The 142,099-nt window shown below is 53.7% G+C and overlaps 1 protein-coding gene across 2 annotated transcripts; it reads right to left on the bottom strand.

Annotated features, from left to right (window-relative positions):
- Positions 1-58,855: 58,855 nt before the first annotated feature.
- On the bottom strand, positions 58,856-114,419 carry rangrf (RAN guanine nucleotide release factor). Of its 2 annotated transcripts, XM_087983062.1 has the most exons (6): positions 114,263-114,417; positions 109,594-109,702; positions 66,846-66,962; positions 64,734-64,896; positions 63,818-63,912; positions 59,370-59,646 (listed from the first exon to the last, which is right to left on the bottom strand). In XM_087983062.1, exons 2-6 carry the CDS (start codon positions 109,668-109,670, stop codon positions 59,508-59,510), a joined length of 591 nt encoding a protein of 196 aa, XP_087839188.1. In that variant the 5' UTR covers positions 109,671-109,702; positions 114,263-114,417; the 3' UTR covers positions 59,370-59,507. The 2 variants fall into 2 exon arrangements, with proteins under 2 accessions (XP_087839187.1, XP_087839188.1); XM_087983061.1 differs by lacking the exon at positions 63,818-63,912 and having other exon boundaries at positions 58,856-59,646; positions 114,263-114,419.
- Between the last annotated feature and the right edge of the window lie 27,680 nt (positions 114,420-142,099).

Genomic DNA, 142,099 nt, shown 5'->3' on the forward strand with positions numbered 1-142,099 from the left:
GGTGAGGTGGGTGTGTGTGTGTGAGGTGATGTGGGGGTGTGGGGTGGAGTGTGTGTGTGGGGTGAGGTGTGTGTGTGTGGGGTGTGTGTGTGTGTGGGGTGTGTGTGTGTGGGGTGTGTGTGTGGGGTGAGGTTGGTGTGTGGGGTGAGGTGGATGTGTGTGGGGTGAGGTGTGTGTGTGGGATGAGGTGTGTGTGGGGTGAGGTTGGTGTGAGGGGTGAGGTGGATGTGTGTGGGGTGAGGTGTGTGTGTGGGGTGAGGTGTGTGTGGGGTGGTGTGTGTGTGTGGGGTGAGGTGTGTGTGGGGTGGTGTGTGTGTGTGGGGTGAGGTATGGGATGAGGTGTGTGTGTGTGTGGGGTGTGTGTGTGTGTGGGGTGTGTGTGTGTGGGGTGTGTGTGTGGGGTGAGGTGGGTGCATGTGTGTGGGGTGTGGATGGTGTGTGTGGGGTGAGGTGTGTGTGTGGGGTGGTGTGTGTGTGTGGGGTGGTGTGTGTGTGTGGGGTGGTGTGTGTGTGTGGGGTGAGGTATGGGGTGAGGTGTGTGTGTGTGGGGTGAGTGTGTGGGTTGAGGTGTGTGTGTGGGGTGTGTGTGTGTGGGGTGAGGTATGGGGTGAGGTGTGTGTGTGGGGTGAGTGTGTGGGTTGAGGTGTGTGTGTGGGGTGTGTGTGTGTGGGGTGAGGTTTGGGGTGAGGTGTGTGTGTGTGCGGTGAGGTGGGAGTGTGGGGTGAGGTGGATGTGTGTGAGGGGTGAGGTGGGTGTGTGGGATGAGGTGGCTGTGTGTGTGGGGGGGGTGCGGTGTGTGTGGGGTGCGGTGTGTGTAGGGGATGAGGTGCGTTTGTGTGTGGGGTGAGGTGGGTGTGTGGGGTGAGGTGTGTGTGTGTGTGGGGTGAGGTTGGTGTGTGGGGTGAGGTGTGTGTGTGTGTGGGGTGAGGTTGGTGTGTGGGGTGAGGTGTGTGTGTGGGGTGAGGTGTGTGTTTGGGGTGAGGTGGGTGTGTGTGTGGGGTGAGGTGTGTGTGTGGGGTGAGGTGTATGTGTGGGGTGATGTGTGTGTGTGTGGGGTGATGTGTGTGAGTATGTGGGGTGAGGTGGGTGTGGGGGGTGAGGTGGGTCTGTGTGTGTGGGGTGAGATGTGTGTGTGTGTGTGTGTGTGGCGTGAGGTGGGTGTGTGGGGTGAGGTGTGTGTGTGGGGTGAGGTGAGTGTGTGTGTGTGTGTGTGGGGTGAGGTGTGTGTGTGTGTGTGGGGGGTGAGGTGTGTGTGTGGGGGGTGAGGTGTGTGTGTGGGGGGGGTGAGGTGGGTGTGAGTGTGGGGGGGTGTGGTGTGTGTGGGGGGGGTGAGGTGGGTGTGAGTGTGGGGGGGTGTGGGGTGTGTGTGGGGGGTGAGGTGGGTGTGCGGGGTGAGGTGGGAGTGTGTGTGTGGGGGGGAGGTGGGTGTGTTGGGTGAGGTGGGTGTGTTGGGTGAGGTGTGTGTGGGGTGGGGTGAGGTGTGTGTGTGGGTGCGTTTGTGTGGGGGGTGAGGTGTGTGTGTGTGTGTGGGGTGAGGTGTGTGTGGGGAGGGTGAGGTGGGTGTGTGTGGGGTGAGGTGGGTGTGGGGGGTGAGGTGGGTCTGTGTGTGTGGGGTGAGATGTGTGTGTGTGTGTGTGTGGCGTGAGGTGGGTGTGGGGTGAGGTGTGTGTGTGGGGTGAGGTGAGTGTGTGTGAGTGTGGGGTGAGGTGTGTGTGTGTGTGTGTGTGTGGGGGGTGAGGTGTGTGTGTGGGGGGTGAGGTGTGTGTGTGGGGGGGGTGAGGTGGGTGTGAGTGTGGGGGGGTGAGGTGGGTGTGCGGGGTGAGGTGGGAGTGTGTGTGTGGGGGGGAGGTGGGTGTGTTGGGTGAGGTGGGTGTGTTGGGTGAGGTGTGTGTGGGGTGGGGTGAGGTGTGTGTGTGGGTGCGTTTGTGTGGGGGGTGAGGTGTGTGTGTGTGTGTGGGGTGAGGTGTGTGTGGGGAGGGTGAGGTGGGTGTGTGTGGGGTGAGGTGGGTATTTGTGTGGGGTGAGGTGAGAGTTGTGTGTGTGTGTGTGTGTGTGGGGGGGGGGTGAGGGATGTGTGTGTGTGGTGAGGTGTGTATGTGTGAGGTGAGGTGGTTATTTGTCTGGGGTGAGGTGGGTGGGTGTGTGTGGGGTGAGGTGTGTGTGGGGTGAGGTGGTTAGGTGTGTGTGGGGTGAGGTGTGTGTGTGTGGGGTGAGGGGTGTGTGTGTGGGGTGAGGGGTGTGTGTGTGGGGTGAGGTGTGTGTGTGTGTGGGGTGAGGGATGTGTGTGTGGGATGGGGGGTTGTGTTTGTGTGTGGTGAGGGGTGTGTCTGTGGGGTGAGGTGCGTGTGTGGGGTGAGGTGGGTATTTGTGTGGGGTGAGGTGGGTGTCTGTGTGGGGTTAGGTGGGTATGTGTGTGTGGGGTGAGGTGTGTGTGTGTGTGTGGGGTGATGTGGGTATGTGTGTGGGGTGAGGTGGATGTGTGGGGTGAGGTGGGTGTGTGTGTGGGGTGAGGTGTGTGTGTGTGGGGTGAGGTGTGTGTGTGGGGTGGGGTGAGATGTGTGTGTGGGGTAGGGTGAGGTGTGGGGTGAGGTGTGTGTGTGTGTGGGGTGAGGTGTGTGTGTGTGTGGGGTGAGGTGTGTGTGTGGTGAGGTGGGTGGGTGTGTGTGGGGTGAGGTGGGTGTGTGTGGGGGAGGGGTGAGATGGGTGTGAGTGTGGGGGGTGAGGGGTGTGTGTGGGGGGTGAGGTGGGTGTGTGGGGTGAGGTGGGTGTGGGGGGATGAGGTGTGTGTGTATGGGGGGGTGAGGTGGGTGTGTGTGTGTGTGGGGTGAGGTGGGTGTGTGTGTGTGTGTGGGGTGAGGTGGGTGTATGTGTGGGGTGAGGTGGGTGTGTGTGTGTGGGGTGAGGTGGGTGTGTGTGTGTGTGGGGTGAGGTGGATGTGTGTGGGGTGAGGTGGGTGGGTGTGTGTGGGGTGAGGTGTGTGTGTGGGGTGAGGTGTGTATGTGTGGGGTGAGGGGTATGTGTGGGGTGAGGTGTGTGTGTGTGGGGTGAGGTGTGTGTGTGGGGTGAGGTGTGTGTGTGTGGGATGAGGTGTGTGTGTGTGGTGAGGTGTGTGTGTGGGGTGAGGTGTGTGTGTGTGGGGTGAGGTGTGTGTGTGGGGTGAGGTGTGTGTGTGGGGTGAGGTGTGTGTGTGGGGTGAGGTGTGTGTGTGTGGGGTGAGGTGTGTGTGTGTGGGGTGAGGTGTGTGTGTGGGGTGAGGTGTGTGTGTGGGGTGAGGTGCGTGTTTGGGGTGAGGTGTGTGTTAGTGTGGGATGAGGGGTGTGTGTGTGTGTGTGGTGAGGGGTGCGTGTGGAGTGAGATGTGTGTGTGTGTGGGGTGAGGTGGGTGTGTGTGTGTGTGGGGTGAGGTGGGTGTGTGTGTGGGGTGAGGTGTGTGTGTGGGGGGGAGGGGTGAGATGGATGTGAGTGTGGGGGGTGAGGGGTGTGTGTGGGGGGTGAGGTGGGTGTGTGGGGTGAGGTGGGTGTGGGGGGATGAGGTGTGTGTGTGTGTGCAGGGGATGAGGTGGGTGTGTGTGTGTGTGGGGTGAGGTGGGTGTGTGGGGTGAGGTGCGTTTGTGTGTGGAGTGAGGTGCGTTTGTGTGTGGGGTGTGGTTGGTGTGTTTGAGGTGATGTGGGGGTGTGGGGTGGAGTGGGTGTGTGGGGTGAGGTTGGTGTGTGGGGTGAGGTTGGTGTGTGGGGTGAGGTGAGTTTGTGTGGGGTGAGATGTGTGTGTGGGGTGTGGTGTGTGTGTGGGGTGAAGTGTGTGTGTGTGGAGGGGGTGAGGTGTGTGTGTGTGGGGGGGTGAGGTGGGAGTGAGTGTGGAGGGGATGAGGTGGGTGGGTGTGTGTGGGGTGAGGTGGGTGGGTGTGTGTGGGGTGAGGTGTGTGTGTGGGGTGAGGGGTATGTGTGGGGTGAGGGGTGTGTCTGTGTGTGGGGTGAGGGGTGTGTGTGTGTGTGTGGGGTGAGGTGGGTGTGTGGGGTAAGGTGGGTGTGTGTGTGGGGTGAGGTGGGTGGGTGTGTGGGGTGAGGTGGGGGTGTGTGGGGTGAGGTGGGTGGGTGTGTGGGGTGAGGTGGGTGGTTGTGTGTGGTGTGAGGTGGGTGTGTGTGTGTGGGATGAGGTGTGTGTGTGGGGTGAGGTGTGTATGTGTGGGGTGAGGGGTATGTGTGGGGTGAGGGGTGTGTGTGTGTGGGGTGAGGTGGGTGTGTGTGGGGTGAAGTGGGTGTGTGTGGGGTGAGGTGGGTATGTGTGTGGGGTGAGGTGGGGGTGTGTGGGGTGAGGTGGGGGTGTGTGGGGTGAGGCGGGTGGGTGTGTGGGGTGAGTGGGGTAAGGGGTGTGTGGGGTGAGGTGGGTGGGTGTGTGTGGGATGAGGTGTGTGAGGTGAGGTGGGTGGGTGTGTGTGGGGTGAGGTGTGTGTGTGGGATGAGGTGTGTATGTGTGTGGGGTGAGGTGGGTGTGTGTGTGTAGGGTGAGGTGGGTGTGTGGGGTGAGGTGGGTGTGTGTGTGTAGGGTGAGGTGGGTGTGTGGGGTGAGGTGGGTGTGTGTGTGGGGTGAGGTGGGTGGGTGTGTGGGGTGAGGTGGGGGTGTGTGGGGTGAGGTGGGTGGTTGTGTGTGGTGTGAGGTGGGTGTGTGTGTGTGGGGTGAGGTGTGTGTGTGGGGTGAGGTGTGTATGTGTGGGGTGAGGGGTATGTGTGGGGTGAGGGGTGTGTGTGTGTGGGGTGAGGTGGGTGTGTGTGGGGTGAGGTGGGTGTGTGTGGGGTGAAGTGGGTGTGTGGGGTGAGGTGGGGGTGTGTGGGGTGAGGTGGGGGTGTGTGGGGTGAGGCGGGTGGGTGTGTGGGGTGAGGCGGGTGGGTGTGTGGGGTGAGTGGGGTAATGGGTGTGTGGGGTGAGGTGGGTGGATGTGTGTGGGATGAGGTGTGTGAGGTGAGGTGGGTGGGTGTGTGTGGGGTGAGGTGTGTGTGTGGGATGAGGTGTGTATGTGTGTGGGGTGAGGTGGGTGTGTGTGTGTAGGGTGAGGTGGGTGTGTGGGGTGAGATGGGTGTGTGTGTGTGGGGTGAGGTGGGTGTGTGTGGGGTGAGGTGTGTGTGTGTGTGGGGTGAGGTGGGTGTGTGTGTAGGGTGAGATGGGTGTGTGGGGTGAGATGGGTGTGTGGGGTGAGATGGGTGTGTGTGTGTGGGGTGAGGTGGGTGTGTGTGGGGTGGGGTGGGTGTGTCCGGGGTGAGGGGCGTGTGTGTGGGGTGAGGTGTGTGGGGTGAGGTGTGTATGTGTGGGGTGAGTGTGGTGAGGTGTGTGTGTGGGGTGAGGTGCGTGTGTGTGTGGGGTGAGGGGAGTGTGTGTGGGGTGAGGGGAGTGTGTGTGGGGTGAGGGGAGTGTGTGTGGGGTGAGGGGTGTGTGTGTGTGGTGAGGGGTGTGTGTATGGGGTGAGGTGTGTGTCTGGGGTGAGGTGGGTGGGTGTGTGTGGGGTGAGGTGTGTGTGGGATGAGGTGGTTGGGTGTGTGTGGGGTGAGGTGCGTGTGTGGGGGAGGGGTGTGTGGGTGCTGAGGTGTGTGTGTGTGGGGTGAGGTGTGTGTGTGTGGGGTGAGGTGTGTGTGTGTGGGGTGAGGGGTGTGTGTGTGGGGTGAGGCGGGTGTGTGTTTGTGTGTGGTGAGGCGTGTGTGTGTGGGGTGAGGGGTGTTTGTGTGTGGGGTGAGGGGTGTTTGTGTGTGGGGTGAGGTGGGTGTGTGTGTGGGGTGAGGTGGGTGTGTGGGGTGAGGTGGGTGTGTGTGTGGGGTGAGGTGGGTGGTTATGTGTGTTGTGAGGTGGGTGGTTGTGTGTGGGGTGATGTGGGTGGGTGTGTGTGGGGTGACGTGTGTGTGTGGGGTGAGGTGTGTATGTGTAGGGTGAGGGGTGTGTGTGTGTAGTGAGGTGTGTGTGTGGGGTGGGGTGGGTGTGTGTGTGGGGTGAGTGTGTGTGTGGCGGGGGTGAGGTGGGTGTGAGTGTGGGGGGGGTGGGGTGTGTGTGGGGGGTGAGGTGGGTGTGCGGGGTGAGGTGGGAGAGTGTGTGTGGGGGGGAGGTGGGTGTGTTGGGTGAGGTGGGTGTGTTGGGTGAGGTGCGTGTGGGGTGGGGTGAGGTGTGTGGGTGCGTTTGTGTGGGGGGTGAGGTGTGTGTGTGTGTGGGGTGAGGTGTGTGTGTGTGGGGTGAGGTGTGTGTGTGTGGGGAGGGTGAGGTGGGTGTGTGTGTGGGGGGGGGTGAGGTGTGTTTGTGAGTGGGGTGAGGTGTGTGTGTGTGGGGTTAGGTGGGTGTGTGTGTGGGGTGAAGTGTGTGTGTGGGGTGGTATGGGTGTGTGTGTGTGGGGTGGTGTGGGTGTGTTTGTGGGGTGGTGTGGGTGTGTTTGTGGGGTGAGGTGGGTGGGTGTGTGGGGTGAGGTGGGTGGGTGTGTGGGGTGAGGTGTGTGTGTGGGGTGAGGTGGGTGGGTGTGTGGGGTGAGGTGGGTGGGTGTATGGGGTGAGGGGTGTGTGTGTGGGGTGAGGTGTGTGTGTGGGGTGAGGTGGGTGGGTGTGTGGGGTGAGGTGGGTGGGTGTATGGGGTGAGGGGTGTGTGTGTGGGGTGAGGTGTGTGTGTGTGGGGCGAGGTGGGTGTGTGTGTGGGGTGAGGGGTGTGTGTGTGGGGTGAGGTGAGTGGTTGTGTGTGGTGTGAGGTGGGTGGTTGTGTGTGGGGTGAGGTGGGTGTGTGTGTGGGGTGAGAGGTGTGTGTGTGTGGGGTGAGGTGGGTGTGTGTGTGGGGTGACGTGGGTGGGTGTGTGGGGTGAGGTGGGTGTGTGTGTGGGGTGCGGTGTGTGTGGGGTGCGGTGTGTGTGAGGTGAGGTTGGTGTGTTTGAGGTGATGTGGGGGTGTGGGGTGGAGTGGGTGTGTAGGGTGAGGTTGGTGTGTGGGGTGAGGTGTGTGTGTGTGGGGTGAGATGTGTGCGTGTGTGTGTGGGGGGGGGTGAGGTGGGTGTGTGGGGTGAAGTGTGCGCGTGGCGTGAGGTGTGTGTGTGGGTGTGTGGGGTGAGGTGTGTGTGTGGGGTGAGGTGTGTGTGTGGGGTGAAGTGTGTGTGTGGGTGGCGGGGGTGAGGTGTGTGTGTGTGTGTGGGGGGGTGAGGTGGGAGTGAGTGTGGAGGGGGTGAGGGGTGTGTGTGTGGGGTGAGGTGGGTGGTTGTGTGTGGTGTGAGGTGGGTGGTTGTGTGTGGGGTGAGGTGGGTGGGTGTGTGTGGGGTGAGGTGGGTGGGTGTGTGTGGGGTGAGGTGTGTGTGTGGGGTGAGGTGTGTGTGTGGGGTGAGGTGTGTATGTGTGGGGTGAGGGGTATGTGTGGGGTGAGGGGTGTGTGTGTGTGGTGAGGTGTGTGTGTGGGGAGAGGTGGGTCTGTGTGTGGGGTGAGGGGTGTGTGTGTGCGTGGGGTGAGGTGGGTGTGTGGGGTGAGGTGGGTGTGTGTGTGGGGTGAGGTGGGTGGGTGTGTGGGGTGAGGTGGGTGGTTGTGTGTGGGGTGAGGTGTGTGTGTGGGGTGAGGTGTGTATGTGTGGAGTGAGGGGTATGTGTGGGGTGAGGGGTGTGTGTGTGTGGTGAGGTGTGTGTGTGGGGTGAGGTGGGTGTGTGTAGTCGGGTTAGGTGTGTGTGTGTGTGGGGTGAGGGGTGTGTGTGTGTGGGGTGAGGGTTGTGTGTGTGTGGGGTGAGGTGGGTGTGTGTGGGGTGAAGTGGGTGTGTGTGTGGGGTGAGGTGTGTGTGTGTGGGGTGAGGGATATGTGTGTGTGGGGTGAGGTGTGTGTGTGGGGAGAGGTGGGTTTGTGTGTGGGGTGAGGGGTGTGTGTGTGTGGGGTGAGGTGGGTGTGTGTGGGGTGAGGTGGGTGTGTGGGGTGAGGTGGGTGTGTGGGGTGAGGTGGGTGTGTGTGTGGGGTGAGGTGGGTGGGTGTGTGGGGTGAGGTGGGTGGGTGTGTGGGGTGAGGTGGGTGGTTGTGTGTGGGGTGAGGTGTGTGTGTGGGGTGAGGTGTGTATGTGTGGGGTGAGGGGTATGTGTGGGGTGAGGGGTGTGTATGGGGTGAGGTGGGTGTGTGTAGTGGGGTTAGGTGGGTGTGTGTGTGGGGTGAGGGGTATGTGTGTGGTGAGGTGTGTGTGTGTGGTGAGGTGTGTGTGTGTGGGGTGAGGTGGGTGTGTGTAGTGGGGTTAGGTGGGTGTGTGTGTGGGGTGAGGTGGGTGTGTGTGGGGTGAAGTGGGTGTGTGGGGTGACGTGGGTGTGTGTGTGGGGTGAGGTGTGTATGTGTGGGGTGAGGGGTGTGTGTGTGTGGTGAGGTGTGTGTGTGGAGTGAGGTGGGTGTCTGGGGTGAGGTGTGTGTGTGTGTGTGGGGTGAGGTGGGTGTGTGTGTAGGGTGAGGTGGGTGTGTGTAGGGTAAGGTGGGTGTGTGGGGTGAGATGGGTGTGTGTGTGTGGGGGGTGAGGTGGATGTGTGTGTGGGGTGAGGTGGGTGGGTGTGTGTGGGGTGAGGTGGGTGGGTGTGTGTGGGGTGAGGTGTGTGTGGGGTGAGGTGGGTGGGTGTGTGTGGGGTGAGGTGTGTGTGTGGGGTGAGGTGTGTATGTGTGGGGTGAGGGGTATGTGTGGGGTGAGGGGTGTGTGTGTGGTGAGTGGTGTGTGTGGATTGAGGTGGGTGTGTGCGGTGAGGTGGGTGTGTGTGTGGGGTGAGGTGGGTGTGTGTGTGGGGTGAGGTGGGTGTGTGGGGTGAGGTGGGTGTGTGTGTGGGGTGAGTGTGTGTGTGGCGGGGGTGAGGTGGGTGTGAGTGTGGGGGGGGTGGGGTGTGTGTGGGGGGTGAGGTGGGTGTGCGGGGTGAGGTGGGAGAGTGTGTGTGGGGGGGAGCTGGGTGTGTTGGGTGAGGTGGGTGTGTTGGGTGAGGTGCGTGTGGGGTGGGGTGAGGTGTGTGGGTGCGTTTGTGTGGGGGGTGAGGTGTGTGTGTGTGTGGGGTGAGGTGTGTGTGTGTGGGGTGAGGTGTGTGTGTGTGGGGAGGGTGAGGTGGGTGTGTGTGTGGGGGGGGGTGAGGTGTGTTTGTGAGTGGGGTGAGGTGTGTGTGTGTGGGGTTAGGTGGGTGTGTGTGTGGGGTGAAGTGTGTGTGTGGGGTGGTATGGGTGTGTGTGTGTGGGGTGGTGTGGGTGTGTTTGTGGGGTGGTGTGGGTGTGTTTGTGGGGTGAGGTGGGTGGGTGTGTGGGGTGAGGTGGGTGGGTGTGTGGGGTGAGGTGTGTGTGTGGGGTGAGGTGGGTGGGTGTGTGGGGTGAGGTGGGTGGGTGTATGGGGTGAGGGGTGTGTGTGTGGGGTGAGGTGTGTGTGTGGGGTGAGGTGGGTGGGTGTGTGGGGTGAGGTGGGTGGGTGTATGGGGTGAGGGGTGTGTGTGTGGGGTGAGGTGTGTGTGTGTGGGGCGAGGTGGGTGTGTGTGTGGGGTGAGGGGTGTGTGTGTGGGGTGAGGTGAGTGGTTGTGTGTGGTGTGAGGTGGGTGGTTGTGTGTGGGGTGAGGTGGGTGTGTGTGTGGGGTGAGAGGTGTGTGTGTGTGGGGTGAGGTGGGTGTGTGTGTGGGGTGACGTGGGTGGGTGTGTGGGGTGAGGTGGGTGTGTGTGTGGGGTGCGGTGTGTGTGGGGTGCGGTGTGTGTGAGGTGAGGTTGGTGTGTTTGAGGTGATGTGGGGGTGTGGGGTGGAGTGGGTGTGTAGGGTGAGGTTGGTGTGTGGGGTGAGGTGTGTGTGTGTGGGGTGAGATGTGTGCGTGTGTGTGTGGGGGGGGGTGAGGTGGGTGTGTGGGGTGAAGTGTGCGCGTGGCGTGAGGTGTGTGTGTGGGTGTGTGGGGTGAGGTGTGTGTGTGGGGTGAGGTGTGTGTGTGGGGTGAAGTGTGTGTGTGGGTGGCGGGGGTGAGGTGTGTGTGTGTGTGTGGGGGGGTGAGGTGGGAGTGAGTGTGGAGGGGGTGAGGGGTGTGTGTGTGGGGTGAGGTGGGTGGTTGTGTGTGGTGTGAGGTGGGTGGTTGTGTGTGGGGTGAGGTGGGTGGGTGTGTGTGGGGTGAGGTGGGTGGGTGTGTGTGGGGTGAGGTGTGTGTGTGGGGTGAGGTGTGTATGTGTGGGGTGAGGGGTATGTGTGGGGTGAGGGGTGTGTGTGTGTGGTGAGGTGTGTGTGTGGGGAGAGGTGGGTCTGTGTGTGGGGTGAGGGGTGTGTGTGTGCGTGGGGTGAGGTGGGTGTGTGGGGTGAGGTGGGTGTGTGTGTGGGGTGAGGTGGGTGGGTGTGTGGGGTGAGGTGGGTGGTTGTGTGTGGGGTGAGGTGTGTGTGTGGGGTGAGGTGTGTATGTGTGGAGTGAGGGGTATGTGTGGGGTGAGGGGTGTGTGTGTGTGGTGAGGTGTGTGTGTGGGGTGAGGTGGGTGTGTGTAGTCGGGTTAGGTGTGTGTGTGTGTGGGGTGAGGGGTGTGTGTGTGTGGGGTGAGGGTTGTGTGTGTGTGGGGTGAGGTGGGTGTGTGTGGGGTGAAGTGGGTGTGTGTGTGGGGTGAGGTGTGTGTGTGTGGGGTGAGGGATATGTGTGTGTGGGGTGAGGTGTGTGTGTGGGGAGAGGTGGGTTTGTGTGTGGGGTGAGGGGTGTGTGTGTGTGGGGTGAGGTGGGTGTGTGTGGGGTGAGGTGGGTGTGTGGGGTGAGGTGGGTGTGTGGGGTGAGGTGGGTGTGTGTGTGGGGTGAGGTGGGTGGGTGTGTGGGGTGAGGTGGGTGGGTGTGTGGGGTGAGGTGGGTGGTTGTGTGTGGGGTGAGGTGTGTGTGTGGGGTGAGGTGTGTATGTGTGGGGTGAGGGGTATGTGTGGGGTGAGGGGTGTGTATGGGGTGAGGTGGGTGTGTGTAGTGGGGTTAGGTGGGTGTGTGTGTGGGGTGAGGGGTATGTGTGTGGTGAGGTGTGTGTGTGTGGTGAGGTGTGTGTGTGGGGTGAGGTGGGTGTGTGTAGTGGGGTTAGGTGGGTGTGTGTGTGGGGTGAGGTGGGTGTGTGTGGGGTGAAGTGGGTGTGTGGGGTGACGTGGGTGTGTGTGTGGGGTGAGGTGTGTATGTGTGGGGTGAGGGGTGTGTGTGTGTGGTGAGGTGTGTGTGTGGAGTGAGGTGGGTGTCTGGGGTGAGGTGTGTGTGTGTGTGTGGGGTGAGGTGGGTGTGTGTGTAGGGTGAGGTGGGTGTGTGTGTAGGGTAAGGTGGGTGTGTGGGGTGAGATGGGTGTGTGTGTGTGGGGGGTGAGGTGGATGTGTGTGTGGGGTGAGGTGGGTGGGTGTGTGTGGGGTGAGGTGGGTGGGTGTGTGTGGGGTGAGGTGTGTGTGGGGTGAGGTGGGTGGGTGTGTGTGGGGTGAGGTGTGTGTGTGGGGTGAGGTGTGTATGTGTGGGGTGAGGGGTATGTGTGGGGTGAGGGGTGTGTGTGTGGTGAGTGGTGTGTGTGGATTGAGGTGGGTGTGTGCGGTGAGGTGGGTGTGTGTGTGGGGTGAGGTGGGTGTGTGTGTGGGGTGAGGTGGGTGTGTGGGGTGAGGTGGGTGTGTGGGTTGAGGTGGGTGTGTGTGGGGTGAGGTGGGTGGGTGTGTGGGGTGAGGTGGGTGTGTGTGTGTGTGTGTGTGTGTGTGTGGTGAGGGTGTGTGTGTGGGGTGAGGTGTGTATGTGTGGGGTGAGCGGTGTGTGTGGTGAGGTGGGTGTGTGGGGTGAGGTGTGTGTGTGGGGTGAGGTGTGTGTGTGGGGTGAGGTGTGTGTGTGGGGTGAGGTGCGTGTGTGTGTGGGGTGAGGGGTGTGTGTGTGGGGTGAGGGGTGTGTGTGTGTGGGGGGGGTGAGGGGTGTGTGTGAGGGGTGAGGGGTGTGTGTGTGTGTGTGGGGTGAGGTGGGTATTTGTGTGGGGTGAGGTGGGTGTCTGTGTGGGGTTAGGTGGGTATGTGTGTGTGGGGTGAGGTGTGTGTGTGTGTGTGGGGTGATGTGGGTATGTGTGTGGGGTGAGGTGGATGTGTGGGGTGAGGTGGGTGTGTGTGTGGGGTGAGGTGTGTGTGTGTGGGGTGAGGTGTGTGTGTGTGGGGTGAGGTGTGTGTGTGTGGGGTGAGGTGGGTGTGTGTGTGGGGTGAGGTGTGTGTGTGGGGTGAGGTGTGTGTGTGGGGTGGGGTGAGATGTGTGTGTGGGGTAGGGTGAGGTGTGGGGTGAGGTGTGTGTGTGTGTGGGGTGAGGTGTGTGTGTGTGTGGGGTGAGGTGTGTGTGTGGTGAGGTGGGTGGGTGTGTGTGGGGTGAGGTGGGTGTGTGTGGGGGAGGGGTGAGATGGGTGTGAGTGTGGGGGGTGAGGGGTGTGTGTGGGGGGTGAGGTGGGTGTGTGGGGTGAGGTGGGTGTGGGGGGATGAGGTGTGTGTGTATGGGGGGGTGAGGTGGGTGTGTGTGTGTGGGGGGTGAGGTGGGTGTGTGTGTGTGGGGTGAGGTGGGTGTGTGTGGGGTGAGGGGCGTGTGTGTGGGGTGAGGTGGGTGGGTGTGTGTGGGGTGGGGTGGGTGTGTCCGGGGTGAGGGGCGTGTGTGTGGGGTGAGGTGTGTGGGGTGAGGTGTGTATGTGTGGGGTGAGTGTGGTGAGGTGTGTGTGTGGGGTGAGGTGCGTGTGTGTGTGGGGTGAGGGGAGTGTGTGTGGGGTGAGGGGTGTGTGTGTGTGGTGAGGTGGGTGGGTGTGTGTGGGGTGAGGTGTGTGTGGGATGAGGTGGTTGGGTGTGTGTGGGGTGAGGTGCGTGTGTGGGGGAGGGGTGTGTGGGTGCTGAGGTGTGTGTGTGGGGTGAGGTGTGTGTGTGTGGGGTGAGGGGTGTGTGTGTGGGGTGAGGCGGGTGTGTGTTTGTGTGTGGTGAGGCGTGTGTGTGTGGGGTGAGGGGTGTGTGTGTGGGGTGAGGTGTGTGTGTGTGGGGTGAGTTGGGTATGTGTGTGGGGTTAGGTGGGTGTGTGGGGTGAGGTGGGTGTGTGTATGGGGTGAGGTGGGTGTGTGGGGTGAGGTGGGTGTGTGTGTGGGGTGAGGTGGGTGGGTGTGTGGGGTGAGGTGGGTGGTTATGTGTGTTGTGAGGTGGGTGGTTGTGTGTGGGGTGATGTGGGTGGGTGTGTGTGGGGTGACGTGTGTGTGTGGGGTGAGGTGTGTATGTGTAGGGTGAGGGGTGTGTGTGTGTAGTGAGGTGTGTGGGTGGGGTGGGTGTGTGTGTGGGGTGAGTGTGTGTGTGGCGGGGGTGAGGTGGGTGTGAGTGTGGGGGGGGTGGGGTGTGTGTGGGGGGTGAGTGTGGGGGGGGTGGGGTGTGTGTGGGGGGTGAGGTGGGTGTGCGGGGTGAGGTGCGTGTGGGGTGGGGTGAGGTGTGTGGGTGCGTTTGTGTGGGGGGTGAGGTGGGTGTGTGTGTGTGTGGGGTGAGGTGTGTGTGTGTGGGGAGGGTGAGGTGGGTGTGTGTGTGGGGGGGGGTGAGGTGTGTTTGTGAGTGGGGTGAGGTGTGTGTGTGTGGGGTGAGGTGGGTGTGTGTGGGGTGAAGTGTGTGTGTGGGGTGGTGTGGGTGTGTGTGTGTGGGGTGGTGTGGGTGTGTTTGTGGGGTGGTGTGGGTGTGTTTGTGGGGTGAGGTGGGTGGGTGTGTGGGGTGAGGTGGGTGGGTGTGTGGGGTGAGGTGTGTGTGTGGGGTGAGGTGGGTGGGTGTGTGGGGTGAGGTGGGTGGGTGTATGGGGTGAGGGGTGTGTGTGTGGGGTGAGGTGTGTGTGTGTGGGGCGAGGTGGGTGTGTGTGTGGGGTGAGGGGTGTGTGTGTGGGGTGAGGTGGGTGGTTGTGTGTGGTGTGAGGTGGGTGGTTGTGTGTGGGGTGAGGTGGGTGTGTGTGTGGGGTGCGGTGTGTGTGAGGTGAGGTTGGTGTGTTTGAGGTGATGTGGGGGTGTGGGGTGGAGTGGGTGTGTAGGGTGAGGTTGGTGTGTGGGGTGAGGTTGGTGTGTGGGGTGAGATGTGTGCGTGTGTGTGTGGGGGGGGTGAGGTGGGTGTGTGGGGTGAGGTGTGCGCGTGGCGTGAGGTGTGTGTGTGGGTGTGTGGGGTGAGGTGTGTGTGCGGGGCGAGGTGTGTGTGTGGGGTGAAGTGTGTGTGTGGGTGGCGGGGGTGAGGTGTGTGTGTGTGTGTGTGGGGGGGTGAGGTGGGAGTGAGTGTGGAGGGGGTGGGGTGTGTGTGGGGGGTGAGGTGGGTGTGTGTGTGGGGTGAGTGTGTGTGTGGCGGGGGTGAGGTGGGTGTGAGTGTGGGGGGGGTGGGGTGTGTGTGGGGGGTGAGGTGGGTGTGCGGGGTGAGGTGGGTGTGAGTGTGGGGGGGGTGGGGTGTGTGTGGGGGGTGAGGTGGGTGTGCGGGGTGAGGTGGGAGAGTGTGTGTGGGGGGGAGGTGGGTGTGTTGGGTGAGGTGGGTGTGTTGGGTGAGGTGCGTGTGGGGTGGGGTGAGGTGTGTGGGTGCGTTTGTGTGGGGGGTGAGGTGTGTGTGTGTGTGGGGTGAGGTGTGTGTGTGTGGGGTGAGGTGTGTGTGTGTGGGGAGGGTGAGGTGGGTGTGTGTGTGGGGGGGGGTGAGGTGTGTTTGTGAGTGGGGTGAGGTGTGTGTGTGTGGGGTGAGGTGGGTGTGTGTGGGGTGAAGTGTGTGTGTGGGGTGGTGTGGGTGTGTGTGTGTGGGGTGGTGTGGGTGTGTTTGTGGGGTGGTGTGGGTGTGTTTGTGGGGTGAGGTGGGTGGGTGTGTGGGGTGAGGTGTGTGTGTGGGGTGAGGTGGGTGGGTGTGTGGGGTGAGGTGGGTGGGTGTATGGGGTGAGGGGTGTGTGTGTGGGGTGAGGTGTGTGTGTGTGGGGCGAGGTGGGTGTGTGTGTGGGGTGAGGGGTGTGTGTGTGGGGTGAGGTGGGTGGTTGTGTGTGGTGTGAGGTGGGTGGTTGTGTGTGGGGTGAGGTGGGTGTGTGTGTGGGGTGCGGTGTGTGTGAGGTGAGGTTGGTGTGTTTGAGGTGATGTGGGGGTGTGGGGTGGAGTGGGTGTGTAGGGTGAGGTTGGTGTGTGGGGTGAGGTTGGTGTGTGGGGTGAGATGTGTGCGTGTGTGTGTGGGGGGGGTGAGGTGGGTGTGTGGGGTGAGGTGTGCGCGTGGCGTGAGGTGTGTGTGTGGGTGTGTGGGGTGAGGTGTGTGTGCGGGGCGAGGTGTGTGTGTGGGGTGAAGTGTGTGTGTGGGTGGCGGGGGTGAGGTGTGTGTGTGTGTGTGTGGGGGGGTGAGGTGGGAGTGAGTGTGGAGGGGGTGAGGGGTGTGTGTGTGGGGTGAGGTGGGTGGTTGTGTGTGGTGTGAGGTGGGTGGTTGTGTGTGGGGTGAGGTGGGTGGGTGTGTGTGGGGTGAGGTGGGTGGGTGTGTGTGGGGTGAGGTGTGTGTGTGGGGTGAGGTGTGTGTGTGGGGTGAGGTGTGTATGTGTGGGGTGAGGGGTGTGTGTGTGTGGTGAGGTGTGTGTGTGGGGAGAGGTGGGTCTGTGTGTGGGGTGAGGGGTGTGTGTGCGTGGGGTGAGGTGGGTGTGTGGGGTGAGGTGGGTGTGTGTGTGGGGTGAGGTGGGTGGGTGTGTGGGGTGAGGTGGGTGGTTGTGTGTGGGGTGAGGTGTGTGTGTGGGGTGAGGTGTGTATGTGTGGAGTGAGGGGTATGTGTGGGGTGAGGGGTGTGTGTGTGTGTGTGGGGTGAGGTGGGTGTGTGGGGTGAGGTGGGTGTGTGTGTGGGGTGAGGTGGGTGTGTGTGTGGGGTGAGGTGGGTGGGTGTGTGGGGTGAGGTGGGGGTGTGTGGGGTGAGGTGGGTGGGTGTGTGTGGTGAGGTGGGTGGTTGTGTGTGGTGTGAGGTGGGTGTGTGTGTGTGGGGTGAGGTGTGTATGTGTGGGGTGAGGGGTATGTGTGGGGTGAGGGGCGTGTGTGTGTGGGGTGAGGTGGGTGTGTGTGGGGTGAAGTGGGTGTGTGGGGTGAGGTGGGTATGTGTGTGGGGTGAGGTGGGGGTGTGTGGGGTGAGGTGGGGGTGTGTGGGGTGAGGCGGGTGGGTGTGTGGGGTGAGTGGGGTAAGGGGTGTGTGGGGTGAGGTGGGTGGGTGTGTGTGGGATGAGGTGTGTGAGGTGAGGTGGGTGGGTGTGTGTGGGGTGAGGTGTGTGTGTGGGATGAGGTGTGTATGTGTGTGGGGTGAGGTGGGTGTGTGTGTGTAGGGTGAGGTGGGTGTGTGGGGTGAGGTGGGTGTGTGTGTGGGGTGAGGTGGGTGGGTGTGTGGGGTGAGGTGGGGGTGTGTGGGGTGAGGTGGGTGGGTGTGTGGGGTGAGGTGGGTGGGTGTGTGGGGTGAGGTGGGTGGTTGTGTGTGGTGTGAGGTGGGTGTGTGTGTGTGGGGTGAGGTGTGTGTGCGGGGTGAGGTGTGTATGTGTGGGGTGAGGGGTATGTGTGGGGTGAGGGGTGTGTGTGTGTGGGGTGAGGTGGGTGTGTGTGGGGTGAGGTGGGTGTGTGTGGGGTGAAGTGGGTGTGTGGGGTGAGGTGGGGGTGTGTGGGGTGAGGCGGGTGGGTGTGTGGGGTGAGTGGGGTAAGGGGTGTGTGGGGTGACGTGTGTGTGTGGGGTGAGGTGTGTATGTGTAGGGTGAGGGGTGTGTGTGTGTAGTGAGGTGTGTGTGTGGGGTGGGGTGGGTGTGTGTGTGGGGTGAGTGTGTGTGTGGCGGGGGTGAGGTGGGTGTGAGTGTGGGGGGGGTGGGGTGTGTGTGGGGGGTGAGGTGGGTGTGCGGGGTGAGGTGCGTGTGGGGTGGGGTGAGGTGTGTGGGGTGAGGTGGGTGTGTGTGTGTGGGGTGAGGTGTGTGTGTGTGGGGAGGGTGAGGTGGGTGTGTGTGTGGGGGGGGTGAGGTGTGTTTGTGAGTGGGGTGAGGTGTGTGTGTGTGGGGTGAGGTGGGTGTGTGTGTGGGGTGAAGTGTGTGTGTGGGGTGGTGTGGGTGTGTGTGTGTGGGGTGGTGTGGGTGTGTTTGTGGGGTGGTGTGGGTGTGTTTGTGGGGTGAGGTGGGTGGGTGTGTGGGGTGAGGTGGGTGGGTGTGTGGGGTGAGGTGGGTGGGTGTATGGGGTGAGGGGTGTGTGTGTGGGGTGAGGTGTGTGTGTGTGGGGCGAGGTGGGTGTGTGTGTGGGGTGAGGGGTGTGTGTGTGGGGTGAGGTGGGTGGTTGTGTGTGGTGTGAGGTGGGTGGTTGTGTGTGGGGTGAGGTGGGTGGGTGTGTGGGGTGAGAGGTGTGTGTGTGTGGGGTGAGGTGGGTGTGTGTGTGGGGTGAGGTGGGTGGGTGTGTGGGGTGAGGTGGGTGTGTGTGTGGGGTGCGGTGTGTGTGGGGTGCGGTGTGTGTGAGGTGAGGTTGGTGTGTTTGAGGTGATGTGGGGGTGTGGGGTGGAGTGGGTGTGTAGGGTGAGGTTGGTGTGTGGGGTGAGGTTGGTGTGTGGGGTGAGGTGTGTGTGTGTGGGGTGAGATGTGTGCGTGTGTGTGTGGGGGGGGTGAGGTGGGTGTGTGGGGTGAGGTGTGCGCGTGGCGTGAGGTGTGTGTGTGGGTGTGTGGGGTGAGGTGGATGTGTGGGGTGAGGGGTATGTGTGGGGTGAGGGGTGTGTGTGTGGTGAGTGGTGTGTGTGGATTGAGGTGGGTGTGTGCGGTGAGGTGGGTGTGTGTGTGGGGTGAGGGGTGTGTGTATGGGGTGAGGTGTGTGTGTGGGGTGAGGTGGGTGGGTGTGTGTGGGGGGAGGTGGGTGGGTGTGTGTGGGGGGAGGTGGGTGGGTGTGTGTGGGGTGAGGTGTGTGTGTGGGGTGAGGTGTGTATGTGTGGGGTGAGGGGTATGTGTGGGGTGAGGGGTGTGTGTGTGGTGAGTTGTGTGTGTGGATTGAGGTGGGTGTGTGGGGTGAGGTGGGTGTGTGTGTGGGGTGAGGTCGGTGTGTGGGGTGAGGTGGGTGGGTGGGGTGAGGTGGGTGGGTGGGGTGGGGTGAGGTGGGTGGGTGGGGTGAGGTGGGTGGGTGGGTGGGGTGAGGGGGTGTGTGTGTGGGGTGAGGTGGGTGTGTGGGGTGAGGTGGGTGTGTGGGGTGAGGGGTGTGTGTGTGGGGTGAGGTGTGTATGTTTGGGGTGAGGGGTGTGTGTGGGGTGAGGGGTGTGTGTGTGGGGTCAGGTGTGTATGTGTGGGGTGAGGGGTGTGTGTGTGGGGTGAGGGGTGTGTGTGTGGGGTGAGGTGTGTATGTGTGGGGTGAGGTGTGTTAGTGTGGGATGAGGGGTGTGTGTGTGTGTGTGGGGTGAGGTGGGTGGGTGTGTGTGGGGTGAGGTGGGTGGGTGTGTGTGAGGTGAGGTGGGTGGGTGTGTGTGGGGTGAGGTGTGTGTGGGGTGAGGTGGGTGGGTGTGTGTGGGGTGAGGTGTGTATGTGTGGGGTGAGGGGTATGTGTGGGGTGAGGGGTGTGTGTGTGGTGAGTGGTGTGTGTGGATTGAGGTGGGTGTGTGCGGTGAGGTGGGTGTGTGCGGTGAGGTGGGTGTGTGTGTGGGGTGAGGTGGGTGTGTGTGTGGGGTGAGGTGGGTGTGTGGGGTGAGGTGGGTGTGTGGGTTGAGGTGGGTGTGTGTGGGGTGAGGTGGGTGGGTGTGTGGGGTGAGGTGGGTGTGTGTGTGTGTGTGTGTGTGTGTGTGTGGTGAGGGTGTGTGTGTGGGGTGAGGTGTGTATGTGTGGGGTGAGCGGTGTGTGTGGTGAGGTGGGTGTGTGGGGTGAGGTGTGTGTGTGGGGTGAGGTGTGTGTGTGGGGTGAGGTGCGTGCGTGTGTGGGGTGAGGGGTGTGTGTGTGTGGGGGGGGTGAGGGGTGTGTGTGAGGGGTGAGGGGTGTGTGTGTGTGTGTGTGTGGTGAGGTGTGTGTGTGTGAGGTGAGGTGGGTATTTGTGTGGGGTGAGGTGGGTGGGTGTGTGTGGGGTGAGGTGTGTGTGGGATGAGGTGGTTGGGTGTGTGTGGGGTGAGGTGTGTGTGTGTGGGGTGAGGGGTGTGTGTGTGGGGTGGGGTGTTGTGTTTGTGTGTGGTGAGGGGTGTGTCTGTGGGGTGAGGTGTGTGTGTGGGGTGAGGTGGGTATTTCTGTGGGGTGAGGTGGGTGTCTGTGTGGGGTTAGGTGGGTATGTGTGTGTGGGGTGAGGTGTGTGTGGGGTGATGTGGGTATGTGTGTGGGGTGAGGTGGATGTGTGGGGTGAGGTGGGTGTGTGTGTGGGGTGAGGTGTGTGTGTGTGGGGTGAGGTGTGTGTGTGTGGGGTGAGGTGGGTGTGTGTGTGGGGTGAGGTGGGTGGTTGTGTGTGGGGTGAGGTGGGTGGGTGTGTGGGGTGAGGTGGGTGTGTGGGGTGAGGTGGGTGGGTGTGTGGGGTGAGGTGGGTGGGTGTGTGGGGTGAGGTGGGGTGTGTGGGGTGAGGTGGGTGGGTGTGTGGGGTGAGGTGGGTGGTTGTGTTTGGTGTGAGGTGGGTGGGTGTGTGTGGGGTGAGGTGTGTGTGTGGGGTGAGGTGTGTGTGTGTGGGGTGAGGGGTATGTGTGGGGTGAGGTGGGTGTGTGTGAGGGGGTGAGGTGTGTGTGTGGGGTAAGGTGGGTGTGTGTGTGGGGTGAGGGGTGTGTGTGTGTGGGGTGAGGTGTGTGTTAGTGTGTGGGGTGAGGTGGGTGTGTGTGTGGGGTGAGGTGGGTGTGTGTGTGGGGTGAGGTGGGTGTGTGTGTGTGGGGTGAGGTGGGTGTGTGTGTGTGTGGGGTGAGGTGGGTGTGTGTGTGTGTGTGGGGTGAGGTGGGTGTGTGTGTGTGGGGTGAGGTGGGTGTGTGTGGGGAGAGGTGGGTGGGTGTGTGTGGGGTGGGGTGTGTGTGTCCGGGGTGAGGGGCGTGTGTGTGGGGTGAGGTGTGTATGTGTGGGGTGAGTGTGGTGAGGTGTGTGTGTGGGGTGAGGTGTATGTGTGGGGTGAGGTGCGTGTGTGTGTGGGGTGAGGGGTGTGTGTGTGGGGTGAGGGGTGTGTGTGTGGGGTGAGGGGTGTGTGTGTGTGATGAGGGGTGTGTGTGGGGTGAGTTGGGTGGGTGTGTGTGGGGTGAGGTGAGTGGGTGTGTGTGGGGTGAGGTGTGTGTGTGGGGTGAGGTGTGTATGTGTGGGGTGAGGGGTATGTGTGGGGTGAGGGGTGTGTGTGTGGGGTGAGGGGTGTGTGTGTGGGGTGAGGGGTGTATGTGTGGGGTGAGCGGTGTGTGTGGTGAGGTGGGTGTGTGGGGTGAGGTGTGTGTGTGGGGTGAGGTGTGTGTGTGGGGTGAGGTGCGTGTGTGTGTGGGGTGAGGTGTGTGTGTGGGGTGAGGTGCGTGTGTGTGTGGGGTGAGGGGTGTGTGTGTGGGGTGAGGGGTGAGGGGTGTGTTTGGGGTGAGGGGTGTGTGTGTGTGGGGGGGTGAGGGGTGTGTGTGAGGGGTTAGGGGTGTGTGTGTGTGTGGTGAGGTGTGTGTGTGTGAGGTGAGGTGGGTATTTGTGTGGGGTGAGGTGGGTGTGTGTGGGATGAGGTGTGTGTGGGGTGAGGTGGTTGGGTGTGTGTGGGGTGAGGTGTGTGTGTGGGGTGAGGGGTGTGTGTGTGGGGTGGGGGGTTGTGTTTGTGTGTGGTGAGGGGTGTGTCTGTGGGGTGAGGTGTGTGTGTGGGGTGAGGTGGGTATTTGTGTGGGGTGAGGTGGGTGTCTGTGTGGGGTTAGGTGGGTATGTGTGTGTGGGGTTAGGTGTGTGTGTGTGTGGGGTGATGTGGGTATGTGTGTTGGGTGAGGTGGATGTGTGGGGTGAGGTGGGTGTGTGTGTGTGGGGTGAGGTGTGTGTGTGTGGGGTGAGGTGTGTGTGTGGGGTGAGGTGTGTGTGTGTGGGGTGAGGTGGGTGTGTGTGTGGGGTGAGGTGGGTGGTTGTGTGTGGGGTGAGGTGGGTGGTTGTGTGTGGGGTGAGGTGGGTGGTTGTGTGTGGGGTGAGGTGGGTGGGTGTGTGGGGTGAGGTGGGTGTGTGGGGTGAGGTGGGTGGGTGTGTGGGGTGAGGTGGGTGGGTGTGTGGGGTGAGGTGGGGGTGTGTGGGGTGAGGTGGGTGGGTGTGTGGGGTGAGGTGGGTGGTTGTGTTTGGTGTGAGGTGGGTGGGTGTGTGTGGGGTGAGGTGTGTGTGGGGTGAGGTGTGTGTGGGGTGAGGTGTGTGTGGGGTGAGGGGTATGTGTGTGTGTGGGGTGAGGTGGGTATGTGTGTGGGGTGAGGTGGGTGTGTGTGTGGGGTGAGGTGGGTGTGAGTGTGTGTGTGGGGTGAAGTGGGTGTGTGTGGGAGGTGAGGTGGGTGTGGGGGGATGAGGTGTGTGTGTGTGTGGGGGGTGAAGTGGGTGTGTGTGTGTGTGGGGTGAGGTGGGTGGGTGTGTGTGGGGTGAGGTGGGTGGGTGTGTGTGGGGTGAGGTGGGTGGGTGTGTGTGGGGTGAGGTGTGTGTGGGGTGAGGTGGGTGGGTGTGTGTGGGGTGAGGTGTGTGTGTGGGGTGAGGTGTGTATGTGTGGGGTGAGGGGTATGTGTGGGGTGAGGGGTGTGTGTGTGGTGAGTGGTGTGTGTGGATTGAGGTGGGTGTGTGCGGTGAGGTGGGTGTGTGTGTGGGGTGAGGTGGGTGTGTGTGTGGGGTGAGGTGGGTGTGTGGGGTGAGGTGGGTGTGTGGGTTGAGGTGTGTGTGTGTGGGGTGAGGGGTATGTGTGTGTGGGGTGAGGTGTGTGTGTGGGGAGAGGTGGGTTTGTGTGTGGGGTGAGGGGTGTGTGTGTGTGGGGTGAGGTGCGTGTGTGTGTGTGGGGTGAGGTGGGTGTGTGTGTGGGGTGAGGTGGGTGTGTGGGGTGAGGTGGGTGTGTGGGGTGAGGTGGGTGTGTGTGTGGGGTGAGGTGGGTGGGTGTGTGGGGTGAGGTGGGTGTGTGTGTGGGGTGAGGTGGGTGGTTGTGTGTGGGGTGAGGTGTGTGTGTGGGGTGAGGTGTGTGTGTGTGGGGTGAGGGGTATGTGTGGGGTGAGGGGTGTGTGTGTGTGGTGAGGTGTGTGTGTGGGGTGAGGTGGGTGTGTGTAGTGGGGTTAGGTGGGTGTGTGTGTGGGGTGAGGGGTGTGTGTGTGTGGGGTGAGGGGTGTGTGTGTGTGTGGTGAGGTGTGTGTGTGGAGTGAGGTGGGTGTCTGGGGTGAGGTGGGTGTGTGTGTGGGGTGAGGTGTGTGTGTGTGTGGGGTGAGGTGGGTGTGTGTGTGGGGTGAGGTGGGTGTGTGTGTGGGGTGAGGTGGGTGTGTGTGTAGGGGGAGGTGGGTGTGTGTGTGGGGTGAGGTGTGTGTGTGTGGGGTGAGGTGGGTGTGTGGGGTGAGATGGGTGTGTGTGTGTGGGATGAGGTGGGTGTGTGTGGGGAGAGGTGGGTGGGTGTTTGTGGGGTGGGGTGTGTGTGTCCGGGGTGAGGGGCGTGTGTGTGGGGTGAGTTGTGTATGTGTGGGGTGAGTGTGGTGAGGTGTGTGTGTGGGGTGAGGGGTGTGTGTGTGGGGTGAGGGGTGTGTGTGTGGTGAGTTGTGTGTGTGGATTGAGGTGGGTGTGTGGGGTGAGGTGGGTGTGTGTGTGGGGTGAGGTGTGTGTGTGTGGGGTGAGGGGTATGTGTGGGGTGAGGGGTGTGTGTGTGGTGAGTTGTGTGTGTGGATTGAGGTGGGTGTGTGGGGTGAGGTGGGTGTGTGTGTGGGGTGAGGTCGGTGTGTGGGGTGAGCTGGGTGGGTGGGGTGAGGTGGGTGGGTGGGGTGAGGTGGGTGGGTGGGTGGGGTGAGGTGGGTGGGTGGGTGGGGTGAGGTGAGGTGGGTGGGTGGGGTGAGGTGAGGTGGGTGGGTGGGGTGAGGTGGGTGGGTGGGTGGGGTGAGGGGTGTGTGTGGGGTGAGGTGGGTGTGTGGGGTGAGGGGTGTGTGTGTGGGGTGAGGTGTGTGTTTGGGGTGAGGTGCGTGTGTGGGGTGAGGTGTGTGTTAGTGTGGGATGAGGGGTGTGTGTGTGTGTGTGTGTGTGTGGTGAGGTGGGTGTGTGTGTGGGGTGAGGTGGGTGTGAGTGTGTGTGTGGGGTGAAGTGGGTGTGTGTGGGAGGTGAGGTGGGTGTGGGGGGATGAGGTGTGTGTGTGTGTGGGGGGGTGAGGTGGGTGTGTGTGTGTGTGGGGTGAGGTGGATGTGTGTGTGGGGTGAGGTGGGTGGGTGTGTGTGGGGTGAGGTGGGTGTGTGTGTGTGGGGTGAGGTGTGTGTGGGGTGAGGTGGGTGGGTGTGTGTGGGGTGAGCGGTGTCTGTGGTAAGGTGGGTGTGTGGGGTGAGGTGTGTGTGTGGGGTGAGCTGCGTGTGTGTGTGGGGTGAGGGGTGTGTGTGTGGGGTGAGGGGGGTGTGTGTGGGGTGAGGGGGGTGTGTGTGTGGGGGGGGTGAGGGGTGTGTGTGAGGGGTGTGTGTGTGTGTGTGTGTGGTGAGGTGTGTGTGTGTGTGAGGTGAGATGGGTATTTGTGTGGGGTGAGGTGGGTGGGTGTGTGTGGGGTAAGGTGTGTGTGTGTGGGGTGAGGGGTGTGTGTGTGGGGTGGGGGGTTGTGTTTGTGTGTGGTGAGGGGTGTGTCTGTGGGGTGAGGTGTGTGTGTGGGGTGAGGTGGGTATTTGTGTGGGGTGAGGTGGGTGTCTGTGTGGGGTGAGGTCGGTGTGTGGGGTGAGGTCGGTGTGTGGGGTGAGGTCGGTGTGTGGGGTGAGGTGGGTGGGTGGGGTGAGGTGGGTGGGTGGGTGGGGTGAGGTGGGTGGGTGGGTGGGGTGAGGTGTGTGTGTGGGGTGAGGTGGGTGTGTGGGGTGAGGGGTGTGTGTGTGGGGTGAGGTGTGTGTTTGGGGTGAGGTGCGTGTGTGGGGTGAGGTGTGTGTTAGTGTGGGATGAGGGGTGTGTGTGTGTGTGTGTGTGTGTGGTGAGGTGGGTGTGTGTGTGGGGTGAGGTGGGTGTGAGTGTGTGTGTGGGGTGAAGTGGGTGTGTGTGGGAGGTGAGGTGGGTGTGGGGGGATGAGGTGTGTGTGTGTGGGGGGGGGTGAGGTGGGTGTGTGTGTGTGTGGGGTGAGGTGGATGTGTGTGTGGGGTGAGGTGGGTGGGTGTGTGTGGGGTGAGGTGGGTGTGTGTGTGTGGGGTGAGGTGTGTGTGGGGTGAGGTGGGTGGGTGTGTGTGGGGTGAGGTGTGTGTGTGGGGTGAGGTGTGTATGTGTGGGGTGAGGGGTATGTGTGGGGTGAGGGGTGTGTGTGGATTGAGGTGGGTGTGTGTGGTGAGGTGGGTGTGTGTTTGGGGTGAGGTGGGTGTGTGTGTGGGGTGAGGTGGGTGTGTGGGGTGAGGTGGGTGTGTGGGGTGAGGTGGGTGTGTGGGTTGAGGTGGGTGTGTGTGGCGTGAGGTGGGTGGGTGTGTGGGGTGAGGTGGGAGTGTGTGTGTGTGTGTGTGTGTGGTGAGGGTGTGTGTGTGGGGTGAGGTGTGTATGTGTGGGGTGAGCGGTGTCTGTGGTGAGGTGGGTGTGTGGGGTGAATTGGGTGTGTGGGGTGAGGTGCGTGTGTGTGTGGGGTGAGGGGTGTGTGTGTGGGGTGAGGGGGGTGTGTGTGGGGTGAGGGGGGTGTGTGTGTGGGGGGGGGTGAGGGGTGTGTGTGAGGGGTGTGTGTGTGTGTGGGTGGTGAGATGTGTGTGTGTGTGAGGTGAGGTGGGTGTGTGTGTGGGGTGAAGTGGGTGGGTGTGTGTGGGGTGAGGTGTGTGTGGGGTGAGGTGGTTGGGTGTGTGTGGGGTAAGGTGTGTGTGTGTGGGGTGAGGGGTGTGTGTGTGGGGTGGGGGGTTGTGTTTGTGTGTGGTGAGGGGTGTGTCTGTGGGGTGAGGTGTGTGTGTGGGGTGAGGTGGGTATTTGTGTAGGGTGAGGTGGGTGTCTGTGTGGGGTTAGGTGGGTATGTGTGTGTGGGGTGATGTGGGTATGTGTGTGGGGTGAGGTGGGGTGGGGTGGGGGGTTGTGTGTGGTGTGTGGTGAGGTGTGTGTGGGGTGGGGGGTTGTGTGTGGTGTGTGGTGAGGTGTGTGTGGGGTGGGGGGATGTGTTTGTGTGTGGTGAGGGGTGTGTCTGTGGGGTGAGGTGTGTGTGTGGGGTGAGGTGGGTATTTGTGTGGGGTGAGGTGGGTGTCTGTGTGGGGTTAGGTGGGTATGTGTGTGTGGGGTTAGGTGGGTATGTGTGTGGGGTGAGGTGGATGTGTGGGGTGAGGTGGGTGTGTGTGTGGGGTGAGGCGTGTGTGTGTGGGGTGAGGTGTGTGTGTGTGGGGTGAGGTGGGTGTGTGTGTGGGGTGAGGTGGGTGGTTGTGTGTGGGGTGAGGTGGGTGGGTGTGTGGGGTGAGGTGGGTGTGTGGGGTGAGGTGGGTGGGTGTGTGGGGTGAGGTGGGGGTGTGTGGGGTGAGGTGGGTGGGTGTGTGGGGTGAGGTGGGTGGTTGTGTTTGGTGTGAGGTGGGTGGGTGTGTGTGGGGTGAGGTGTGTGTGTGGGGTGAGGTGTGTATGTGTGGGGTGAGGGGTATGTGTGGGGTGAGGTGGGTGTGTGTGAGGGGGTGAGGTGGGTGTGTGGGGTAAGGTGGGTGTGTGTGTGGGGTGAGGGGTGTGTGTGTGTGGGGTGAGGGGTGTGTGTGTGTGGGGTGAGGTGGGTGTGTGTGTGTGGGGTGAGGTGGGTGTGTGTGTGGGGTGAGGTGGGTGTGTGTGGGGAGAGGTGGGTGGATGTGTGTGGGGTGGGGTGTGTGTGTCCGGGGTGAGGGGCGTGTGTGTGGGGTGAGGTGTGTGTGTGTGGGGTGAGGGGTGTGTGTGTGGGGTGAGGGGTGTGTGTGTGTGTGGTGAGGGGTGTGTGTATGGGGTGAGGTGTGTGTGTGGGGTGAGGTGGGTGGGTGTGTGTGGGGTGAGGTGTGTGTGTGGGGTGAGGTGTGTATGTGTGGGGTGAGGGGTATGTGTGGGGTGAGGGGTGTGTGTGTGGTGAGTGGTGTGTGTGGATTGAGGTGGGTGTGCGCGGTGAGGTGGGTGTGTGTGTGGGGTGAGGTGGGTGGGTGTGTGGGGTGAGGTGGGTGTGTGGGGTGAGGTGGGTGTGTGGGTTGAGGTGGGTGTGTGTGTGTGGTGAGGTGGGTGGGTGTGTGGGGTGAGGTGGGTGGGTGTGTGGGGTGAGGTGGGTGTGTGTGTGTGTGTGTGTGTGTGTGGTGAGGGTGTGTGTGTGGGGTGAGGTGTGTATGTGTGGGGTGAGCGGTGTGTGTGGTGAGGTGGGTGTGTGGTGAGGTGGGTGTGTGGGGTGAGGTGCGTGTGTGGGGTGAGGTGCGTGTGTGGGTTGAGGTGGGTGTGTGTGTGGGGTGAGGTGGGTGGGTGTGTGGGGTGAGGTGGGTGTGTGTGGTGAGGGTGTGTGTGTGGGGTGAGGTGTGTATGTGTGGGGTGAGCGGTGTGTGTGGTGAGGTGGGTGTGTGGGGTGAGGTGTGTGTGTGGGGTGAGGTGCGTGTGTGTGTGGGGTGAGGGGTGTGTGTGTGGGGTGAGGGGTGTGTGTGTGTGGGGGGGGGTGAGGGGTGTGTGTGAGGGGTGAGGGGTGTGTGTGTGTGTGTGTGGTGAGGTGTGTGTGTGTGAGGTGAGGTGGGTATTTGTGTGGGGTGAGGTGGGTGGGTGTGTGTGGGGTGAGGTGTGTGTGGGGTGAGGTGGTTGGGTGTGTGTGGGGTGAGGTGTGTGTGTGTGGGGTGAGGGGTGTGTGTGTGGGGTGGGGGGTTGTGTTTGTGTGTGGTGAGGGGTGTGTCTGTGGGGTGAGGTGTGTGTGTGGGGTGAGGTGGGTATTTGTGTGGGGTGAGGTGGGTGTCTGTGTGGGGTTAGGTGGGTGGTTGTGTGTGGGGTGAGGTGGGTGGGTGTGTGGGGTGAGGTGTGTGTGTGTGTGTGGGGTGATGTGGGTATGTGTGTGGGGTGAGGTGGGTGTGTGTGTGGGGTGAGGTGTGTGTGTGTGAGGTGAGGTGTGTGTGTGTGGGGTGAGGTGGGTGTGTGTGTGGGGTGAGGTGGGTGGTTGTGTGTGGGGTGAGGTGGGTGGGTGTGTGGGGTGAGGTGGGTGTGTGGGGTGAGGTGGGTGGGTGTGTGGGGTGAGGTGGGTGGGTGTGTGGGGTGAGGTGGGGGTGTGTGAGGTGAGGTGGGTGGGTGTGTGGGGTGAGGTGAGTGGTTGTGTTTGGTGTGAGGTGGGTGGGTGTGTGTGGGCTGAGGTGTGTGTGTGTGGGGTGAGGTGTGTATGTGTGGGGTGAGGGGTATGTGTGGGGTGAGGTGGGTGTGTGTGAGGGGGTGAGGTGGGTGTGTGTGTGGGGTGAGGGGTGTGTGTGTGTGGGGTGAGGGGTGTGTGTGTGTGGGTTGAGGTGGGTGTGTGTGTGGGGTGAGGTGGGTGTGTGGGGTGAGGTGGGTGTGTGTGTAGGGTGAGGTGGGTGGGTGTGTGGGGTGAGGTGGGTGTGTGTGTAGGGTGAGGTGGGTGAGTGTGTGGGGTGAGGTGGGTGTGTGTGTGGGGTGCGGTGTGTGTGGGGTGCGGTGTGTGTGAGGTGAGGGGTTTGTGTGTGGGGTGAGGGGTGTGTGTGTGTGTGTGGGGGGGTGATGGGGTGTGTGTGAGGGGTGAGGGGTGTGTGTGTGTGTGTGTGGTGAGGTGTGTGTGTGTGAGGTGAGGTGGGTATTTGTGTGGGGTGAGGTGGGTGGGTGTGTGTGGGGTGAGGTGTGTGTGTGGGGTGAGGTGGTTGGGTGTGTGTGGGGTGAGGTGTGTGTGTGTGGGGTGAGGTGTGTGTGTGTGGGGTGGGGGGTTGTGTTTGTGTGTGGTGAGGGGTGTGTCTGTGGGGTGAGGTGTGTGTGTGGGGTGAGGTGGGTATTTGTGTGGGGTGAGGTGGGTGTCTGTGTGGGGTTAGGTGGGTGTGTGTGTGTGTGGGGTGATGTGGGTATGTGTGTGGGGTGAGGTGGATGTGTGGGGTGAGGTGGATGTGTGGGGTGAGGTGGGTGTGTGTGTGGGGTGAGGTGTGTGTGTGAGGTGAGGTGTGTGTGTGTGGGGTGAGGTGGGTGTGTGTGAGGGGTGAGGTGTGTGTGTGGGGTGAGGTGTGTGTGTGGGGTGAGGTGTGTGTGTGGGGTGGGGTGAGATGTGTGTGGGGTAGGGTGAGGTGTGGGGTGAGGTGTGTGTGTGTGTGGGGTGAGGTGTGTGTGTGGGATGAGGTGGGTGGGTGTGTGTGGGATGAGGTGGGTGGGTGTGTGTGGGGTGAGGTGGGTGTGTGTGGGGGAGGGGTGAGATGGGTGTGAGTGTGGGGTGTGAGGGGTGTGTGTGGGGGGTGAGGTGGGTGTGTGGGGTGAGGTGGGTGTGGGGGGATGAGGTGTGTGTGTATGGGGGGGGTGAGGTGGGTGTGTGTGTGGTGAGGTGGGTGTGTGTGTGGGGTGAGGTGGGTGTGTGTGTGTGGGGTGAGGTGGGTGTGTATGTGTGTGGGGTGAGGTGGGTGTGTGTGTGGGGTGAGGTGTGTGGGTTTATGTGGGGTGAGGTGTGTGTGTGGGGTGAGGTGTGTATGTGTGGGGTGAGGGGTATGTGTGGGGTGAGGTGTGTGTGTGTGTGGGGTGAGGTGTGTGTGTGGGGTGAGGTGTGTGTTAGTGTGGGATGAGGGGTGTGTGTGTGTGTGTGTGTGTGGTGAGGGGTGCGCGTGGAGTGAGATGTGTGTGTGTGGGGTGAGGTGGGTGTGTGTGTGGGGTGAGGTGGGTGTGTGTGTGTGGGGTGAGGTGGGTGTGTGTGTGGGGTGAGGTGGGTGTGTGTGTGTGGGGTGAGGTGGGTGTGTGTGTGGGGTGAGGTGGGTGTGAGTGTGTGTGTGGGGTGAAGTGGGTGTGTGTGTGGGGTGAGGTGTGTGTGTGGGGGAGGGGTGAGATGGGTGTGAGTGTGGGGGGTTATGGGTGTGTGTCGGGGGTGAGGTGGGTGTGTGGGGTGAGGTGGGTGTGGGGGGATGAGGTGTGTGTGTGTGTGCGGGGGGTGAGGTGGGTGTGTGTGTGTGTGTGTGGGGTGAGGTGGGTGTGTGTGTGGGGTGAGGTGGGTGTGTGTGTGTGTGTGGGGTGAGGTGGGTGTGTGTGTGGGGTGAAGTGGGTGTGTGTGTGTGGGGTGAGGTGGGTGTGTGTGTGGGGTGAGGTGTGTGTGGGGTGAGGTGGGTGGGTGTGTGTGGGGTGAGGTGTGTGTGTGGGGTGAGGTGTGTATGTGTGGGGTGAGGGGTATGTGTGGGGTGAGGGGTGTGTGTGTGGGGTGAGGTGTGTGTGTGGGGTGAGGTGCGTGTGTGGGGTGAGGTGTGTGTTAGTGTGCGATGAGGGGTGTGTGTGTGTGTGTGTGTGGTGAGGGGTGCGTGTGGGGTGAGGTGGGTGTGTGTGTGTGGGGTGAGGTGGGTGTGTGTGTGGGGTGAGGTGGGTGTGAGTGTGTGTGTGGGGTGAAGTGGGTGTGAGTGTGTGTGTGGGGTGAAGTGGGTGTGTGTGTGGGGTGAGGTGTGTGTGTGGGGGAGGGGTGAGATGGGTGTGAGTGTGGGGGGTGAGGGGTGTGTGTGGGGGGTGAGGTGGGTGGGTGTGTGTGGGGTGAGGTGTGTGTGGGGTGAGGTGGGTGGGTGTGTGTGGGGTGAGGTGTGTGTGTGGGGTGAGGTGCGTTTGTGTGTGGGGTGTGGTTGGTGTGTTTGAGGTGATGTGGGGGTGTGGGGTGGAGTGGGTGTGTGGGGTGAGGTTGGTGTGTGGGGTGAGGTTGGTGTGTGGGGTGTGGTGTGTGTGTGGGGTGAAGTGTGTGTGTGTGGAGGGGGTGAGGTGTGTGTGTGTGGGGGGGTGAGGTGGGAGTGAGTGTGGAGGGGATGAGGTGGGTGGGTGTGTGTGGTGTGAGGTGGGTGGTTGTGTGTGGGGTGAGGTGGGTGGGTGTGTGTGGGGTGAGGTGTGTGTGTGGGGTGAGGTGTGTATGTGTGGGGTGAGGGGTATGTGTGGGGTGAGGGGTGTGTCTGTGTGTGGGGTGAGGGGTGTGTGTGTGTGTGTGGGGTGAGGTGGGTGTGTGGGGTGAGGTGGGTGTGTGTGTGGGGTGAGGTGGGTGGGTGTGTGGGGTGAGGTGGGGGTGTGTGAGGTGATGTGGGGGTGTGGGGTGGAGTGGGTGTGTGGGGTGAGGTTGGTGTGTGGGGTGAGGTTGGTGTGTGGGGTGAGGTGAGTTTGTGTGGGGTGAGGTGGGTGTGTGTGTGGGGTGAGATGTGTGTGTGTGGGGTGTGGTGTGTGTGTGGGGTGAAGTGTGTGTGTGTGGAGGGGGTGAGGTGTGTGTGTGTGGGGGGGTGAGGTGTGTGTGTGTGGGGGGGTGAGGTGGGTGGGTGTGTGTGGTGTGAGGTGGGTGGTTGTGTGTGGGGTGAGGTGGGTGGTTGTGTGTGGGGTGAGGTGGGGGAGTGTGTGGGGTGAGGTGGGTGGTTGTGTGTGGTGTGAGGTGGGTGGGTGTGTGTGGGGTGAGGTGTGTGTGTGGGGTGAGGTGTGTATGTGTGGGGTGAGGGGTATGTGTGGGGTGAGGGGTGTGTGTGGGGTGAGGTGGGTGTGTGTGTGGGGTGAGGTGGGTGTGTGTGTGGGGTGAGGTGGGTGTGTGTGTGGGGTGAGGTGGATGTGTGTGTGGGGTGAGGGGTGTGTGTGTGTGGGGTGAGGGGTGTGTGTGTGTGGGGTGAGGTGGGTGTGTGTGAAGGGTGAGGTGGGTGTGTGGGGTGAGATGGGTGTGTGTGGGGTGAGGTGGGTGGGTGTGTGTGGGGTGGGGTGGGTGTGTCCGGGGTGAGGGGCGTGTGTGTGGGGTGAGGTGTGTGGGGTGAGGTGTGTGTGTGGGGTGAGGTGCGTGTGTGTGTGGGGTGAGGGGAGTGTGTGTGGGGTGAGGTGTGTGTGTGTGTGGTGAGGGGTGTGTGTATGGGGTGAGGTGTGTGTGGGATGAGGTGGTTGGGTGTGTGTGGGGTGAGGTGCGTGTGTGGGGTGAGGGGTGTGTGGGTGCTGAGGTGTGTGTGGGGTGAGGTGTGTGTGTGTGGGGTGAGGGGTGTGTGTGTGGGGTGAGGTGGGTGTGGGTTTGTGTGTGGTGAGGCGTGTGTGTGTGGGGTGAGGGGTGTGTGTGTGGGGTGAGGTGTGTGTGTGTGTGTGGGGTGAGTTGGGTGTGTGTGTGTGTGTGGGGTGAGGTGGGTGTGTGGGGTGAGGTGAGATGTGTGTGTGTGGGGTGAGGGGAGTGTGTGTGGGGTGAGGGGTGTGTGTGTGTGGTGAGGGGTGTGTGTGTGGGGTGAGGTGGGTGTGTGTTTGTGTGTGGTGAGGCGTGTGTGTGTGGGGTGAGGGGTGTGTGTGTGGGGTGAGGTGTGTGCGTGTGTGTGGGGTGAGTTGGGTATGTGTGTGGGGTTAGGTGGGTGTGTGTGTGTGTGTGTGTGGGGTGAGGTGGGTGTGTGGGGTGAGGTGAGATGTGTGTGTGTGGGGTGAGGTGGGTGTGTGGGGGGGGTGTGTGGGGGGGGTGAGGTGGGTGTGAGTGTGGGGGGGGGTGGGATGTGTGTGGGGGGTGAGGTGGGTGTGCGGGGTGAGGTGGGAGTGTGTGTGTGGGGGGGAGGTGGGTGTGTTGGGTGAGGTGCGTGTGGGGTGAGGTGAGGTGTGAGTGTGGGTGCGTTTGTGTGGGGGGTGAGGTGGGTGTGTGTGTGTGGGGTGAGGTGTGTGTGTGTGGGGAGGGTGAGGTGGGTGTGTGTGTGGGGGGGGTGAGGTGTGTTTGTGAGTGGGGTGAGGTGTGTGTGTGTGGGGTTAGGTGGGTGTGTGTGTGGGGTGAAGTGTGTGTGTGGGGTGGTGTGGGTGTGTGTGTGGGGTGGTGTGGGTGTGTTTGTGGGGTGGTGTGGGTGTGTTTGTGGGGTGAGGTGGGTGGGTGTGTGGGGTGAGGTTGGTGGGTGTGTGGGGTGAGGTGGGTGTGTGGGGTGAGGTGGGTGTGTGTGTGGGGTGAGGGGTATGTGTGTGTGTGGTGAGGTGTGTGTGTGGGGAGAGGTGGGTTTGTGTGTGGGGTGAGGGGTGTGTGTGTGTGTGGTGAGGTGGGTGTGTGTGTGGGGTGAGGTGGGTGTGTGGGGTGAGGTGGTTGTGTGTGTGGGGTGAGGTGGGTGGGTGTGTGGGGTGAGGTGGGTGGTTGTGTGTGGGGTGAGGTTGGTGGGTGTGTGGGGTGAGGTGGGTGTGTGGGGTGAGGTGGGTGTGTGTGTGGGGTGAGGGGTATGTGTGTGTGTGGTGAGGTGTGTGTGTGGGGAGAGGTGGGTTTGTGTGTGGGGTGAGGGGTGTGTGTGTGTGTGGTGAGGTGGGTGTGTGTGTGGGGTGAGGTGGGTGTGTGGGGTGAGGTGGGTGTGTGTGTGGGGTGAGGTGGGTGGGTGTGTGGGGTGAGGTGGGTGGTTGTGTGTGGGGTGAGGTGTGTGTGTGGGGTGAGGCGTGTATGTGTGGGGTGAGGGGTATGTGTGGGGTGAGGGGTGTGTGTGTGTGGTGAGGTGTGGGTGTGGGGTGAGGTGGGTGTGTGTAGTGGGGTTAGGGGGGTGTGTGTGTGGGGTGAGGGGGGTGTGTGTGTGGGGTGAGGGGTGTGTGTGTGTGGGGTGAGGTGGGTGTGTGTGGGGTGAAGTGGGTGTGTGGGGTGAGGTGGGTGTGTGTGTGGGGTGAGGTGTGTATGTGTGGGGTGAGAGGTGTGTGTGTGTGGTGAGGTGTGTGTGTGGAGTGAGGTGGGTGTCTGGGGTGAGGTGGGTGTGTGTGTGGGGTGAGGTGGGTGTGTGTGTAGGGTGAGGTGGGTGTGTGGGGTGAGATGGGTGTGTGTGTGTGGGGGGTGAGGTGGGTCTGTGGGGTGAGATGGGTGTGTGTGTGTGGGGTGAGGTGGGTGTGTGTGGGGTGGGGTGTGTGTGTCCGGGGTGAGGGGCGTGTGTGTGGGGTGAGGTGTGTATGTGTGGGGTGAGGTGTGTGTGTGGGGTGAGGTGTGTATGTGTGGGGTGAGTGTGGTGAGGTGTGTGTTTGGGGTGAGGTGTATGTGTGGGGTGAGGTGTGTATGTGTGGGGTGAGTGTGGTGAGGTGTGTGTTTGGGGTGAGGTGTATGTGTGGGGTGAGGTGTGTATGTGTGGGGTGAGGGGTATGTGTGGGGTGAGGTGTGTGTGTGTGGGGTGAGGTGTGTGTGTGGGGTGAGGTGCGTGTGTGGGGTGAGGTGCGTGTGTGGGGTGAGGTGCGTGTTAGTGTGGGATGAGGGGTGTGTGTGTGTGTGTGTGGTGAGGGGTGCGTGTGGAGTGAGATGTGTGTGTGTGTGGGGTGAGGTGGGTGTGTGTGTGGGGTGAGGTGGGTGTGAGTGTGTGTGTGGGGTGAAGTGGGTGTGTGTGTGGGGTGAGGTGTGTGTGTGTGGGGGAGGGGTGAGATGGGTGTGAGTGTGGGGGGTTATGGGTGTGTGTGGGGTGAGGTGTGTGTGTGGGGGAGGGGTGAGATGGGTGTGAGTGTGTGGGGTGAGGTGTGTGTGGGGTGAGGTGGGTGGGTGTGTGTGGGGTGAGGTGTGTGTGTGGGGTGAGGTGCGTTTGTGTGTGGGGTGTGGTTGGTGTGTTTGAGGTGATGTGGGGGTGTGGGGTGGAGTGGGTGTGTGGGGTGAGGTTGGTGTGTGGGGTGAGGTTGGTGTGTGGGGTGAGGTGAGTTTGTGTGGGGTGAGGTGGGTGTGTGTGTGTGGGGTGAGATGTGTGTGTGGGGTGAAGTGTGTGTGTGTGGAGGGGGTGAGGTGTGTGTGTGTGGGGGGGTGAGGTGGGAGTGAGTGTGGAGGGGATGAGGTGGGTGGGTGTGTGTGGTGTGAGGTGGGTGGTTGTGTGTGGGGTGAGGTGGGTGGTTGTGTGTGGGGTGAGGTGGGTGGGTGTGTGTGGGGTGAGGTGGGTGGGTGTGTGTGGGGTGAGGTGTGTGTGTGGGGTGAGGTGTGTATGTGTGGGGTGAGGGGTATGTGTGGGGTGAGGGGTGTGTCTGTGTGTGGGGTGAGGGGTGTGTGTGTGTGTGGGGTGAGGTGGGTGTGTGGGGTGAGGTGGGTGTGTGTGTGGGGTGAGGTGGGTGGGTGTGTGGGGTGAGGTGGGGGTGTGTGGGGTGAGGTCGGTGGGTGTGTGGGGTGAGGTGGGTGGTTGTGTGTGGTGTGAGGTGGATGGGTGTGTGTGGGGTGAGGTGTGTGTGTGGGGTGAGGTGTGTATGTGTGGGGTGAGGGGTATGTGTGGGGTGAGGGGTATGTGTGGGGTGAGGGGGTGTGTGTGTGTGGTGAGGTGTGTGTGTGGGGTGAGGTGGGTGTGTGTGTGTGGGGTGAAGTGGGTGTGTGTGTGGGGTGAGGGGTGTGTCTGTGTGTGGGGTGAGGGGTGTGTGTGTGTGTGTGTGGGGTGAGGTGGGTGTGTGGGGTGAGGTGGGTGTGTGTGTGGGGTGAGGTGGGTGGGTGTGTGGGGTGAGGTGGGGGTGTGTGGGGTGAGGTCGGTGGGTGTGTGGGGTGAGGTGCGTGGTTGTGTGTGGTGTGAGGTGGGTGGGTGTGTGTGGGGTGAGGTGTGTGTGTGGGGTGAGGTGTGTATGTGTGGGGTGAGGGGTATGTGTGGGGTGAGGGGTGTGTGTGTGTGGTGAGGTGTGTGTGTGTGGTGAGGTGGGTGTGTGTGTGTGTGGGGTGAGGTGGGTGTGTGTGTGGGGTGAGGGGTGTGTGTGTGTGGGGTGAGGGGTGTGTGTGTGTGGGGTGAGGTGGGTGTGTGTGGGGTGAAGTGGGTGTGTGGGGTGAGGTGGGTGTGTGTGTGGGGTGAGGTGGGTGTGTGTGTGGGGTGAGGTGGGGGTGTGTGGGGTGAGGCGGGTGGGTGTGTGGGGTGAGTGGGGTAAGGGGTGTGTGGGGTGAGGTGGGTGGGTGTGTGTGGGATGAGGTGTGTGAGGTGAGGTGGGTGGGTGTGTGTGGGGTGAGGTGTGTGTGTGGGATAAGGTGTGTATGTGTGTGGGGTGAGGTGGGTGTGTGTGTAGGGTGAGGTGGGTGTGTGGGGTGAGATGGGTGTGTGTGTGTGGGGTGAGGTGGGTGTGTGTGGGGTGAGGTGTGTGTGTGTGTGGGGTGAGGTGGGTGTGTGTGTAGGGTGAGGTGGGTGTGTGGGGTGAGATGGGTGTGTGTGTGTGGGGTGAGGTGGGTGTGTGTGGGGTGAGGTGGGTGTGTGTGGGGTGAGGTGGGTGGGTGTGTGTGGGGTGGGGTGGGTGTGTCCGGGGTGAGGGGCGTGTGTGTGGGGTGAGGTGTGTATGTGTGGGGTGAGGGGTATGTGTGGGGTGAGGGGTGTGTGTGTGTGGTGAGGTGTGTGTGTGTGGTGAGGTGGGTGTGTGTGTGTGTGGGGTGAGGTGGGTGTGTGTGTGGGGTGAGGGGTGTGTGTGTGTGGGGTGAGGGGTGTGTGTGTGTGGGGTGAGGTGGGTGTGTGTGGGGTGAAGTGGGTGTGTGGGGTGAGGTGGGTGTGTGTGTGGGGTGAGGTGGGTGTGTGTGTGGGGTGAGGTGGGGGTGTGTGGGGTGAGGCGGGTGGGTGTGTGGGGTGAGTGGGGTAAGGGGTGTGTGGGGTGAGGTGGGTGGGTGTGTGTGGGATGAGGTGTGTGAGGTGAGGTGGGTGGGTGTGTGTGGGGTGAGGTGTGTGTGTGGGATGAGGTGTGTATGTGTGTGGGGTGAGGTGGGTGTGTGTGTAGGGTGAGGTGGGTGTGTGGGGTGAGATGGGTGTGTGTGTGTGGGGTGAGGTGGGTGTGTGTGGGGTGAGGTGTGTGTGTGTGTGGGGTGAGGTGGGTGTGTGTGTAGGGTGAGGTGGGTGTGTGGGGTGAGATGGGTGTGTGTGTGTGGGGTGAGGTGGGTGTGTGTGGGGTGAGGTGGGTGTGTGTGGGGTGAGGTGGGTGGGTGTGTGTGGGGTGGGGTGGGTGTGTCCGGGGTGAGGGGCGTGTGTGTGGGGTGAGGTGTGTATGTGTGGGGTGAGTGTGGTGAGGTGTGTGTGTGGGGTGAGGTGCGTGTGTGTGTGGGGTGAGGGGAGTGTGTGTGGGGTGAGGGGTGTGTGTGTGTGTGTGGTGAGGGGTGTGTGTATGGGGTGAGGTGGGTGTGTGTGTGGGGTGAGGTGGGTGTGTGTGTGGGGTGAGGTGGGTGTGTGTGTGGGGTGAGGTGGGTGTGTGGGGTGAGGTGGGTGGGTGTGTGTGGGGTGAGGTGTGTGTGGGATGAGGTGGTTGGGTGTGTGTGGGGTGAGGTGCGTGTGTGGGGTGAGGGGTATGTGGGTGCTGAGGTGTGTGTGGGGTGAGGTGGGTGGGTGTGTGTGGGGTGAGGTGTGTGTGGGATGAGGTGGTTGGGTGTGTGTGGGGTGAGGTGCGTGTGTGGGGTGAGGGGTATGTGGGTGCTGAGGTGTGTGTGGGGTGAGGTGTGTGTGTGTGGGGTGAGGGGTGTGTGTGTGGGGTGAGGGGTGTGTGTGTGGGGTGAGGCGGGTGTGTGTTTGTGTGTGGTGAGGCGTGTGTGTGTGGGGTGAGGGGTGTGTGTGTGGGGTGAGGTGTGTGTGTGTGTGTGGGGTGAGGGGTGTTTGTGTGTGGGGTGAGGTGGGTGTGTGTGTGGGGTGAGGTGGGTGTGTGTGTGGGGTGAGGTGGGTGTGTGTGTGGGGTGAGGTGGGTGGGTGTGTGGGGTGAGGTGTGGGTGTGTGGGGTGAGGTGGGTGATTGTGTGTGGGGTGAGGTGGGTGGGTGTGTGTGGGGTGAGGTGTGTAAGTGTAGGGTGAGGGGTGTGTGTGTGTAGTGAGGTGTGTGTGTGGGGTGAGGTGGGTGTGTGTGTGGGGTGAGGTGGGTGGGTGTGTGGGGTGAGGTGTGGGTGTGTGGGGTGAGGTGGGTGATTGTGTGTGGGGTGAGGTGGGTGGGTGTGTGTGGGGTGAGGTGTGTAAGTGTAGGGTGAGGGGTGTGTGTGTGTAGTGAGGTGTGTGTGTGGGGTGAGGTGGGTGTGTGTGTGGGGTGAGGTGGGTGGGTGTGTGGGGTGAGGTGTGGGTGTGTGGGGTGAGGTGGGTGATTGTGTGTGGGGTGAGGTGGGTGGGTGTGTGTGGGGTGAGGTGTGTAAGTGTAGGGTGAGGGGTGTGTGTGTGTAGTGAGGTGTGTGTGTGGGGTGAGGTGGGTGTGTGTGTGGGGTGAGTGTGTGTGTGGCGGGGGTGAGGTGGGTGTGTGGGGTGAGGTGGGTGTGTAGGGTGAGGTGAGATGTGTGTGTGTGGGGTGAGGTGGGTGTGTGGGGGGGGGGTGTGTGGGGGGGGTGAGGTGGGTGTGAGTGTGGGGGGGGTGGGGTGTATGTGGGGGGTGAGGTGGGTGTGCGGGGTGAGGTGGGAGTGTGTGTGTGGGGGGGAGGTGGGTGTGTTGGGTGAGGTGGGTGTGTTGGGTGAGGTGCGTGTGGGGTGGGGTGAGGTGTGTGTGTGGGTGCGTTTGTGTGGGGGGTGAGGTGTGTGTGTGTGTGTGGGGTGAGGTGTGTGTGTGTGGGGAGGGTGAGGTGGGTGTGTGTGTGGGGGGGGTGAGGTGTGTTTGTGAGTGGGGTGAGGTGTGTGTGTGTGGGGTTAGGTGGGTGTGTGTGTGGGGTGAAGTGTGTGTGTGGGGTGAAGTGTGTGTGTGGGGTGGTGTGGGTGTGTGTGTGGGGTGGTGTGGGTGTGTTTGTGGGGTGGTGTGGGTGTGTTTGTGGGGTGAGGTGGGTGGGTGTGTGGGGTGAGGTGGGTGTGTGGGGTGAGGTGGGTGTGTGTGTGGGGTGATGGGTATGTGTGTGTGGAGTGAGGTGGGTGTGTGTGTGTGGGGTGAGGTGGGTGTGTGTGTGGGGTGAGGTGGGTGTGTGGGGTGAGGTGGGTGTGTGTGTGGGGTGAGGTGTGTATGTGTGGGGTGAGAGGTGTGTGTGTGTGGTGAGGTGTGTGTGTGGGGTGAGGTGGGTGTGTGTGTGGGGTGAGGTGGGTGTGTGTGTGTGGGGTGATGTGGGTGTGTGTGTGGGGTGAGGTGGGTGTGTGTGTGTGGGGTGAGGTGGGTGTGTGTGTGTGGGGTGAGGTGGGTATGTGTGTGGGGTGAGGTGTGTGTGTGGGGCGAGGTGTGTATGTGTGGAGTGAGGGGTATGTGTGGGGTGAGGGGTGTGTATGTGTGGTGAGGTGTGTGTGTGGGGTGAGGTGGGTGTGTGTGTGGGGTGAGGGGTGTGTGTGTGTGGGGTGAGGTGGGTGTGTGTGTGGGGTGAGGGGTGTGTGTGTGTGGGGTGAGGTGGGTGTGTGGGGTGAGGTGGGTGTGTGTGTGGGGTGAGGTGTGTATGTGTGGGTGAGAGGTGTGTGTGTGTGGTGAGGTGTGTGTGTGGAGTGAGGTGGGTGTCTGGGGTGAGGTGGGTGTGTGTGTGGGGTGAGGTGGGTGTGTGTGTAGGGTGAGGTGGGTGTGTGGGGTGAGATGGGTGTGTGTGTGTGGGGTGAGGTGTGTGTGTGTGGGGTGAGGTGGGTGTGTGTGGGGAGAGGTGGGTGGGTGTGTGTGGGGTGGGGTGTGTGTGTCCGGGGTGAGGGGCGTGTGTGTGGGGTGAGGTGTGTATGTGTGGGGTGAGTGTGGTGAGGTGTGTGTGTGGGGTGAGGTGTGTATGTGTGGGGTGAGTGTGGTGAGGTGTGTGTTTGGGGTGAGGTGTATGTGTGGGGTGAGGTGTGTATGTGTGGGGTGAGGGGTATGTGTGGGGTGAGGTGTGTGTGTGTGGGGTGAGGTGTGTGTGTGGGGTGAGGTGCGTGTGTGGGGTGAGGTGCGTGTGTGGGGTGAGGTGCGTGTTAGTGTGGGATGAGGGGTGTGTGTGTGTGTGTGGTGAGGGGTGCGTGTGGAGTGAGATGTGTGTGTGTGTGGGGTGAGGTGGGTGTGTGTGTGGGGTGAGGTGGGTGTGAGTGTGTGTGTGGGGTGAAGTGGGTGTGTGTGTGGGGTGAGGTGTGTGTGTGTGGGGGAGGGGTGAGATGGGTGTGAGTGTGGGGGGTTATGGGTGTGTGTGGGGTGAGGTGTGTGTGTGGGGGAGGGGTGAGATGGGTGTGAGTGTGTGGGGTGAGGTGTGTGTGGGGTGAGGTGGGTGGGTGTGTGTGGGGTGAGGTGTGTGTGTGGGGTGAGGTGCGTTTGTGTGTGGGGTGTGGTTGGTGTGTGGTTGGTGTGTTTGAGGTGATGTGGGGGTGTGGGGTGGAGTGGGTGTGTGGGGTGAGGTTGGTGTGTGGGGTGAGGTTGGTGTGTGGGGTGAGGTTGGTGTGTGGGGTGAGGTGAGTTTGTGTGGGGTGAGGTGGGTGTGTGTGTGTGGGGTGAGATGTGTGTGTGGGGTGAAGTGTGTGTGTGTGGAGGGGGTGAGGTGTGTGTGTGTGGGGGGGTGAGGTGGGAGTGAGTGTGGAGGGGATGAGGTGGGTGGGTGTGTGTGGTGTGAGGTGGGTGGTTGTGTGTGGGGTGAGGTGGGTGGTTGTGTGTGGGGTGAGGTGGGTGGGTGTGTGTGGGGTGAGGTGGGTGGGTGTGTGTGGGGTGAGGTGTGTGTGTGGGGTGAGGTGTGTATGTGTGGGGTGAGGGGTATGTGTGGGGTGAGGGGTGTGTCTGTGTGTGGGGTGAGGGGTGTGTGTGTGTGTGGGGTGAGGTGGGTGTGTGTGTGGGGTGAGGTGGGTGGGTGTGTGGGGTGAGGTGGGGGTGTGTGGGGTGAGGTCGGTGGGTGTGTGGGGTGAGGTGGGTGGGTGTGTGGGGTGAGGTGGGTGGTTGTGTGTGGTGTGAGGTGGATGGGTGTGTGTGGGGTGAGGTGTGTGTGTGGGGTGAGGTGTGTATGTGTGGGGTGAGGGGTATGTGTGGGGTGAGGGGTATGTGTGGGGTCAGGGGTGTGTGTGTGTGGTGAGGTGTGTGTGTGGGGTGAGGTGGGTGTGTGTGTGTGGGGTGAGGTGGGTGTGTGTGTGGGGTGAGGGGTGTGTCTGTGTGTGGGGTGAGGGGTGTGTGTGTGTGTGTGGGGTGAGGTGGGTGTGTGGGGTGAGGTGGGTGTGTGTGTGGGGTGAGGTGGGTGTGTGTGGGGTGAGGTGGGTGGGTGTGTGGGGTGAGGTGGGGGTGTGTGGGGTGAGGACGGTGGGTGTGTGGGGTGAGGTGGGTGGTTGTGTGTGGTGTGAGGTGGGTGGGTGTGTGTGGGGTGAGGTGTGTGTGTGGGGTGAGGTGTGTGTGTGTGGTGAGGTGTGTGTGTGGGGTGAGGTGGGTGTGTGTGTGTGTGGGGTGAGGTGGGTGTGTGTGTGTGTGGGGTGAGGGGTGTGTGTGTGTGGGGTGAGGGGTGTGTGTGTGTGGGGTGAGGTGGGTGTGTGTGGGGTGAAGTGGGTGTGTGGGGTGAGGTGGGTGTGTGTGTGGGGTGAGGTGGGTGTGTGTGTGGGGTGAGGTGGGGGTGTGTGGGGTGAGGTGGGGGTGTGTGGGGTGAGGCGGGTGGGTGTGTGGGCTGAGTGGGGTAAGGGGTGTGTGGGGTGAGGTGGGTGGGTGTGTGTGGGATGAGGTGTGTGAGGTGAGGTGGGTGGGTGTGTGTGGGGTGAGGTGTGTGTGTGGGATGAGGTGTGTATGTGCGTGGGGTGAGGTGGGTGTGTGTGTAGGGTGAGGTGGGTGTGTGGGGTGAGATGGGTGTGTGTGTGTGGGGTGAGGTGGGTGTGTGTGGGGTGAGGTGTGTGTGTGTGTGGGGTGAGGTGGGTGTGTGTGTAGGGTGAGGTGGGTGTGTGGGGTGAGATGGGTGTGTGTGTGTGGGGTGAGGTGGGTGTGTGTGGGGTGAGGTGGGTGTGTGGGGTGAGATGGGTGTGTGTGTGTGGGGTGAGGTGTGTATGTGTGGGGTGAGTGTGGTGAGGTGTGTGTGTGGGGTGAGGTGCGTGTGTGTGTGGGGTGAGGGGAGTGTGTGTGGGGTGAGGGGTGTGTGTGTGTGGTGAGGGGTGTGTGTATGGGGTGAGGTGTGTGTGTGGGGTGAGGTGGGTGGGTGTGTGTGGGGTGAGGTGTGTGTGGGATGAGGTGGTTGGGTGTGTGTGGGATGAGGTGCGTGTGTGGGGTGAGGGGTATGTGGGTGCTGAGGTGTGTGTGGGGTGAGGTGTGTGTGTGTGGGGTGAGGGGTGTGTGTGTGGGGTGAGGCGGGTGTGTGTTTGTGTGTGGTGAGGCGTGTGTGTGTGGGGTGAGGGGTGTGTGTGTGGGGTGAGGTGTGTGTGTGTGTGTGGGGTGAGGGGTGTTTGTGTGTGGGGTGAGGTGGGTGTGTGTGTGGGGTGAGGTGGGTGTGTGTGTGGGGTGAGGTGGGTGTGTGGGGTGAGGTGGGTGTGTGTGTGGGATGAGGTGGGTGGGTGTGTGGGGTGAGGTGTGGGTGTGTGGGGTGAGGTGGGTGATTGTGTGTGGGGTGAGGTGGGTGGGTGTGTGTGGGGTGAGGTGTGTGTGTGGGGTGAGGTGTGTATGTGTAGGGTGAGGGGTGTGTGTGTGTAGTGAGGTGTGTGTGTGGGGTGAGGTGGGTGTGTGTGTGGGGTGAGTGTGTGTGTGGGGTGAGGTGGGTGTGTGTGTGGGGTGAGGTGGGTGGGTGTGTGGGGTGAGGTGGGTGCTTGTGTGTGGGGTGAGGTGTGTGTGTGGGGAGAGGTGGGTTTGTGTGTGGGGTGAGGGGTGTGTGTGTGTGGGGTGAGGTGGGTGTGTGTGTGTGGGGTGAGGTGGGTGTGTGTGTGGGGTGAGGTGGGTGTGTGGGGTGAGGTGGGTGTGTGTGTGGGGTGAGGTGGGTGGGTGTGTGGGGTGAGGTGGGTGGTTGTGTGTGGGGTGAGGTGTGTGTGTGGGGTGAGGGGTATGTGTGGGGTGAGGGGTGTGTGTGTGTGTGGTGAGGTGTGTGTGTGGGGTGAGGTGGGTGTGTGTAGTGGGGTTAGGTGGGTGTGTGTGTGGGGTGAGGGGGGTGTGTGTGTGGGGTGAGGGGTGTGTGTGTGTGGGGTGAGGTGGGTGTGTGTGGGGTAAGGGGTGTGTGGGGTGAGGTGTGTGTGAGGTGAGGTGGGTGGGTGTGTGTGGGGGGGTGAGGTGGGTGTGAGTGTGGGGGGGGTGGGGTGTGTGTGGGGGGTGAGGTGGGTGTGCGGGGTGAGGTGGGAGTGTGTGTGTGGGGGGGAGGTGGGTGTGTTGGGTGAGGTGGGTGTGTTGGGTGAGGTGCGTGTGGGGTGGGGTGAGGTGTGTGTGTGGGTGCGTTTGTGTGGGGGGTGAGGTGTGTGTGTGTGTGTGGGGTGAGGTGTGTGTGTGGGGTGAGGTGTGTGTGTGTGTGGGGAGGGTGAGGTGGGTGTGTGTGTGGGGGGGGGTGAGGTGTGTTTGTGAGTGGGGTGAGGTGTGTGTGTGTGGGGTTAGGTGGGTGTGTGTGTGGGGTGAAGTGTGTGTGTGGGGTGGTGTGGGTGTGTGTGTGGGGTGGTGTGTTTGTGGGGTGAGGTGGGTGGGTGTGTGGGGTGAGGTGGGTGGGTGTGTGGGGTGATGGGTATGTGTGTGTGTGGTGAGGTGTGTGTGTGGGGAGAGGTGGGTTTGTGTGTGGGGTGAGGGGTGTGTGTGTTTGGGGTGAGGTGGGTGTGTGTGTGTGGGGTGAGGTGGGTGTGTGTGTGGGGTGAGGTGGGTGTGTGGGGTGAGGGGTATGTGTGGGGTGAGGGGTGTGTGTGTGGGGTGAGGTGGGTGTGTGTAGTGGGGTTAGGTGGGTGTATGTGTGGGGTGAGGGGGGTGTGTGTGTGGGGTGAGGGGTGTGTGTGTGTGGGGTGAGGTGGGTGTGTGTGGGGTAAGGGGTGTGTGGGGTGAGGTGTGTGTGAGGTGAGGTGGGTGGGTGTGTGTGGGGTGAGGTGTGTGTGTGGGGTGAGGTGTGTATGTGTGGGGTGAGGGGTGTGTGTGGGGTGAGGGGTGTGTGTGTGGTGAGGTGAGTGTGTGTGTGGTGTGAGGTGCGTGTGTGTGTGGGGTGAGGGGTGTGTATGGGGTGAGGTGGGTGGGTGTGTGTGGGGTGAGGTGGGTGGGTGTGTGGGGTAGGGGTGTGTGTGTGTGGGGTGAGGTGTGTGTGTGTGGGGTGAGGGGTGTGTATGGGGTGAGGTGGGTGGGTGTGTGTGGGGTGAGGTGGGTGGGTGTGTGGGGTGAGGGGTGTGTGTGTGTGGGGTGAGGTGTGTATGTGTGGGGTGAGTGTGGTGAGGTGTGTGTGTGGGGTGAGGTGTATGTGTGGGGTGAGGTGAGTGTGTGTGTGGGGTGAGGTGCGTGTGTGTGGGGTGAGAGGTGTGTGTGTGTGTGGTGAGGGGTGTGTGTGGGGTGAGGGGTGTGTGTGTGGGGTGAGGGGTGTGTGTATGGGGTGAGGTGGGTGGGTGTGTGTGGGGTGAGGTGTGTGTGGGATGAGGTGGTTGGGTGTGTGTGGGGTGAGGGGTGTGTGTGTGGGGTGAGGGGTGTGTGTGGGGTGAGGTGTGTATGTGTGGGGTGAGTGTGGTGAGGTGTGTGTGTGGGGTGAGGTGTATGTGTGGGGTGAGGTGAGTGTGTGTGTGGGGTGAGGTGCGTGTGTGTGGGGTGAGAGGTGTGTGTGTGTGTGGTGAGGGGTGTGTGTGTGTATGGGGTGAGGTGTGTGTATGGGGTGAGGTGGGTGGGTGTGTGTGGGGTGAGGTGTGTGTGGGATGAGGTGGTTGGGTGTGTGTGGGGTGAGGGGTGTGTGTGTGGGGTGAGGGGTGTGTGTGGGGTGAGGTGGGTGTGTGGGGTGAGGTGTGTGTGTGTGGGGTGAGGTCTGTGTGTGTGGGGTGAGGTGGGTGTGTGTGGGGTGAGGTGGGTGTGTGTGTGGGGTGAGGTATGTGTGTGGGGTGGGGTGAGATGTGTGTGTGGGGTGGGGTGAGGTGTGGGGTGAGGTGTGTGTGTGGGGTGAGGTGGGTATGTGTGTGTGGGATGAGGTGGGTGGTGTGTGTGTGGGGTGAGGTGTGTGTGTGGGGTGAGGTGGGTGTGTGTGTGGTGAGGTGGGTGGGTGTGTGTGGGGTGAGGTGTGTGTGTGGGGTGAGGTGGGTGTGTGTGTGTGGGGTGAAGTGGGTGTGTGTGTGGGGTGAGGTGGGTGTGTGGGGTGAGGTGGGTGTGTGTGTGGGGTGAGGTGGGTGTGAGGTGAGGTGGGTGTGTGTGGGGTGAGGGGTGTGTGTGGTGAGGTGTGTTTGTGTGGTGAGGTGTGTGTGGTGAGGTGGGTGTGTTTATGGGGTGAGGTGGGTGTGTGGGGTGAGGTGGGTGGGTGTGTGGGGTGCGGTGTGTGTGGGGTGCGGTGTGTGTGGGGTGCGGTGTGTGTGAGGTGAGGTTGGTGTGTGTGGGGTGAGGTGCGTTTGTCTGTGGGGTGAGGTGCGTTTGTGTGTGAGGTGATGTGGGGTGGAGTTGGTTTGTGGGGTGAGGTGTGTGTGTGGGGTGAGGTTGGTGTGTGTGTGTGTGGGGTGAGGTGGGTATGTGGGGTGCGGTGGATGTGGGGGGTGAGGTGTGTGTGTGTGGGGTGAGGTGGGAGCGTGGGGTGATGTGTGTGTGTGGGGTGAGGTGGGTGTGTGTGTGTATGTGGGTGTGGGGGGTGAGGTGTGCGTATGGGGTGAGGTGTGCGCGTGGGGTGAGGTGTGTGGGGTGAGGTGTGTGTGTGGCGGAGGTCAGGTGGGGGTGTGTGTGTGTGGGGTGAGGTGGGTGTGGGGGGGGAAGTGTGTGTGTGTGTGTGGGGGGGGTGAGGTGGATGTGAGTGTGGGAGGGTGAGGGGTGTGTGTGGGGGGTGAGGTGGGTGTGTGTGTGTGTAGGGTGAGGTGGGTGTGTTGGGTGAGGTGTGTGTGGGGTGAGGTGGGGTGTGTGTGGGGTGAGGTGGGTGTGTGGGGTGAGGTGGGTGTGTGGGGTGAGGTGGGTGTGAGTGGGGTGAGGTGGGTGTGTGGGGTGAGGTGGGTGTGTGTGTGTGGGGTGAGGTGGGTGTGTGTGTGTGGGGTGAGGTGGATATGTGTGTGGGGTGAGGTGGATATGTGTGTGGGGTGAGGTGGGTGGGTGTGGGGTGAGGGGTGTGTGTGTGGGGTGAGGTGTGTGTGGGGTGAGGCGTGTGACTGTGGGGTGAGGTGTGTGTGTGGGGTGAGGTGGGTGGGTGTGTGGGGTGAGGTGGGTGGGTGTGTGGGGTGAGGTGGTGTGTGTGTGGGGTGAGGTCGGTGTGGGGGGGGTGAGGTGGTGTGTGTGTGGGGGGGTGAGGTGGGTGTGAGTGTGGGGAGTGAGGGGTGTGTGTGGGGGGTGAGGTGGGTGTGTGAGGGGTGAGGTGGGTGTGTGGGGTGAAGTGGGTGTGTGGGGTGAGGTGGGTGTGGGGGATGAGGTGGGTGCGTGTGTGCGGGGGGTGAGGTGGGTGTGTGGGAGGTGAGGTGTGTGTGTGGGGAGGGGTGAGATGGGTGCGTGGGATGAGGTGTGTGTGTGGGCGGTGAGGTGGGTGTGTGGGGTGAGGGGTGTGTGTGGGGGGTGAGGTGTGTGTGAGGGGTGTGTGTGTGTGGGGGAGGTGAGGGGTGTGTATGGGGTGAGGTGGGTGTGTGGGGTGAGGTGGGTGTGTGGGGTGAAGTGTGTGTGTGTGTGGGGTGAGGGGTGTATGTGTGGGGGGGTGAGGGGTGTGTGTGTGTGGGGTGAGGCGTGTGACTGTGGGGTGAGGTGTGTGTGTGGGGTGAGGGGTGTGTGTGTGTGGGGTGTGTGTGTGTGTGTGTGTGGTGAGGGGTGTGTGCGCGGTGAGGTGTGTGTGTGGGGTGAGGGGTGTGTTTGTGTGGCGTGAGGTGTGTGTGTGTGTGTGGGGTGAGGTGGGTGTGTGTGTGTGGGGTGAGGTGGGTGTGTGTGTATGGGTGTGTGGGGTGAGGTGGGTGTGGGAGGTGAGGTGGGTGTGTGTGTATGGGTGTGGGAGGTGAGATGGGTGTGGGAGGTGAGGTGGGTGTGTGAGTGTGTGGGGTGAGGTGGGTGTATGGGTTGAGGTGGGTGTGGGGGGTGAGATGTGTGTGTTGGAGGGGTGAGGTGTGTGTCTGTGTGTGGGGGTGAGGTGGGTGTGGGGGGATGAGGTGGGTGTGTGTGTGGGGTGAGGTGGGTGTGGGGGGGGTGAGGTGGTGTGTGTGTGGGGGGGTGAGGTGGGTGTGAGTGTGGGGGGTGAGGGGTGTGTGTGGGGGGTGAGGTGGGTGTGTGGGGGGTGAGGTGGGTGTGTGGGGTGAGGTGGGTGTGGGGGATGAGGTGGGTGCGTGTGTGCGGGGGGTGAGGTGGGTGTGTGGGAGGTGAGGTGTGTGTGTGGGGTGAGGGGTGTGTGTGGGGGGTGAGGTGTGTGTGAGGGGTGTGTGTGTGTGGGGGGGGGTGAGGGGTGTGTATGGGGTGAGGTGGGTGTGTGGGGTGAGGTGGGTGTGTGGGGTGAAGTGTGTGTGTGTGTGGGGTGAGGTGTGTATGTGTGGGGGGGTGAGGGGTGTGTGTGTGTGGGGTGAGGGGTGTGTGTGTGTGGGGTGAGGGGTGTGTGTGTGGGGTGTGTGAGATGGGTGTGTGGGGTGAGGGTGTGTGGGTGTGTGGGGTGAGGGGTGTGTGTGAGGTGAGGTGTGTGTGTGGGGGGGTGAGATGGGTGTGTGGGCGGTGAGGTGGGTGTGTGGGGTGAGGGGTGTGTGGGGTGAGGGGTGTGTGGGGTGAGGGTGTGTGGGGTGAGGGTGTGTGGGGTGAGGGGTTTGTGGGGTGGGGGGTGTGTGGGGTGGGGGGTGTGTGGGGTGAGGGGTGTGTGGGGTGGGGGGTGTGTGGGGTGAGGGGTGTGTGGGGTGAGGAGTGTGTGGGGTGAGGGGTGTGTGTGGGGTGAAGGGTGTGTGGGGTGAAGGGTTTGTGGGTGAGGTGGGTGTGTGTGTGGGGTAAGGGATGTCTGGGGTGAGGCGGGTGAGTGGGGTGAGGGGTGTGTGTGGGGTGAGGGGTGTGTGGGGTGGGGGTGTGTGGGGTGAGGGTGTGTGGGGTGAGGGGTTTGTGGGGTGGGGGGTGTGTGGGGTGAAGGGTTTGTGGGTGAGGTGGGTGTGTGTGTGGGGTAAGGGATGTCTGGGGTGAGGCGGGTGAGTGGGGTGAGGGGTGTGTGTGGGGTGAGGGGTGTGGGGTGAGGGGTGTGTGGGGTGAGGGGTGTGTGTGGGGTGAGGGGTGTGTGGGGTGAGGGTGTGTGGGGTGAGGGGTTTGTGGGGTGGGGGGTGTGTGGGGTGGGGGGTGTGTGGGGTGAGGGGTGTGTGGGGTGGGGGGTGTGTGGGGTGAGGGGTGTGTGTGGGGTGAAGGGTGTGTGGGGTGAAGGGTTTGTGGGTGTGTGTGTGGGGTAAGGGATGTCTGGGGTGAGGCGGGTGAGTGGGGTGAGGGGTGTGTGTGGGGTGAGGGGTGTGTGGGGTGTGGGGTGTGTGGGGTGATGGGGGTGTGGGGTGAGTGGGGTGAGGGGGGTGTGGGGTGAGGGGGTGTGTGGGGTGGGGGGTGTGTGGGGTGAGGGGGGTGTGGGGTGGGGGAGTGTGTGGGGTGAGGGGGGTGTGGGGTGGGGGAGTGTGTGGGGTGAGGGGGGTGTGGGGTGGGGGGCTGTGTGGGGTGAGGGGGGTGTGGGGTGTGTGGGGTGAGGGGTGGGGTGTGTGTGTGAGGTGGGGGGTGTGTGGGGTGTCGGGGGGTGTGTGGGGTGTCGGGGTGTGTGGGGTGAGGGGTGTGGGGTGAGGGGTGGGGTGTGTGTGTGAGGTGGGGGGTGTGTGGGGTGAGGGGGGTGTGGGGTGTGTGGAGTGAGGGGTGTGTGGGGTGGGGGGTGTGTGGGGTGGGGGGGTGTGGGGTGTATGTGGGGTGTGTGGGGTGGGGGGTGTGTGGGGTGAGGGGTGGGGTGTGTGTGTGAGGTGGGGGGTGTGTGGGGTGTCGGGGTGTGTGGGGTGGGGAGTGTGTGGGGTGAGGGGGGTGTGGGATGAGGGGTGTGTGGGGTGAGGGGTGTGTGGGGTGAGGGGGGTGTGGGGTGAGTTGGGTGAGGGGGGTGTGGGGTGGGGGGGTGTGTGGGGTGGGGGGTGTGTGGGGTGGGGGGTGTGTGGGGTGAGGGGTGGGGTGTGTGTGTGTGGGGTGGGGGTGTGTGGGGTGAGGGGTGTGTGGGGTGAGGGGTGTGTGGGGTGGGGGGTGTGTGGGGTGAGGGGGGTGTGGGGCGAAGGGGGTGTGGGGTGAGGGGGGTGTGGGGTGAGGGGTGTGTGGGGTGAGTGGGGTGAGGGGGGTGTGGGGTGAGTGGGGTGAGGGGTGTGTGGGGTGAGGGGTGTGTGGGGTGAGGGGGGTGTGGGGTGAGGGGGGTGTGGTGTGGGGGTGTGTGGGGTGAGGGGTGTGTGGGGTGAGGGGTGTGTGGGGTGAGGGGTGGGGTGTGTGGGGTGAGGGGTGGGGTGTGTGGGGTGAGGTGTGTGTGGGGTGGGGGGGTGTGGGGTGAGGGGGGTGTGGGGTGAGGGAGGTGTGGGGTGAGGGGGGTGTGGGGTGAGGGGTGTGTGGGGTGGGGGGTGTGTGGGGTGGGGGGGTGTGTGGGGTGAGGGGGGTGTGGGGTGAGGGGGGTGTGAGCGGGGTGTGTGTGGGGTGGGGGGTGTGTGGGGTGAGGGGGGTGTGGGGTGTGTGTGGGGTGGGGGGTGTGTGTGGGGTGTGGGGTGTGTGGGGTGAGGGGGGTGTGGGGTGAGGGGTGTGTGGGGTGGGCGGTGTGTGGGGTGGGTGGGGTGAGGGGGGTGTGGGGTGAGGGGGGTGTGGGGTATGTGTGGGGTGGGGGGTGTGTGTGGGGTGGGGGGTGTGTGTGGGATGGGGGGTGTGTGTGGGGTGGGGGGTGTGTGGGGTGTGTGGGGTGGGGGGTGTGTGGGGTGAGGGGTGTGTGGGGTGTGGGTGGTGTGGGGTGAGGGGTGTGTGGGGTGAGGGGTGTGTGGGGTGAGGGGTGTGTGTGGGGTATGGGGTGTGTGGGGTGAGGGGGGTGTGGGGTGGGGGGTGTGTGGGGTGAGGGGAGTGTGGGGTGTGTGGTGTGAGGGGGGTGTGGGGTGAGGGGTGGTGGGTGTGTGGGGTGAGGGGGGTGTGTGGGGTGTGTGGGGTGAGGGGTGTGTGTGGGGTGAGGGCTGTGTGGGGTGGGGGGTGTGTGTGGGGTGGGGGGGGTGAGGGGTGTGTGGGGTGAGGGGTGTGTGGGGTGAGGGGGGGGTGTGTGGGGCGGGGGTTGTGTGGGGTGAGGGGGGGGTGTGTGGGGCGGGGGGTGTGTGGGGCGGGGGGTGTGTGGGGCGGGGGGTGTGTGGGGCGAGGGGTGTGTGGGGCGGGGGGTGTGTGGGGCGAGGGGTGTGTGGGGCGAGGGGTGTGTGGGGCGAGGAGTGTGTGGGGTGGGCGGTGTGTGGGGTGAGGGGGGTGTGGGGTGGGTGGGGTGAGGGGTGTGTGTGGGGCGAGGGGTGTGTGGGGCGAGGAGTGTGTGGGGTGGGCGGTGTGTGGGGTGAGGGGGGTGTGGGGTGGGTGGGGTGAGGGGTGTGTGTGGGGTGAGGGGTGTGTGGGGCGAGGAGTGTGTGGGGTGGGCGGTGTGTGGGGTGAGGGGGGTGTGGGGTGGGTGGGGTGAGGGGTGTGTGTGGGGTGAGGGGTGTGTGGGGTGAGGGGTGTGTGGGGTGGGGGGTGTGTGGGGTGGGGGGTGTGTGTGGGGTGAGGCGTGTGTGTGGGGTGAGGGGGGTGTGGGGTGAGGGGGGTGTCTGGGGCGGGGGGTGTGTGGGGCGAGCGGTGTGTGGGGTGAGGGGGGTGTGGGGTGGGGGTTGTGTGGGGTGAGGGGGGTGTGGGGTGAGGCGGGTGTGTGGGGTGGGGGGGTGTGTGAGGGGTGAGGCGGGTGTGTGGGGGTGAGGGGTGTGTGGGGTGGGGGGTGTGTGTGAGGTGAGGGGGGTGTGCACACACGTGCAGTTAGGTTTCATCTCCGCAGAGACATTATTGCCACACAGGGAGTGCAATGCAGGCTCACTAACTGCATTCCCAAGACGCTGGGTGTGTCCAATGAAGAGAGATCGAGCAAGTCAAGCCTGGGTTTCCTGCACCTTTGAAGACACAGGGATAGACAGGGTGGGTGTGAGTAAGACGTTTCCCCTCTTGGGGTGTCCAGAACTAGGGGCACCATTCAAAAACAAATAAACAACATTTTTTTCCTTTCTTTCAACATCATAATTCAGGGAGAGAGAGAGCAGGGTCTGAGCTTAAGCTAAGCCCACCAGGTATTGTCTTGACAGGATTCGGAAAACTGCTCACTTTCATCTGTAGTTATCCTTTCCAACTTGTATTTGTCACGCATGACGAATGTCCCTGGTTGTGAAACAGAAAGCTGCGTGGACATTCAGCACCCAGCAGAGAGGCCGCCACGCAACCCCCTTTAAAGGCATTCAGGTCAGAGCCAGGAGTTACACTGCACACTTTAATAATCTGTATCACTAACCTGCGGTTCCAGGAGGTTTACACTTTTTAAAATGCTGCACTCTGAACGGTAGGGATCATTCCCCCGCCCAGACCCAAATTCTGGCACTTTCTTTACAATATTCCCATCTCACAAAACGCATTTCTTTTTTAACAAAAGCCATCTTCCAGTTGAACGGTGTGTGAACCTCAGCTGCTTGTCTCGGTTCTGCAGCCCTTCGGTAGATGAACAACTAAAGGGTGAATAATCTCTGACTTAAAAGTGTTCCCTCACATCAGCATTTCCTTTGCTTTGGGAGGGGCCTGTCTGGGTGAGCAGGGGACTTGTTCGATGTTCGATCTCCTTGCACACACAAAAAGGCACCACGCAGAGCTCTCTCCCCTCCAGCTGCAGTCCCAGGTCAGGGCAGGAGCTCCCTCTGGACGAATTGGGTGTGTGGCTCTGGCCAGCTCCGGAGCAGAGAGCAGCAGGTCTCCAAGCCTCTGGTGAGGTTGTGTTTTGTTGTTGAAGTGATGTGACTGTTTCAGCAGTGTACATTGGCGACTTAATAACAGCCCGTAGTGTTTGGGGGTGGATTAGCCATGGGCAGAGGATTGGCTAACTCATAAAATAGCGATGAGAGGGGCATTCTCAAGATAGCAACGGGTGGATTACCACAGTGATCAGTGCTGGGATCCCCATCATTCATAATATGGTGAATGGGGCGGCATGGTGGCTCAGTGGTTAGCACTGCTACCTCACAGCACCAGGGACTGGGTTCGATTCCAGCCTCGGGCGACTGTCTGTGTGGAGTTTGCACATTCTCCCCGTGTCTGCGAGGGTTTGCTCCGGTTTCCTCCCCACACACACACACCCACCTCCCGGAGCTGGGACTAAAACTCTGGGGACACAGGTTCGAATTCCCTGGATTTAAACTCAGTTAGTAAATTCGGAATCGGTGATGGTTACCATGAAGCTATCATTAACTGCTCTAAAAACCCAGCTCGTTCACTTGCTCACTTCAGGGAAGGAAATCTGCCACTCCTACCTGGTCTGGGCCTACACAAGTCTCTGGACCCATGTGGTTTGACATCAACTACCCCCCAAGTGAAACACTCAGTTCAAGGAACAATTCGGGACGGGTAATAAACGCTGAGCTTACAGCTCAGCTCCCACGAAAGAACGTTTGAAAAAAATGCAGCACAGGTACGGATATTTCCTTCCCAGTTTTACTGAAAGAGTACCTGCAGTTTCACAAATAACTTGATGGTCTGTGCACTTTGAATACAGAGCCTGCATTTACGTGGAGCCTTTCGCATCCTTGCAACGCCCAAAACCCCCCAGACGACCAACCAATTACTGCTGAAACGCAAATGCAACCGCCACGGCTGTACAAACCCGGCACAGTAAGATCCCACAACCAGCACTGGGATGCAGTGACCAGAGAGGCAAGATGGGGAGGGGAAGGGGAGTGGGGGGCGGTGTGTGCTCTGCCTTGTTTTGGAAATGGGGTCCTTGGATGTGCATGTTTTTTTTTCTAAACATCGCTCCTGTCACAAGGCCACAGTTTTACACCAGTTGGTGCACATCCCAACCCTCCCACAACGCAGAGTGAATTAGAATTAGAATTCTGAATTAGATTCCCTACAGTGTGGAAACAGGCCCTTTGGCCCAACAAGTCCACACCACCCCGCTGAAGAGTAACCCGCCCAGACCCATTACCCCACATTTCCCCTGACTAATGCATTTAATCTACACATCCCTGAACACTGTGGGGTAATTTAGCACGGCCTATCCACCCTAACCTACACATCCCAGAACATTATGGGGCAATTTAGCACGGCCAATCCACCCTAACCTACACATCCCTGAACACTATGGGGCAATTTAGCATGGCCAATCCACCCTAACCTACACATCCCTGAACACTATGGGGTAATTTAACATGGCCATCCACCCTAACCTACACATCCCTGAACACTATGGGGTAATTTAGCATGGCCAATCCACCCTAACCTACACATCCCTGAACACTATGGGGTAATTTAGCATGGCCAATCCACCCTAACCTACACATCCTTGAACACTATGGAGCAATTTAGCATGGCCAATCCACCCTAACCTACACATCCCTGAACACTATGGGGTAATTTAGCACGGCCAATCCACCCTAACCTACACATCCCTGAACACTATGGGGTAATTTAGCATGACCAATCCACCTTAACTTGCACATCCCTGAACACTATGGGGTAATTTAGCATGGAAATGTGTTGCTGGAAAAGCGCAGCAGGTCAGGCAGCATCTAAGGAACAGGAGAATCGACGTTTCGGGCATTAGCCCTTCTTCAAGGCTAATGCCCGAAACGTCGATTCTCCTGTTCCTTAGATGCTGCCTGACCTGCTGCGCTTTTCCAGCAACACATTTCCATCTCTGATCTCCAGCACCTGCAGACCTCACTTTCTCCAGTAATTTAGCATGGCCAATCTATCCTAACCTACACATCCCTGAACACTATGGGGTAATTTAGCATGGCTAATCCACCCTAACCTACACATCCCTGAACACTATGGGGTAATTTAGCATGGCTAATCCACCCTAACCTACACATCCCTGAACACTATGGGGTAATTTAGCATGGCCAATCCACCCTAACCTACACATCCCTGAACACTATGGGGTAATTTAGCATGGCCAATCCACCCTAACCTACACATCCCTGAACACTATGGGGTAATTTAGCATGGCAAATTCACCCTAACCTGCACATCTTTGGACTGTGGGAGGAAACTGGAGCACCCGGAGCAAATCCATGCAAACACGGGGAGAATGTGCAAACTCCACACAGACAGTTGCCCGAGGCGGGAATCGAACCCGGGTCCCTGGCGCTGTGAGGCAGCAGTGCTAACCACTGAGCCACTGTGGGTTAACACCATCTCTGGTCACCAGCACTGCTCTGTGGTTTAACACCATCTCTGTCACCAGCGCTGCTCTGTGGCTTAACACCATCTCTGGTCACCAGCACTGCTGTGGTTTAACACCATCTCTGGCCACCAGCGCTGCTCTGTGGTTTAACACCATCTCTGGCACCAGCGCTGCTCTGTGGTTTAACACCATCTCTGGTCACCAGGGCTGCTCTGTGGTTTAACACCATCTCTGGCACCAGCGCTGCTCTGTGGTTTAACACCATCTCTGGCACCAGCGCTGCTCTGTGGGTTAACACCATCTCTGGTCACCAGGGCTGCTCTGTGGTTTAACACCATCTCTGGCACCAGCACTGCTCTGTGGGTTAACACCATCTCTGGCACCAGCGCTGCTCTGTGGTTTAACACCATCTCTGGTCACCAGCACTGCTCTGTGGTTTAACACCATCTCTGGTCACCAGGGCTGCTCTGTGGGTTAACACCATCTCTGGTCACCAGGGCTGCTCTGTGGGTTAACACCATCTCTGGCACCAGCGCTGCTCTGTGGTTTAACACCATCTCTGGTCACCAGCACTGCTCTGTGGTTTAACACCATCTCTGGTCACCAGGGCTGCTCTGTGGGTTAACACCATCTCTGGTCACCAGGGCTGCTCTGTGGGTTAACACCATCTCTGGTCACCAGGGCTGCTCTGTGGGTTAACAACATCTCTGGTCACCAGCGCTGCTGTGGTTTAACACCATCTCTGGCACCAGGGCTGCTCTGTGGTTTAACACCATCTCTGGCACCAGCACTGCTCTGTGGTTTAACACCATCTCTGTCACCAGCGCTGCTCTGTGGTTTAACACCATCTCTGGTCACCAGCACTGCTGTGGTTTAACACCATCTCTGGCCACCAGCGCTGCTCTGTGGTTTAACACCATCTCTGGCACCAGCGCTGCTCTGTGGTTTAACACCATCTCTGGTCACCAGCGCTGCTCTGTGGTTTAACACCATCTCTGGCACCAGCGCTGCTCTGTGGTTTAACACCATCTCTGGCACCAGCGCTGCTCTGTGGGTTAACACCATCTCTGGTCATCTGCACAGCTCTGTGGTTTAACACCATCTCTGGTCACCAGCGCTGCTCTGTGGTTTAACACCATCTCTGGTCACCAGGGCTGCTCTGTGGTTTAACACCATCTCTGGCACCAGCACTGCTCTGTGGGTTAACACCATCTCTGGCACCAGCGCTGCTCTGTGGTTTAACACCATCTCTGGTCACCAGCACTGCTCTGTGGTTTAACACCATCTCTGGTCACCAGGGCTGCTCTGTGGGTTAACACCATCTCTGGTCACCAGGGCTGCTCTGTGGGTTAACACCATCTCTGGTCACCAGGGCTGCTCTGTGGGTTAACACCATCTCTGGTCACCAGCGCTGCTGTGGTTTAACACCATCTCTGGCACCAGGGCTGCTCTGTGGTTTAACACCATCTCTGGCACCAGCGCTGCTCTGTGGTTTAACACCATCTCTGGCACCAGCACTGCTCTGTGGGTTAACACCATCTCTGGTCACCAGGGCTGCTCTGTGGGTTAACACCATCTCTGGTCACCAGGGCTGCTCTGTGGGTTAACACCATCTCTGGCACCAGCGCTGCTCTGTGGTTTAACACCATCTCTGGCATCAGGGCTGCTCTGTGGTTTAACACCATCTCTGGTCACCAGCGCTGCTCTGTGGTTTAACACCATCTCTGGCCACCAGCGCTGCTCTGTGGGTTAACACCATCTCTGGTCACCAGCGCTGCTGTGGTTTAACACCATCTCTGGCACCAGCGCTGCTCTGTGGGTTAACACCATCTCTGGTCACCAGGGCTGCTCTGTGGGTTAACACCATCTCTGGTCACCAGAGCTGCTCTGTGGTTTAACACCATCTCTGGCACCAGCGCTGCTCTGTGGTTTAACACCATCTCTGCTCTGTGGTTTAACACCATCTCTGGCCACCAGGGCTGCTCTGTGGTTTAACACCATCTCTGGCCACCAGCGCTGCTCTGTGGGTTAACACCATCTCTGGCACCAGCGCTGCTCTGTGGTTTAACACCATCTCTGGCCACCAGGGCTGCTCTGTGGTTTAACACCATCTCTGCCACCAGCGCTGCTTTGTGGTTTAACACCATCTCTGGCACCAGCGCTGCTCTGTGGTTTAACACCATCTCTGGCACCAGCGCTGCTCTGTGGTTTAACACCATCTCTGTCACCAGCACTGCTGTGGTTTAACACCATCTCTGGTCACCAGCACTGCTGTGGGTTAACACCATCTCTGGTCACCAGGGCTGCTCTGTGGTTTAACACCATCTCTGCCACCAGCGCTGCTCTGTGGTTTAACACCATCTCTGGCACCAGCGCTGCTCTGTGGTTTAACACCATCTCTGGCACCAGCGCTGCTCTGTGGTTTAACACCATCTCTGTCACCAGCACTGCTGTGGTTTAACACCATCTCTGGTCACCAGCACTGCTGTGGTTTAACACCATCTCTGGCCACCAGCGCTGCTCTGTGGTTTAACACCATCTCTGGCCACCAGGGCTGCTCTGTGGTTTAACACCATCTCTGGTCACCAGGGCTGCTCTGTGGTTTAACACCATCTCTGGTCACCAGCGCTGCTCTGTGGTTTAACACCATCTCTGGCCACCAGCGCTGCTCTGTGGTTTAACACCATCTCTTCCACCAGGGCTGCTCTGTGGTTTAACACCATCTCTGGCACCAGCGCTGCTCTGTGGTTTAACACCATCTCTGGCACCAGCACTGCTCTGTGGGTTAACACCATCTCTGCCACCAGCGCTGCTCTGTAGTTTAACACCATCTCTGGCACCAGGGCTGCTCTGTGGTTTAACACCATCTCTGGCACCAGCGCTGCTCTGTGGTTTAACACCATCTCTGGCATCAGGGCTGCTCTGTGGTTTAACACCATCTCTGGTCACCAGCGCTGCTCTGTGGTTTAACACTATCTCTGGTCACCAGCGCTGCTCTGTGGTTTAACACCATCTCTGGTCACCAGCACTGCTCTGTGGTTTAACACCATCTCTGGCACCAGCACTGCTCTGTGGTTTAACACCATCTCTGGCATCAGGGCTGCTCTGTGGTTTAACACCATCTCTGGTCACCAGCGCTGCTCTGTGGTTTAACACTATCTTTGGTCACCAGCGCTGCTCTGTGGTTTAACACCATCTCCTGGCCACCAGCACTGCTCTGTGGTTTAACACCATCTCTGGTCACCAGCGCTGCTGTGGTTTAACGCCATCTCTGGCACCAGGGCTGCTCTGTGGTTTAACACCATCACTGGCACCAGCACTGCTGTGGTTTAACACCATCTCTGGTCACCAGGGCTGCTCTGTGGGTTAACACCATCTCTGGTCACCAGGGCTGCTCTGTGGTTTAACACCATCACTGGCACCAGCGCTGCTCTGTGGGTTAACACCATCTCTGGCACCAGCGCTGCTCTGTGGTTTAACACCCTCTCTGGTCACCAGCGCTGCTCTGTGGTTTAACACCATCTCTGGCACCAGGGCTGCTCTGTGGTTTAACACCATCTCTGGCACCAGCGCTGCTCTGTGGTTTAACACCATCTCTGGCACCAGCGCTGCTCTGTGGTTTAACACCATCTCTGGCACCAGCGCTGCTCTGTGGTTTAACACCATCTCTGGCACCAGCGCTGCTCTGTGGTTTAACACCATCTCTTCCACCAGGGCTGCTCTGTGGTTTAACACCATCTCTGCCACCAGGGCTGCTCTGTGGTTTTACACCATCTCTGGTCACCAGGGCTGCTCTGTGGTTTAACACCATCTCTGGCACCAGCACTGCTGTGGTTTAACACCATCTCTGGTCACCAGCGCTGCTCTGTGGTTTAACACCATCTCTGGCACCAGGGCTGCTCTGTGGTTTAACACCATCTCTGGTCACCAGCACTGCTCTGTGGTTTAACACCATCTCTGGCACCAGCGCTGCTCTGTGGTTTAACACCATCTCTGGTCACCAGCGCTGCTCTGTTGTTTAACACCATCTCTGGCACCAGCGCTGCTCTGTGGTTTAACACCATCTCTGGTCACCAGCGCTGCTCTGTTGTTTAACACCATCTCTGGCACCAGCGCTGCTCTGTGGCTTAACACCATCTCTGGTCACCAGCGCTGCTCTGTGGTTTAACACCATCTCTGGCACCAGCGCTGCTCTGTGGGTTAACACCATCTCTGCCACCAGGGCTGCTCTGTGGTTTAACACCATCTCTGGCCACCAGCGCTGCTCTGTGGTTTAACACCATCTCTGGCACCAGCGCTGCTCTGTGGTTTAACACCATCTCTGCCACCAGCACTGCTGTGGTTTAACACCATCTCTTCCACCAGGGCTGCTCTGTGGTTTAACACCCTCTCTGGTCACCAGCGCTGCTCTGTGGTTTAACACCATCTCTGGCACCAGCGCTGCTCTGTGGTTTAACACCCTCTCTGGTCACCAGCGCTGCTCTGTGGTTTAACACCATCTCTGGCACCAGCGCTGCTCTGTGGTTTAACACCATCTCTGGCACCAGCGCTGCTCTGTGGTTTAACACCATCTCTGGCACCAGCGCTGCTCTGTGGTTTAACACCATCTCTGGCACCAGCACTGCTGTGGTTTAACACCATCTCTTCCACCAGGGCTGCTCTGTGGTTTAACACCATCTCTGGTCACCAGGGCTGCTCTGTGGTTTAACACCATCTCTGGCACCAGCACTGCTGTGGTTTAACACCCTCTCTGGTCACCAGCGCTGCTCTGTGGTTTAACACCCTCTCTGGTCACCAGCGCTGCTCTGTGGTTTAACACCATCTCTGGCACCAGCGCTGCTCTGTGGTTTAACACCATCTCTGGTCACCAGCGCTGCTCTGTGGTTTAACACCATCTCTGCCACCAGCACTGCTGTGGTTTAACACCATCTCTGGCACCAGGGCTGCTCTGTGGTTTAACACCATCTCTGGTCACCAGCGCTGCTCTGTGGTTTAACACCATCTCTGGCACCAGCGCTGCTCTGTGGTTTAACACCATCTCTGGTCACCAGCGCTGCTCTGTGGTTTAACACCATCTCTGGCACCAGCGCTGCTCTGTGGTTTAACACCATCTCTGCCACCAGCGCTGCTGTGGTTTAACACCATCTCTGCCACCAGCGCTGCTCTGTGGTTTAACACCATCTCTGGTCACCAGCGCTGCTCTGTGGTTTAACACCATCTCTGGCACCAGCGCTGCTCTGTGGTTTAACACCATCTCTGCCACCAGCACTGCTGTGGTTTAACACCATCTCTTCCACCAGGGCTGCTCTGTGGTTTAACACCATCTCTGGTCACCAGCGCTGCTCTGTGGGTTAACATCATCCACAGAGCAGCCCTGGTGCCGGAGATGGTGTTAAACCACTATGTGGGGATGAATCAGGCACGAGGTGCCGGGTGTAGCATGAGCAAGGGCACAGGGTGAAGGAGGAAGGAGCTACTGGGAGGGGGTGGCGTTGAGGTCATGGCATTGAGGTGATTGGGAAAGTGCCAGGGTCTGTGAAAACACCAGCCCACAGGGAAGGTTGGAGCTGGGTGGGATCCGGACCCTTCCGGTTTACCTGTGAGAAGTAAAACTGGACAAGGGAAGCATCAATAAGGGATTAAACAGAGTGAAGTACGATAATACAGATGGACAGACACCAGTCTGCAAACATGGCTTCACAATTCACTGCCCTGATTATTTGTTTTCACAGCAGCATTACAACAGTTCATGGATTTGGATGGGCTGAATGGCCTAATTTCTGCTCGTATGTCTTTCGGAATTTCGAAGATTAAAGGGTGGCGTCCTCAAAGCTTTCAAGATATAGAGAGAAACAAACACAGTCGAGAGGGAGAAATTGCTTCAGGTGGGTTGGAAAATCCCAGACTCAGAGGCAGAGAATGAAAATGAGATCCAGCCCTTTCAGGAGCAATCACTTTGACAAAGTGAAGGTGATGGAAACTTGGAATTCTCTTCCACAAATATCACTGCTGCAGGGTCAACTGTTGATTTTTAAAGCTGAGATTTTCCTTTTGATGACCAAAAGTGTAAAGGAAGCGATGGTGTGGGCGGTTAGGTCTCAGACCAGCCATGAATTTCAATGGAAGGTCGTACAGGGTCTGAGTGGTCTCCTCCTGTTCCTACGCAGGCCTGTACTATCTAGCAGCATGGATACCTCATCCTTTTTCGATGAAAGTGCCCTTCCAAGACTTCCAATCCGCCCGCATATCCGTCCACAATAGAGTTTGCCTCAATCGGTGTGCAAGTGGATGAGGAACGAGACTCTCGCCATCTCCGCGGTGTGAGGTCTGACCACAAGGCAGGTGCGTTCAGGAGAAGATGGTTGGATCCAGGAGGCTGAAGGACTGTATGATGGTGCGGAACTGCTCCAGGGTCCAGTGGGGGGCAGCGCTGGCAGAGGAACCTCCTGCCTGTGCAGAGCTCCCACCCACGCTGCTGCTGAAAGGACTAGTGACGGGACAGGGAAAGAGAAAAACGAGAGAGCCACAGTTAAAGAAAATGACTGCACCAAGAATTGTCACAGTCCCCGAGAGCTTGGACACCCCAGCTCGCCGTAATACAGTCACAGAGATGTACAGCACGGAAACAGGCCCTTCGGTCCAACCCGTCCATGCCGACCAGATATCCCAACCCAATCTAGTCCCACCTGCCAGCACCCGGCCCATATCCCTCCAAACCCTTCCTATTCATATACCCATCCAAATGCCTCTTAAATGTTGCAATTGTACCAGCCTCCAGCACATCCTCTGGCAGCTCATTCCATACACGTACCACCCTCTGTGTGAAAAAGTTGCCCCTTAGTTCTCTTTTATATCTTTCCCCTCTCACCCTAAATCCAAGCCCTCTAGTTCTGGACTCCCTGTCCCCAGGGAAAAGACTTTGTCTATTTATCCTATCCATGCCCCTCATGATCTTATAAACCTCTACAAGGTCACCCCTCAGCCTCCGACACTCCAGGGAAAACAGCCCCAGCCTGTTCAGCCTCTCCCTGTAGCTCAGATCCTCCAACCCTGGGAACATCCTTGTAAATCTTTTCTGAACCCTTTCAAGTTTCACAAAATCTTTCTGATCAGAAGGAGACCAGAATTGCACACAATATTCCAACAGTGGCCTAACCAATGTCCTGTACAGCTGCAACATGACCTCCCAACTCCTGTACTCAATAACTCTGACCAATAAAGGAAAGCATACCCAACGCCACCTTCACTATCCTATCTACCTGCGACTCCACTTTACCCTAGAACATAGCAACATCTGAATTAGGGGAAGGCCATTCAGCCCCTTGGACCTGCTCTGCTATCCATTAGATAATGGCCATTATTCCACTTTCCTGTCTGCCATGAAAGGCAAATCCACTGGAGATTTTTTGAAGATGTAGATACGGGAGAACCAGTGGATGTGACAAATTTGGATTTTCAGAAGCATTTTGATAATGTCCTTCATGTGAGTTTCGTGGAACAAGTTAAAGCACACACGGTAAGGTGCATTATATTGGCGTTGACAGACAGGAGCCAAAGAATAGGAAGAAATAGGACATTTTCTGAGCAGCAGGTCGCATTCAGCAGGGTCAGTGCCTGGGCTCCAGCTACACACGGATTTACATGAATGAACCAAATGCAACATTTCCAAGTTTGATGGTAACACAAAACTAGGTGGGATTGTGAATTGTGAAGCAGGTTCAGAGAGGTTCAAACTGGTTTAAACAAGATGGAGTGAGTGGGGAAATACATGGCAGATGCAGCTCAATGTGGAGTTATACACTTTGGCGTGAAAAACAGAAAGGAATATTGTTTAATTGGGATAGATTGGGAAATGTGACTGTACAAAGGGTGTTCTTGTACACCGGTCAATGAAAGGAGACAGGTAGGTGCAACAAGTAATGAGGTAATGGTGTCTTGGCCTTCACTGCAAACGGGTCAGAGTTCAGAAGTAGGGATGTCTTACTGGACCTATACAGGGCCTTGGTGAGACCACAGTTTTGGGAGGTTATACTTGCCAGAGAGGGAGGATAGTGGAGATTTATAAAGCTCATCCGGGTAAAGCATCACTGTCCAAAAGGACAGACTGGTTCAACTGGGCCTGTATTTTCTCGAGTTTTTCTAGAACCAGGGGACACCGTTTCAGGAATCAGGGTAGACCATTCAGGACTGAGACAAAGAAACATTTCTTCACTCAAAGGGGCAGTCAAACTGTGGAATTCTCTGCCACAGAAGGCCAAGAATATATCCAAGAATGGGACAGAAACATTTTTAGATTTTGATAGCATCAAAGGGTTAGAGAGTGCGGCAATATAATGTTGAGATACAGGATAAGCCATGACCATATTTAATGGCGGATCAGGGTTGAAAGGTCAAATGGTCGACCCCAGTTTCTACATCCCTCCATATCCTTTGATTCCCTCACCGATCAACAATCTGCCTAACACGGCCTTGAGTATATTTGTTGACCCAAACTCCAATGCTCTCTGGGGGAGAAAAATTCCAAACAGTACTGGCAAAAGGGTCCAGAGGGGTAACAGTTTCACACAGAGGGGCGTGAGGATCTGGAACTAGTGGTAGTAGCGAGCTTAACTTTGTCGTTTAAGAAACATTTCGAGGGATATGGTCCAAATGCAGATAAACAGGACTAGTTCATTTTGTGAAAACGAGACGGTACGGGTAAGTTGGGCCAATGACCTCCTGAAATTCCTGTTCAGCCCCATTGTAAATGGGAGACCCCTTATTTTTAAACTGCGTCCCCTAGTTCCATTCTCTCCCATCAGGGACAGCATCCACCCTGTCAAACACCTCACCCCCCCCCCCCATTTAGAATCTTACGTTTCAACAGGTTTTACAAAGTTGAAGCATATACGGTGCCTTTAAAAAAAAAGAGGCTTAGAGTTGTAAATAGTTGTTGTTTAATGGTCACTTTCAGAGTTAAGGAATACACTGATATTATTTTCTTTAAATAGTGGAAGTTGGGAGTTCTCTGTTACTCATAGTGGGTGGCACGGTGGCACAGTGGTGAGCACTGCTGCCTCCCAGCGCCAGGGACTCGGGTTCGATTCCCGCCTCAGGCGACTGACTGTGTGGAGTTTGCCCATTCTCCCCGTGTCTGTGTGGGTTTCCTCCGGGTGCTCCGGTTTCCTCCCACAGTCCAAAGATGTGCAGGTCAGGTGAATTGGCCACGCTAAATTACCCATAGTGTTAGGTGAAGGGGTAAATGTAGGGGAATGAGTCTGGGTGGGTTGCGCTTCGGTGGGTCGGTGTGGACTTGTTGGGCCGAAGGGCCTGTTTGCACACTGTAAGTAATCTAATCATACTTTCACAGATTACGAGGTGAGGTGAGTTTGTCTGGGTGTTTGGTTTAGTTAACAGAAGGGTTCACCAACCTGTCGTGACAGTGCTGTCTAAGGAGCTTTGGTGAGTTACTAAGGTACACGCCTTCAACTTCATAACACAGGATGGCCTCCCACTCTTCTAAACCCCAACTCGTATAGTCCCAACCTGTTCAACCTTTCCTTGTGGAGTTGGCACAACCGAATGTACTGTGCTCTCAGTGCATGGGAAGATCCCAACTACAGCACCCAGCTGAATGGCCAGTTTGTCTGCTTTTCAGTGAAAGGAAGATTATCAGGCGAGGACCTTCGATAATCTGCAACCCCGTCCTCCCCAACTTTCTCTTCTTCAATGGACTACTGGAATCCTCAAATTCCACCTGAAGGGCCCAGACTCTTGCGTGTTATGAAGAAAGGCTGAGGAAGCTAGGGCTTTTCTCATTGGAGGAATTTTTTTTAAAGATTAGATTAGAAACAGATTGGAAACAGGCCCTTCGGCCTAACGAGTCCACACCGACCCTCCGAAGAGTAACCCACCCAGACCCATTCCCCTACTCTATATTTACCCCTGATTAACGTACCTAACACTACGGGCAAGTTAGCATGGCCAATTCACCCTGACCTACACATCTTTGGATTGTGGGAGGAAACCGGAGCACCCGGAGGAAACCCACGCAGACACGGGGAGAATGTGCAAACTCCACACAGACAGTCGCCCGAGGCTGGAATCGAACCCGGGTCCCTGGCGCTGTGAGGCAGCAGTGCTAACCACTGAGCCACCGTGTCGCCCTAAATGATGAGAGTTGATCTGATATACATGTACAAGATGATGAGAGCCATAGATAGAGTGGATAGCCAGAGACCTTTTTCCCTGGGTGCAAATGGCTATCAGGAGGGGGTATAATTTTAAGGTGATTGGAGGAAGGTTTAGGGGAGGTGTCAGAGGGAGGTTCATTACACAGAGAGTGGTGGGTGTGTGGAATGCACTGCCAGCGGTGGGAGTAGAGTCAGAGACATGAGAGACATTTAAGTAACTCTTGGATAAGTGCATGGAGGGCAGTATAATGAAGGGCGTGTCAGTTAGTCTGATCTTAGAGTAGGCCAGTACAACATTGAGGGTCGAAGGGCCTGCACTGTGCTGTACTGTTCTATGGTCTATGAAAGATCAGTGGGAGCAGGTTCAAAAGGAACTTTCGACAAAGGAAGAAATACTTGAAAAGGAAACAGGTTTCTGGGCAGAAAAAAAAGATTTCTGTTACTTCTGCAACCCTTCTCATTCCAAGCTCGGTAGTGATCAAGTACCTGATTACTGTCGGATCATTGAATGTAATGAGGATATCAGTGGAGTACTGTGGGAGTCTGAACAGGGCCAGGTGAATTGTCACAGTATTCCTTGCCTGTTACAAAATAAAAAAGACAGAAGTAGATTAAGACAAAACAGACAAATCACATTGTTCCCAACAGATGGTCACTGTAGCTGTACTTAGTGACTTCAGTGTTAAAACGCTCTCCCAAGCTCAGAGGTCGACACAAACTCTGCTGTCCCACAATGCTCACTTATTCAAGTCCCTGTACAGCCCTAGCCTCCGCACCAGCAGTGTCTGATATAAAAGCTCATTCTCATCCTCCAATCCCTGGTTGCCACACCATCTTCCACACCTCCAGCTGATCTCTGTAGTCTCTGACCCCACACCTTCTAGGCTCCCTGCCCACCTTCAATCCCAGCCTTTAGCAACCCCACAGTTTTAATGACTCCACCATTTGCAGTTGGACCTGTGCCCCCCACACCTCCTTTCAAACATTCCTCTTTTTTAAAAAAATTAGATAGATGCCCTACCATATGGACACAGGCCCTTCGGCCCAACAAGTCCACACCGACCCTCCGAACTGTAACCCACCCTGACGCACTCCCCTACCCTATATCTACCCCTGATAAATGCACCTAACACTATGGGTAATTTAGCGTGGCCAATCCACCCTAACCTACTCATCTTTGGACTGTGGGAGGAAACTGGAGCACCCGGAGGAAACCCACGCAGACACAGGGAGAAACTCCACACAGACAGTCACCCGAGGCTGGAATCGAACCCGGGTCCCTGGTGCTGTGGGGCAGCAGTGCTAACCACTGAGCCACCATGCCTCCCACTGATTTGGTCATTCATCCCTGATATCCCCTTCTGGGGTTTGGGGCCTGGTGGGCCGGCGTTCTGCCACGTACCCCCTCGTTGAACTTCGCCACCTGCTGCCTCCCGGAGAGGAACCAGGCGCTGCTGGGATCTTGCAGTGTAAGCTGCCCACTGCTGACGGGTTCCACGCTCAGAATCTCTGCACTGTCCACGCCCGCTGCATCGTTACTGCCCGCGAGGTCAGCAAAGTGGTACCTGACAACACAAAGTAGTGCTGAACCTCCAGCAACAACCTGCATTTATATAGCCGGCACAGCAAGAGAGAATCCCAGCCAATCCCGGTTCGGCAAGAGCCATGGGCAGCTTGTCTCCCAACCCGGAAGGATTAAAATTGCGTCTTTAAACGTGCTAACTGTTTGCCTTTTCAATGCTGTTGCTGTTAGACCCACAGGCGTTCATCCTGCTCCGAGCCAATTCCAGGCACAGCTTCCCACTCCCTCCCTACTCTCTGCAGCTCCCACCCCCTAACCACCATAAACCACACCCCGTGCCCCAGACCCCACAGCCACCACCGCCCACCCCCCACCCACCCAACAACCACCCCCAACCAGCTACTTTCCCTAATCCCATCCCCACCCCCACCCACACACCATCCCAGCCTCCCCAACCCCACACCATCCCACCCTCCCCACCACCACCCACACACCATCCCACCCTCCCCACCACCACCCAGACACCATCCCACCCTCCCGACCCACACACCCCCATCCACACCCACACACCATCCCACCCTCCCCACCCTGACGCACACATCATCCCACCACCACCCACACACCATCCCACCCTCCCCACCCACACACCCCACCCATACACCATTCCACAACCACCCACTCACCATCCCACCCTCCCCACCCCTACCCACATACACCCACCCACTCACCATCCCACCCTCCCCACCCCCACCCACACACCATCCCACCCTCTCCACCCCCACCCACACCCCCTCACCCACACACCATCCCAGCCTCCCCACCCCCACCCACACTCCCCCACCCACACACCATCCCAGCCTCCCCACCCCCAACCACACACCATCCCACCCTCCCCAACCCTACCCACATAACCCCACCCTCTCAACAACCACACCCCCCTCCCCAACAACCCCCATCCCACACCCCCACCCTCACAACCACCACACCCCCCTCCCCAACAACCCCCATCCCACACCCCCACCCTCACAACCACCACACCCCCCACCCCAACAACCCCCATCCCACACCCCCACCCTCACAACCACCACACCCCCCACCCCAACAACCCCCATCCCACACCCCCACCCTCACAACCACCACACCCCCCACCCCAACAACCCCCATCCCACACCCCCACCCTCACAACCACCACACCCCAACAACCCCATCCCACACCCCCCACCCTCACAACCCCACACCCCCCCACCCTCACAACCACTACACCCCAACAACCCCCATCCCACACCCCAGCAACCCCCATCCCACACACCCCGCTCTCACAACCACCACTCACCCCCCACCCCAACAAACCCCATCCCACACCCACTGCCCTCACAACCACCACACTCCCCCACCCCAACAACCCCCATCCCACACCCCCCACCCTCACAACCACCCCCCCACCTCAACAACCCCATTCCACACACCCCCACCCTCACAACCACCACATCCCCCACCTCAACAACCCCATTCCACACCCCCCACCCTCACAACTATCACACCCCCCACCCCAAAAACCCCCATCCCACACCCCCCACCCTCACAACCACCACACCGCCCCACCCCAACAACCCCATCCCATGCCCCCCACCCAACAACCCCCATCCCACATCCCCCACCCTCACAACTACAGCCCCCCCACCCCAACAAACCCCATCCCACATCCCCCACCCTCACAACCACTACACACCCCACCCCAAAAACCCCCATCCCACCCCCCCCAACCTCACAACCCCCACACCCCCCACCCCAACAACTCCCATCCCACACCCCCCCACCCTCACAACCACCACACACCCCACCCCAAAAACCCCCATCCCACCCCCCCACCCTCACAACCCCACCCCCCCACCCTCCTGCCCCCACCACCAAAATCCCGCACCCTCCCCACCCCCACTCCGAGAGCCGGCTGGTACCCGTCCTGCTGTTTTGCAGTCACTGGCCTGGACTGACCTGGCTGCTTCCTGATCAGCAACGTGAGCCTGGTGTTCCAACAGCTCAATGATGATGCTCTGGTCTGTATCGCTGTGAACAAACACCTCCTGGTTATCAGGGATTTCACGCATTTCGCTGGGGAAGAGAAGGAGACCAAAATAAAAATCCACCAGACAGTGTTCTATCAGGATGGTGAGTGGCTCGGGGGCAATGCTCCCGTGTATCTGCTGCCCTCGTCCTTCGTGCAGGAAATGGAGTCATTGGGTTTGAAATGTACTGTCTTCGGACCTTTGCTGAGTTATTGTAGACAGTAGACATTGCTGTGACTGAGCATTGGTGGTTGAGGGAATCGGTGTGGTGTGTAGCAATTGGAACGAGGCCAGGGGGAATCTCAGTGAGCAAGTTAGAGCAGTGGTCCAGTTAGAGTCCTGGCTGACAGCTTTAAACAGCAGTCTCAGAGATTTTACAGGAAGGATGTTATTAAACTGGAAATAGTGTAGAAGAAATTTACATGGAAGTTGCCAGGACTCAATGGTTTGAGTTACAGGAAGAGGTTGGACAAGCTGGGACTCTCTTCTTTAGAGCGAAGGAGAGTGAAGGGGGACCTTTATAGAGGTGTGCAAGATCATGAGAGGCGTGGATAGGGTGAACGCATTCAGGCTTTTTCCCAGGGTCGGGGAATCGAGGACTCGAGGCCATCAGGTTAAGATGAGAGGGGAAAGAATAAAAGGGAATCTCTGGGGGTAACTTTTTTTTTAACCCAGAGGGTGGTATGCAGTTGGAATGAGCTGCCGGTGGAAGTGGATTAGAGGTGCTGGAAAAGCACAGCAGGTCAGGCAGCATCCGAGGAGCAGTAAAATCGACGTTTCGGGCAAAAGCCCTTCATCAGGAATACAGGCAGAGAGCCTGAAGGGTGGAGAGATAAACGAGAGGAGGGTGGTGGTGGGGAGAAAGTAGCATAGAGTACAATGGGTGAGTGGGGGAGGGGATGAAGGTGATAGGTCAGGGAGGAGGGTGAAGTGGATAGGTGGAATAAAAGATTGACAGGTAGGACAGGTCATGGGGACAGTGCTGAGCTGGAAGTTTGGAACTAGGGTGAGGTGGGGGAAGGGGAAATGAGGAAACTGTTGAAGTCCACATTGGTTGAGGCAGGTACATTAATAACATTTAAAAGGCATTTGGACAAATACATGGATAGGAAAGGTTTAGAACGTGGACGGACATTTTGGTCAGCATGGACCAGTGTGGGCCGAAGGGCCTGTCTCCGTGCTGCACGACTCTATGACTCTACTTGTTACCCATCCCCAATTGCCCTTGAACTTGCTGTTTTCAGGTGGCAGTTCAGAGTCAACCGTGTTGCCATGGGTCTAAAGTCACGTGTAGGCCAGACCAGGGAAGGATGGTGGATTCCCCTTCCTCAAGAGTGTTAGTGAACCAGAATGGGGGTTTTATGACAGTGAATGGTCACCTTTACTGAAACCAGCTATGTATCCCAGATTTATTCACTGGATTTAAATTACACCAACTGCCATGGCGGGGCTCAAACTTGTACCCTTAGCCTGGGCCTCTGGGATACCAATCTACCCAAACACCTTCCTCATTCCCCCCGCCCCCCCCCCCCCACCCCCCCCACCTCCTCACACACAAAGAAGATGACTGTTGTAAGATGGTGAGTTACAGGCATCTGGAAACACCAATAAGGATTAGCAGTTAAACCTGGGCGGCACGGTGGCCCAGTGGTTAGCACTGCTACCTCACAGCGCCAGAGACCCAGGTTCAATTCCCACCTCAGGCGACTGACTGTGTGGAGTTTGCACATTCTCCCCGTGTCTGCGTGGGTTTCCTCCGGGTGCTCCGGTTTCCTCCCACAGTCCAAAAATGTGCAGGTCAGGTGAATTGGCCACGCTAAATTGCCCGTAGTGTTAGGTGCAGGGGTAAATGTAGGGGAATGGGTGGGTTACGGTGTGGACTTGTTGGGCCGAAGGGCCTGTTTCCACACTGTAAGTAATCTAATCTAGTCCTCTGTAAGTAATCTAATCTAATCCTCTGCAAGTAATCTAATCTAATCTGGAGGAGGTCCGACACTGCTGTGGCTCACATCTCTTTGCTGCAGTTACCCCTGGGATGACAAGACAGGTCGACAAAGGTCGAGCTGTGGATGTGGTGTATATGGACTTCAGCAAGGCATTTGATAAGGTTCCCCATGGTAGGCTCATTCATAAAGTCAGGAAGTACGGGATACAGGGAGATTTGGCTGTCTGGATACAGAATTGGTTGGCTAACAGAGGGATATTGCAGGCTGCAGCGTGACATAGACAGGATGCAGAGCTAGGCTGAGAAATGGCAGATGGAGTTCAACCGGAATGCATTTTGGAAGGTCGAACTCGAATGCTGAATATAGGATTAAAGACAGGATTCTTGGCAGTGTGGAGGAACAGAGGGATCTGGGTGTGCAAGTACATAGATCCCTCAAAGTTGCCACCCAAGTGGAAAGGGTTGTTAAGAAAGCAAGTGGTGTTTTGGCTTTCATTAACAGGGGGATCGAGTTTAAGAGCTGTGAGGTTTTGCTGCAGCTCTACAAGTCCCTGGTGAGACCACACTTGGAATATTATGCCCAGTTCTGGTCGCCCTACTATAGGAAAGATACAGAAGCTTTGGAGAGGGTGCAAAGAAGGTTTACCAGGATGCTGCCGGGACTGGAGGGCTTGCCATATGAAGAAAGGTTGAATAAGCTCAGACTTTTCTCTCTGGAGAGAAGGAGGAAGAGAGGAGACCTGATCGAGGTGTACAAGATAGTGAGAGGAATGGATAGAGTCAATAGCCAGAGACGTTTCCCCAGGGCCGGATTGACTGGTACGAGAAGTCATAATTTGATGATATTAGGAGGAAGGTATAAAGGAGACGTCCGAGGTAGGTTCTTTACCTAGAGAGTTGTGAATGCATGGAATGCGTTGCCAGCTGTGGTGGTGGAAGCAGAGTCATTGGGGACATTTAAGTGGCTGTTGGACATGTACATGGATAGCAGTGAGTTGAGGGGTGCGTAGGTTAAGTTACTATATTTTACATTAGGATTAAATCTTGGCACAACATCGTGGGCCAAAGGGCCTGTTCTGTGCTGTACTTTTCTCTGTTCTACGAGAGCTCCAGCCTCAAACTGGGACTGACTGATGGGTGAGGGGTGTTTCTGCCTGAACCCCGTGGCTATATTTGCATATTAACCACACAGTCCCCACTGTGCCTGCGATGTGACAATTGTAACTCAACAGCCCGTTTCATCCCCGTCTGAGGCAGCGGTAGGCAGCAGATCAGCTTGTGCTGTGGTGCCCTCCTCGGGTCATCAACCAAGCACTGAGGTGCAAACTGAGCCGAAGGAAAGACGGGCTGACACCTACAAGAGTCACCGCCGGCAGACAGAACGTGGGCAGGCCGAGGTCAGTGTGAGGCAAAAGGTTACTGAGCCGGGTGTTCAGGGTCATCAGCTTGTGGCTGACACAGAAAGGTCAGGGGTGGGGTGTATGGGTGTGGTGGGGAACATGTGTTGAGGGTGCAGCCACATTTCTACTTCCTGAGGAGGCCAAGGAAATTTGGCATGTCTGTACAAGTGTTTATAGATGTACCACAGAAAGCACCTTATATGACTACATCATGGCAGCACGGTGGCACAGTGGTTAGCACTGCTGCCTCACAGCGCCATAGACCCGGGTTTGATTCCCGCCTCAGGCAACTGTGTGGAGTTTGCATATTCCCTGTGTCTGCGTGGGTTTCTTCCGGGTGCTCCGGTTTCCTCCCACAGTCCAAAGATGTGCAGGTTAGGGTGAATTGGCCACGCTAAATTGCACCTAGTGTTAGGTAAGGGGTAAATGTAGGGGAATGGGTGTGTGGGTGGGTTACGCTTCGGAGGGTCAGTGTGGACTTGTTGGGCCGAAGGGCCTGTTTCCACACTGTAGGGGAATCTAATCTAATCACAGCGCGGTACAGCAACTGCTCTTCCCAAGACTGCAAGAAACTACAGCTAGTTGTGAACACAGCGAGTTGTGAACACTACAGTGAATTGTGAACACTACAGCGAGTTGTGAACACAGTGAGTTGTGAACATAGCGAGTTGTGAACACTACAGCAAGTTGTGAACACCACAGCGAGTTGTGAACACTACAGCGAGTTGTGAACACAGTGAGTTGTGAACACTACAGCGAATTGTGAACACAGTGAGTTGTGAACACAGCGAGTTGTGAACACTACAGCGAATTGTGAACACTACAGCGAATTGTGAACACTACAGAGAGTAGTGAACACTACAGCGAATTGTGAACACAGCGAGTTGTGAACACTAGTGAGTTGTGAACACTACATCGAATTGTGAACACAGCGAATTGTGAACACTGAGTTGTGCACACTACAGTGAGTTGTGAACATTGCCAGTTGTGAACACTACAGCGAGTTGTGAACACTACAGCGAATTGTGAACACAGCGAGTTGTGAACACTAGTGAGTTGTGAACACTACATCGAATTGTGAACACAGCGAATTGTGAACACTGAGTTGTGCACACTACAGCGAGTTGTGAACTCAGCGAGTTGTGAACACTACAGCGAGTTGTGAACTAAGCAAATTGTGAACACTACAGCGAATTGTGAACACAGCGAGTTGTGAACACTACAGAGAGTTGTGAACACTACAGCGAGTTGTGAACACTACAGCGAGTTGTGAACACAGCGAGTTGTGAACACTGAGTTGTGCACACTACAGCGAGTTGTGAACACAGCGAGTTGTGAACACTACAGCGAGTTGTGAACACTACAGAGAGTTGTGAACTAAGCAAATTGTGAACACTACAGCGAGTTGTGAACACAGCGAGTTGTGAACACTACAGCGAGTTGTGAACTAAGCAAATTGTGAACACTACAGCGAATTGTGAACACAGCGAGTTGTGAACACTACAGCGAATTGTAAACACTACAGCGAGTTGTGAACACTACAGCGAGTTGTGAACACAGCGAGTTGTGAACACTACAGAGAGTTGTGAACACAGCGAGTTGTGAACACTGAGTTGTGCACACTACAGCGAGTTGTGAACACTACAGAGAGTTGTGAACACTACAGAGAGTTGTGAACTAAGCAAATTGTGCACACTACAGCGAGTTGTGAACACAGCGAGTTGTGAACACTACAGCGAGTTGTGAACACTACAGAGAGTTGTGAACACAGCGAGTTGTGAACACAGTGAATTGTGAACACTACGAGTTGTGAACACAGCGAGTTGTGAACACTACAGCGAGTTGTGAACATAGCGAGTTGTGAACACAGTGAAATGTGAACACTACAGTGAGTTGTGAACACTACAGCGAGTTGTGAACTAAGCAAATTGTGAACACTACAGCGAGTTGTGAACATAGCGAGTTGTGAACACAGTGAAATGTGAACACTACAGTGAGTTGTGAACACTACAGCGAGTTGTGAACACTGAGTTTTGAACACTACAGCGAGTTGTGAACACTACAGCGAGTTGTGAACACTACAGCGAGTTGTGAACACAGTGAGTTGTGAACACTACAGCGAGTTGTGAACACAACAGCGAATTGTGAACACTGAGTTGTGAACACAGTGAGTTGTGAACATTGCGAGTTGCGAACACTACAGTGAGTTGTGAACACAGCGGGTTGTGAACACTACAGCGAATTGTGAACACTGAGTTTTGAACACAGTGAGTTGTGAACATTGTGAGTTGCGAACACTACAGTGAGTTGTGAACACTGAGTTGTGAACACAGCGAGTTATGAACACTGAGTTGTGAACACTACAGAATTGTGAACACTACAGCAAGTTGTGAACTCAGCGAGTTGTGAACACTTGAGCGAGTTGTGAACACTACAGTGAATTGTGAACACTACAGTGAGTTGTGAACACTACAGAGAGTTGTGAACACTACAGCGAGTTGTGAACACAGCGAGTTGTGAACACTACAGCGAGTTGTGAACACAGCGAGTTGTGAACACTACAGAGAGTTGTGAACACTACAGCGAGTTGTGAACACAGCGAGTTGTGAACACTACAGCGAGTTGTGAACACTACAGCGATATGTGAACACTGCAGCGAATTGTGAACACAGCGAGTTGTGAACGCTACAGAGAGTTGTGAACACTGAGTTGTGCACACAACAGCGAGTTGTGAACACAGCGAGTTGTGAACACTGAGTTGTGAACACTAGAGCGAATTGTGAACACTACAGAGAGTTGTGAACAGTACAGAGAGTTGTGAACACAGCGAGTTGTGAACACTACAGAGAGTTGTGAACACAGCGAGTTGTGAACACTACAGCGAGTTGTGAACACTGCAGAGAGTTGTGAACACTACGAGTTGTGAACACTACAGCGAATTGTAAACACTACAGTGAGTTGTGAACACTACAGTGAATTGTGAACACAGCGAGTTGTGAACACTACAGATAGTTGTGAACACGAGTTGTGAACACTACAGCGAGTTGTGAACACTACAGCGAATTGTGAACACAGCGAGTTGTGAACACTACAGAGAGTTGTGAACACAGCGAGTTGTGCACACTACAGCGAGTTGTGAACACAGCGAGTTGTGAACACTAGAGTGAATTGTGAACACGACAGCGAATTGTGAACACTACAGCGAGTTGTGAACACTACAGAGAGTTGTGAACACAGTGAGTTGTGAACACTACAGAGTTGTGAACACTACAGCAAGTTGTGAACTCAGCGAGTTGTGAACACCACAGCGAATTGTGAACACAGCGAGTTGTGAACACTACAGAGAGTTGTGAACACGACGAGTTGTGAACACTTGAGCGAATTGTGAACACTACAGCGAGTTGTGAACACTACAGCGAGTTGTGAACACTACAGCGTGTTGTGAACACAGCGAGTTGTGAACACTACAGAGAGTTGTGAACACAGCGAGTTGTGAACACGACAGAGAGTTGTGAATACTACAGCGAATTGTGAACACAGCGAGTTGTGAACTCAGTGAGTTGTGAATACTACAGCGAATTGTGAACACAGCGAGTTGTGAACACAGCGAATTGTGAACACTACAGTGAATTGTGAACACAGCGAGTTGTGAACACTACAGAGAGTTGTGAACACTACAGCGAATTGTGAACACAGCGAGCTGTGAACACTACAGAGAGTTGTGAACACTACAGCGAGTTGTGAACATAGCGAGTTGTGAACACAGTGAAATGTGAACACTACAGTGAGTTGTGAACACTACAGCGAGTTGTGAACACTACAGCGAGTTGTGAACACAACAGCGAAATGTAAACACTGAGTTGTGAACACAGTGAGTTGTGAACATTGCGAGTTGCGAACACTACAGTGAGTTGTGAACACTACAGCGAATTGTGAACACAGTGAGTTTTGAACACTACAGCGAGTTGTGAACACTACAGCGAGTTGTGAACACAGTGAGTTGTGAACATTGCGAGTTGCGAACAATACAGTGAGTTGTGAACACTGCGGGTTGTGAACACTACAGCGAGTTGTGAACACTACAGCGAGTTGTGAACACAGTGAGTTGTGAACACTACAGCGAGTTGTGAACACAACAGCGAAATGTAAACACTGAGTTGTGAACACAGTGAGTTGTGAACATTGCGAGTTGCGAACACTACAGTGAGTTGTGAACACTACAGCGAATTGTGAACACAGTGAGTTTTGAACACTACAGCGAGTTGTGAACACTACAGCGAGTTGTGAACACAGTGAGTTGTGAACATTGCGAGTTGCGAACAATACAGTGAGTTGTGAACACTGCGGGTTGTGAACACTACAGCGAGTTGTGAACACTACAGCGAGTTGTGAACACAACAGCGAATTGTGAACACTGAGTTGTGAACACAGTGAGTTGTGAACATTGCGAGTTGCGAACACTACAGTGAGTTGTGAACACTGAGTTGTGAACACTACAGCGAGTTGTGAACACTGAGTTGTGAACACTACAGAGTTGTAAACACTACAGCAAGTTGTGAACTCAGCGAGTTGTGAACACTACAGTGAGTTGTGCACACTACAGCGAGTTGTGAACACAGCGAGTTGTGAACACTACAGCGAGTTGTGAACACTACAGAGAGTTGTGAACACTACAGAGAGTTGTGAACAGTACAGAGAGTTGTGAACACTACGAGTTGTGAACACTACAGCGAATTGTAAACACTACAGTGAGTTGTGAACACTACAGTGAATTGTGAACACAGCGAGTTGTGAACACTACAGATAGTTGTGAACACGAGTTGTGAACACTACAGCGAGTTGTGAACACTACAGCGAATTGTGAACACAGCGAGTTGTGAACACTACAGAGAGTTGTGAACACAGCGAGTTGTGAACACTAGAGTGAATTGTGAACACGACAGCGAATTGTGAACACTACAGCGAGTTGTGAACACTACAGAGAGTTGTGAACACAGTGAGTTGTGAACACTACAGAGTTGTGAACACTACAGCAAGTTGTGAACTCAGCGAGTTGTGAACACCACAGCGAATTGTGAACACAGCGAGTTGTGAACACTACAGAGAGTTGTGAACACGACGAGTTGTGAACACTTGAGCGAATTGTGAACACTACAGCGAGTTGTGAACACTACAGCGAGTTGTGAACACTACAGCGTGTTGTGAACACAGCGAGTTGTGAACACTAGAGAGTTGTGAACACAGCGAGTTGTGAACACTACAGAGAGTTGTGAATACTACAGCGAATTGTGAACACAGCGAGTTGTGAACTCAGTGAGTTGTGAATACTACAGCGAATTGTGAACACAGCGAGTTGTGAACACAGCGAATTGTGAACACTACAGTGAATTGTGAACACAGCGAGTTGTGAACACTACAGAGAGTTGTGAACACTACAGCGAATTGTGAACACAGCGAGCTGTGAACACTACAGAGAGTTGTGAACACTACAGCGAGTTGTGAACACAGCGAGTTGTGAACACGACAGAGAGTTGTGAACACAGCGAGTTGTGAACACTGAGTTGTGCACACTATAGCGAGTTGTGAACACAGCGAGTTGTGAACATAGCGAATTGTGAACACAGTGAAATGTGAACACTACAGTGAGTTGTGAACACTACAGCGAGTTGTGAACACTACAGCGAGTTGTGAACACAACAGCGAAATGTAAACACTGAGTTGTGAACACAGTGAGTTGTGAACATTGCGAGTTGCGAACACTACAGTGAGTTGTGAACACTACAGCGAATTGTGAACACAGTGAGTTTTGAACACTACAGCGAGTTGTGAACACTACAGCGAGTTGTGAACACAGTGAGTTGTGAACATTGCGAGTTGCGAACAATACAGTGAGTTGTGAACACTGCGGGTTGTGAACACTACAGCGAGTTGTGAACACTACAGCGAGTTGTGAACACAGTGAGTTGTGAACACTACAGCGAGTTGTGAACACAACAGCGAATTGTGAACACTGAGTTGTGAACACAGTGAGTTGTGAACATTGCGAGTTGCGAACACTACAGTGAGTTGTGAACACTGAGTTGTGAACACTACAGCGAGTTGTGAACACTGAGTTGTGAACACTACAGAGTTGTAAACACTACAGCAAGTTGTGAACTCAGCGAGTTGTGAACACTACAGTGAGTTGTGCACACTACAGCGAGTTGTGAACACAGCGAGTTGTGAACACTACAGCGAGTTGTGAACACTACAGAGAGTTCTGAACACTACAGAGAGTTGTGAATACAGCGAGTTGTGAACACAGTGAATTGTGAACACAGCGAGTTGTGAACACGACAGAGAGTTGTGAACATAGCGAGTTGTGAACACAGTGAAATGTGAACACTACAGTGAGTTGTGAACACTACAGCGAGTTGTGAACACTGAGTTTTGAACACTACAGCGAGTTGTGAACACTACAGCGAGTTGTGAACAGTGAGTTGTGAACACTACAGCGAGTTGTGAACACAACAGCGAATTGTGAACACTGAGTTGTGAAAACAGTGAGTTGTGAACATTGTGAGTTGCGAACACTACAGTGAGTTGTGAACACAGCGAGTTGTGAACACTGAGTTGTGAACACTACAGAATTGTGAACACTACAGCAAGTTGTGAACTCAGCGAGTTGTGAACACTACGAGTTGTGAACACTACAGCGAATTGTGAACACTACAGCGAGTTGTGAACACTACAGTGAATTGTGAACACTACAGCGAGTTGTGAACACTACAGAGAGTTGTGAACACTACAGTGAGTTGTGAACACAGCGAGTTGTGAACACTACAGCGAGTTGTGAACACAGCGAGTTGTGAACACTACAGAGAGTTGTGAACACTACAGCGATATGTGAACACTGCAGCGAATTGTGAACACAGCGAGTTGTGAATGCTACAGAGAGTTGTGAACACTGAGTTGTGCACACAACAGCGAGTTGTGAACACAGCTAGTTGTGAACACTGAGTTGTGAACACTAGAGCGAATTGTGAACACTACAGAGAGTTGTGAACAGTACAGAGAGTTGTGAACACAGCGAGTTGTGAACACTACAGAGAGTTGTGAACACTGAGTTGTGCACACTACAGCGAGTTGTGAACACTGCGAGTTGTGAACACTGAGTTGTGAACACTACAGAGAGTTGTGAACAGTACAGAGAGTTGTGAACACAGCGAGTTGTGAACACTACAGCGAGTTGTGAACACTACAGCGAGTTGTGAACACTGCAGAGAGTTGTGAACACTACAGAGAGTTGTGAACACTATGAGTTGTGAACACTACAGCGAATTGTAAACACTACAGCGAGTTGTGAACACTACAGTGAATTGTGAACACAGCGAGTTGTGAACACTACAGATAGTTGTGAACACGAGTTGTGAACACTACAGCGAGTTGTGAACACAGCGAGTTGTGAACACTACAGCGAATTGTGAACACAGCGAGTTGTGAACACTACAGAGAGTTGTGAAGACTACAGCGAATTGTGAACACAGCGAGTTGTGCACACTACAGCGAGTTGTGAACACAGCGAGTTGTGAACACTGAGTTGTGAACACTAGAGTGAATTGTGAACACGACAGCGAATTGTAAACACTACAGCGAGTTGTGAACACTACAGTGAATTGTGAACACAGCGAGTTGTGAACACTACAGATAGTTGTGAACACGAGTTGTGAACACTACAGCGAGTTGTGAACACAGCGAGTTGTGAACACTACAGCGAATTGTGAACACAGCGAGTTGTGAACACTACAGAGAGTTGTGAAGACTACAGCGAATTGTGAACACAGCGAGTTGTGCACACTACAGCGAGTTGTGAACACAGCGAGTTGTGAACACTGAGTTGTGAACACTAGAGTGAATTGTGAACACGACAGCGAATTGTGAACACTACAGCGAGTTGTGAACACTACAGAGAGTTGTGAACACTACAGAGAGTTGTGAACACAGCGAGTTGTGAACACTGCAGCGAATTGTGAACACAGCGAGTTGTGAACACTACAGAGAGTTGTGAAGACTACAGCGAATTGTGAACACAGCGAGTTGTGCACACTACAGCGAGTTGTGAACACAGCGAGTTGTGAACACTGAGTTGTGAACACTAGAGTGAATTGTGAACACGACAGCGAATTGTGAACACTACAGCGAGTTGTGAACACTACAGAGAGTTGTGAACACTACAGAGAGTTGTGAACACAGCGAGTTGTGAACACTGCAGAGAGTTGTGAACACAGCGAGTTGTGAACACAGCGAGTTGTGAACACAGTGAGTTGTGAACACTACAGAGTTGTGAACACTACAGAGAGTTGTGAACTCAGCGAGTTGTGAACACCACAGCGAATTGTGAACACAGCGAGTTGTGAACACTACAGAGAGTTGTGAACACTACAGAGAGTTGTGAACACTAGAGCGAATTGTGAACACTACAGCGAGTTGTGAACACTACAGCGAGTTGTGAACACTACAGCGTGTTGTGAACACAGCGAGTTGTGAACACTACAGCGAGTTGTGAACACTACAGAGAGTTGTGAACACTACAGCGAATTGTGAACACTGCGAGTTGTGAACTCAGCGAGTTGTGAATACTACAGCGAATTGTGAACACAGTGAGTTGTGAACACAGCGAATTGTGAACACTACAGCGAATTGTGAACACTACAGTGAATTGTGAACACAGCGAGTTGTGAACACTACAGAGAGTTGTGAACACTACAGCGAATTGTGAACACAGCGAGCTGTGAACACTACAGAGAGCTGTGAACACTACAGCGAGTTGTGAACACAGCGAGTTGTGAACACGACAGAGTTGTGAACACAGCGAGTTGTGAACACTGAGTTGTGCACACTACAGCGAGTTGTGAACACAGCGAGTTGTGAACACTACAGCGAGTTGTGAACACAGTGAAATGTGAACACTACAGCGAGTTGTGAACACAACAGCGAAATGTGAACACTGAGTTGTGAACACAGTGAGTTGTGAACATTGCGAGTTGCGAACACTACAGTGAGTTGTGAACACAGCGGGTTGTGAACACTACAGCGAATTGTGAACACAGTGAGTTGTGAACACAGTGAGTTGTGAACATTGTGAGTTGAGAACACTACAGTGAGTTGTGAACACTGAGTTGTGAACACTACAGCGAGTTGTGAACACTACAGAGTTGTGAACACTACAGAGTTGTGAACACTACAGCAAGTTGTGAACTCAGCGAGTTGTGAACACTACAGCGAATTGTGAACACAGTGAGTTGTGAACACAGTGAGTTGTGAACATTGTGAGTTGAGAACACTACAGTGAGTTGTGAACACTGAGTTGTGAACACTACAGCGAGTTGTGAACACTACAGAGTTGTGAACACTACAGAGTTGTGAACACTACAGCAAGTTGTGAACTCAGCGAGCTGTGAACACTACAGCGAATTGTGAACACAGCGAGTTGTGAACACTACAGCGAATTGTGAACACTACGAGTTGTGAACAGTACAGCGAGTTGTGAACACCGCGAGTTGTGAACACTAAAGCGAGTTTTGAACACTACAGAGAGTTGTGAACACAGCGAGTTGTGAACACAGTGAATTGTGAACACTACGAGTTGTGAACACAGCGAGTTGTGAACACTACAGCGAGTTGTGAACATAGCGAGTTGTGAACACAGTGAAATGTGAACACTACAGTGAGTTGTGAACACTACAGCGAGTTGTGAACACTGAGTTTTGAACACTACAGCGAGTTGTGAACACTACAGCGAGTTGTGAACACTACAGCGAGTTGTGAACACTGAGTTGTGAACACAGTGAGTTGTGACCATTGCGAGTTGCGAACACGACAGTGAGTTGTGAACACTGCGGGTTGTGAACACTACAGCGAATTGTGAACACTGAGTTGTGAACACAGTGAGTTGTGAACATTGTGAGTTGCGAACACTACAGTGAGTTGTGAACACAGCGGGTTGTGAACACTACAGCGAGTTGTGAACACTGCAGCGAGTTGTGAACACTACAGCGAATTGTGAACACTGCGAGTTGTGAACACTACAGCGAATTGTGAACACAGCGAGTTGTGAACACTACAGCGAGTTGTGAACACAACAGCGAATTGTGAACACTGAGTTGTGAACACAGTAAGTTGTGAACATTGTGAGTTGAGAACACTACAGTGAGTTGTGAACACTGAGTTGTGAACACTACAGCGAATTGTGAACACAGCGAGTTGTGAACACTGAGTTGTGAACACTACAGAGTTGTGAACACTACAGCAAGTTGTGAACTCAGCGAGTTGTGAACACTACAGAGAGTTGTGAACACTACGAGTTGTTAACAGTACAGCGAATTGTGAACACTACAGCGAGTTGTGAACACTACAGTGAATTGTGAACACTACAGCGAGTTGTGAACATTACAGCGAGTTGTGAACACAGCGAGTTGTGAACACTACAGAGAGTTGTGAACACTACAGCGAGTTGTGAACACTACAGCGAATTATGAACACAGCGAGTTGTGAACACTACAGAGAGTTGTGAACACTACAGCGAGTTGTGAACACTACAGCGATTTGTGAACACTGCAGCGAATTGTGAACACAGCGAGTTGTGAACGCTACAGAGAGTTGTGAACAGTACAGATTTGTGAACACAGCGAGTTGTGATCACTACAGAGAGTTGTGAACACTACAGCGAGTTGTGCACACTACAGCGAGTTGTGAACTCAGCGAGTTGTGAACACTGAGTTGTGAACACTACAGAGAGTTGTGAACAGTAGAGAGTTGTGAACAGTACAGAGAGTTGTGAACACAGAGAGTTGTGAACACAGCGTTGTGAACACTAGTGAGTTGTGAACACTACAGCGAATTGTGAACACAGCGAGTTGTGAACACAGCAGCGAGTTGTGAACACTACAGAGTTGTGAACACAGCGAGTTGTGAACACTGAGTTGTGCACACTACATCGAGTTGTGAACACAGCGAATTGTGAACACTACAGCGAATTGTGAACACGACAGTGAATTGTGAACACAGCGAGTTGTGAACACTACAGCGAATTGTGAACACAGCGAGTTGTGAACACTACAGAGAGTTGTGAACACTACAGCGAGTTGTGAACACAGCGAGTTGTGAACACTACAGAGAGTTGTGAACACAGCGAGTTGTGAACACTGAGTTGTGCACACTACATCGAGTTGTGAACACAGCGAGTTGTGAACACTACAGCGAGTTGTGAACACTGCAGTGAGTTGTGAACACTGCAGAGAGTTGTGAACACAGCGAGTTGTGAACACTACAGCGAGTTGTGAACACTACAGAGAGTTGTGAACACAGCGAGTTGTGAACACAGTGAATTGTGAACACTATGAGTTGTGAACACTACGAGTTGTGAACACAGCGAGTTGTGACCACTACAGCGAGTTATAGCGAGTTGTGAACACAGTGAAATGTGAACACTACAGTGAGTTGTGAACACTACAGCGAGTTGTGAACACTGAGTTTTGAACACAGTGAGTTGTGAACATTGTGAGTTGAGAACACTACAGTGAGTTGTGAACACTGAGTTGTGAACACTACAGCGAGTTGTGAACACAGCGAGTTGTGAACACTGAGTTGTGAACACTACAGAGTTGTGAACACTACAGCAAGTTGTGAACTCAGCGAGCTGTGAACACTACAGCGAATTGTGAACACAGCGAGTTGTGAACACTACAGAGAGTTGTGAACACTACGAGTTGGGAACAGTACAGCGAGTTGTGAACACAGCGAGTTGTGAACACAGTGAATTGTGAACACTACGAGTTGTGAACACAGCAGCGAATTGTGAACACTATAGCGAGTTGTGAACATAGCGAGTTGTGAACACAGTGAAATGTGAACACTACAGCGAGTTGTGAACACTACAGAGAGTTGTGAACACAGCGAGTTGTGAACACAGTGAATTGTGAACACGAGTTGTGAACACAGCAGCGAATTGTGAACACTATAGCGAGTTGTGAACATAGCGAGTTGTGAACACAGTGAAATGTGAACACTACAGTGAGTTGTGAACACTACAGCGAGTTGTGAACACTGAGTTTTGAACACTACAGCGAGTTGTGAACACTGCAGTGAGTTGTGAACACTGCAGAGAGTTGTGAACACTACTGCGAGTTGTGAACACTACAGAGAGTTGTGAACACAGCGAGTTGTGAACACAGCGAGTTGTGAACACTATGAGTTGTGAACACTACGAGTTGTGAACACAGCGAGTTGTGACCACTACAGCGAGTTATAGCGAGTTGTGAACACAGTGAAATGTGAACACTACAGTGAGTTGTGAACACTACAGCGAGTTGTGAACACTGAGTTTTGAACACAGTGAGTTGTGAACATTGTGAGTTGAGAACACTACAGTGAGTTGTGAACACTGAGTTGTGAACACTACAGTGAGTTGTGAACACAGCGAGTTGTGAACACTGAGTTGTGAACACAGCGAGTTGTGAACACAGCGAGCTGTGAACACTACAGCGAATTGTGAACACAGCGAGTTGTGAACACTACAGAGAGTTGTGAACACTACGAGTTGGGAACAGTACAGCGAGTTGTGAACACAGTGAATTGTGAACACTACGAGTTGTGAACACAGCAGCGAATTGTGAACACTATAGCGAGTTGTGAACACAGTGAAATGTGAACACTACAGCGAGTTGTGAACACTACAGAGAGTTGTGAACACAGCGAGTTGTGAACACAGTGAATTGTGAACACGAGTTGTGAACACAGCAGCGAATTGTGAACACTATAGCGAGTTGTGAACATAGCGAGTTGTGAACACAGTGAAATGTGAACACTACAGTGAGTTGTGAACACTACAGCGAGTTGTGAACACTGAGTTTTGAACACTACAGCGAGTTGTGAACACTACAGCGAGTTGTGAACACTACAGTGAGTTGTGAACATTGCGAGTTGCGAACACTACAGTGAGTTGTGAACACTGCGGGTTGTGAACACTACAGCGAGTTGTGAACACTACAGCGAGTTGTGAACACAGTGAGTTGTGAACACTACAGTGAGTTGTGAACACAACAGCGAATTGTGAACACTGAGTTGTGAACACAGTGAGTTGTGAACATTGCGAGTTGCGAACACTACAGTGAGTTGTGAACACTGAGTTGTGAACACTACAGCGAGTTGTGAACACTGAGTTGTGAACACTACAGAGTTGTGAACACTACAGCAAGTTGTGAACTCAGCGAGTTGTGAACACTACAGCGAATTGTGAACACAGCGAGTTGTGAACACTACAGAGAGTTGTGAACACTACAGAGAGTTGTGAACACTACGAGTTGTGAACTGTACAGCGAATTGTGAACACTACAGCGAGTTGTGAACACTACAGTGAATTGTGAACACTACAGCGAGTTGTGAACACTACAGCGAGTTGTGAACACAGCGAGTTGTGAACACTACAGAGAGTTGTGAACACTACAGCGAGTTGTGAACACTACAGCGAATTGTAAACACAGCGAGTTGTGAACACTACAGAGAGTTGTGAACACTACAGCGAGTTGTGAACACTACAGCGATTTGTGAACACTGCAGCGAATTGTGAACACAGCGAGTTGTGAACGCTACAGAGAGTTGTGAACACTGAGGTTGTGCACACAACAGCGAGTTGTGAACACAGCGAGTTGTGAACACTGAGTTCTGAACACTAGAGCGAATTGTGAACACTACAGAGAGTTGTGAACAGTACAGAGAGTTGTGAACGCAGCGAGTTGTGATCACTACAGAGAGTTGTGAACACTGAGTTGTGCACACTACAGCGAGTTGTGAACACTGAGTTGTGAACACCAGAGAGAGTTGTGAACAGTAGAGAGTTGTGAACAGTACAGAGAGTTGTGAACACAGCGAGTTGTGAACACTACAGAGAGTTGTGAACACAGCGTTGTGAACACTAGTGAGTTGTGAACACTACAGCGAGTTGTGAACACAGCGAGTTGTGAACACTACAGCGAGTTGTGAACACAGCGAGTTGTGAACACTACAGAGAGTTGTGAACACAGCGAGTTGTGAACACTGAGTTGTGCACACTACATCGAGTTGTGAACACAGCGAATTGTGAACACTACAGTGAATTGTGAACACAGCGAGTTGTGAACACTTACAGCGAGTTGTGAACACTACAGCGAATTGTGAACACAGCGAGTTGTGAACACTACAGAGAATTGTGAACACGACAGCGAGTTGTGAACACAGCGAGTTGTGAACACTACAGAGAGTTGTGAACACAGCGAGTTGTGAACACTACAGCGAGTTGTGAACACCACAGAGAGTTGTGAACACTGCAGAGAGTTGTGAACACTACAGAGTTGTGAACACAGCGAGTTGTGAACACAGTGAAATGTGAACACTACGAGTTGTGAACACTACAGCGAGTTGTGAACATAGCGAGTTGTGAACACAGTGAAATGTGAACACTACAGTGAGTTGTGAACACTACAGCAAGTTGTGAACACTGAGTTTTGAACACAGTGATTTGTGAACATTGTGAGTTGAGAACACTACAGTGAGTTGTGAACACTGAGTTGTGAACACTACAGAGAGTAGTGAACACAGCGAGTTGTGAACACTGAGTTGTGAACACTACAGAGTTGTGAACACTACAGCAAGTTGTGAACTCAGCGAGCTGTGAACACTACAGCGAATTGTGAACACAGCGAGTTGTGAACACTACAGAGAGTTGTGAACACTACGAGTTGTGAACACAGCGAGTTGTGAACACTATAGCGAGTTGTGAACACTACAGCGAGTTGTGAACACTACAGAGAGTTGTGAACACAGCGAGTTGTGAACACAGTGAATTGTGAACACTACGAGTTGTGAACACTACAGCGAGTTGTGAACATAGCGAGTTGTGAACACAGTGAAATGTGAACACTACAGTGAGTTGTGAACACTACAGCAAGTTGTGAACACTGAGTTTTGAACACAGTGAGTTGTGAACATTGTGAGTTGAGAACACTACAGTGAGTTGTGAACACTGAGTTGTGAACACTACAGAGAGTAGTGAACACAGCGAGTTGTGAACACTGAGTTGTGAACACTACAGAGTTGTGAACACTACAGCAAGTTGTGAACTCAGCGAGCTGTGAACACTACAGCGAATTGTGAACACAGCGAGTTGTGAACACGACAGAGAGTTGTGAACACAACGAGTTGTGAACATAGCGAGTTGTGAACACTATAGCGAGTTGTGAACACTACGAGTTGTGAACTGTACAGCGAATTGTGAACACTACAGCGAATTGTGAACACTACAGCGAGTTGTGAACACTACAGTGAATTGTGAACACTACAGCGAGTTGTGAACACTACAGCGAGTTGTGAACACAGCGAGTTGTGAACACTACAGAGAGTTGTGAACACTACAGCGAGTTGTGAACACTACAGCGAATTGTAAACACAGCGAGTTGTGAACACTACAGAGAGTTGTGAACACTACAGCGAGTTGTGAACACTACAGCGATTTGTGAACACTGCAGCGAATTGTGAACACAGCGAGTTGTGAACGCTACAGAGAGTTGTGAACACAGCGAGTTGTGAACACTATAGCGAGTTGTGAACACTACAGCGAGTTGTGAACACAGCGAGTTGTGAACACAGTGAATTGTGAACACTACGAGTTGTGAACACAGCGAGTTGTGAACACTACAGCGAGTTGTGAACATAGCGAGTTGTGAACACAGTGAAATGTGAACACTACAGTGAGTTGTGAACACTACAGAGAGTTGTGAACACAGCGTTGTGAACACTAGTGAGTTGTGAACACTACAGCGAATTGTGAACACAGCGAGTTGTGAACACAGCGAGTTGTGAACACTACAGTGAGTTGTGAACACAGCGAGTTGTGAACACTACAGAGAGTTGTGAACACTGAGTTGTGCACACTACATCGAGTTGTGAACACAGCGAATTGTGAACACTACAGTGAATTGTGAACACAGCGAGTTGTGAACACTTACAGCGAGTTGTGAACACTACAGCGAATTGTGAACACAGCGAGTTGTGAACACTACAGAGAATTGTGAACACGACAGCGAGTTGTGAACACAGCGAGTTGTGAACACTACAGAGAGTTGTGAACACAGTGAGTTGTGAATACTACAGCGAGTTGTGAACACAACAGCGAATTGTGAACACTGAGTTGTGAACACAATGAGTTGTGAACATTGCGAGTTGCGAACACTACAGTGAGTTGTGAACACTGTGGGTTGTGAACACTACAGCGAGTTGTGAACACTACAGCGAGTTGTGAACACAGTGAGTTGTGAACACTACAGCGAGTTGTGAACACAACAGCGAATTGTGAACACTGAGTTGTGAACACAATGAGTTGTGAACATTGCGAGTTGCGAACACTACAGTGAGTTGTGAACACTGTGGGTTGTGAACACTACAGCGAGTTGTGAACACTACAGCGAGTTGTGAACACTACAGCGAGTTGTGAACACAGTGAGTTGTGAACACTACAGCGAGTTGTGAACACAACAGCGAATTGTGAACACTGAGTTGTGAACACTACAGCAAGTTGTGAACTCAGCGAGTTGTGAACACTACAGCGAATTGTGAACACAGCGAGTTGTGAACACTACAGAGTTGTGAACACAACAGCGAATTGTGAACACTGAGTTGTGAACACTACAGCAAGTTGTGAACTCAGCGAGTTGTGAACACTACAGCGAATTGTGAACACAGCGAGTTGTGAACACTACAGCGAGTTGTGAACACTACAGCGAGTTGTGAACACAGCGAGTTGTGAACACTACAGAGAGTTGTGAACACTACAGCGAATTGTAAACACAGCGAGTTGTGAACACTACAGAGAGTTGTGAACACTACAGCGAGTTGTGAACATAGCGAGTTGTGAACACTGCGAGTTGTGAACACTACAGCGAATTGTGAACACAGCGAGTTGTGAACACTACAGCGAGTTGTGAACACTGAGTTGTGAACACAATGAGTTGTGAACATTGAGTTGAGAACACTACAGTGAGTTGTGAACACAGCGAATTGTGAACACTACAGTGAATTGTGAACACAGCGAGTTGTGAACACTTACAGCGAGTTGTGAACACTACAGCAAATTGTGAACACAGCGAGTTGTGAACACTACAGAGAATTGTGAACACGACAGCGAGTTGTGAACACAGCGAGTTGTGAACACTACAGAGAGTTGTGAACACAGTGAGTTGTGAATACTACAGCGAGTTGTGAACACAACAGCGAATTGTGAACACTGAGTTGTGAACACAATGAGTTGTGAACATTGCGAGTTGCGAACACTACAGTGAGTTGTGAACACTGTGGGTTGTGAACACTACAGCGAGTTGTGAACACTACAGCGAGTTGTGAACACAGTGAGTTGTGAACACTACAGCGAGTTGTGAACACAACAGCGAATTGTGAACACTGAGTTGTGAACACAATGAGTTGTGAACATTGCGAGTTGCGAACACTACAGTGAGTTGTGAACACTGTGGGTTGTGAACACTACAGCGAGTTGTGAACACTACAGCGAGTTGTGAACACAGTGAGTTGTGAACACTACAGCGAGTTGTGAACACAACAGCGAATTGTGAACACTGAGTTGTGAACACTACAGCAAGTTGTGAACTCAGCGAGTTGTGAACACTACAGCGAATTGTGAACACAGCGAGTTGTGAACACTACAGAGAGTTGTGAACACTACGAGTTGTGAACTGTACAGCGAATTGTGAACACTACAGCGAGTTGTGAACACTACAGTGAATTGTGAACACTGAGTTGTGAACACTACAGCAAGTTGTGAACTCAGCGAGTTGTGAACACTACAGCGAATTGTGAACACAGCGAGTTGTGAACACTACAGAGAGTTGTGAACACAACAGCGAATTGTGAACACTGAGTTGTGAACACTACAGCAAGTTGTGAACTCAGCGAGTTGTGAACACTACAGCGAATTGTGAACACAGCGAGTTGTGAACACTACAGCGAGTTGTGAACACTACAGCGAGTTGTGAACACAGCGAGTTGTGAACACTACAGAGAGTTGTGAACACTACAGCGAATTGTAAACACAGCGAGTTGTGAACACTACAGAGAGTTGTGAACACTACAGCGAGTTGTGAACATAGCGAGTTGTGAACACTGCGAGTTGTGAACACTACAGCGAATTGTGAACACAGCGAGTTGTGAACACTACAGCGAGTTGTGAACACTGAGTTGTGAACACAGTGAGTTGTGAACATTGAGTTGAGAACACTACAGTGAGTTGTGAACACTGAGTTGTGAACACTACAGCGAGTTGTGAACACAGCGAGTTGTGAACACTGAGTTGTGAACACTACAGAGTTGTGAACACTACAGCAAGTTGTGAAATCAGCGAGTTGTGAACACTACAGCGAATTGTGAACACAGCGAGTTGTCAACACTACAGAGAGTTGTGAACACTACGAGTTGTGAACAGTACAGCGAATTGTGAACACTACAGCGAGTTGTGAACACTACAGTGAATTGTGAACACTACAGCGAGTTGTGAACACTACAGCGAGTTGTGAACACAACAGCGAGTTGTGAACACTGAGTTGTGAACACTACAGCAAGTTGTGAACTCAGCGAGTTGTGAACACTACAGCGAATTGTGAACACAGCGAGTTGTGAACACTACAGAGAGTTGTGAACACTACGAGTTGTGAACTGTACAGCGAATTGTGAACACTACAGCGAGTTGTGAACACTACAGTGAATTGTGAACACTACAGCGAGTTGTGAACACTACAGCGAGTTGTGAACACTACAGCGAGTTGTGAACACAGCGAGTTGTGAACACTACAGAGAGTTGTGAACACTACAGCGAGTTGTGAACACTACAGCGAATTGTAAACACAGCGAGTTGTGAACACTGCAGCGAGTTGTGAACACTACAGCGAGTTGTGAACATAGCGAGTTGTGAACACTGCGAGTTGTGAACACTACAGCGAATTGTGAACACAGCGAGTTGTGAACACTACAGCGAGTTGTGAACACAGCGAGTTGTGAACACTGAGTTGTGAACACTACAGAGTTGTGAACACTACAGCAAGTTGTGAAATCAGCGAGTTGTGAACACTACAGCGAATTGTGAACACTACAGAGAGTTGTGAACACTACGAGTTGTGAACACTACAGTGAATTGTGAACACTACAGCGAGTTGTGAACACTACAGCGAGTTGTGAACACAGCGAGTTGTGAACACTACAGAGAGTTGTGAACACAGCGAGTTGTGAACGCTACAGAGAGTTGTGAACACTGAGGTTGTGCACACAACAGCGAGTTGTGAACACAGCGAGTTTTGAACACAGTGAGTTGTGAACACTACAGCGAGTTGTGAACACAGCGAGTTGTGAACACTACAGCGAGTTGTGAACACAGCGAGTTGTGAACACTACAGCGAGTTGTGAACACAGCGAGTTGTGAACACTATAGCGAGTTGTGAACACTACGAGTTGTGAACTGTACAGCGAATTGTGAACACTACAGCGAATTGTGAACACTACAGCGAGTTGTGAACACTACAGTGAATTGTGAACACTACAGCGAGTTGTGAACACTACAGCGAGTTGTGAACACAGCGAGTTGTGAACACTACAGAGAGTTGTGAACACTACAGCGAGTTGTGAACACTACAGCGAATTGTAAACACAGCGAGTTGTGAACACTACAGAGAGTTGTGAACACTACAGCGAGTTGTGAACACTACAGCGATTTGTGAACACTGCAGCGAATTGTGAACACAGCGAGTTGTGAACGCTACAGAGAGTTGTGAACACAGCGAGTTGTGAACACTATAGCGAGTTGTGAACACTACAGCGAGTTGTGAACACAGCGAGTTGTGAACACAGTGAATTGTGAATACTACGAGTTGTGAACACAGCGAGTTGTGAACACTACAGCGAGTTGTGAACATAGCGAGTTGTGAACACAGTGAAATGTGAACACTACAGTGAGTTGTGAACACTACAGAGAGTTGTGAACACAGCGTTGTGAACACTAGTGAGTTGTGAACACTACAGCGAATTGTGAACACAGCGAGTTGTGAACACAGCGAGTTGTGAACACTACAGCGAGTTGTGAACACAGCGAGTTGTGAACACTACAGTGAATTGTGAACACAGCGAGTTGTGAACACTTACAGCGAGTTGTGAACACTACAGCAAATTGTGAACACAGCGAGTTGTGAACACTACAGAGAATTGTGAACACGACAGCGAGTTGTGAACACAGCGAGTTGTGAACACTACAGAGAGTTGTGAACACAGTGAGTTGTGAATACTACAGCGAGTTGTGAACACAACAGCGAATTGTGAACACTGAGTTGTGAACACAATGAGTTGTGAACATTGCGAGTTGCGAACACTACAGTGAGTTGTGAACACTGTGGGTTGTGAACACTACAGCGAGTTGTGAACACTACAGCGAGTTGTGAACACAGTGAGTTGTGAACACTACAGCGAGTTGTGAACACAACAGCGAATTGTGAACACTGAGTTGTGAACACAATGAGTTGTGAACATTGCGAGTTGCGAACACTACAGTGAGTTGTGAACACTGTGGGTTGTGAACACTACAGCGAGTTGTGAACACTACAGCGAGTTGTGAACACAGTGAGTTGTGAACACTACAGCGAGTTGTGAACACAACAGCGAATTGTGAACACTGAGTTGTGAACACTACAGCAAGTTGTGAACTCAGCGAGTTGTGAACACTACAGCGAATTGTGAACACAGCGAGTTGTGAACACTACAGAGAGTTGTGAACACTACGAGTTGTGAACTGTACAGCGAATTGTGAACACTACAGCGAGTTGTGAACACTACAGTGAATTGTGAACACTGAGTTGTGAACACTACAGCAAGTTGTGAACTCAGCGAGTTGTGAACACTACAGCGAATTGTGAACACAGCGAGTTGTGAACACTACAGAGAGTTGTGAACACAACAGCGAATTGTGAACACTGAGTTGTGAACACTACAGCAAGTTGTGAACTCAGCGAGTTGTGAACACTACAGCGAATTGTGAACACAGCGAGTTGTGAACACTACAGCGAGTTGTGAACACTACAGCGAGTTGTGAACACAGCGAGTTGTGAACACTACAGAGAGTTGTGAACACTACAGCGAATTGTAAACACAGCGAGTTGTGAACACTACAGAGAGTTGTGAACACTACAGCGAGTTGTGAACATAGCGAGTTGTGAACACTGCGAGTTGTGAACACTACAGCGAATTGTGAACACAGCGAGTTGTGAACACTACAGCGAGTTGTGAACACTGAGTTGTGAACACAGTGAGTTGTGAACATTGAGTTGAGAACACTACAGTGAGTTGTGAACACTGAGTTGTGAACACTACAGCGAGTTGTGAACACAGCGAGTTGTGAACACTGAGTTGTGAACACTACAGAGTTGTGAACACTACAGCAAGTTGTGAAATCAGCGAGTTGTGAACACTACAGCGAATTGTGAACACAGCGAGTTGTCAACACTACAGAGAGTTGTGAACACTACGAGTTGTGAACAGTACAGCGAATTGTGAACACTACAGCGAGTTGTGAACACTACAGTGAATTGTGAACACTACAGCGAGTTGTGAACACTACAGCGAGTTGTGAACACAGCGAGTTGTGAACGCTACAGAGAGTTGTGAACACTGAGGTTGTGCACACAACAGCGAGTTGTGAACACAGCGAGTTTTGAACACAGTGAGTTGTGAACACTACAGCGAGTTGTGAACACAGCGAGTTGTGAACACTACAGCGAGTTGTGAACACAGCGAGTTGTGAACACTACAGCGAGTTGTGAACACAATGAGTTGTGAACACAGCGAGTTGTGAACACAGCGAGTTGTGAACACTACAGCGAATTGTGAACACAGCGAGTTGTGAACACTACAGCGAGTTGTGAACATAGAGAATCGTGAATACAGCGAGTTGTGAACACTACAGCGAGTTGTGAACACAGCGAGTTGTGAACACTACAGTGAGTTGCGAACACTACAGTGAGTTGCGAACACTACAGCCAGTTGTGAACACAGCGAGTTGTGAACACTGCGAGCTGTGAACACAGCGAATTGTGAACACAGCAGCGAGTTGTGAACACAGCGAGTTGTGAACACAGCAGCGAATTGTGAACACAGTGAGTTGTGAACACTACAGCGAATTGTGAACACAGCAGCGAGTTGTGAACACAGCGAGTTTTGAACACAGTGAGTTGTGAACACAGCGAGTTGTGAACACAGCGAGTTGTGAACACAGCGAGTTGTGAACACTACAGCGAATTGTGAACACAGCGAGTTGTGAACACTACAGCGAGTTGTGAACATAGCGAATTGTGAATACAGCGAGTTGTGAACACTACAGCGAGTTGTGAACACAGCGAGTTGTGAACACTACAGTGAGTTGCGAACACTACAGTGAGTTGCGAACACTACAGCCAGTTGTGAACACAGCGAGTTGTGAACACTGCGAGCTGTGAACACAGCGAATTGTGAACACAGCAGCGAGTTGTGAACACAGCGAGTTGTGAACACTACAGCGAATTGTGAACACAGCAGCGAGTTGTGAACACAGCGAGTTTTGAACACAGTGAGTTGCGAACACAGCGAGTTGCGAACACAGCGAGTTGTGAACACAGCAGCGAATTGTGAACACAGTGAGTTGTGAACACTACAGCGAATTGTGAACACAGCAGCGAGTTGTGAACACAGCGAGTTGTAAACACAGTGAGTTGTGAACACTACAGCGAATTGTGAACACAGCGAGTTGTGAACACTAATTCGAGCTGTGAACACAGCGAGTTGTGAACACTACAGCGAGTTGTGAACACTACAGCGAGTTGTGAACAGAGGGAGTTGTGAACACAATGAGTTGTGAACACAGCGAGTTGTGAACACAGCGTGTTGTGAACACTACAGCGAATTGTGAACACAGCGAGTTGTGAACACTACAGCGAGTTGTGAACATAGCGAATTGTGAATACAGCAAGTTGTGAACACTACAGCGAGTTGTGAACACTACAGCGAGTTGTGAACACAGTGAGTTGTGAACACAGCGAACTGTGAACACTACAGCGAATTGTGAACACAGCGAGTTGTGAACAATAATTCGAGGTGTGAACACAGCGAGTTGTGAACACTACAGCGAATTGTGAATACAGCAAGTTGTGAACACTACAGCGAGTTGTGAACACTACAGCGAGTTGTGAACACAGTGAGTTGTGAACACAGTAGGTTGTGAACACTACAGTGAGTTGTGAACACTACAGCGAGCTGTGAACACAGCGAGTTATGAACACTACAGCGAGCTGTGAACACAGCGAGTTGTGAACACAGCGAGTTATGAACACTACAGCGAGCTGTGAACACAGCGAATGGTGAACACAGCATCGAGTTGTGAACACAGCAGCGAATTGTGAACACAGTGAGTTGTGAACACTGCTGCCAAATGTGAACACAGTGAGTTGTGAACACTGCAGCGAATTGTGAACACAGCAGCGAGTTGTGAACACAGCGAATTGTGAACACAGTGAGTTGCGAACACAACAGCGAGTTGTGAACACAGCGAGTTATGAACACTACAGCGAGTTGTGAACACAGCAGCGAGTTGTGAACACAGCGAGTTGTGAACACAGCAGCGAATTGTGAACACAGTGAGTTGTGAACACTACAGCGAATTGTGAACACAGCAGCGAGTTGTGAACACAGTGAGTTGTGAACACTACAGCGAGTTGTGAACAGAGGGAGTTGTGAACACAGCGAGTTGTGAACACTACAGCGAATTGTGAACACAGCGAGTTGTGAACACAGCGAGTTGTGAACACATCAGCAAGTTGTGAACACAGCAGCGAGTTGTGAACACAGCGAGTTGTGAACACAGCAGCGAATTGTGAACACAGTGAGTTGTGAACACTACAGCGAATTGTGAACACAGCAGCGAGTTGTGAACACAGCGAGTTTTGAACACAGTGAGTTGTGAACACTACAGCGAGTTGTGAACACAGCGAGTTGTGAACACTACAGCGAGTTGTGAACACAGCGAGTTATGAACACAGCAGCGAGTTGTGAACACAGCGAGTTGTGAACACAGCGAGTTGTGAACACAGCGAGTTGTGAACACAGCAGCGAATTGTGAACACAGTGAGTTGTGAACACTACAGCGAATTGTGAACACAGCAGCGAGTTGTGAACACAGCGAGTTTTGAACACAGCGAGTTGTGAACACTACAGCGAGTTGTGAACACAGCGAGTTGTGAACACTACAGCGAGTTGTGAACACAGTGAGTTGTGAACACTACAGCGATTTGTGAACACAATGAGTTGTGAACACAATGAGTTGTGAACACAGCGAGTTGTGAACACAGCGAGTTGTGAACACAATGAGTTGTGAACACAGCGAGTTGTGAACACAGCGAGTTGTGAACACAGCGAGTTGTGAACACAATGAGTTGTGAACACAGCGAGTTGTGAACACAGCGAGTTGTGAACACAGCGAGTTGTGAACACTACAGCGAGTTGTGAACACAGTGAGTTGTGAACACAGCGAATTGTGAACACTACAGCGAATTGTGAACACAGCGAGTTATGAACAATAATTCGAGGTGTGAACACAGCGAGTTTTGAACACTACAGCGAATTGTGAATACAGCAAGTTGTGAACACTACAGCGAGTTGTGAACACTACAGCGAGTTGTGAACACAGTGAGTTGTGAACACAGTAGGTTGTGAACACTACAGTGAGTTGTGAACACTACAGCGAGCTGTGAACACAGCGAGTTATGAACACTACAGCGAGCTGTGAACACAGCGAGTTGTGAACACAGCGAGTTATGAACACTACAGCGAGCTGTGAACACAGCGAATGGTGAACACAGCATCGAGTTGTGAACACAGCAGCGAATTGTGAACACAGTGAGTTGTGAACACTGCTGCCAAATGTGAACACAGTGAGTTGTGAACACTGCAGCGAATTGTGAACACAGCAGCGAGTTGTGAACACAGCGAATTGTGAACACAGCGAATTGTGAACACATTGAGTTGCGAACACAACAGCGAGTTGTGAACACAGCGAGTTATGAACACTACAGCGAGTTGTGAACACAGCAGCGAGTTGTGAACACAGCAGCGAATTGTGAACACAGTGAGTTGTGAACACTACAGCGAATTGTGAACACAGCAGCGAGTTGTGAACACAGTGAGTTGTGAACACTACAGCGAGTTGTGAACACTACAGCGAGTTGTGAACAGAGGGAGTTGTGAACACAGCGAGTTGTGAACACTACAGCGAATTGTGAACACAGCGAGTTGTGAACACAAATTCGAGCTGTGAACACAGCGAGTTGTGAACACTACAGTGAGTTGTGAACACTACAGCGAGTTGTGAACACTGTGAGCTGTGAACACAGCAAATTGTGAACACAGCGAATTGTGAACACAGTGAGTTGCGAACACTACAGCGAGCTGTGAACACAGCGAGTTGTGAACACAGCGAGTTATGAACACTACAGCGAGCTGTGAACACAGCGAGTTGTGAACACAGCGAGTTGTGAACACATCAGCAAGTTGTGAACACAGCAGCGAGTTGTGAACACAGCGAGTTGTGAACACAGCAGCGAATTGTGAACACAGTGAGTTGTGAACACTACAGCGAATTGTGAACACAGCAGCGAGTTGTGAACACAGCGAGTTGTGAACACAGCGAGTTGTGAACACTACAGCGAGTTGTGAACACAGCGAGTTATGAACACTACAGCGAGCTGTGAACACAGTGAGTTGTGAACACAGCGAGTTGTGAACACAGCAGCGAGTTGTGAACACAGCAGCGAGTTGTGAACACAGCGAGTTGTGAACACAGCAGCGAATTGTGAACACAGTGAGTTGTGAACACTACAGCGAATTGTGAACACAGCAGCGAGTTGTGAACACAGCGAGTTTTGAACACAGTGCGTTGTGAACACTACAGCGAGTTGTGAACACAGCGAGTTGTGAACACTACAGCGAGTTGTGAACACAGTGAGTTGTGAACACTACAGCGAGTTTTGAACACAGCGAGTTGTGAACACTACAGCGAGTTGTGAACACAGCGAGTTGTGAACACTACAGCGAGTTGTGAACACAGTGAGTTGTGAACACTACAGCGATTTGTGAACACAATGAGTTGTGAACACAGCGAGTTGTGAACACAATGAGTTGTGAACACAGCGAGTTGTGAACACAGCGAGTTGTGAACACAGCGAGTTGTGAACACTACAGCGAGTTGTGAACACAGCGAGTTGTGAACACAATGAGTTGTGAACACAGCGAGTTGTGAACACAGCGAGTTGTGAACACTACAGCGAATTGTGAACACAGCGAGTTGTGAACACTACAGCGAGTTGTGAACATAGCGAATTGTGAATACAGCGAGTTGTGAACACTACAGCGAGTTGTGAACACAGCGAGTTGTGAACACTACAGTGAGTTGCGAACACTACAGTGAGTTGCGAACACTACAGCCAGTTGTGAACACAGCGAGTTGTGAACACTGCGAGCTGTGAACACCGCAAATTGTGAACACAGCAGCGAGTTGTGAACACAGCGAGTTGTGAACACAACAGCGAATTGTGAACACAGTGAGTTGTGAACACTACAGCGAATTGTGAACACAGCAGCGAGTTGTGAACACAGCGAGTTTTGAACACAGCAGCGAGTTGTGAACACAGCGAGTTGTGAACACAGCAGCGAATTGTGAACACAGTGAGTTGTGAGCACTACAGCGAATTGTGAACACAGCAGCGAGTTGTGAACACAGCGAGTTGTGAACACAGTGAGTTGTGAACACTACAGCGAGTTGTGAACACAGCGAGTTGTGAACACTACAGCGAGTTGTGAACAGAGGGAGTTGTGAACACAGCGAGTTGTGAACACTACAGCGAATTGTGAACACAGCGAGTTGTGAACACTAATTCGAGCTGTGAACACAGTGAGTTGTGAACGCTACAGCGAGTTGTGAACACAGTGAGTTGTGAACACTACAGCGAGTTGTGAACACAGTGAGTTGTGAACACTACAGCGAGTTGTGAACACAGTGAGTTGTGAACACTGCAAGCTGTGAACACAGCGAGTTGTGAACACAGCGAGTTGTGAACACGACAGTGAGTTGTGAACACTACAGCGAGCTGTGAACACAGTGAGTTGTGAACACTACAGCGAGTTGTGAACACAGTGAGTTGTGAACACTGCAAGCTGTGAACACAGCGAGTTGTGAACACAGCGAGTTGTGAACACGACAGTGAGTTGTGAACACTACAGCGAGCTGTGAACACAGTGAGTTGTGAACACTACAGCGAGTTGTGAACACAGTGAGTTGTGAACACTGCAAGCTGTGAACACAGCGAGTTGTGAACACAGCGAGTTGTGAACACGACAGTGAGTTGTGAACACTACAGCGAGCTGTGAACACAGTGAGTTGTGAACACTACAGCGAGTTGTGAACACAGTGAGTTGTGAACACAGCGAGTTGTGAACACAGCAGCGAGTTGTGAACACAGCGAGTTGTGAACACAGCAGCGAATTGTGAACACAGTAAGTTGTGAACACTACAGCGAATTGTGAACACAGCAGCGAGTTGTGAACACAGCGAGTTTTGAACACAGTGAGTTGCGAACACAGCGAGTTGTGAACACAGCAGCGAGTTGTGAACACAGCGAGTTGTGAACACAGCAGCGAATTGTGAACACAGTGAGTTGTGAACACTACAGCGAATTGTGAACACAGCAGCGAGTTGTGAACACAGCGAGTTGTGAACACAGTGAGTTGTGAACACTACAGCGAGTTGTGAACACAGCGAGTTGTGAATACTACAGCGAGTTGTGAACAGAGGGAGTTGTGAACACAGCGAGTTGTGAACACTACAGCGAATTGTGAACACAGCGAGTTGTGAACACTAATTCGAGCTGTGAACGCTACAGCGAGTTGTGAACACAGTGAGTTGTGAACACTACAGCGAGTTGTGAACACAGTGAGTTGTGAACACTGCAAGCTGTGTACACAGCGAGTTGTGAACACAGCGAGTTGTGAACACGACAGTGAGTTGTGAACACTACAGCGAGCTGTGAACACAGTGAGTTGTGAACACTACAGCGAGTTGTGAACACAGTGAGTTGTGAACACTGCAAGCTGTGAACACAGCGAGTTGTGAACACAGCGAGTTGTGAACACGACAGTGAGTTGTGAACACTACAGCGAGCTGTGAACACAGTGAGTTGTGAACACTACAGCGAGTTGTGAACACAGTGAGTTGTGAACACTGTGAGCTGTGAACACAGCGAGTTGTGAACACAGCGAATTGTGAACACAGTGAGTTGTGAACACAGTAGGTTGTGAACACTACAGTGAGTTGTGAACACTACAGCGAGCTGTGAACACAGCGAGTTATGAACACTACAGCGAGCTGTGAACACAGCGAGTTGTGAACACAGCGAGTTATGAACACTACAGCGAGCTGTGAACACAGCGAATGGTGAACACAGCATCGAGTTGTGAACACTGCAGCGAATTGTGAACACAGCAGCGAGTTGTGAACACAGCGAATTGTGAACACAGCGAATTGTGAACACAGTGAGTTGCGAACACAACAGCGAGCTGTGAACACAGCGAGTTATGAACACTACAGCGAGTTGTGAACACAGCGAGTTATGAACACTACAGCGAGTTGTGAACACAGCAGCGAGTTGTGAACACAGCAGCGAGTTGTGAACACAGCAGCGAGTTGTGAACACAGTGAGTTGTGAACACTACAGCGAATTGTGAACACAGCAGCGAGTTGTGAACACAGCGAGTTGTGAACACAGTGAGTTGTGAACACGACAGCCAGTTGTGAACACTACAGCGAGTTGTGAACAGAGGGAGTTGTGAACACAGCGAGTTGTGAACACTACAGCGAATTGTGAACACAGCGAGTTGTGAACACAAATTCGAGCTGTGAACACAGCGAGTTGTGAACACTACAGTGAGTTGCGAACACTACAGCGAGTTGTGAACACAGCGAGTTGTGAACACTGTGAGCTGTGAACACCGCAAATTGTGAACACAGCGAATTGTGAACACAGTGAGTTGCAAACACTACAGCGAGCTGTGAACACAGCGAGTTGTGAACACAGCGAGTTATGAACACTACAGCGAGCTGTGAACACAGTGAGTTGTGAACACAGCGAGTTGTGAACACATCAGCGAGTTGTGAACACAGCAGCGAGTTGTGAACACAGCGAGTTGTGAACACAGCAGCGAATTGTGAACACAGTGAGTTGTGAACACTACAGCGAATTGTGAACACAGCAGCGAGTTGTGAACACAGCGAGTTTTGAACACAGTGAGTTGTGAACACTACAGCGAGTTGTGAACACAGCGAGTTGTGAACACTACAGCGAGTTGTGAACACAATGAGTTGTGAACACAGCGAGTTGTGAACACAGCGAGTTGTGAACACTACAGCGAATTGTGAACACAGCGAGTTGTGAACACTACAGCGAGTTGTGAACACAGCGAGTTGTGAACACTACAGTGAGTTGTGAACACTACAGCCAGTTGTGAACACAGCGAGTTGTGAACACTGCGAGCTGTGAACACAGCAGCGAGTTGTGAACACAGCGAGTTGTGAACACAGCAGCGGATTGTGAACACAGTAGCGAGTTGTGAACACAGCGAGTTTTGAACACAGTGAGTTGCGAACACAGCGAGTTGCGAACACAGCAGCGAGTTGTGAACACAGCGAGTTGTGAACACAGCAGCGAATTGTGAACACAGTGAGTTGTGAACACTACAGCGAATTGTGAACACAGCAGCGAGTTGTGAACACAGCGAGTTGTGAACACAGTGAGTTGTGAACACTACAGCGAGTTGTGAACACAGCGAGTTGTGAATACTACAGCGAGTTGTGAACAGAGGGAGTTGTGAACACAGCGAGTTGTGAACACTACAGCGAATTGTGAACACAGCGAGTTGTGAACACTAATTCGAGCTGTGAACGCTACAGCGAGTTGTGAACACAGTGAGTTGTGAACACTACAGCGAGTTGTGAACACAGTGAGTTGTGAACACTGCAAGCTGTGAACACAGCGAGTTGTGAACACAGCGAGTTGTGAACACGACAGTGAGTTGTGAACACTACAGCGAGCTGTGAACACAGTGAGTTGTGAACACTACAGCGAGTTGTGAACACAGTGAGTTGTGAACACTGCAAGCTGTGAACACAGCGAGTTGTGAACACAGCGAGTTGTGAACACGACAGTGAGTTGTGAACACTACAGCGAGCTGTGAACACAGTGAGTTGTGAACACTACAGCGAGTTGTGAACACAGTGAGTTGTGAACACTGTGAGCTGTGAACACAGCGAGTTGTGAACACAGCGAATTGTGAACACAGTGAGTTGTGAACACAGTAGGTTGTGAACACTACAGTGAGTTGTGAACACTACAGCGAGCTGTGAACACAGCGAGTTATGAACACTACAGCGAGCTGTGAACACAGCGAGTTGTGAACACAGCGAGTTATGAACACTACAGCGAGCTGTGAACACAGCGAATGGTGAACACAGCATCGAGTTGTGAACACTGCAGCGAATTGTGAACACAGCAGCGAGTTGTGAACACAGCGAATTGTGAACACAGCGAATTGTGAACACAGTGAGTTGCGAACACAACAGCGAGCTGTGAACACAGCGAGTTATGAACACTACAGCGAGTTGTGAACACAGCGAGTTATGAACACTACAGCGAGTTGTGAACACAGCAGCGAGTTGTGAACACAGCAGCGAGTTGTGAACACAGCAGCGAATTGTGAACACAGTGAGTTGTGAACACTACAGCGAATTGTGAACACAGCAGCGAGTTGTGAACACAGCGAGTTGTGAACACAGTGAGTTGTGAACACGACAGCCAGTTGTGAACACTACAGCGAGTTGTGAACAGAGGGAGTTGTGAACACAGCGAGTTGTGAACACTACAGCGAATTGTGAACACAGCGAGTTGTGAACACAAATTCGAGCTGTGAACACAGCGAGTTGTGAACACTACAGTGAGTTGCGAACACTACAGCGAGTTGTGAACACAGCGAGTTGTGAACACTGTGAGTTGCAAACACTACAGCGAGCTGTGAACACAGCGAGTTGTGAACACAGCGAGTTATGAACACTACAGCGAGCTGTGAACACAGTGAGTTGTGAACACAGCGAGTTGTGAACACATCAGCGAGTTGTGAACACAGCAGCGAGTTGTGAACACAGCGAGTTGTGAACACAGCAGCGAATTGTGAACACAGTGAGTTGTGAACACTACAGCGAATTGTGAACACAGCAGCGAGTTGTGAACACAGCGAGTTTTGAACACAGTGAGTTGTGAACACTACAGCGAGTTGTGAACACAGCGAGTTGTGAACACTACAGCGAGTTGTGAACACAATGAGTTGTGAACACAGCGAGTTGTGAACACAGCGAGTTGTGAACACTACAGCGAATTGTGAACACAGCGAGTTGTGAACACTACAGCGAGTTGTGAACACAGCGAGTTGTGAACACTACAGTGAGTTGTGAACACTACAGCCAGTTGTGAACACAGCGAGTTGTGAACACTGCGAGCTGTGAACACAGCAGCGAGTTGTGAACACAGCGAGTTGTGAACACAGCAGCGAATTGTGAACACAGTAGCGAGTTGTGAACACAGCGAGTTTTGAACACAGTGAGTTGCGAACACAGCGAGTTGCGAACACAGCGAGTTGTGAACACAGCAGCGAGTTGTGAACACAGTAAGTTGTGAACACTACAGCGAATTGTGAACACAGCAGCGAGTTGTGAACACAGTGAGTTGTGAACACTACAGCGAATTGTGAACACAGCAGCGAATTGTGAACACAGTGAGTTGTGAACACTACAGCGAATTGTGAACACAGCAGCGAGTTGTGAACACAGCGAGTTTTGAACACAGTGAGTTGTGAACACTACAGCGAGTTGTGAACACAGCGAGTTGTGAACACAGCGAGTTGTGAACACAGCGAGTTGTGAACACTACAGCGAGTTGTGAACACAGTAGCGAGTTGTGAACACAGTGAGTTGTGAACACAATGAGTTGTGAACACAGCGAGTTGTGAACACAGCGAGTTGTGAACACTACAGCGAGTTGTGAACACAGTAGCGAGTTGTGAACACAGCGAGTTTTGAACACAGTGAGTTGTGAACACAGCGAGTTGCGAACACAGCGAGTTGTGAACACAGCAGCGAGTTGTGAACACAGCGAGTTGTGAACACAGCAGCGAATTGTGAACACAGTGAGTTGTGAACACTACAGCGAATTGTGAACACAGCAGCGAGTTGTGAACACAGCGAGTTGTGAACACAGTGAGTTGTGAACACTACAGCGAGTTGTGAACACAGCGAGTTGTGAACACTACAGCGAGTTGTGAACACAACGAGTTGTGAACACAGCGTGTTGTGAACACAGCGTGTTGTGAACACTACAGCGAATTGTGAACACAGCGAGTTGTGAACACTACAGCGAGTTGTGAACACAGCAGCGAGTTGTGAACACAGCGAGTTGTGAACACAGTGAGTTGTGAACACTACAGCGAGTTGTGAACACAGCGAGTTGTGAACACTACAGCGAGTTGTGAACACAACGAGTTGTGAACACAGCGTGTTGTGAACACAGCGTGTTGTGAACACTACAGCGAATTGTGAACACAGCGAGTTGTGAACACTACAGCGAATTGTGAACACAGCAGCGAGTTGTGAACACTACAGCGAGTTGTGAACACAGCGAGTTGTGAACACAGCGTGTTGTGAACACAGCGTGTTGTGAACACTACAGCGAATTGTGAACACAGCGAGTTGTGAACACTACAGCGAGTTGTGAACACAGCGAGTTGTGAACACTACAGCGAGTTGTGAACAGAGGGAGTTGTGAACACAATGAGTTGTGAACACTACAGCGAATTGTGAACACAGCGAGTTGTGAACACTAATTCGAGCTGTGAACACAGCGAGTTGTGAACACTACAGCGAGTTGTGAACACAGTGAGTTGTGAACACTACAGCGAGTTGTGAACACAGCGTGTTGTGAACACTACAGCGAGTTGTGAACAGAGGGAGTTGTGAACACAATGAGTTGTGAACACAGCGAGTTGTGAACACAGCGTGTTGTGAACACAGCGTGTTGTGAACACTACAGCGAATTGTGAACACAGCGAGTTGTGAACACTACAGCGAGTTGTGAACATAGCGAATTGTGAATACAGCAAGTTGTGAACACTACAGCGAGTTGTGAACACTACAGCGAGTTGTGAACACTACAGCGAATTGTGAACACAGCGAGTTGTGAACAATAATTCGAGGTGTGAACACAGTGAGGTGTGAACACGACAGCAAGTTGTGAACATAGCGAATTGTGAACACAGCGAGTTGTGAACACTACAGCCAGTTGTGAACACAGCGAGTTGTGAACACTACCGCGAGTTGTGAACACAGTGAGTTGTGAACACTACAGCCAGTTGTGAACACTACAGCCAGTTGTGAACACAGCGAGTTGTGAACACTACAGCGAGTTGTGAACACAGTGAGTTCTGAACACTGCGAGCTGTGAACACAGCCAGTTGTGAACACAGTGAGTTGTGAACACAGTGAGTTTTGAACACTACAGCGAGTTGTGAACACAGTGAGTTGTGCACACTGCGAGCTGTGAACACAGCGAGTTGTGAACACAGTGCGTTGTGAACACAGTGCGTTGTGAACACTGCGAGCTGTGAACACAGTGAGTTGTGAACACTACAGCGAATTGTGAACACAGTGAGTTGTGAACACTGCGAGCAGTGAACAGAGCGAGTTGTGAACACAGCGAGTTATGAACACTACAGCGAGTTGTGAACACTGCGAGCTGTGAACACAGTGAGTTGTGAACACTACAGCGAGTTGTGAACACAGCGAGTTGTGAACACAGTGAGTTGTGAACACAGCGAGTTGTGAACACTACAGCGAGTTGTGAACACAGTGAGTTGTGAACACTGAGTCGTGAACACAGCGAATTGTGAACACAGCGAGTTGTGAACACTACAGCGAATTGTGAACACAGCGAGTTGTGAACACTACAGCGAGCTGTGAACATAGCGAGTTGTGAACACTACAGCGCGTTGTGAACACAGTGAGTTGTGAACACAGCGAGTTGTGAACACTACAGCGAATTGTGAACACAGCGAGTTGTGAACAATAATTCGAGCTGTGAACACAGCGAGTTGTGAACACTACAGCGAATTGTGAACACAGCGAGTTGTGAACACTACAGCGAGTTGTGAACAGAGGGAGTTGTGAACACAATGAGTTGTGAACACAGCGAGTTGTGAACACTACAGCGAATTGTGAACACAGCGAGTTGTGAACACTAATTCGAGCTGTGAACACAGTGAGGTGTGAACACTACAGCGAGTTGTGAACATAGCGAATTGTGAACACAGCAAGTTTTGAACACTACAGCAAGTTGTGAACACAGCGAGTTGTGAACACTACCGCGAGTTGTGAACACAGTGAGTTGTGAACACAGCGAGTTCTGAACACAGCGAGTTCTGAACACAGCGAGTTCTGAACACTGCAAGCTGTGAACACAGCGAGTTGTGAACACTACAGCGAGTTGTGAACACAGTGAGTTGTGAACACTGCGGGTTGTGAACACTACAGCGAGTTGTGAACACAGTGAGTTGTGCACACTGCGAGCTGTGAACACAGCGAGTTGTGAACACTACAGCGAGTTGTGAACACAGTGAGTTGTGAACACTGCGAGCTGTGAACACAGCGAGTTGTGAACACTACAGCGAATTGTGAACACTGAGTTGTGAACACAGCAAATTGTGAACACAGCGAATTGTGAACACAGCGAGTTGTGAACACTACAGCGAGTTATGAACACTACAGCGAGCTGTGAACACAGTGAGTTGTGAACACTACAGCGAGTTGTGAACACAGTGAGTTGTGAACACTGTGAGTTGTAAACAAAGCGAGCTGTGAACACAGAGAGTTGTGAACACAGAGTTGTGAACACAGTGAGTTGTGAACACTACAGTGAGTTGTGAACAGTGAGTTGTGAACACTGCGAGCTGTGAACACAGCGAGTTGTGAACACAGTGAGTTGTGAACACTACAGTGAGTTGTGAACACAGTGAGTTGTGAACACTACAGCGAGTTGTGAACACAGTGAGTTGTGTACACTGCAAGCTGTGAACACAGCGAGTTGTGAACACAGCGAGTTGTGAACACCTCAGTGAGTTGTGAATACAGTGAGTTGCGAACACAGTGAGTTGCGAACACTACAGCGAGTTGTGAACACAGCGAGTTGTGAACACTGCGAGCTGTGAACACAGCGAATTGTGAACACAGCGAATTGTGAACACAGTGAGTTGCGAACACTGCGAGCTGTGAACAGAGCGAGTTGTGAACACTACAGCGAGTTATGAACACTACAGCGAGTTGTGAACACAGTGAGTTGTGAACACTGAGTTGTGAACACAGTGAGTTGTGAACACTACAGCGAGTTGTGAACACAGTGAGTTGTGAACACTGCGAGCTGTGAACACTACAGTGAGTTGTGAACACTACAGCGAGTTGTGAACACAGTGAGTTGTGAACACAGCGAGCTGTGAACACAGCGAGTTGTGAACACAGCGAGTTGTGAACACTACAGCGAGTTGTGAACACAGTGAGTTGTGAACACAGTGAGTTGTGAACACTGTGAGTTGTGAACACTGAGTCGTGAACACAGCGAATTGTGAACACAGCGAAATGTGAACACAGCGAGTTGTGAACACTACAGCGAATTGTGAACACAGCGAGTTGTGAACACTACAGCGAGCTGTGAACATAGCGAATTGTGAATACAGCGAGTTGTGAACACTACAGCGAGTTGTGAACACAGCAAGTTGTGATCACTACAGCGAGTTGTGAACACTACAGCGAATTGTGAACACAGCGAGTTGTGAACAATAATTCGAGCTGTGAACACAGCGAGTTGTGAACACTACAGCGAATTGTGAACACAGCGAGTTGTGAACACTACAGCGAGTTGTGAACACAATGAGTTGTGAACACAGCGAGTTGTGAACACTACAGCGAATTGTGAACACAGCGAATTGTGAACACAGCGAGTTGTGAACACTAATTCGAGCTGTGAACACAGTGAGGTGTGAACACTACAGCGAGTTGTGAACATAGCGAATTGTGAACACAGCGAGTTGTGAACACAGCGAGTTGTGAACACAGCGAGTTGTGAACACTACAGCAAGTTGTGAACACAGCGAGTTGTGAACACTACCGCGAGTTGTGAACACAGTGAGTTGTGAACACAGCGAGTTGTGAACACTACAGCGAGTTGTGAACACAGCGAGTTGTGAACACAGCGAGTTGTGAACACTACAGCGAGTTGTGAACACAGTGGGTTTTGAACACTGCGAGCTTTGAACACAGCGAGTTGTGAACACAGCGAGTTGTGAACACAGTGAGTTGTGAACACAGTGAGTTGTGAACACTGCGGGTTGTGAACACTACAGCGAGTTGTGAACACAGTGAGTTGTGAACACTGCGAGCTGTGAACACAGCGAGTTGTGAACACTACAGCGAATTGTGAACACAGTGAGTTGTGAACACTGCGAGCTGTGAACAGAGCGAGTTGTGAACACAGCGAGTTATGAACACTACAGCGAGTTGTGAACACTACAGCGAGTTGTGAACACTGCGGGTTGTGAACACTACAGCGAGTTGTGAACACAGTGAGTTGTGAACACTGCGAGCTGTGAACACAGCGAGTTGTGAACACTACAGCGAATTGTGAACACAGTGAGTTGTGAACACTGCGAGCTGTGAACACAGCGAGTTGTGAACACAGCGAGTTATGAACACTACAGCGAGTTGTGAACACAGTTAGTTGTGAACACTGAGTTGTGAACACAGCGAATTGTGAACACAGCGAGTTGTGAACACTACAGTGAGTTGTGAACAGTGAGTTGTGAACACTGCGAGCTGTGAACACTGCGAGCTGTGAACACAGCGAGTTGTGAACACAGCGAGTTGTGAACACAGTGAGTTGTGAACACTACAGCGAGTTGTGAACACAGTGAGTTGTGAACACAGTGAGTTGTGAACACTACAGCGAGTTGTGAACACAGTGAGTTGTGAACACAGTGAGTTGTGAACACAGAGAGTTGTGAACACAGTGAGTTGTGAACACTACAGTGAGTTATGAACAGTGAGTTGTGAACACTGCGAGCTGTGAACACAGCGAGTTGTGAACACAGTGAGTTGTGAACACTACGGTGAGTTGTGAACACAGTGAGTTGTGAACACTACAGCGAGTTGTGAACACAGTGAGTTGTGAACACTGAGTCGTAAACACAGCGAATTGTGAACACAGCGAGTTGTGAATACAGCGAGTTGTGAACACTACAGCGAGTTGTGAACACAGTGAGTTGTGAACACTACAGCGAGCTGTGAACACAGTGAGTTGTGAACACTACAGCGAGTTGTGAACACAGTGAGTTGTGAACACTGCAAGCTGTGAACACAGCGAGTTGTGAACACAGCGAGTTGTGAACACCTCAGTGAGTTGTGAACACAGTGAGTTGCGAACACTACAGCGAGTTGTGAACACAGCGAGTTGTGAACACAGCGAGTTGTGAACATTGCGAGCTGTGAACACAGCGAATTGTGAACACAGTGAGTTGCGAACACTACAGCGAGCTGTGAACACAGCGAGTTATGAACACTACAGCGAGCTGTGAACACAACGAGTTGTGAACACAGCGAGTTGTGAACACTACAGCGAGTTGTGAACACAGTGAGTTGTGAACACAGTGAGTTGTGAACACAGCGAGTTGTGAACACAGCAGCGAGTTGTGAACACAGCAGCGAACTGTGAACACAGTGAGTTGTGAACACTACAGCGAGTTGTGCACACAGCGAGTTGTGAACACTACAGCGAGTTGTGAACAGAGGGAGTTGTGAACACAATGAGTTGTGAACACAGCGAGTTGTGAACACAGCGAGTTGTGAACACAGCGAGTTGTGAACACTGCAGTGAGTTGTGAACACAGCCCAGTCCATCTGGCAAACCAGGCTTCCACTTCATCCCTACTTCCCTCTGCCTTGGGAAAGCAACCGACATAATCAAAGACTCTTCCCACTCCAATTATACTTTCTTCCACCCTCTTCTGTTGGGGAGAAGATATCAAAGTTTGTATCAAAGAGAGGGAAACCTGGTCTTGGCTGCACAGGACTTTTAACTGCTCTCTGGCCAACGAGGGATAGGCAGCAAATATGAAAAAAGTCTTGCTGTCTGACCGCAGTGGACAGCGAAGAGGGTTACCTCAGATTACAACAGGATCTTGATCAGATGGGCCAATGGGCTGAGAAGTGGCTGATGGTTTAATTTGGATAGGTGCGAGGTGCTGCATTTTGGGAAAGCAAATCTTAGCAGGACTTATACACTTAATGGTAAGGTCCTAGGGAGTGTTGCTGAACAAAGAGACCTTGGAGTGCAGGTTCATAGCTCCTTGAAAGTGGAGTCGCAGGTAGATAGGATAGTGAAGAAGGCGTTTGGTATGCTTTCCTTTATTGGTCAGGGTATTGAGTACAGGAGTTGGGAGGTCATGTTGTGGCTGTATAGGACATTGGTTAGGCCACTGTTGGAATATTGCGTGCAATTCTGGTTTCCTTCCTATCGGAAAGATGTTGTGAAACTTGAAAGGGTTCGGAAAAGATTTACAAGGATGTTGCCAGGGTTGGAGGATCTGAGCTACAGGGAGAAGCTGAACAGGCCGGGGCTGTTTTCCCTGGAGCGTCGAAGGCTGAGGGGTGATCTTATAGAGGTTTACAAAATTGAGGGGCATGGATAGGATAAATAGACAAAGTCTTTTCTCTGGGGTCGGGGAGTCCAGAACTAGAGGGCATAGGTTTAGGGTGAGAAGGGAAAGATATAAAAGAGACCTAAGGGGCAACTTTTTCACTCAGAGGGTGGTATGTGTATGGAATGAGCTGCCAGAGGAAGTGGTGGAGGCTGGTACAATTGCAACATTTAAGAGGCATCTGGATGGGTATATGAATAGGAAGGGTTTGGAGGGATATGGGCCGGGTGCTGGCAGGTGGGACTAGATTGGGTTGGGATATCTGGTCAGCATGGACGGGTTGAACCGAAGGGTCTGTTTCCGTGCTGTACATCTCTCTGACTCTGTGACGCTAACCGACAGGGAACAAACTCCTTGCTTACCTGACATCGACCGAGTGAGGGGGGATAATTGCTGCGAAGGAGCCTCCAAACAGTGGATGAGGCGCGTTACTGTTCATCGCCACGTCAACTGGTTCCACACAATGTATCACTGAAGAGAGATAGGGACAGCACGGGGTTAGATACAGAGTAAAGCTCCCTCTACACTGTCCCCATCAAATACTCACAGGACAGGGACAGCACGGGGTTAGATACAGAGTAAAGCTCCCTCTACACTGTCCCCACCAAACACTCCCAGGACAGGGACAGCACGGGGTTAGATACAGAGTAAAGCTCCCTCTACACTGTCCGCATCAAACACTCCCAGGACAGGGACAGCACGGGGTTAGATACAGAATAAAGCTCCCTCTACACTGTCCGCATCAAACACTCCCAGGACAGGGATAGCACGGGGTTAGATACAGAATAAAGCTCCCTCTACACTGTCCCCATCAAACACTCCCAGGACAGGGATAGCACGGGGTTAGATACAGAATAAAGCTCCCTCTCAAATGAAAGTAAATGGAAAATAAAGTCCCCGTGACACTTTGATCATCCACTGCTCAGTCGAGTTACAGTACAGGTTAAATAAGTTAAATCCTCTTTAAACTATAATTTCCCTATACAACTGGCCTGGGACAGACACAGCACATGGTTCAATATAAAGCTGCCTCTACTCTTAACCAAAAATAAAGCTCTCTGCACTATCCCCATCAAATACTCCCAGGACAGGGACAGTTATATACAGAATAAAGCTTCCTCCACTCTATTAATCTGCAAGTAAAGCCTTCTCTACACATTTAAACTGATGGTAACTTTTCTCTCCCTCAGACACTCCCCAGATAGGCACAATCAGGGGTTCCATACCAAGAAAAAATACCTCTACATTTTAAAATTAAAATTAAAGCTGCCTAGACATTGTCCCTGTGAATCGACATTTCGGGCATGAGCCCTTCTTCCTGAAGAAAGGCTTATTCCCGAAACGTCGATTCTCCTGTTCCTTGGATGCTGCCTGACCTGCTGCGCTTTTCCAGCAACACATTTTCAGTTCTGATCCCCAGCATCTGCAGCCCTCACTTTCTCCTGGACATTGTCCCTGTCAAACACCCCCAGGACATGGACAGCATTGGGTCAGATACAGAATAAAACTCCCTCAACTCTTCTGAACTGAAAGATAAAGCTGCCTCTACTCATTTAATCAAAGGCCACGTTCCCTTGACACTGCCCCCTTGGTATTTGCACGGACATGGACAGTATTAGGTCAGATAGAGGAAAGCTCCCTCTCGTTATTAACGTTCACATAAGTTTCCCTTGACATTGATTATCACTGGAATACGGTGGGTTCCCACGTTATGACTGGCACTGAGAGTTGAGGTTGGGACACAGACATGAATTGCACGGGAGCACTCGGTGCAACAGACATTGAGTCTCAGCAACTGAGACTCTCATTGGGATAAATATCTACCAGAGACGGTACAGTGTTGGGGAGAGGCCCACTGGCAGTGACTCTCACTTGGGAGGAGGCACGGGAGTGGTTGGGCAGCACAGGCAGTGAGTGCTCCAGGGGACGGGGGCTCGACCAGCAATTAGTGCTCCAAGACTCGGGCCCCTGGGGCCGCAGGAGGTGGGCATTCTGTTGGTAGAGGGCACACCAGGGGGCGGGGTCTCCACCGACAGGGGGCACACCAGGGGGCGGGGTCTCCACCGACAGGGGGCGCTCCAGGGGGCGGGGTCTCCACCGACAGGGGGCACTCCAGGGGGCGGGGTCTCCACCGACAGGGGGCACTCCAGGGGGCGGGGTCTCCACCGACAGGGGGCGGGGTCTCCACCGACAGGGGGCACTCCAGGGGGCGGGGTCTCCACCGACAGGGGGCGGGGTCTCCACCGACAGGGGGCACTCCAGGGGGCGGGGTCTCCACCGACAGGGGGCGCTCCAGGGGGCGGGGTCTCCACCGACAGGGGGCGCTCCAGGGGGCGGGGTCTCCACCGACAGGGGGCGCTCCAGGGGGCGGGGTCTCCGGAGACAGGGGGCGGGGTCTCCACCGACAGGGGGCACTCCAGGGGGCGGGGTCTCCACCGACAGGGGGCGCTCCAGGGGGCGGGGTCTCCACCGACAGGGGGCGCTCCAGGGGGCGGGGTCTCCACCGACAGGGGGCGCTCCAGGGGGCGGGGTCTCCACCGACAGGGGGCACTCCAGGGGGCGGGGTCTCCACCGACAGGGGGCACTCCAGGGGGCGGGGTCTCCACCGACAGGGGGCGGGGTCTCCACCGACAGGGGGCACTCCAGGGGGCGGGGTCTCCACCGACAGGGGGCGGGGTCTCCACCGACAGGGGGCACTCCAGGGGGCGGGGTCTCCACCGACAGGGGGCGCTCCAGGGGGCGGGGTCTCCACCGACAGGGGGCGCTCCAGGGGGCGGGGTCTCCACCGACAGGGGGCGCTCCAGGGGGCGGGGTCTCCGGAGACAGGGGGCGGGGTCTCCACCGACAGGGGGCACTCCAGGGGGCGGGGTCTCCACCGACAGGGGGCGCTCCAGGGGGCGGGGTCTCCACCGACAGGGGGCGCTCCAGGGGGCGGGGTCTCCACCGACAGGGGGCACTCCAGGGGGCGGGGTCTCCACCGACAGGGGGCACTCCAGGGGGCGGGGTCTCCACCGACAGGGGGCGCTCCAGGGGGCGGGGTCTCCACCGACAGGGGGCACTCCAGGGGGCGGGGTCTCCACCGACAGGGGGCACTCCAGGGGGCGGGGTCTCCACCGACAGGGGGCACTCCAGGGGGCGGGGTCTCCACCGACAGGGGGCACTCCAGGGGGCGGGGTCTCCACCGACAGGGGGCGGGGTCTCCACCGACAGGGGGCACTCCAGGGGGCGGGGTCTCCACCGACAGGGGGCGCTCCAGGGGGCGGGGTCTCCACCGACAGGGGGCACTCCAGGGGGCGGGGTCTCCACCGACAGGGGGCGGGGTCTCCACCGACAGGGGGCGCTCCAGGGGGCGGGGTCTCCACCGACAGGGGGCACTCCAGGGGGCGGGGTCTCCGGAGACAGGGGGCGCTCCAGGGGGCGGGGTCTCCACCGACAGGGGGCACTCCAGGGGGCGGGGTCTCCACCGACAGGGGGCGCTCCAGGGGGCGGGGTCTCCACCGACAGGGGGCACTCCAGGGGGCGGGGTCTCCACCGACAGGGGGCGCTCCAGGGGGCGGGGTCTCCACCGACAGGGGGCACTCCAGGGGGCGGGGTCTCCACCGACAGGGGGCGCTCCAGGGGGCGGGGTCTCCACCGACAGGGGGCGCACCAGGGGGCGGGGTCTCCACCGACAGGGGGCGCTCCAGGGGGCGGGGTCTCCACCGACAGGGGGCACTCCAGGGGGCGGGGTCTCCACCGACAGGGGGCGCTCCAGGGGGCGGGGTCTCCACCGACAGGGGGCACTCCAGGGGGCGGGGTCTCCACCGACAGGGGGCGCTCCAGGGGGCGGGGTCTCCGGAGACAGGGGGCGCTCCAGGGGGCGGGGTCTCCACCGACAGGGGGCGCTCCAGGGGGCGCTCCAGGGGGCGGGGTCTCCACCGACAGGGGGCACTCCAGGGGGCGGGGTCTCCGGAGGCAGGGGGCGGGGTCTCCACCGACAGGGGGCGGGGTCTCCACCGACAGGGGGCGCTCCAGGGGGCGGGGTCTCCACCGACAGGGGGCGCTCCAGGGGGCGGGGTCTCCACCGACAGGGGGCACTCCAGGGGGCGGGGTCTCCACCGACAGGGGGCGCTCCAGGGGGCGGGGTCTCCACCGACAGGGGGCGCTCCAGGGGGCGGGGTCTCCACCGACAGGGGGCACTCCAGGGGGCGGGGTCTCCACCGACAGGGGGCGCTCCAGGGGGCGGGGTCTCCACCGACAGGGGGCGCTCCAGGGGGCGCTCCAGGGGGCGGGGTCTCCACCGACAGGGGGCACTCCAGGGGGCGGGGTCTCCGGAGGCAGGGGGCGGGGTCTCCACCGACAGGGGGCGGGGTCTCCACCGACAGGGAGCGCTCCAGGGGGCGGGGTCTACACCGACAGGGGGCGGGGTCTCCGGAGGCAGGGGGCGGGGTCTCCACCGACAGGGGGCGGGGTCTCCACCGACAGGGGGCGCTCCAGGGGGCATGAACCCTACCAGCAGGGGGCGCTCCAGGGGGCGGGGTCTCCACCGACAGGGGGCACTCCGGGGGACATGAACCCTACCAGCAGGGGGCACTCCAGGGGGCGGGGTCACTGTCAGCAGGGGCGGGGGTCTCCGGAGACAGGGGGCGGGGTCTCCGGAGACAGGGGCGGGGTCTCGGAGACAGGGGGCGGGGTCTCGGGAGACAGGGGCGGGGTCTCGGGAGACAGGGGCGGGGTCTCCGGAGACAGGGGCGGGGTCTCCGGAGACAGGGGGCGGGGTCTCGGAGACAGGGGGCGGGGTCTCCGGAGACAGGGGGCGGGGTCTCCGGAGACAGGGGGCGGGGTCTCCGGAGACAGGGGGCGGGGTCTCCCCTCCTCCATTGGAAATGCTGGAGAGTAACCACGTGCCCCAAACGCGGGCCATCCTGAGGCCGGTGTTAACCCGGATGTGAGCTATTGGATCTTCGCGCCAGTGCGGAGCCGCCTCAGACAGCACCGGGCCCGGGCCGTGTCACCGCTCCATCCGCCCGTCCGCAGCCTTCTCTCCCTCACCGTTCCCGTCCCTGCTCCCTCTCCCACAGGAACCAGGCCGGAAATGACCGAGTCCGAGCGGAATCACCCGAGAGTGGGCCGGAAATGACGAAGGGCGAGCCGGAACACCCGAGAGTATGCCGGAAATGACGAAGGGCGAGCGGACCGGAAACAGCGGAAGCGGCTCCGGGTGACTGCAGGTAATGGCGGACCGCAGCAATAACAGTGTAACCCGGGAGAGGTTACCCCGCCTCAGGCACTCACCAGGAACTCACACTGACACAGACAGAGCCCTGGCCCCTGACCGTGACCCTGGGCCCGGCCCCTGACCGTGACCCTGGGCCCTGACCGTGACCCTGGGCCCTGACCCTTGACCCTGACACTGTGCACTGGGGCTGTCAGTAATAACACTCACACATTGTTACCTCTATCAGTGAAATCTTGAGCAACAATACTGGCGCCATGATCACTCACACTGACACAGCACAGTACAGGCCCTTATAGAACATTACAGCTCAGTACAGCCCCTTATTGAACATTACAGCTCAGTACAGCCCCTTATAGAACATTACAGCTCAGTACAGGCCCTTATTGAACATTACAGCTCAGTACAGGCCCTTATAGAACATTACAGCTCAGTACAGCCCCTTATTGAACATTACAGCACAGTACAGCCCCTTATTGAACATTACAGCTCAGTACAGGCCCTTATTGAACATTACAGCTCAGTACAGGCCCTTATTGAACATTACAGCTCAGTACAGCCCCTTATAGAACATTACAGCTCAGTACAGGCCCTTATAGAACATTACAGCTCAGTACAGGCCCTTATTGAACATTACGGCTCAGTACAGACCCTTATTGAACATTACAGCTCAGTACAGGCCCTTATTGAACATTACAGCACAGTACAGGCCCTTATTGAACATTACGGCTCAGTACAGACCCTTATTGAACATTACGGCTCAGTACAGACCCTTATTGAACATTACAGCACAGTACAGGCCCTTATTGAACATTACAGCTCAGTACAGGCCCTTATTGAACATTACAGCACAGTACAGGCCCTTATTGAACATTACAGCACAGTACAGGCCCTTATTGAACATTACGGCTCAGTACAGACCCTTATTGAACATTACGGCTCAGTACAGACCCTTATTGAACATTACAGCACAGTACAGGCCCTTATAGAACATTACAGCACAGTACAGGCCCTTATAGAACATTACAGCTCAGTACAGGCCCTTATAGAACATTACAGCTCAGTACAGGCCCTTATAGAACATTACAGCTCAGTACAGCCCCTTATAGAACATTACAGCTCAGTACAGGCCCTTATTGAACATTACAGCTCAGTACAGGCCCTTATTGAACATTACAGCACAGTACAGCCCCTTATAGAACATTACAGCTCAGTACAGCCCCTTATTGAACATTACAGCTCAGTACAGGCCCTTATTGAGCATTACAGCTCAGTACAGGCCCTTATTGAACATTACAGCTCAGTACAGGCCCTTATAGAACATTACGGCTCAGTACAGCCCCTTATTGAACATTACGGCACAGTACAGGCCCTTATTGAACATTACGGCACAGTACAGGCCCTTATTGAACATTACGGCTCAGTACAGGCCCTTATTGAACATTACGGCTCAGTACAGGCCCTTATTGAACATTACGGCTCAGTACAGCCCCTTATTGAACATTACGGCTCAGTACACCCCTTATTGAACATTACAGCTCAGTACACCCCTTATTGAACATTACAGCTCAGTACACCCCTTATTGAACATTACAGCTCAGTACACCCCTTATAGAACATTACAGCTCAGTACAGCCCCTTATAGAACAATCCAGCACAGTACACCCCTTATTGAACATTACAGCTCAGTACAGGCCCTTATAGAACATTACAGCTCAGTACAGCCCCTTATAGAACAATCCAGCACAGTACACCCCTTATTGAACATTACAGCTCAGTACAGGCCCTTATTGAACATTTCAGCTCAGTACAGCCCCTTATAGAACATTACAGCTCAGTACACCCCTTATTGAACATTACAGCTCAGTACAGGCCCTTATTGAACACTATGGCACAGTACAGGCCCTTATTGAACATTACGGCTCAGTACAGGCCCTTATAGAACATTACAGCTCAGTACAGCCCCTTATTGAACACTACGGCACAGTACAGGCCCTTATTGAACATTACGGCTCAGTACAGGCCCTTATAGAACATTACGGCTCAGTACAGCCCCTTATTGAACATTACGGCTCAGTACAGCCCCTCATTGAACATTACAGCTCAGTACAGGCCCTTATAGAACATTACAATTCAGTACAGGCCCTTATTGAACATTACAGCTCAGTACAGGCCCTTATAGAACATTACAGCACAGTACAGCCCCTTATAGAACATTACAGCTCAGTACAGGCCCTTATAGAACATTACAGCTCAGTACAGCCCCTTATTGAACATTACAGCTCAGTACAGGCCCTTATAGAACATTACAGCGCAGTACAGGCCCTTATAGAACATTACAGCTCAGTACAGCCCCTTATTGAACATTACAGCTCAGTACAGGCCCTTATAGAACATTACAGCTCAGTACAGCCCCTTATTGAACATTACGGCTCAGTACAGCCCCTCATTGAACATTACAGCTCAGTACAGGCCCTTATAGAACATTACAATTCAGTACAGGCCCTTATTGAACATTACAGCTCAGTACAGGCCCTTATAGAACATTACAGCACAGTACAGCCCCTTATAGAACATTACAGCTCAGTACAGGCCCTTATAGAACATTACAGCTCAGTACAGCCCCTTATTGAACATTACAGCTCAGTACAGGCCCTTATAGAACATTACAGCGCAGTACAGGCCCTTATTGAACATTACAGCTCAGTACAGGCCCTTATAGAACATTACAGCTCAGTACAGCCCCTTATTGAACATTACAGCTCAGTACAGGCCCTTATTGAACATTACAGCTCAGTACAGGCCCTTATTGAACATTACAGCTCAGTACAGGCCCTTATAGAACATTACGGCTCAGTACAGCCCCTTATTGAACATTACGGCACAGTACAGGCCCTAATTGAACATTACAGCTCAGTACAGCCCCTTATTGAACATTACAGCTCAGTACAGGCCCTTATTGAACATTACGGCTCAGTACAGCCCCTTATTGAACATTACGGCTCAGTACAGGCCCTTATTGAACATTACGGCTCAGTACAGCCCCTTATTGAACATTACGGCACAGTACAGGCCCTTATTGAACATTACAGCTCAGTACAGGCCCTTATTGAACATTACAGCTCAGTACAACCCCTTATTGAACTTTACAGCTCAGTACAGGCCCTTATTGAACATTACGGCTCAGTACAGCCCCTTATTGAACATTACGGCACAGTACAGGCCCTTATTGAACATTACAGCTCAGTACAGGCCCTTATTGAACATTACGGCTCAGTACAGCCCCTTATTGAACATTACGGCTCAGTACAGGCCCTTATTGAACATTACGGCTCAGTACAGCCCCTTATTGAACATTACGGCACAGTACAGGCCCTTATTGAACATTACAGCTCAGTACAGGCCCTTATTGAACATTACAGCTCAGTACAACCCCTTATTGAACTTTACAGCTCAGTACAGGCCCTTATTGAACATTACGGCTCAGTACAGCCCCTTATTGAACATTACGGCACAGTACAGGCCCTTATTGAACATTACAGCTCAGTACAGGCCCTTATAGAACATTACAGCTCAGTACAGGCCCTTATAGAACATTACAGCTCAGTACAGGCCCTTATAGAACATTACAGCTCAGTACAGGCCCTTATTGAACATTACAGCTCAGTACAGGCCCTTATTGAACATTACAGCTCAGTACAGGCCCTTATTGAACATTACAGCTCAGTACAGGCCCTTATTGAACATTACAGCTCAGTACAGGCCCTTATTGAACATTACAGCTCAGTACACCCCGTATTGAACATTACAGCTCAGTACACTCCTTATTGAACATTACAGCTCAGTACAGGCCCTTATTGAACATTACAGCTCAGTACAGCCCCTTATTGAACATGACAGCTCAGTACACCCCTTATTGAACATTACAGCTCAGTACAGGCCCTTATTGAACATTACAGCTCAGTGCAGCCCCTTATTGAACATTACAGCTCAGTACACCCCTTATAGAACATTACAGCTCAGTACACCCCTTATTGAACATTACAGCTCAGTACACCCCTTATTGAACATTACAGCTCAGTACACCCCTTATTGAACATTACAGCTCAGTACACCCCTTATTGAACATTACAGCTCAGTACACCCCTTATTGAACATTACAGCTCAGTACACCCCTTATTGAACATTACAGCTCAGTACACCCCTTATTGAACATAACAGCTCAGTACAGGCCCTTATTGAACATTACAGCTCAGTACACCCCTTATTGAACATTACAGCTCAGTACAGGCCCTTATTGAACATTACAGCTCAGTACAGGCCCTTATTGAACATTACAGCTCAGTACACCCCTTATAGAACATTACAGCTCAGTGCACCCCTTATTGAACATTACAGCTCAGTACAGGCCCTTATTGAACATTACAGCTCAGTACAGGCCCTTATAGAACATTACAGCTCAGTACAGGCCCTTATAGAACATTACAGCTCAGTACAGCCCCTTATTGAACATTACAGCTCAGTACAGGCCCTTATTGAACATTTCAGCTCAGTACAGCCCCTTATAGAACATTACAGCTCAGTACACCCCTTATTGAACATTACAGCTCAGTACAGGCCCTTATGGAACATTTCAGCTCAGTACAGCCCCTTATAGAACATTACAGCTCAGTACACCCCTTATTGAACATTACAGCTCAGTACAGGCCCTTATTGAACATTACAGCTCAGTACACCCCTTATAGAACATTACAGCTCAGTACACCCCTTATTGAACACTACGGCACAGTACAGGCCCTTATTGAACATTACGGCTCAGTACAGGCCCTTATAGAACATTACGGCTCAGTACAGCCCCTTATTGAACATTACAGCTCAGTACAGCCCCTCATTGAACATTACAGCTCAGTACAGGCCCTTGTAGAACATTACAGCTCAGTACAGCCCCTTATTGAACATTACAGCTCAGTACACCCCTTATTGAACATTACGGCACAGTACAGGCCCTTATTGAACATTACAGCGCAGTACAGCCCCCAATAGAACATTACAATTCAGTACAGGCCCTTATTGAACATTACAGCTCAGTACAGGCCCTTATAGAACATTACAGCACAGTACAGCCCCTTATAGAACATTACAGCTCAGTACAGGCCCTTATAGAACATTACAGCTCAGTACAGCCCCTTATTGAACATTACAGCTCAGTACAGGCCCTTATAGAACATTACAGCGCAGTACAGGCCCTTATAGAACATTACAGCACTGTACAGCCCCTTATTGAACATTACAGCTCAGTACAGGCCCTTATAGAACATTACAGCTCAGTACAGCCCCTTATTGAACATTACAGCTCAGTACAGGCCCTTATTGAACATTACAGCTCAGTACAGGCCCTTATTGAACATTACAGCTCAGTACAGGCCCTTATAGAACATTACGGCTCAGTACAGCCCCTTATTGAACATTACGGCACAGTACAGGCCCTTATTGAACATTACAGCTCAGTACAGGCACTTATTGAACATTACAGCTCAGTACAACCCCTTATTGAACATTACAGCTCAGTACAGCCCCTTATTGAACATTACAGCTCAGTACAGGCCCTTATTGAACATTACAGCTCAGTACAGGCCCTTATAGAACATTACGGCTCAGTACAGCCCCTTATTGAACATTACGGCACAGTACAGGCCCTTATTGAACATTACAGCTCAGTACAGGCCCTTATTGAACATTACAGCTCGGTACAGGCCCTTATTGAACATTACAGCTCGGTACAGGCCCTTATAGAACATTACAGCTCAGTACAGGCCCTTATAGAACATTACAGCTCAGTACAGGCCGTTATAGAACATTACAGCTCAGTACAGGCCCTTATTGAACATTACAGCTCAGTACAGGCCCTTATAGAACATTACAGCTCAGTACAGGCCCTTATAGAACATTACAGCTCAGTACAGGCCCTTATAGAACATTACAGCTCAGTACAGGCCCTTATTGAACATTACAGCTCAGTACAGGCCCTTATTGAACATTACAGCTCAGTACAGGCCCTTATTGAACATTACAGCTCAGTACAGGCCCTTATTGAACATTACAGCTCGGTACAGGCCCTTATTGAACATTACAGCTCGGTACAGGCCCTTATAGAACATTACAGCTCAGTACAGGCCCTTGTAGAACATTACAGCTCAGTACAGGCCCTTATAGAACATTACAGCTCAGTACAGGCCCTTATTGAACATTACAGCTCAGTACAGGCCCTTATAGAACATTACAGCTCAGTACAGGCCCTTATAGAACATTACAGCTCAGTACAGGCCCTTATAGAACATTACAGCTCAGTACAGGCCCTTATAGAACATTACAGCTCAGTACAGGCCCTTATTGAACATTACAGCTCAGTACAGGCCCTTATTGAACATTACAGCTCAGTACAGGCCCTTATTGAACATTACAGCTCAGTACAGGCCCTTATTGAACATTACAGCTCAGTACACCCCGTATTGAACATTACAGCTCAGTACACTCCTTATTGAACATTACAGCTCAGTACAGGCCCTTATTGAACATTACAGCTCAGTACACCCCTTATTGAACATTACAGCTCAGTACAGGCCCTTATTGATCATTACAGCTCAGTACAGGCCCTTATTGAACATTACAGCTCAGTACACCCCTTATTGAACATAACAGCTCAGTACAGGCCCTTATAGAACATTACAGCTCAGTACACCCCTTATTGAACATTACAGCTCAGTACAGGCCCTTATTGAACATTACAGCTCAGTACAGGCCCTTATTGAACATTACAGCTCAGTACACCCCTTATAGAACATTACAGCTCAGTACACCCCTTATTGAACATTACAGCTCAGTACAGGCCCTTATTGAACATTACAGCTCAGTACAGGCCCTTATTGAACATTACAGCTCAGTACAGGCCCTTATAGAACATTACAGCTTAGTACAGCCCCTTATAGAACAATCCAGCACAGTACACCCCTTATTGAACATTACAGCTCAGTACAGGCCCTTATTGAACATTTCAGCTCAGTACAGCCCCTTATAGAACATTACAGCTCAGTACACCCCTTATTGAACATTACAGCTCAGTACAGGCCCTTATGGAACATTACAGCTCAGTACAGCCCCTTATTGAACACTACGGCACAGTACAGGCCCTTATTGAACATTACGGCTCAGTACAGGCCCTTATAGAACATTACGGCTCAGTACAGCCCCTTATTGAACATTACAGCTCAGTACAGCCCCTCATTGAACATTACAGCTCAGTACAGCCCCTTATTGAACATTACAGCTCAGTACACCCCTTATTGAACATTACAGCTCAGTACAGGCCCTTATGGAACATTACAGCTCAGTACACCCCTTATTGAACATTACGGCACAGTACAGGCCCTTATTGAACATTACAGCGCAGTACAGCCCCTTATAGAACATTACAATTCAGTACAGGCCCTTATTGAACATTACAGCTCAGTACAGGCCCTTATAGAACATTACAGCACAGTACAGCCCCTTATAGAACATTACAGCTCAGTACAGGCCCTTATAGAACATTACAGCTCAGTACAGCTCCTTATTGAACATTACAGCTCAGTACAGGCCCTTATAGAACATTACAGCGCAGTACAGGCCCTTATAGAACATTACAGCACAGTACAGCCCCTTATTGAACATTACAGCTCAGTACAGGCCCTTATAGAACATTACAGCTCAGTACAGCCCCTTATTGAACATTACAGCTCAGTACAGGCCCTTATTGAACATTACAGCTCAGTACAGGCCCTTATAGAACATTACAGCTCAGTACAGCCCCTTATTGAACATTACAGCTCAGTACAGCCCCTTATTGAACATTACAGCTCAGTACAGGCCCTTATTGAACATTACAGCTCAGTACAGGCCCTTATTGAACATTACAGCTCAGTACAGGCCCTTATAGAACATTACAGCTCAGTACAGCCCCTTATTGAACATTACGGCACAGTACAGGCCCTTATTGAACATTACAGCTCAGTACAGGCCCTTATTGAACATTACAGCTCAGTACAACCCCTTATTGAACATTACAGCTCAGTACAGCCCCTTATTGAACATTACAGCTCAGTACAGGCCCTTATAGAACATTACAGCTCAGTACAGCCCCTTATTGAATATTACAGCTCAGTGCACCCCTTATTGAACATTACGGCACAGTACAGGCCCTTATTGAACATTACAGCGCAGTACAGCCCCTTATAGAACATTACAGCTCAGTACAGGCCCTTATTGAACATTACAGCTCAGTACAGCCCCTTATTGAACATTACGGCACAGAACAGGCCATAAATTGAACATTACAGCTCAGTACAGGCCCTTATAGAACATTACAGCTCAGTACAGCCCCTTATTGAACATTACAGCTCAGTACAGGCCCTTATAGAACATTACAGCTCAGTACAGCCCCTTATAGAACATTACCGCTCAGTACACCCCTTATTGAACATTACAGCTCAGTACAGCCCCTTATTGAACATTACAGCTCAGTACAGCCCCTTATTGAACATTACAGCACAGTACACCCCTTATTGAACATTTCAGCTCAGTACAGCCCCGTATAGAACATTACAGCTCAGTACACCCCTTATTGAACATTACAGCTCAGTACAGGCCCTTATAGAACATTACAGCTCAGTACAGGCCCTTATAGAACATTACAGCTCAGTACAGCCCCTTATTGAACATTACAGCTCAGTACAGCCCCTTATAGAACATTACCGCTCAGTACACCCCTTATTGAACATTACAGCTCAGTACAGGCCATTATAGAACATTACAGCTCAGTACAGCCCCTTATTGAACATTACAGCACAGTACACCCCTTATTGAACATTACAGCTCAGTACAGGCCCTTATTGAACATTACAGCTCAGTACACCCCGTATTGAACATTACAGCTCAGTACACTCCTTATTGAACATTACAGCTCAGTACAGGCCCTTATTGAACATTACAGCTCAGTACAGCCCCTTATTGAACATTTCAGCTCAGTACAGCCCCTTATTGAACATTACAGCTCAGTACACCCCTTATTGAACATTACAGCTCAGTACAGCCCCTTATTGAACATTACAGCTCATTACACCCCTTATTGAACATTACAGCTCAGTACACCCCTTATTGAACATTACAGCTCAGTACACCCCTTATTGAACATTACAGCTCAGTACAGGCCCTTATTGAACATTACAGCTCAGTACAGGCCCTTATTGAACATTACAGCTCAGTACAGGCCCTTATTGAACATTACAGCTCAGTACACCCCTTATTGAACATTACAGCTCAGTACAGGCCCTTATTGAACATTACAGCTCAGTACACCCCTTATTGAACATTACAGCTCAGTACAGGCCCTTATTGAGCATTACAGCTCAGTACAGGCCCTTATAGAACATTACCGCTCAGTACAGGCCCTTATAGAACATTACAGCTCAGTACAGGCCCTTATAGAACATTACGGCTCAGTACAGGCCCTTATAGAACATTACGGCTCAGTACAGGCCCTTATTGAACACTACGGCACAGTACAGGCCCTTATTGAACATTACAGCTCAGTACAGGCCCTTATAGAACATTACAGCTCAGTACAGCCCCTTATTGAACATTACAGCTCAGTACAGCCCCTTATTGAACATTACAGCTCAGTACAGCCCCTCATTGAACATTACAGCTCAGTACAGGCCCTTGTAGAACATTACAGCTCAGTACAGGCCCTTGTAGAACATTACAGCTCAGTACACCCCTTATTGAACATTACGGCACAGTACAGGCCCTTATTGAACATTACAGCGCAGTACAGCCCCTTATAGAACATTACAACTCAGTACAGGCCCTTATTGAACATTACAGCTCAGTACAGGCCCTCATAGAACATTACAGCACAGTACAGCCCCTTATAGAACATTACAGCTCAGTACAGGCCCTTATAGAACATTACAGCTCAGTACAGCCCCTTATTGAACATTACAGCTCAGTACAGGCCCTTATAGAACATTACAGCGCAGTACAGGCCCTTATAGAACATTACAGCACAGTACAGCCCCTTATTGAACATTACAGCTCAGTACAGGCCCTTATAGAACATTACAGCTCAGTACAGGCCCTTATAGAACATTACAGCTCAGTACAGCCCCTTATTGAACATTACAGCTCAGTACAGGCCCTTATAGAACATTACAGCTCAGTACAGGCCCTTATAGAACATTACAGCTCAGTACAGGACCTTATAGAACATTACAGCTCAGTACACGCCCTTATTGAACATTACAGCTCAGTACAGGCCCTTATAGAACATTACGGCTCAGTACAGCCCCTTATAGAACATTACGGCCCAGTACAGGCCCTTATTGAACATTACAGCTCAGTACAGGCCCTTATTGAACATTACAGCTCAGTACACCCCTTATTGAACATTACAGCTCAGTACACCCCTTATTGAACATTACACCTCAGTACAGGCCCTTATTGAACATTACAGCTCAGTACAGGCCCTTATTAAACATTACAGCTCAGTACACCCCTTATTGAACATTACAGCTCAGTACAGCCCCTTATAGAACATTACAGCTCAGTACAGGCCCTTATAGAACATTACAGCTCAGTACAGGCCCTTATTGAACATTACAGCTCAGTACAGGCCCTTATTGAACATTACAGTTCAGTACAGGCCCTTATAGAACATTACAGCGCGGTACAGGCCCTTATAGAACATTACAGCACAGTACACCCCTTATTGAACATTACAGCTCAGTACAGGCCCTTATAGAACATTACAGCTCAGTACAGCCCCTTATTGAACATTACAGCTCAGTACAGCCCCTTATTGAACATTACAGCTCAGTACAGCCCCTTATTGAACATTACAGCTCAGTACAGCCCCTTATTGAACATTACAGCTCAGTACAGGCCCTTATAGAACATTACAGCTCAGTACAGGCCCTTATTGAACATTACAGCTCAGTACAGCCCCTTATTGAACATTACAGCTCAGTGCACCCCTTATTGAACATTACGGCACAGTACAGACCCTTATTGAACATTACAGCGCAGTACAGGCCCTTATAGAACATTACAGCTCAGTACAGGCCCTTATAGAACATTACAGCTCAGTACAGGCCCTTATTGAACATTACAGCTCAGTACAGGCCCTTATTGAACATTACGGCACAGTACAGGCCCTTATTGAACATTACAGCTCAGTACAGGCCCTTATATAACATTACAGCTCAGTACAGCCCCTTATTGAACATTACAGCTCAGTACAGCCCCTTATTGAACATTACAGCTCAGTACACCCCTTATTGAACATTACAGCTCAGTACAGCCCCCTATAGAACATTACAGCTCAGTACAGCCCCTTATAGAACATTACAGCGCGGTACAGGCCCTTATAGAACATTACGGCACAGTTACAGCCCCTTATAGAACATTACAGCTCAGTACAGGCCCTTATTGAACATTACAGCTCAGTACAGCCCCTTATTGAACATTACGGCACAGAACAGGCCATAAATTGAACATTACAGCTCAGTACAGGCCCTTATAGATCATTACAGCTCAGTACAGCCCCTTATTGAACATTACAGCTCAGTACACCCCTTATTCAACATTACAGCTCAGTACAGCCCCCTATAGAACATTACAGCTCAGTACAGCCCCTTATAGAACATTACAGCGCGGTACAGGCCCTTATAGAACATTACGGCACAGTACAGCCCCTTATAGAACATTACAGCTCGGTACAGGCCCTTATTGAACATTACAGCTCAGTACAGCCCCTTATTGAACATTACGGCACAGAACAGGCCATAAATTGAACATTACAGCTCAGTACAGGCCCTTATAGATCATTACAGCTCAGTACAGCCCCTTATTGAACATTACAGCTCAGTACAGGCCCTTATAGAACTTTACAGCTCAGTACAGGCCCTTATAGAACATTACAGCTCAGTACAGGCCCTTATTGAACATTACGGCACAGTACAGCCCCTTATCGAACATTACAGCTCAGTCCAGGCCCTTATAGAACATTACAGCTCAGTACAGCCCCTTATTGAACATTACAGCTCAGTACAGCCCCTTATAGAACATTACAGCTCAGTACAGGCCCTTATAGAACATTACGGCTCAGTGCACCCCTAATTGAACATTACGGCACAGTACAGACCCTTATTGAACATTACAGCGCAGTACAGGCCCTTATAGAACATTACAGCTCAGTACAGGCCCTTATAGAACATTACAGCTCAGTACAGGCCCTTATTGAACATTACGGCACAGTACAGGCCCTTATTGAACATTACAGCTCAGTACAGGCCCTTATATAACATTACAGCTCAGTACAGCCCCTTATTGAACATTACAGCTCAGTACAGCCCCTTATTGAACATTACAGCTCAGTACAGCCCCTTATTGAACATTACAGCTCAGTACACCCCTTATTGAACATTACAGCTCAGTACAGCCCCCTATAGAACATTACAGCTCAGTACAGCCCCTTATAGAACATTACAGCGCGGTACAGGCCCTTATAGAACATTACGGCACAGTACAGCCCCTTATAGAACATTACAGCTCAGTACAGGCCCTTATTGAACATTACAGCTCAGTACAGCCCCTTATTGAACATTACGGCACAGAACAGGCCATAAATTGATCATTACAGCTCAGTCCAGCCCCTTATTGAACTTTACAGCTCAGTACAGGCCCTTATAGAACTTTACAGCTCAGTACAGGCCCTTATAGAACATTACAGCTCAGTACAGGCCCTTATTGAACATTACGGCACAGTACAGCCCCTTATCGAACATTACAGCTCAGTCCAGGCCCTTATAGAACATTACAGCTCAGTACAGCCCCTTATTGAACAGTACAGCTCAGTACAGCCCCTTATAGAACATTACAGCTCAGTACAGGCCCTTATAGAACATTACGGCTCAGTACAGGCCCTTATAGAACATTACAGCTCATTACAGCCCCTTATAGAACATTACAGCGCGGTACAGGCCCTTATAGAACATTACGGCACAGTACAGCCCCTTATAGAACATTACAGCTCAGTACAGGCCCTTATTGAACATTACAGCTCAGTACAGCCCCTTATTGAACATTACAGCACAGTACACCCCTTATTGAACATTACAGCTCAGTACAGGCCCTTATTGAACATTACAGCTCAGTACACCCCGTATTGAACATTTCAGCTCAGTACAGCCCCTTATTGAACATTACAGCTCAGTACACCCCTTATTGAACATTACAGCTCAGTACAGCCCCTTATTGAACATTACAGCTCATTACACCCCTTATTGAACATTACAGCTCAGTACACCCCTTATTGAACATTACAGCTCAGTACACCCCTTATTGAACATTACAGCTCAGTACAGGCCCTTATTGAACATTACAGCTCAGTACAGGCCCTTATTGAACATTACAGCTCAGTACAGGCCCTTATTGAACATTACAGCTCAGTACACCCCTTATTGAACATTACAGCTCAGTACAGGCCCTTATTGAACATTACAGCTCAGTACACCCCTTATTGAACATTACAGCTCAGTACAGGCCCTTATTGAGCATTACAGCTCAGTACAGGCCCTTATAGAACATTACCGCTCAGTACAGGCCCTTATAGAACATTACAGCTCAGTACAGGCCCTTATAGAACATTACGGCTCAGTACAGGCCCTTATAGAACATTACGGCTCAGTACAGGCCCTTATTGAACACTACGGCACAGTACAGGCCCTTATTGAACATTACAGCTCAGTACAGGCCCTTATAGAACATTACAGCTCAGTACAGCCCCTTATTGAACATTACAGCTCAGTACAGCCCCTTATTGAACATTACAGCTCAGTACAGCCCCTCATTGAACATTACAGCTCAGTACAGGCCCTTGTAGAACATTACAGCTCAGTACAGGCCCTTGTAGAACATTACAGCTCAGTACACCCCTTATTGAACATTACGGCACAGTACAGGCCCTTATTGAACATTACAGCGCAGTACAGCCCCTTATAGAACATTACAACTCAGTACAGGCCCTTATTGAACATTACAGCTCAGTACAGGCCCTCATAGAACATTACAGCACAGTACAGCCCCTTATAGAACATTACAGCTCAGTACAGGCCCTTATAGAACATTACAGCTCAGTACAGCCCCTTATTGAACATTACAGCTCAGTACAGGCCCTTATAGAACATTACAGCGCAGTACAGGCCCTTATAGAACATTACAGCACAGTACAGCCCCTTATTGAACATTACAGCTCAGTACAGGCCCTTATAGAACATTACAGCTCAGTACAGGCCCTTATAGAACATTACAGCTCAGTACAGCCCCTTATTGAACATTACAGCTCAGTACAGGCCCTTATAGAACATTACAGCTCAGTACAGGCCCTTATAGAACATTACAGCTCAGTACAGGACCTTATAGAACATTACAGCTCAGTACACGCCCTTATTGAACATTACAGCTCAGTACAGGCCCTTATAGAACATTACGGCTCAGTACAGCCCCTTATAGAACATTACGGCCCAGTACAGGCCCTTATTGAACATTACAGCTCAGTACAGGCCCTTATTGAACATTACAGCTCAGTACACCCCTTATTGAACATTACAGCTCAGTACACCCCTTATTGAACATTACACCTCAGTACAGGCCCTTATTGAACATTACAGCTCAGTACAGGCCCTTATTAAACATTACAGCTCAGTACACCCCTTATTGAACATTACAGCTCAGTACAGCCCCTTATAGAACATTACAGCTCAGTACAGGCCCTTATAGAACATTACAGCTCAGTACAGGCCCTTATTGAACATTACAGCTCAGTACAGGCCCTTATTGAACATTACAGTTCAGTACAGGCCCTTATAGAACATTACAGCGCGGTACAGGCCCTTATAGAACATTACAGCACAGTACACCCCTTATTGAACATTACAGCTCAGTACAGGCCCTTATAGAACATTACAGCTCAGTACAGCCCCTTATTGAACATTACAGCTCAGTACAGCCCCTTATTGAACATTACAGCTCAGTACAGCCCCTTATTGAACATTACAGCTCAGTACAGCCCCTTATTGAACATTACAGCTCAGTACAGGCCCTTATAGAACATTACAGCTCAGTACAGCCCCTTATTGAACATTACAGCTCAGTACAGCCCCTTATTGAACATTACAGCTCAGTGCACCCCTTATTGAACATTACGGCACAGTACAGACCCTTATTGAACATTACAGCGCAGTACAGGCCCTTATAGAACATTACAGCTCAGTACAGGCCCTTATAGAACATTACAGCTCAGTACAGGCCCTTATTGAACATTACAGCTCAGTACAGGCCCTTATTGAACATTACGGCACAGTACAGGCCCTTATTGAACATTACAGCTCAGTACAGCCCCTTATTGAACATTACAGCTCAGTACAGCCCCTCATTGAACATTACAGCTCAGTACAGGCCCTTGTAGAACATTACAGCTCAGTACAGGCCCTTGTAGAACATTACAGCTCAGTACACCCCTTATTGAACATTACGGCACAGTACAGGCCCTTATTGAACATTACAGCGCAGTACAGCCCCTTATAGAACATTACAACTCAGTACAGGCCCTTATTGAACATTACAGCTCAGTACAGGCCCTCATAGAACATTACAGCACAGTACAGCCCCTTATAGAACATTACAGCTCAGTACAGGCCCTTATAGAACATTACAGCTCAGTACAGCCCCTTATTGAACATTACAGCTCAGTACAGGCCCTTATAGAACATTACAGCGCAGTACAGGCCCTTATAGAACATTACAGCACAGTACAGCCCCTTATTGAACATTACAGCTCAGTACAGGCCCTTATAGAACATTACAGCTCAGTACAGGCCCTTATAGAACATTACAGCTCAGTACAGCCCCTTATTGAACATTACAGCTCAGTACAGGCCCTTATAGAACATTACAGCTCAGTACAGGCCCTTATAGAACATTACAGCTCAGTACAGGACCTTATAGAACATTACAGCTCAGTACACGCCCTTATTGAACATTACAGCTCAGTACAGGCCCTTATAGAACATTACGGCTCAGTACAGCCCCTTATAGAACATTACGGCCCAGTACAGGCCCTTATTGAACATTACAGCTCAGTACAGGCCCTTATTGAACATTACAGCTCAGTACACCCCTTATTGAACATTACAGCTCAGTACACCCCTTATTGAACATTACACCTCAGTACAGGCCCTTATTGAACATTACAGCTCAGTACAGGCCCTTATTAAACATTACAGCTCAGTACACCCCTTATTGAACATTACAGCTCAGTACAGCCCCTTATAGAACATTACAGCTCAGTACAGGCCCTTATAGAACATTACAGCTCAGTACAGGCCCTTATTGAACATTACAGCTCAGTACAGGCCCTTATTGAACATTACAGTTCAGTACAGGCCCTTATAGAACATTACAGCGCGGTACAGGCCCTTATAGAACATTACAGCACAGTACACCCCTTATTGAACATTACAGCTCAGTACAGGCCCTTATAGAACATTACAGCTCAGTACAGCCCCTTATTGAACATTACAGCTCAGTACAGCCCCTTATTGAACATTACAGCTCAGTACAGCCCCTTATTGAACATTACAGCTCAGTACAGCCCCTTATTGAACATTACAGCTCAGTACAGGCCCTTATAGAACATTACAGCTCAGTACAGCCCCTTATTGAACATTACAGCTCAGTACAGCCCCTTATTGAACATTACAGCTCAGTGCACCCCTTATTGAACATTACGGCACAGTACAGACCCTTATTGAACATTACAGCGCAGTACAGGCCCTTATAGAACATTACAGCTCAGTACAGGCCCTTATAGAACATTACAGCTCAGTACAGGCCCTTATTGAACATTACAGCTCAGTACAGGCCCTTATTGAACATTACGGCACAGTACAGGCCCTTATTGAACATTACAGCTCAGTACAGGCCCTTATATAACATTACAGCTCAGTACAGCCCCTTATTGAACATTACAGCTCAGTACAGCCCCTTATTGAACATTACAGCTCAGTACACCCCTTATTGAACATTACAGCTCAGTACAGCCCCCTATAGAACATTACAGCTCAGTACAGCCCCTTATAGAACATTACAGCGCGGTACAGGCCCTTATAGAACATTACGGCACAGTTACAGCCCCTTATAGAACATTACAGCTCAGTACAGGCCCTTATTGAACATTACAGCTCAGTACAGCCCCTTATTGAACATTACGGCACAGAACAGGCCATAAATTGAACATTACAGCTCAGTACAGGCCCTTATAGATCATTACAGCTCAGTACAGCCCCTTATTGAACATTACAGCTCAGTACACCCCTTATTCAACATTACAGCTCAGTACAGCCCCCTATAGAACATTACAGCTCAGTACAGCCCCTTATAGAACATTACAGCGCGGTACAGGCCCTTATAGAACATTACGGCACAGTACAGCCCCTTATAGAACATTACAGCTCGGTACAGGCCCTTATTGAACATTACAGCTCAGTACAGCCCCTTATTGAACATTACGGCACAGAACAGGCCATAAATTGAACATTACAGCTCAGTACAGGCCCTTATAGATCATTACAGCTCAGTACAGCCCCTTATTGAACATTACAGCTCAGTACAGGCCCTTATAGAACTTTACAGCTCAGTACAGGCCCTTATAGAACATTACAGCTCAGTACAGGCCCTTATTGAACATTACGGCACAGTACAGCCCCTTATCGAACATTACAGCTCAGTCCAGGCCCTTATAGAACATTACAGCTCAGTACAGCCCCTTATTGAACATTACAGCTCAGTACAGCCCCTTATAGAACATTACAGCTCAGTACAGGCCCTTATAGAACATTACGGCTCAGTGCACCCCTAATTGAACATTACGGCACAGTACAGACCCTTATTGAACATTACAGCGCAGTACAGGCCCTTATAGAACATTACAGCTCAGTACAGGCCCTTATAGAACATTACAGCTCAGTACAGGCCCTTATTGAACATTACGGCACAGTACAGGCCCTTATTGAACATTACAGCTCAGTACAGGCCCTTATATAACATTACAGCTCAGTACAGCCCCTTATTGAACATTACAGCTCAGTACAGCCCCTTATTGAACATTACAGCTCAGTACAGCCCCTTATTGAACATTACAGCTCAGTACACCCCTTATTGAACATTACAGCTCAGTACAGCCCCCTATAGAACATTACAGCTCAGTACAGCCCCTTATAGAACATTACAGCGCGGTACAGGCCCTTATAGAACATTACGGCACAGTACAGCCCCTTATAGAACATTACAGCTCAGTACAGGCCCTTATTGAACATTACAGCTCAGTACAGCCCCTTATTGAACATTACGGCACAGAACAGGCCATAAATTGATCATTACAGCTCAGTCCAGCCCCTTATTGAACTTTACAGCTCAGTACAGGCCCTTATAGAACTTTACAGCTCAGTACAGGCCCTTATAGAACATTACAGCTCAGTACAGGCCCTTATTGAACATTACGGCACAGTACAGCCCCTTATCGAACATTACAGCTCAGTCCAGGCCCTTATAGAACATTACAGCTCAGTACAGCCCCTTATTGAACAGTACAGCTCAGTACAGCCCCTTATAGAACATTACAGCTCAGTACAGGCCCTTATAGAACATTACGGCTCAGTACAGGCCCTTATAGAACATTACAGCTCATTACAGCCCCTTATTGAACATTACAGCTCAGTACAGGCCCTTATAGAACATTACAGCGCGGTACAGGCCCTTATAGAACATTACAGCGCGGTACAGGCCCTTATAGAACATTACAGCGCGGTACAGGCCCTTATAGAACATTACAGCTCGGTACAGCTCCTTATTGAACATTACAGCTCAGTACACCCCTTATTGAACATTACGGCACAGTACAGGCCCTTATAGAACATTACAGCTCGGTACAGGCCCTTATAGAACATTACAGCGCGGTACAGTTCCTTATAGAACATTACAGCGCGGTACAGGCCCTTATGGAACATTACGGCGCGGTACAAGCCCTTATAGAACATTACGGCGCGGTACAGGCCCTTATGGAACAGTACGGCGCGGTACAGGCCCTTATGGAACATTACGGCGCGGTACAGCTCCTTATGGAACAGTACGGCGCGGTACAGCTCCTTATGGAACAGTACGGCGCGGTACAGGCCCTTATGGAACAGTACGGCGCGGTACAGCTCCTTATGGAACAGTACGGCGCGGTACAGCTCCTTATGGAACAGTACGGCGCGGTACAGCTCCTTATGGAACAGTACGGCGCGGTACAGCTCCTTATGGAACAGTACGGCGCGGTACAGCTCCTTATGGAACAGTACGGCGCGGTACAGCTCCTTACGGAACAGTACGGCGCGGTACAGCTCCTTACGGAACAGTACGGCGCGGTACAGCTCCTTACGGAACAGTACGGCGCGGTACAGCTCCTTACGGAACAGTACGGCGCGGTACAGCTCCTTACGGAACAGTACGGCGCGGTACAGCTCCTTACGGAACAGTACGGCGCGGTACAGCTCCTTACGGAACAGTACGGCGCGGTACAGCTCCTTACGGAACAGTACGGCGCGGTACAGCTCCTTACGGAACAGTACGGCGCGGTACAGCTCCTTACGGAACAGTACGGCGCGGTACAGCTCCTTACGGAACAGTACGGCGCGGTACAGCTCCTTACGGAACAGTACGGCGCGGTACAGCTCCTTACGGAACAGTACGGCGCGGTACAGCTCCTTACGGAACAGTACGGCGCGGTACAGCTCCTTACGGAACAGTACGGCGCGGTACAGCTCCTTACGGAACAGTACGGCGCGGTACAGCTCCTTACGGAACAGTACGGCGCGGTACAGCTCCTTACGGAACAGTACGGCGCGGTACAGCTCCTTACGGAACAGTACGGCGCGGTACAGCTCCTTACGGAACAGTACGGCGCGGTACAGCTCCTTACGGAACAGTACGGCGCGGTACAGCTCCTTACGGAACAGTACGGCGCGGTACAGCTCCTTACGGAACAGTACGGCGCGGTACAGCTCCTTACGGAACAGTACGGCGCGGTACAGCTCCTTACGGAACAGTACGGCGCGGTACAGCTCCTTACGGAACAGTACGGCGCGGTACAGCTCCTTACGGAACAGTACGGCGCGGTACAGCTCCTTACGGAACAGTACGGCGCGGTACAGCTCCTTACGGAACAGTACGGCGCGGTACAGCTCCTTACGGAACAGTACGGCGCGGTACAGCTCCTTACGGAACAGTACGGCGCGGTACAGCTCCTTACGGAACAGTACGGCGCGGTACAGCTCCTTACGGAACAGTACGGCGCGGTACAGCTCCTTACGGAACAGTACGGCGCGGTACAGCTCCTTACGGAACAGTACGGCGCGGTACAGCTCCTTACGGAACAGTACGGCGCGGTACAGCTCCTTACGGAACAGTACGGCGCGGTACAGCTCCTTACGGAACAGTACGGCGCGGTACAGCTCCTTACGGAACAGTACGGCGCGGTACAGCTCCTTACGGAACAGTACGGCGCGGTACAGCTCCTTACGGAACAGTACGGCGCGGTACAGCTCCTTACGGAACAGTACGGCGCGGTACAGCTCCTTACGGAACAGTACGGCGCGGTACAGCTCCTTACGGAACAGTACGGCGCGGTACAGCTCCTTACGGAACAGTACGGCGCGGTACAGCTCCTTACGGAACAGTACGGCGCGGTACAGCTCCTTACGGAACAGTACGGCGCGGTACAGCTCCTTACGGAACCGTACGGCGCGGTACAGCTCCTTACGGAACCGTACGGCGCGGTACAGCTCCTTACGGAACCGTACGGCGCGGTACAGCTCCTTACGGAACAGTACGGCGCGGTACAGCTCCTTACGGAACAGTACGGCGCGGTACAGCCCCTTACGGAACAGTACGGCGCGGTACAGCCCCTTACGGAACAGTACGGCGCGGTACAGCCCCTTACGGAACAGTACGGCGCGGTACAGCCCCTTACGGAACAGTACGGCGCGGTACAGCCCCTTACGGAACAGTACGGCGCGGTACAGCCCCTTACGGAACAGTACGGCGCGGTACAGCCCCTCACGGAACAGTACGGCGCGGTACAGCCCCTCACGGAACAGTACGGCGCGGTACAGCCCCTCACGGAACAGTACGGCGCGGTACAGCCCCTCACGGAACAGTACGGCGCGGTACAGCCCCTCACGGAACAGTACGGCGCGGTACAGCCCCTCACGGAACAGTACGGCGCGGTACAGCCCCTCACGGAACAGTACGGCGCGGTACAGGCCCTCACGGAACAGTACGGCGCGGTACAGCCCCTCACGGAACAGTACGGCGCGGTACAGGCCCTCACGGAACAGTACGGCGCGGTACAGGCCCTCACGGAACAGTACGGCGCGGTACAGGCCCTCACGGAACAGTACGGCGCGGTACAGGCCCTCACGGAACAGTACGGCGCGGTACAGGCCCTCACGGAACAGTACGGCGCGGTACAGGCCCTCACGGAACAGTACGGCGCGGTACAGGCCCATTATAGAACAGTACGGCGCGGTACAGGCCCATTATAGAACAGTACGGCGCGGTACAGGCCCATTATAGAACAGTACGGCGCGGTACAGGCCCATTATAGAACAGTACGGCGCGGTACAGGCCCATTATAGAACAGTACGGCGCGGTTCAGGCCCATTATAGAACAGTACGGCGCGGTACAGGCCCATTATAGAACAGTACGGCGCGGTTCAGGCCCATTATAGAACAGTACGGCGCGGTACAGGCCCATTATAGAACAGTACGGCGCGGTACAGGCCCCTATAGAACATTACGGCGCGGTACAGGCCCCTATAGAACATTACGGCGCGGTACAGGCCCTTATAGAACATTACAGCGCTGTACAGGCCCTTCGGCCCTCTGTTGTGCCGACCTGTGGAACCAATCTGAAGCCCATCTATCCTACACTATTCCATTCTCATCCGTACAATGACCTTTTAAATGCATTTTAAGTTGGCGAGTCCACTACTGATGCAGGCAGGGCTTTCCACGCCCCTACTACTCTCTGAGTAAAGAAAGTACCTCTGACATCTGTCCTATATCTATCACCCCTCAGTTTAAAGCTATGTCCCCTCGTGCTAGGCATCACTATCAGAGGAAAAAGGCTGTCAACTGTTCGCCATATCTAACCCTCTGATTATCTTATATGTGTAATTAAGTCCTCTCTCAACCTCCTTCTCTCTAACAAAAGTAGCCTCAAGGCCCTCAGCCTTTCCTGGTAAGACCTCCATACCAGGCAACATCCCAGTAAATCTCCCCTGAACCCTTCCCTGAAAGCTTCCACCATGATCTATACCAGTGCCATGATCTCTATCAATGACAGTGTGAACAATTATCCTGGCGCTGTGACTATTATTAATGATGTGGAGGTGCCAGGTTTGGACTGGGGCGGACAAAGGTACCTGATGAAGGAGCGTCGCTCCGAAAGCTGATGCTTCCAAATAAACCTGTTGTACTATAACCTGGTGTTGTGTGATCTTTAGCTATGTCATTAATGATATTATTGGTGCTGTGACCTGTCTTTAGATTAGATTCCCTACCGTGTGGAAACAGGCCCTTTGGCCCAACCAGTCCACACCGACCCTCCGAAGAGTAACCCACCCAGAGCCATTCCCCTACTCTATATTTACCCCTGACCCTAACACTGTGGGTCAATCCATGCTAACCTGCACATCTGGATTGTGGGAGGAGACTGGAGCACCCGGAGGAAGAGCAACCCCCCCCCCACCCCTCTGATCAATGCACTTAACACTACGGGCAATTTAGCAAGGCCAATTCACCCTGACCAGCACATCTTTGGACTGTGGGAGGAAACCGGAGCACCCGGAGGAAACCCACACAGATGCTGGGAGAATGTGCAAATTCCACAGTCTTATGGGAACTGTAAACAGGAATACCGTTTCTCAGACCCATTTTACTGACACTCTGAGCAATAGTATTTGAGGCTCGGCGATAATTACTGGCACTATTATCAATGCTGCTGGAGCTGTGACCAATTTTGTTATCAGTTTGGACAATGTTGCCCATGCACAATCTGTACTACTGTCTCCATGAGCATTGATGCCAGTGCCGTGACTATATTATTGAATAGAATAGAACCCACGGTGTGGAAACGGCCCGTTCGGCCCAACCAGTCCACACCGACCCTCCGAAGAGCATCCCACCGAGACCCATTGTCCCTGTACCACTGCATTTCCCATGGCTTCCACACCAACCACCTGAGGAAGGAGCAGCGCTCCCGAAAGCTAGTGCTTCCAATTAAACCGGTTGGACTGTAACCTGGTGTTGTCCGATTTTTAACTTTGTCCATCAAACCTAGCCATCCCTGAGCACCAGGGGTAATTTAGCACAGCCAACCCACCGATTGACCTGCTGAACAATCAGACTGGTGCCCTGACCTATATTACTGGCACAGTGACCAGTAATGATGGTGTTCTGACCTGCATTATTGACACGATGAAACAATACTATTTATTTATTTATTTCATGTGTATTTTATTGCATAATGCAGTACCGTGTCGGTGCTCCAGCACCATCTGAAAACACAGAAAAGTAAACCAAAACATTGAACACGCAAAAATAAGAAATAAAGAAATAGTGTTCCAGTTGATAGACCTTCCTGTTAAGTGCTCACTATGACCAAAAATGCCTTGAGCATTTTTACTGGTATGATGAATAATGATGCTTTAGCCGTAACTGTTAATGGCACGTAGAAGCAGTGATATTGGTGCCAAATCTATACTCCCTTCTCTATGAACAATAATACTCGTGGTTCTGTTCGCCGAGCTGGGAATTTGTGTTGCAGACGTTTCGTCCCCTGTCTAGGTGACATCCTCAGTGCTTGGGAGCCTCCTGTGAAGCGCTTCGGTGATCTTTCCTCCGGCATTTGTAGTGCTGTTTGTAGAAATAATGACAATGAGCAATAATATTTATTACTGTGACCTGTCCTACAGGCTGAATGAATTATTACACTGCTGCTTGACCATTGTTATGGTCCTATTAACAGTAATGGCATGACTAGCAATAATACTGACCAGTCACAGTGGCACATACGCTCATGCCATGACCTGGATTAATAATAAAATGGATAATAATACTGGCTTTGTGACTGGACCCACAGGCATTACAAATACTATTAACACTGCCTTTTTACTGGCAATAAAAACCGTAAAGCTCTCGCTGTGAACGGTATTACGGGCACAATGACCAATAGTGGGCTGCTTCTGCACTGAGATTCTATAGTTCTAAACCCCTCCAGACCCCTACATCCCTCCCTATCACTGTAACCACCTCCAGCCCCCTACACCCCCTCCCTATCTCTGAAACCCCCTACACCCCCTCCCTATCACTGTAACCCCCTCCAGCCCCCTACACCCCCTCCCTATCTCTGTAACCCCCTCCAGCCCCACACCCCTCCCTACCTCTGTAACCCCCTCCCTATCTCTGTAACCTTCTCCAGCCCCTACACCCCTCCCTATCACTGTAACCACCTACAGCCCCCTACACCCCCTCCCTATCTCTGTAACCTCCTCCAGCCCCTACACCCCTCCCTATCACTGTAACCCCCTCCAGCCCCTACACCCCTCCAGTCTCTGTAACCCCCTCCAGCCCCTACACCCCTCCCTATCTCTGTAACCTTCTCCAGCCCCTACACCCCTCCCTATCAATGTAACCCCCTCCAGTCCCTACACCCCCTCCCTATCACTGTAACCCCCTCCAGCCCCTACACTCCCTCCCTATCTCTGTAACCCCCTCCAGCCCCTACGCCCCCTCCCTATCTCTGTAACCCCCTCCAGCCCCTACACCCCCTCCCTATCTCTGTAACCCCCTCCAGCCCCTACACCCCTCCAGTCTCTGTAACCCCCTCCAGCCTCTACACCCCTCCCTATCTCTGTAACCCCCTCCAGCCCCTACACCCCCTCCCTATCTCTGTAACCCCCTTCAGCCTCTACACCCCTCCCTATCTCTGTAACCCCCTTCAGCCCCTACACCCCTCCCTATCTCTGTAACCCCCTCCAGCCCCTACGCCCCCTCCCTATCTCTGTAACACCCTCCAATCTCCATTACCCTCGGAAATGTCTTTACTCCTCTATTTCTATCCATCCCCTGATTTTCTTCACACCATTACTGGCAGTTATACCTTCAGCTATTGGACCTCAAGCTCTGGGACTCCCTCACTCAGTCTTTTTTTCTCTCTCTCTCTTTCTGTTTCCTCCTCAAAATCTTTGAACAGCAATAATTTGGTGAGCTCCACAGGATCTCCTGGTGTGGCCTAGTGTCAGTGTTTGCTTGCAGCACTGCTCCTGAGATGATCAGGGATGTTTTCTTTCATCAGATGATATACAAATGCAGGCTGCTGTTGTTGCGGATCTAAGGCAGTTGTGGTGCAGCAGTGTCTCCAGCAGATGGGGTTGAAGGTTAAAAGATGATGTTGGTTGTATTGGGGACAACAACTAGGTGTTTCACATCTCCCTATCGCACACTTCAAGGTGACCCCATACAGGACATGGGGACATGATACGGTACAGGGACCCCTCGATCAACATTAACCCCCTTCTGCTCCAGCAGCTCCCCCTATTATCATGTCCCCCTCGTCCGACAGGAGACCCCAGAGTTGAGCACAGCTGTAAGACCTATCTCAGCTACCGTGGGGAGCTCTCTCTCTCAGCATCAGCATCTATAGTTCTAAACCCCTCCAGACCCCTACATCCCTCCCTATCACTGTAACCACCTCCAGCCCCCTACACCCCCTCCCTATCTCTGAAACCCCCTCCAGCCCCTACACCCCCTCCCTATCACTGTAACCCCCTCCAGCCCCCTACACCCCCTCCCTATCTCTGAAACCCCCTCCAGCCCCTACACCCCCTCCCTATCACTGTAACCCCCTCCAGCCCCACACCCCTCCCTACCTCTGTAACCCCCTCCAGCTCCCTACACCCCCTCCCTATCTCTGTAACCTTCTCCAGCCCCTACACCCCCTCCCTATCTCTGTAACCTTCTCCTCAAGCAGGGAAGTTGACACATATTTGGAGGCCATTTGGCCCATTTGTGCTTGTGCTGACTTTTTAAAAGCAATCTCTCTCTCAGAAAACCTTCCCACAGACTCGTAGAGTCATCCCTAGGTCCCACCGGTCCACGTCAACAATTTTCCCAAGCTAAACTTGTCCTGCCTGCCTGTCTATATCTCTCCAAACCTTTGCTATTCATTAGCTTACCCAAATGTTTTTTAAATGTTACAACTGTACCTGCACCCACCACTTTCTCTGGTAGTTCATTCCAAACGCAAGCCACTCTCTGTGTAAAACAGTTGCCCCTCATGTTCGTTTTAAGGGCGACTGTCTGTGTGGAGTTTGCACATTCTCCCCGTGTCTGCGTGGGTTTCCTCCGGGTGCTCCGGTTTCCTCCCACAGTCCAAAGATGTGCAGGTCAGGGTGGATTGGCCGTGTTCAATTTCTCGTAGTGTTCAGGAATGTGTTAGTGAGGGGTAAATGTAGAGTTAGTGGGTGAAGGAATGGGTCTGGGTGGGGTACTCTTCGCAGAGGGTCGGTGTGGACGTGTTAGGCCGAAGGGCCTGTTTCCACGCTGTAGGGATTCTGCGATTCTAAATCTTCCTCCTCTCACCTTTAAAAATATGGCAGCTAGTTTTCTCCTGGGGGGAAAAGATCTTTGGCCTACAGCTTATCTATGTCCTCATGATTTTATAAACCTCAATAAGGTCACCCCTCAACCTCCTGCGCTTCAGTGGAAAAGTCCCGGACTTTCCCGTCTATTTTTACACCTTGATCCCTCCATTCCTGGAAACCTCCTGGTAAATCATTTCTGAACCCTGTCCAGTTTAATAATACCCTTCCTATTAACCGGGTAACCAGAACTGCACATAACAACCCAGAAGATGCGTCACCAATGTCTTGTGCAATCTCAATATGGCGTCCCAACTCCTATACTGCAAGGTCTGCGCAGTGAAGGCAAGCCTGCTAAATGGCTTCTTAACTGCTTTGTGAAGCAAATTTCGAAGAATTATGAATCTGATACTGTAGGTCCCTCTGTCCTGCAACACAGACGAGGGGCCCTATTATTAATTGTCTATCTCCTGCCCTTATTTATATTACCAAAATGAAATAACTCTCATTTATCCAAATTAAGCTCCATTTGCTTCTCCTCAGCCAAATGGACTCATTTGAAAATATCTCTTTGTGATCTTCAACAACCTCGCACTGTCCACGACACTGTCAACTTTGGTGTCAGCTGCAAACTTCCTAATCACGCACCCTACGTTCTTATCCAAACCACATGACAAGAAAAGTGGGTGGATCTGTGGGAATTAGGTCAGATGTCTGAGGTAGTTTCTTTACTCAGAGAGTAGTAAGGGGTGTGGAACGCCCTGCCGGCAACAGGAGTAGACTCACCAACTTTAAGGGCATTTTAAATGATCATTGGAT

Source organism: Chiloscyllium plagiosum, unplaced genomic scaffold (genome assembly GCF_037043375.1).
Source record: "Chiloscyllium plagiosum isolate Xiang-an unplaced genomic scaffold, Cpla_swu_hap1 HiC_scaffold_44, whole genome shotgun sequence".
NCBI lineage: Eukaryota > Metazoa > Chordata > Chondrichthyes > Orectolobiformes > Hemiscylliidae > Chiloscyllium > Chiloscyllium plagiosum.

What these genes read in the sequence shown, in the direction of transcription:
- rangrf (XM_087983061.1), bottom strand. Translation starts at nt 109,670, where the DNA reads ATGAACAGTAACGCGCCTCATCCACTGTTTGGAGGCTCCTTCGCAGCA. An exon ending in CCTCACTCGGTCGATGTCAG is followed by an intron (nt 66,963 to 109,593) that starts GTAAGCAAGGAG and finishes TCTCTTCCCCAG; the next exon opens with CGAAATGCGTGAAATCCCTG. An exon ending in TGGCGAAGTTCAACGAGGGG is followed by an intron (nt 59,647 to 64,733) that starts GTACGTGGCAGA and finishes TCCCGTCACTAG; the next exon opens with TCCTTTCAGCAGCAGCGTGG.